This window comes from Pezoporus wallicus, unplaced genomic scaffold (assembly GCF_028554395.1).
Source record: "Pezoporus wallicus isolate ANWC-B61680 ecotype Strahan unplaced genomic scaffold, APGP_CSIRO_Pwel_v1 contig_8100, whole genome shotgun sequence".
NCBI classification, from domain to species: domain Eukaryota; kingdom Metazoa; phylum Chordata; class Aves; order Psittaciformes; family Psittacidae; genus Pezoporus; species Pezoporus wallicus.
Window position 1 is genome coordinate 1,803 of NW_026635079.1, and position 144,179 is coordinate 145,981.

General features: G+C 40.7%; 1 protein-coding gene and 1 long non-coding RNA gene across 4 annotated transcripts; one reads left to right on the forward strand and one right to left on the reverse strand.

The window, feature by feature from the left end:
• Window positions 1–15,864: 15,864 nt before the first annotated feature.
• On the reverse strand, window positions 15,865–88,388 carry SLC44A1 (solute carrier family 44 member 1). 3 transcript variants are annotated; one of them, XM_057401406.1, is made up of 16 exons: window positions 88,251–88,388; window positions 70,273–70,362; window positions 67,716–67,858; window positions 60,139–60,275; window positions 41,022–41,115; window positions 36,517–36,686; window positions 34,568–34,657; window positions 32,401–32,528; window positions 31,329–31,515; window positions 29,005–29,170; window positions 25,827–25,983; window positions 25,291–25,374; window positions 24,124–24,261; window positions 22,857–23,093; window positions 20,642–20,722; window positions 15,865–18,444 (listed from the first exon to the last, which is right to left on the reverse strand). In XM_057401406.1, exons 1-16 carry the CDS (start codon window positions 88,275–88,277, stop codon window positions 18,421–18,423), a joined length of 1,953 nt encoding a protein of 650 aa, XP_057257389.1. In that variant the 5' UTR covers window positions 88,278–88,388; the 3' UTR covers window positions 15,865–18,420. The 3 variants fall into 3 exon arrangements, with proteins under 3 accessions (XP_057257389.1, XP_057257376.1, XP_057257381.1); XM_057401398.1 differs by lacking the exon at window positions 15,865–18,444 and adding an exon at window positions 19,667–19,975; XM_057401393.1 differs by lacking the exon at window positions 15,865–18,444 and having other exon boundaries at window positions 19,658–20,722.
• A 992-nt stretch (window positions 88,389–89,380) lies between these two features.
• On the forward strand, window positions 89,381–96,986 carry LOC130595053 (uncharacterized). The gene is made up of 3 exons (XR_008971210.1): window positions 89,381–89,711; window positions 91,040–91,132; window positions 96,424–96,986. It is a non-coding gene; the product is annotated as an uncharacterized LOC130595053 (long non-coding RNA).
• Window positions 96,987–144,179: the final 47,193 nt, after the last annotated feature.

Here is a 144,179-nt window from a genome sequence, read left to right on the forward strand (position 1 = left end):
TAAAGCACGCACCCCTGGGAAAAAGGGTCTGATGCTGCTTATTCTTCCGTAGAGTGTGAGAGAGCTGGAGGTAAGAGGAGAGGAGGAAATATGAGCCCTGATATCCAGGGAGAGATGTGCTGGCATAGCCAGTGGAAGGACCGTTTGCAGTCCGGGAGAGGGGGAGCATAATTCACAAGGTTTTCAAGGCTGGCTTCACTTGGCTGGGCTGCACAGTCGGCTGCACTCTCCTGGCTGTTAACAGTTAGAGGATACCACTTCTCCAACTTGCCACCTGATCCTCCGCTTTCCTCGTAAGAGGTTCCCAAAGCAAATCGAAGGCAAAGGTTTCTGTCCCCGTGTCAGACTGTTGCTAGTGCCAGGCGCCGCGCTGCTGCCGAGCCTGCCCTCAGGCAGCCAGTCAGTGCTGGCGGAGGGGAGGTCGCTCTATGGAGGACACAAGGCTTCCTAGAGCTGCTTTACAGCGAGGATTAGCCGCTGTCCTCTTAATGGGCTCAAGACTCGTAATGCCGTCCCTGTGCTGCACACCGGTTTGCCGTCCTTACCAGCGCAGGCACAGGCTCTGGTGCAGTGCTGCCCGCTGCGGGAGGCAGGTGATGGGGTTTTCTGCAGCCCCATTCCCGCGGCACCAGAGGGGCCCGGCAGCGATGGCCGGCCCCTGGCTGCGATCGCCCAGCTGATGGCACTGTGTGTTCGCCCGTCTGCCGGGACGAGGGAGAGCGGTGGGATCCGTGTCTGATCCGCGTCTGGCTGGAACGGGGTAGCGCCAGCCGTGGTGCGTGGCCCGTCGCTTCTATCCGCCGGTGCCTGCTGGTTTGCTGAGCAGGGTGGTGGGCTCTGAAGGATCTGCAGAGGAGGAAGCTCCTGCGCACACAGAGCACGAAGCTCGGTCGGAGTGGAGCTGGAAGCTGTGGCATGGACAGCCCTGTTCTTGGGGGCTGCGGGTGGTCTGAAAGCTAGAGCAGCCGCTGGGAACAGCCCCATACCTTCCTCCTAGGGACACCCGTCTCCACCCCAACACCACCGGCAATCCCTGCAGAGGAAGCAATGCACCCAGTTCCAACCTGTGGCCCAGCAGATCTGTTTCTCTTCCCCATGGTGCCTGCCTGCTCTCTGGGGCAGGATGAACCGTGCTGCAACCCAACTGGAAACACCCTATGCCCACCTTAGCTTGCTGGCTCCCTGTGTGCACTGTGGGATGGCCGCCCAGACCAGTGCAGCTCCAGGGTGAAGCTGCACAATGTGCTCCTTTAGAAGGGTTGCCAGAGACCTGCAGTGGAAAGCAGGCTGCTGCTGTGCTGGAGAAAACAGCCATTGTACACACCTTTCTTCACAGAAACAGCTGCCTGACGCCAATGACATTTTGGTATGCACGGCTTGAAAAGTGGGCACACCGAAATGGGGAGCTTGGTGATCACTGACAGGCATTTATAGTTAATAGTGATTTTTACTGGATTCTGGAGGCATGTCCTCTTCTGAAGTGGCTGCAGTTCTGCTCAGGAAAATAGTTTACTGCAGGGGTTGAGGACATCTGAAGAACTTCATAGAAGATTCAAAGAGCAAAGACAAGGCAGAGGGATGTGGGATAGGAATTTTCAAGCACTTCTGCTGACTTTGCAGTGACCTGCATTACCCAGGGCTTGTGCCACATCCCCACAAGCACCCCCAGACCTGTGTACAGCAGCATCCATTGCTGTGCTCCCTGTTCCATTCAGGCCCTCTCAGTCCCTGCTCCTGCAGGCGCCTACCAGCACACACCCGAGGGTGACAGAAGGCAGAAGAGGACACCATGAGACCGCTGCAGGTCTCCTGTCATTAGGAGAGCTTGTGTTGGTCTGTGTGCCCAGCCAGAGGGGTCTGCCAGCCACCGCTGTGGTCTCTCGGAGGAGAGGTGAGCAGCAGCACATGGCACTGTGCTCTGCTAATGTCACTGACTGACGGAAGGTTGAATAAAAAGTGCCAGGTACCAAAACCACTAGTCACTTCAGGCTGCTATTAGGTTGAAAAGTGCAGTGAAACGCTGTGAAGATCAGTGTGTTTCCCCGTGTCACCTGAACTGGAGCTGCAGTGCAGTGCCTAACTTCCTTTGTCTTCTCAAAGGAAGCACTTCAGATAAATCATAGTGTTTAAATTATAACTAGACCTAAGACAAAATGCTCCCTAAAACAAAGCTTTAGGATTGTCTAGAACTGAGTCTAGGCTCTTCCTCTGAGTGTAATCTAACCAGGTTGCTGCTTGTATTTACGGTTGTGTTGCCATGTACAGTGCTGTGCCAATGAGGGACCCTGCATCTAGCATTTTCACTTAAATGCTTGTCGTGGTTTAAACCCAGACAGGTAACTCGTTCACTCACTCCCCCCTTCTTTCCCTCCCCCTACTCCCGGAGGGAAGGAGAGGAGAATCAAAAAGAATGCAACTCCCACGGGTTGAGATAAGACCAGTTTAGTAACTAAGGTATAACACAAATCACTACTGCTACCACCAATGATAATAATGATAAAGGAAATAACAAGGGAAGAGAATACAACACCTCAGCACCACCCGACCAATAACTCGCCCCCCAAGCCCGACCAAGCTCTGACCGATATCTCCTCCAACCCTGCCGTCTCCCAGCCCTTCCGGCTAACTCCCAGTTACATCCTGGGCATGACGTGCTGTGGTATGGAATACCTCTTTGGTCAGTTTGGGTCAGGTGTCCTGTCTCTGCTTCCTCCCGGCTTCTGCTCCTCCCTGGCAGAGCATGAGGCTCACAAAGTCCTTGGCCAAACCGAAGCATCATTGTTATCAGCTCTGTTCCCAGGCTGAAAGTCAAAACACTGCACTGCACCAGCTACCAAGGAGAAAAACGATGGCTACTGCTGAACCCAGGACAATGCTATTTGAAGAATGAAGTTGCAGATCACCACACATAAAGGTTTTGGGTCCTTGTTCAAATAATTTTAGGGTGAGATGTTTAAAAGCATTTGAAAGTTCATTTGTATTCACTCTGCTTGTAGTGAAGTTAAGGGGGGGACAGAGCTAAGTGCAATTAAAATTGCACCAGTAACATTTTGTATTGTGGGACCCCTACTTACCAAGCACTACACAATATAACCACCCTACATGGAGACAGGAACCATAGCTTAGACATTCAATGAGGCAGCAACACATCTGTGTTCTGTGTTGCCAGAATTTAGCAATGAAGCGAGCACATTAAAGCTTAAAATAGTATCAGAGCTGCATCGTCATCAGCTGATCCAGTAAAAGGCAGGGCAGAGATTTGAAGCTGTTGTCTATCTGCCTACCTCCACTGAAGTTATGGGGGCAAGCCAGAGTTGCAGAATGGAAACAGCTTCCATTTTCTTTCCCCAAGGGGTATTTAAACTGTCAGAGAGGCAAATTTGATTTCTAGCTTGATGAAGGGCAGAGAGAGCAAGAGAGAAATGAGCATCATTGTCCAAATTGCAGGAGCAAGAATCAGGGTGAGCAGCCATGGGTCTGAGCTGAAGACCAGAGAGGTGTCGTGGAGCGAAGGTCTGGATGGGGAGTGGTGGGGAGAGATCATACATGGTGTTCAAGGCTGGGGCCGTGGGCTTGATCTGGGAAATCAAGAGAGGACAGCAGGGAAACAAGAGGGCGATGCTTGGATAAGTGTGTGGGGAAAGAGGAGTATAAGGCAGACAGGGAGAGGGAAAGCAGCTGAGCATGTGGACAGTAGGAGCACAGACTGTGTTCAACCTGTGTCATTAAGATCTCCTGTCTGTTCAAAGAAATGAAAAAACAGGACCGCAGTGATTGAGATGAGGTAAAAAAGACTATTCAGGTGATGTGAGCCTCAATGACAAGAACTAAAAGGGTTGAAAGTCACATTTCATCACCTCTGTGAAGGCAGTGTTGCATATGTTTGTGTGCCCCCCTAGGAGAGCAGCAGTGGATGATGGATCTAACCCCTTAACTTCCCGTAGCTTGCAGGGAAGTCTGGCTGCACAGCAAAAGAAGATTGGCAGCAGGAGAAAAATCCAGTATGGTCGGCCATGATAAGCCATAACTCTCCTTAAGCACAAGAAGCTGGGGAGCATTAAATAGGTGTTCTAACCTTGTCCTGCATTTACTGTAACTGAAACACTAAGGGAGCAGATGAACTTCAGCCCCAAGGCCAGCTTTGTGCTGCCCCTTGGAGAGCAATTACCTCTGGTGCATCCATCGCCTGGGGTCACACGCTGATAAAGCAGCTGGAGGAGGCAAGGACAGGAGCCGGGGAGGTCAGGTGCCACCAGTGCCAGGGCTTTGTGCACATCTCCTCACCCTGGGCTGGGCCAGTCCAGAGGCGAGCTCCTTATCTGGTCACTCTCCTCATGGCACTCATAGGCTGGTGCATCCAGCATGGAAATCACACCAGGTCCTTGGACCACAGCCTGTGGGGGCCAGACGCTGGCGGGAGGAGGAGGGAGGTACAGGGGACACCCGTTAGCATCTGTCAGTCATTGAGATGGCAGTACCCCTTTAGCTGATAGGGCAGCAAAGCAATCCTGGCACAGCAAGGAGCCCACACTGGAGGCAGGCTTGGAAGGTAACAGATGGTTACAACAGGAAGGGTTGTTTGGAACCATGCAGCCCAGCTGCAGCACCGCAGCTCATCTCAGAGCAGGGCTGTTGGGAACTGGAGCTGGCCCAGGAGGTGCTGTTGAAGACTGGGGGCTTCACTGCACCAGGATTATCTTTGTGGTGAAAGATGGTGCCACAGGCTCTCAGGAGACGAACTGCCCTTTGCTGGTTTGCTAGAGGCCTAGAATGGATATTGAAGCAGTTTGCTGTTACGGGAAAAACTACGGAAGAAAACTTTGTGATTTCCTGTCAGAGAGCTGTGCTCAGTCTCCAGCTGGGACAGTGGAAGCATCATTGCTGGGGAGCTTCCAAATGCTGGAAAGGGCATGCATCCATGCATACTGTGGGAAGCATTCCTACATTGCCAGGGTATTAAATCAGATTCCCTGATGAGCTCTGAGTTGCTAGAGAGCTCTGGCAATGCCAGCGATCTCCATTTTCTCGGAGCTTGATAGAACAGTCTGTGGTGCATTGGGCATGGCTGGCGTGGCTTCCTCATCTCCATGCACAGGGGAAAGGGCAGGCCTGTTGTGCCCCAGAGGGATACATACAGCTCCAGGCACGTCGAGCTGAGCTGAACGGAGTTATGGAGATGCTGCGTGCAGCTGGGTGGCTCCAGTGCCTCTCCCAGCTGAGATCCCTGAGGGGCAGATGTGGGCAGCCCAAACCTTCACAGCTGGAATGTGTAACCACATGCTCCTGACTGTGCCTGGGGGAAGCAGATCTGCTCCTCATCCCAGGTCTGAGCACAGCGCTCTGCAGAGACTTCCTGCCACAGCGATCGCTTGCTGGCTCCTTTGTGATGTACCTTAATTGAACACACAGTGAGGCTCAGGGAATATGCATTTCCTGTTGTGCTATTTTGGTGCCCAAATTACTCTATCAGCAGCACATTTAAAATGGGGTTATGATGAAGCAGCAGTCTTATTAAATAATTGTGCTTGCTAGTCTGAGGTTGTGTATTTCATGACCAAACTACAATGGTTGGCTGATGGGCTCTGCAGACAGAATACTTTTTAATTCCCCCCGGATTTCATTACTGTGACTGCAAAGGGAGAAACAGAATAGCAGATGAAGCTGTTGCTGTTCAGGCTCATGATGCTGCATGTGCCTTGTGCTGAGATCTGCCCTTAGGCTGAGCAAGTTGGCAGGACTCATCTGCAAGACTGAAAATGCAAATTTTATATTTGTCTAGGGGTTTTATACAAAAATTCACCCTTTGGCTCAGGTGCAGCTGCTTTTGTTGTTTTTTTTTAGGAAGGGTAGACAACTTCAGTGTGAAGTGCTTATCATTGTTTCCACTAGGTAACCTGCACAAGCCCACCATAGGTAGGTCTCTGTATGTATGACATGCTCAGTATGTAACGATGCCTGCTTTGTTACTGCTGTCACAGCAAGATGCTGTGTGTCCTGGTCTGCAGTGGTGAATCATTTCTTACCAGATATTCTTAACAGGCAGCAAGGACAGCTTTGCCCCCTTGTAAATGTAAGACTCTCAAGGGAAAGTCCCTCCTGAAGCTCTTTCTGCCACAAATGATCCTCAGGCTGCAGGGGCTCATCTGTCTTCGCACAGATTTCCCAGACACCTCCATGCTGTAAGCTAAAATCTAAGTTGTAAATTAAAACCGCTCTATTAATTGTAAGCTAAGGTTGTAAATTGGGACCGCTTTGTTGAGAGCAAGATGGGCCTGTGTGGCCTTGGGTTATGTATAAAAAAAGGGTAGCCTTTGAAGATAAGGAAGGAGTGACCAAGACAGATGGAGTTCTTCAAGATAAGGAACAAATCAGAGCAAACTGACCTAACACACGGACAGAGTTGTTAAGTAATTCACAAGAGTCTTTTGCACACACGCAAGCATAGAGGTCAGTCAGCAGACACAGTGAGGACTACTGGTGACCACCAGAGCCCCCTCGAGACCACACGCAGCCAGGAAGCTCATGTGTGATTAAAATGCAGATACTACAGTTAGTTCCAGGAAATCTAGTGAATATGTAAAGCATTTCCCGGAAAGGCTATAAATATGTGTAAGTTTGTGGGATGTATGGATGCTGCTCAACCAGGAGTGCTCGCCCTTGCGAAATGATTCACCTGTGTGCACAACGCTGCAATAAAGAATGCCTGCTTTCTAAACTCCAAATCGAATCTTGGAGAGTTTCTTCGACCATCCTCTGCAGTAACAATGCAAATGCTTAATTCTAGCCAAAGACGGCGTAATTCTGTTTAATTGCTAGAAGCAGCAGTTGTGTAGCTGTAATTGGTAGAGGCAAGCATAAACACCCCCCCTTCAAAGAATCACGCTGCTGCCCTACCCCCAGTATGTGAGGAACAGCCTGTGCTCTTGCATCCCCTCCGAGCTACCCTGCAGCCCACTTCTGCGGATGGTGTCTGCATTCTGGCATCTCATTTCCTGCTTATTACCTTTCCCATATTTAATGGCTTTTCTATTGCCTTTTCCCTACTTACTGCTTTTCCAGCCTGATCCCTCCAGAGGGGTTAGCTGGAAAACACCTGAATAAGCTCTGAGAGCGGGCAGTCTGGACACTGAGCACAGCTTTGGCATTGCTGGGACTTGCCCCAGTTGATGTCCTGTCTCTGGTTTTACAGGTCATTTCCTCCTTCCTCCCATTTTAGTCACTGCATCATGTCTGGGGGCCTGCTGGAGCCCAACCACAGTTTGTGGCCACATATCAAATACTCAGCTTGCTTCAAACATCAGTCACTTTGCCCTCATAGCTTAAAACTGTGATGGGCACTTTTTGCTTGTTATTTTTAAAGTAAGACCCGAATGTGATTATGAAAATGTGCTATTCTTAAGCTGAGACCAGACTGTGGGGTCCCTTGCCCATGAACACATTTCTGTGAATATAAATGTCAGGTTTGTATACAGTTCTCCTACATCCTTCACTCAAGATTTGCTTCCTTATTATTTCTTCCTGAAGCTTAATAGCTTTTCAAGCTGTGCATATTCTGGGAAATCCAGACCTGCACACTCTTGAACTGGGGTTTTTAGGAAGGAAGCTCTATTTTGATAAAGCCTTTAAGCTTCCTCTTCATCATAAACAGCATGAACCTGAGTTTCTCTCCTCCTGGAAGGCTGCTCTCCTGCTGCGATGCAGTACAGGCCTTTCTGAGGTTTCTTGCTCCTGTGCTGTCTCACGATGAATGAATGCAACACTAGAGCTTTCAAAAGCAAGCTGCAGTGCTCCTTGCCCGGAGGCAGTAGGACTTCTGTGTCATAAGAAAGAGGCAGTCCTCCTACCAGGCCTCATGAAACAGGCAGCAAACTCATGCTCTGAAGTCCCTTTACTTTCTCTAGCAATGTTCCAATGTTAGGTATGAAAGTCAAGGTTTGCTGTTGTCATTAGGGCTAGAGCAATTCAGAGAGGTTTTGAAGGAACCCAGCAGTGCCTTCCAAGTGAGTATTTCTGCTTGCAGAAAGCATACTTCTGTTGGTGTTGTTCCTGGCCTGGGATTTGAGAGATCTTGCTCCACAGAAACATAGAAACAGAATAATCAGGGTTGGAAAGGACCTTCAGATCATCAAGTTCCAACCCCCCTGCCATGGGCAGGGACACCTCACACTAAACCATCTCACCCAAGGCCTCGTCCAACCTGGTCTTGAACACTGCCAGGGATGGAGCATTCACAACCTCCCTGGGCAACCCATTCCAGTGCCTCACCATGTATTTGGAAAAAGTCAAAACTGACCAGTCAAGGTACTCTGTTAGAAAGAAGTCACAAGACACATTCCACTTAATACCTCCATTTTCACATTAAGAACTGGATCAAAGCATTAATGTTTCATCTAATTCAATAGCTTTAAGTAAAGCTAAAAAATAGACAAGATTTCACTTTATCACATCATAAAGGATATTAAGACCGATTTGCTATATGGACTGGACTGAATCAAGCCAGGGCATAGTTTTCTTCCAGTTTTGGAGGCTTAAACAACAAAATAAACCCCTGAGTTCTCTCCAGATATTCTGCTGAGCACTCCCTCCCTGCTTCCCTCGGATTCACATCATTATTGTTCTTGCCACTCCATCTTTCTATTGATGGGAAGTCGGGACAATGAATCCCAGCACAAAAAAACTATGGGATAAGCCAGGAAAGCTTTCACTGAAACCACAAGCATCAGAAACAAATCAGTAGATGATATGGTGAAAGGAAGTCAGGATGACTTCATGTATCCACTGTGCTACTAAGGCCCACTAAAGGACTGGAGCAGGTTTGATAGTGGAGGATTGAGTTTTTAGATATTGAAGCATCAGAAGACAGATGAGGCTATGTTATTTCCCTTCAACTTCTGCCCAGTTCATTGCCTCTTGCAGCTGCAGAGAGGCATTTTTATATCCTAACTTCCCAAGGAGCCTTACTAGTCCCTATTTTGTTCATCTGTCCCTCCTCCTGCAGTACCTGAGTGCCTCCTGAACTGTAATGTACTCACCTTCACAGCACCCACAGTCAGGAGAGGTGGCCAGACATTGCCAATGAATGCTTTTCAGTCTCAAGGTTTGTATTCCTCCAGGACTTAATAAGTTAAAACTATAATGCAGCTAAGAGCTGTCAGAAAGTAATTAAAATAAGCTTATCGCTACTGCTGGGTCTGTGACAGACTTACTCTGTTTTAATTTTCCTGTGGCAGGGCAGGGGGTTGAGGCCTGTGATTCTTTCTTCAGAGCACTGCAGTGTGAAATACCTGCTCACCCATGTACTTGTCTCCCACTTGGTTAATCAGCTGAGGCAGCTAGATAAAACAATACAGTAGCTTCTGTCACAGGCTTTATTTCTAGCTTTGACTGCTCTAGCCAGGGTCTCCAAAAATATACTCTGGCACTGAGTTCTCTTCCACTTTATTTTTAGTGTACCTAAAGACTGAGCATTAGATAAAGATTATGGCAGTAGGTGTTAGAAAATCAGCGTTTTAAGGTGCTATGTGTGCGGGCGTGCAGGCTCCATCCATTTCACACATTCATAATTTAAATAGTAATTAGAAATTCTAAATAACCCTGTCCCTGGGCAGTAGCTAATCTTCATTAGCTAACACCTAAACACCAGCAACTAAAACTAGGTCAGCTCCTCAGTGGCCCTCAGTGGGAGGAAGACATGCCTGACTGCAGCAGTGCAGGATCTGGCTTCACTGGCTCTGGGAAGGAGCTGGTTTGCTGCATGCTGAGGGCTGCACACAGAGGGCCCCATCCTCCACACAGACAGAAATGCTCCTTCAGCAGCCACAGAGCTATGCTGCCCTGCAAGCAAGGAAGAGACGCTTCCCTGTGAAGGTGTGGCGCTGGCACAGGTTGCCCAGAGAATCTGTGGCTGCCCTATCTCTGGCAGTGTTCAATGCCAGGTTGGATGGCGCTTGGAGCAACCTGGTCTAGTGGAAGGTGTCCCTGCCCATGGCGGGGGTTGGAACTGGATGAGCTTTAAGGTCCCTTCCAACCCAAACCATTCAGTGATTCTCTAAGTCTGTGATCCAGGTGTGGTAGGAGAGCAGGGCAACGCAGGGCACAGGGAGCTGAGGAGGCATCTGCCCATGCTATTCTGCAATTGGTAATGCAGGGAGGGGGTCTCGAGGCTGGGATTCAGAGGTACATGTTCACTGCAGGCACTGTCTTGGCAGTGGGAACTGCTGTGTAGCTGAAGGACAAATCCTGCTTTTGCAGCTTCACTCCTCTGTCTCTGGGTCCCTGCTAATAGCTTCCTGGGTTTCCCTGCCCACTCCACCTCAGTGCCCTCAGGTTTTCCTTTTGTTAAGTCCCATGTCCCATTTTGTTTTCCCTGCATGTGCTTCTGTCACTAACCCTCACCAGCCCAATTCTAGCCCCTTCCTCCCCTCTCACTGAAAGCCACACAACTTTTGTTTCTGAGTTCAGCAAGTCAGCACTGCTCTCCCCACTCAGTGCTTCAGTCCCTTCACTGCTGGAGAGAGTGAGGAAAGCCAAAGACATCCTGCAGTGCAGTTCTGACACAGGCAAAACCCTGTGGAAACCAGACGGGGGTTGTATGAAGAGCCAAGGGCACTCCAGAGGAACTGCAAAGCGCCAAGATGTGCAGCAAAGCATTTGGGTCCACAGCAAGGGACCCTGCCTGTGTGCAGAGGTCCTGCCTGGTGGACTGGCTGGTCTTTTTCATCCTAATAACTCTATTTAGTGATTTGCCACAACAGCTTCAGCCTTGGGTTCAGAAGTGGCAGTGGTTCCCAGATTAAAGTAAACCATCTTATGCAAATGCAGTGCTGAAATGGTTTGCAGTAAAGAGTACCACAAGCAAAAAACGACGGCTCATCTTGGCTGATTATACTATTAAAAAACCTGGCTGTTAAAGGAAACAGAAATTTGCTGCTCCTGGGAGAGCAGAAGAGAAGGAGTCTTTGTGACTGCACATGCCTCCGTTAGTAGCGTTATACAGGTGCTGCTACTGCTTCTATTCACTATCCATCTGCAGCTATCTAAGCTTGTTTGAGCAGCTCTGCAGAACACGATCCTCTTTGGGAGCAGGGAGTGTGTATGGAGCTTGCAGAACAAGGAGATGGCCTCACAAGGGGTGCAGCACTGGGATGTGCAGTTTGCATAGCTCATAACATGATTTCTTTCATCCCTCCCTACTCTGCCTTCCCCCTTAGCTGTGCCTCTAAGCCAAAGCGTATGTTATTAGACAGTCTGCTCCAGACAGATAGCATTAGTAGACCAGAGAGTGCTGCATCCCAGGTGAGAGCCAGGAACTCTGTGCAAGTGTGTGATGGCAACCTCCATTTCCACAATGAAGCCTTCAGCAACCTCTTCAGTGTGGGACTGACCTTTCAGCACACCCTGTAGCCTATGTATCAGGGAGGCCAAGGAACCTGGTGATGGCTGAAACTGTTGGCATACAGTTAAAGGGGCAGTTTCCTATCCCCAGGAGAGAAGCTGAGGAACAGAAGGTTAGAGGGGAGAATGACAGAGAAAAAACACATCTTTGCTCTCCAAAACCCGATTCAACCCTCCCAGCTCAGCATAAGCATTAACATCACAACACTTTCCTTGGCATCAGGACGAGAGAGCCAAGAGGGCATGCCTGGCAGTACTGCAGGTACTCAGCTAAAGGGCAGGCACAGACCAAAGCTAATACTGAGCAAAGATTTGGATGGGTTCTGCTTGCTTCCAGGGTCATGAGGCAGTTTCCTAAAAGCATGGCTTAGCACCCTGCAAGGAAGACAACAGAAATGTCTCTCTTACTTAAAAAGAAAAGCTTTATTTTGATACATTAAAAAATCTATACATTTCTTAGACTAAAATACAGTTTTGCATCAGTATCCTGGCACAATGTCAGTTTACACAGAAAATCTAAGATTAGATCAGCACTGATAATTTCCTTTCTCTTCCTGCATTCACAGCTTGCAGTATAAAACATTTCAAATTCTCAAGACAACAATAAACAGTGTCACATTTGCTTTTCCCATTCCCAAAGGAGGTGGCATTCCACTGGAAAAAGGAGCACCTGTGAGTTGATCTTGATTCAATGTAAATCACTAAGCCAGTCCAGGGGTTTGATTGCCCTGTTCAAAGTATGAGTGAAAGCATATGAAAAATTTATTTGCAGATGAAGCTTTGATAGACAATGCAAGTACTGTCAAGCCTTTAAAATCTGTTCAGAAGATTTTCCGTTTTCCTTAGGTATCTGCTATAATCAGCAACACCATCCACCATATAGAAGTAACTCCTTTCTATGGGTATAGGATTCCACCTTCTTTCTTGCCCTGAAGAGCTCCAGAGCAAAATAAAAGCAGGGCACAGGGGATGTTGCTGTGAGATGTCTGTGAATCGAAATGTGATTTTTCTTAACTACTGTGAAGATCCTGTGGAACATTTTCTACCTGTGAAATCCTGCTCTCCATGGCCCCACCTAACCTCCGACAGCTGCTTTCTGGCTGACATTGGAAACAAACCCACATTTCTCTTTTCTTCTCCCTCACTCCCCTGTGAGACACTACAACATAGTCGGCGGCACTCTTTCTCTCATGAGAGCAATTCTCCCTTTTCAGTCAGAGCAGGGCGGGACCCAACCAATACCGAGACTGGAGCACATACAGTATTTATTTGAGAATTAGAAACTGTGCAGTGAGCGCCCAGCTTCTGCTGGGTTTCATGACTGGCAGCTTCCTCATCTCACAAAACCTGTCTGAAATACTCCCTAGCTGCTCCTATTTCACTCAAATAAGAGGGAAGCGGTGGTTCACTTGAGGAATGGCAGCCGCCAGCGTCTTTCATCAAATACTACACGAAGAAGCCAGCTCTCTGCGTTACTGAAATTAGGCTAGTTCTTTTGCTCTGAATTCTTGCAACTTTGGTTCTAAGGGGAGTCCCATATTTGTTCTATAGAAAAGTACCAAATGTTTAAAAGACTTAACTCATCATACTTGTGTATGATGACTTGACCTCAGGGGAGTAGAATCTGATGGTGTTTACCGGTTTTCTGTTAGTTCTAACAGATCTCTGTCAAATGAATGCCAGGTAGTTTAGCCTCCAAATGCGTATTTTTAGATGGATTCATGCTACCTATTTTCCCTAGAAATATTTTCATAATTCCAATATCTCTGAAGAGCTTTGGCTTGATTGCATTAGCTTGCAAACACTGCAAGACACATCACAGCGCCATCCCAGATCAGAAATTCTGCCTTTTACACATGACCCACATCACAAGAGACAAGTTTCATCTCATCCCTCATCTCTCCGAATATAAAAGAATAAAAATACCTTGAGAACAGTATTTGCTACAGAACACAAGAAATACAGTCTTACTAGTCTCCGTTATATTTTGTTATGTGATGGAAGTAACGGCAGAGATGAAGTAGTTGAAAGAGCATTTGAAAATGAAATATTTAGAGTAAATTTCTATCATCCCAACAAGCAAGCTGAGTGCAAGAAATGCTTCAAATAAGCCTATTGGGTTTCGTTTTGGGAAACACAAGGGTTTTTTTTTCCACAAAGAGGAAATAGGATTTCTGTGGTGATAATGTGTCACACAAGCTGTTCAAGAAACAATGGACTAGTGATGTTTAGATATAGTAAATAGTACCTGCACAGGCAAAGCCATGATTTAAAAACAGGAATGTTGTTAGGTATCTACTTTTAAATCTTAAGATTGTTTCTTAGAATGACTGTGCCATGTTCAATACAGCATGTAAATATGCACTCAGAACCAAATGATCACTGGATGGTGATGATAAGTATATGTCTGCTACATGCATTTTATTCTGACTCTATAACATACATTCATAGAATACATCGTAACCACTCAGAGCAAACCACTAAAGTGTATGCCCCGAGGGCATATTAAATAATGTTGTCTCAAACGCTGGCTGCTTAACTGCCAGAACACTGATACAGAAAGGGCTCATTTTTGCTTTATATCCCCATTTTGTGCTGAAAGAGTAAGAGCTAGCATCCCCTGCTCCCTCAGTGAAAGGGAGCACTGTGGAGCAGGCTACTTGCCTGCGGCAAAAAAAGCCCTTTCAGAAAGAATAACCACCCTGAGAAGGTGCTATACAGAAATGCAGGGAGCAAGTCTCAGATTAACTCTTGGGTAAGTGGACCTATGTACTGGGTTGGGCTGGGATGGAGTTAATTTTCTTCACAGCAGTATGCATGGTGCTGTGGTCTAGATTTTTGACCAAAACGGTGTTGACTAACACAAAAGCATTTTACCTGTTCCTGATCAGTGCTTGCACAGGGTCAAAGGCCTTCTGTTTCTCACTCTGCCACCGCAGCAGAGCAGGCTGAGGTTGGACAAGAGGATGTGAGGGCACACAGCCAGGACAGCTGACCTGAACAGACTGAAGAAACACTCCATACCGTATAATGTCATACTCAGCAATAAAACTGGTGTGTGTGTGTATGTGCGGTTCCAAAGTAGCTGTTGCTTGGGCATTGGTCTGCTGGTGGGAGGTGGTGAGTGACTGCCTTTGCATCACTTGGGATTCTTTTCTTTGAACTATCTAGACACTTTTTGTCCTTCCAATCCTCTCTCCCATCCTGGCAGGGCACTGAGCAAGCAACACAGTAGGGGCTTATCTGTCAGCCAGGGTCAACCCACTACAGTGTGTAACTGGGATATTAAGTTCTCCCTTCCGTCTGGGACAGGCTTTCCTAATGCAGAAAGTCCTTGGGTTACTATGCCAAGCTAAGGCCACATGTAAAAACCCACCCTGTTTTTGGCAGCTAGGAGTGTGAACATAAGCTACAGAAAAGCTGAATAAGCAATTCTAAGGTGACCATACCATATGTTTAAATCTAGAGCAGCACTGAAACTGTAAAAGTGATGAGCTGCACTCCTAATGCCAGCAAGCACAGCGATGGAGTGATAACGTACAGAACAAAAACCCACCTCAGAACTTCAGGTCAGCACCTACTACCCCTCCCAATCAGTCCAGGAAATACCCTGAATCATTGCCTCAGGAAGGTGAGAAGGCATGTGCTAAGATCAGTGGAACAAAGGGGAGCTGACACTCGGCCACTTGGCACTCCTCTGCTGCAAGAGCAGTATAGAAATAAGACCTAAAAGAACATAGTTCTCTAGGGCTGGAAGAGCAATAAAGATGACACACTGTTGCTCAACTTCCAAATAAGAGAGTAAAATAATGCAGAAAAAATGTAAACAGTTTAAAGAATGGTATGCTTTTTTCCTTTAAAACCTAGTTGATCAAAGGCTACAAAGAAGACCATTTGGAGGAACCGAATGCTGGGAACCAGCAATCCCAATGGCTTAATTTTTAAACCCAAATTGGCCATACTGAATCTCTAGTCCTCAAGTACTAAGTCCACAAGTTCAGTGGACTTCCCAAGGAGATGATTTCTCTGTCTCAGCTGTCTTACCTGCTTCTCCTGCAGTCTTATTCCCAGGGCAGCATCACTGTCTAGTTAGTCTAGACTGCTTCCCAAAAAAGAGTCCATATATTGGCTTTAATAACCAGCTGGCAAAAACCAGTATTTAATCCATCACAACTGGCAGACCCCAGCACCTCTACTGCCAACTAGCGATTTACATGTCAAGTGTTCTCCCACTCTACTATCCTACTAGGGAAGGGAAGCAGAGTCTAAACTTGTCCTGAAAAGTTGTCTCTTCAGATGTCAGTCTTCTGCTTGCCACCTTGCACAAGATGGATCTGGAAGAGGGCAGTTTGTAGTATGTTTGCAAATGAACCTCAAAGGATATTCAAAAAGCTTTAAAGGGCCACTGGAAAGCCTGCATGTGGATGGAATGCCTTTTTGGCACAACTGAAAAGCTCTGCATGCTGGATATACACTCAAGAATGGTGCATACAATTTTATTAAGAACTTGGTAATGATATAGATTTGCCACTTAAACATTACAACCACCCATAGTAAAGTGTTGCCTGTATCTTTTAAACACCATGTAAATAAAACAAATTTATTTTTAAAACAGGATAAACTGCTATAAAAATGGTGCACAGTCAAGTAATACAAAAATACAAAATTTGTTTCCAACTGCAGTTCTAGTTGCAATTACAGAGAAAAACCCCCACCCGGGACTTCCAGTGAGCAGAGAACACAAACTTGTGGAACTGGTCATAGCAGAAATTTGTTGTCAAAATGAGCAAAATTCAAGGCTTCAATCAAAGCACCTTCAATAATTTCCAAACAAGATGGAAATTAGTTTCTCTGGAAGCAACTGGGTATATGATAAATCTCTTGGCCTTGGAATTCAGTTTCTAAGGTTCATCTAAAGCCAGCTTGTAAATTTCTGTTGCTAACCCTCATTGATATACACAAATACCGGTGTTCAGTGCCACTGCTGTCTTACACATTGGTACAGCAAGAATGTCTCCTCTCCACGAACTTAAGGCTGCTGAAGTGCTTCCTCTAGATAGCCTGATCTCTAAGTTGAAGTGAGAGGCCTCTCCCGTTGTCCAGTCTGAATCCCTAGGTTGAAGCTCTAGGCCAGTCAGCACTTACATAGATGAGTAACTTTGTAACATTCTCTTGATGTCACTGGAGCTACCGATTTGGATTACTTAACTAAGCATCTAAGAGCTTGCAGGATTAGATAATTCTGTCTCCCTGCCTCCCCAGCAGCTATAATTTCTAAACATATTTTTACTTTCGCGTAGTTTGGGTTCTGTGATATGAAAAGAGTAAATCCTTTTAATTGCATTACCGAAAGAAAGCTAAACAAATTTATCAAATAATTTATAGAAGCAGGAGTGAAATATTTCACTGTTGCCAAAAGGTAAAGAGCACTGGTTAGCTACATGATACCAAATATTTTTTAAACCTTCGGCAGCAATTTAAAAGTCTGATCCTCTGAAAGGAAGCACAGATAACTGCTTACTTGTTAAACCTTTGTAAGACGAGTTGTGCATGCCTCTAGCTAGACATACCACTCCACTCCATTGCAAACCTTCTGTAGATGGGCTTTTCTCTTCCAAAAGATTTTCTTGAATGGAGTGATTGAACCATCGAGGCATTATTCATTTGTACAGAGCTCGTATTTAGTGCAATAAGTTTAAAAATTCTGCTCTGAAATATTAATTTTACATTAACAAAAATAGTTTTCTTAAAAAAATTGTAACAAAAGGAGTTTATAGCATAGACAGAATCATGAATTCTTAGCAAATACACTTCTAAACATTTACCATTACAGTATGCCGAACAATTTAATATTAGCATTTGTATCTGGTGAGCTTCCAGACTGAAAAGAAATATAAGTATCTAATAATAATAAAAAAGCATGTTCTTTTGTTATTATTTGATAACTTTAGATAACTATCCTGGCAGTTACACTTCTAAAGAAATGTTTCTCTGCCCTTTCCTGTTTTAGCCACCTGCTACAGTACATACAAATATGGATGAAATGACAGGTAAGGAACAGTCCCTTCCTCCTCCCAGAGCTCTCCAGCATGGAATGAAATGAAGCATACAGTACTTTTTTGTACAGGTGTACAGTCCATTTCTCTTTCCATCCTCAGCATCTTTATCTCTAGTCATGAATTAATGATGAGTATGACCAAGACTGAGCTTTAACAATGTTATTTCAGTTGTTTGATATGGAGAATTCATACCCTTCAAAGGAGCACTGCTGAAGTGTGAAGAAGGCTACTGAACTCAAGGGGAGGATAGATGGCAATGGGTATGAGGGGTAAGTAGGGTAAAACAGGAAGTTAATTGCATATAAAAATTATCTGTCCCCATTTTGTAGTTTCCGTTTAATAGGAGATGCAAGGGCTCCCACACACCTGAATACCTGAGGAGTTGGTTATTGTGATATCTGATACTGATAAAACAAAACTATGCCCAGCCAGGGCTGAAAAGTAAAATGACTGCTTTCAAACCTGTTCAAATTTAATGAACTCTCACTGAAACCACCTTCTGAAAACCTAAATTTGAGACTTTTCTTGATTTGAAGGTTTTCCTTGCATATAACTGTCCTGACTTTAATGCAGATTTAAACAAACTAAGCACGTAAAACTCTCACCACATTAGCAGTGTCATGGGAAATCTGTCTCTACACCAGTCATCATTTCAGATTATATTTACAGTGATACCTCCTCCAGATTGTAAAATATCAGGCAGATAAGAATCAACATTTCCATGACCACAATGAATAATTAAAAAAAATGGAACAATGATAAAGCTGCTTGTAAAAGCCACCCGTATGAAAAGAGTACATGTTTCACAAAAATAATTGTTAAAAAAAGTATTAAATCCCTGTTCCTTTTCTCTGCTTTTGGCTGTTTATTTTATATATATATATATATATATATATATATATGCATGTATATATGTATATATATACTGTTTTGGAATGTCAATGGGTTCCAATATGGCTGGCTAGTTTCAAGATGAACTTGCTCCAGAGGCCTAGAAAACAAAGTCATACAGTACAGTCTTAGACAAATGCCAAAGGACAAGGAGAAACTGAGTCAAAGGGGTCACTGGAAATCACAAAGAAAGAAAAGTGAAAAGTTGTTTTTTTTCTTGTGCCTTGATACAAGAACAGAAGGTCCCAGCATTTAGGGCATTTCAGTTTTAGAACTAATTGTCATGTCTAAGAAATATCTGCATTTCAAGGAGACTGAAGCAAAACAGAAAAGACTATTTCTAAAAAAAAGAAGGAAAAAAAAAGAAGAAAAATTAATCTAATTTTCAGATACCAAATTTGGGGACTATAGGCACTACTAGTACAGAATAGAATTATGAGTGACCCTATCCCAGATGTAACTGAGGCCTTTCCCAATGACTTGGGGAAAGGTATAAGAAATTTTATGGAGGTAACTGCTGTGTCCTGTCCTTGTCAGAAAGTGAATCCCTAGTATTCAGAAACTGATCAACTGGAGCTGAATGCCCGAAAATGGAAGACCATTTGAGAGAACATGGCGCAATCAGTTCCAAACAAGACAATCACATGAGCAGCAAAACTGGGAGTAATTCAGCAGGTGACACTCAGGGTGAGCCCCAAGGGCTCAGCATCTTCGCCAGCAGTCCTAGGATGACTCTGGGACAGTGCCAGGCTCAAGCACCTGGAGTCATGTTCATGAAAGAACAAGACTATCTTTGACTTGCAAGTACTTGGTTTGCTCTTTTACAAGCAGGGGTGCAGTGAACAGGCTTTAACATCCAAGTTTAGGCAGTCAAGTAAAAAAGGCTAAGTTTCAATCTGTGCTAGCACTAATGACAGCATAAGTGTAAAACCACTTAAGGTATATCAGTTGTTTGAATTAGAGCTTAATTTAACAAAATTTTGGACTGAGATGTTTTCTGCATGTGACTAGAGGGTTTGCACACCCAATTCTCAATAATTTCAATGGTGTCTTTATATCTACAGCATTTAAATCACTCTGAAAACCCCCAACATTTGTGTCTGTTTGAACAGCTAGAATTACTCCCAGAATAAAACAGTAAATGAGCATAGAATTAGGTTTTTTTAGATGTATAAACACAGCAGCAATTAGGCATAAGCAAATCTAGAAATTGGTATAATGAAATAGCAACACACGCAGAGCTACACATCTATCCACTTTACATCCATTCCAACTTGGTCGAAAAGTGCTCATGCAACATGGCTTCATGTACATCATTGAAAAAAAAATCTACTGTTAGCATACACTTATTTAGATTCCCTTAGGTTAAAAAATTGTCCCATGATAAGGAACTGAGCCAGGTCCCAAATACTCTGAGAAAGTATGACGGAACAAAATTTTATTTCACAAGTAATATTGCACAATGACAACTCATACCTTACCCAACCTGGCTCTCCATCATATGTTCTCACTTCTCCCAACTTCCAAAATCATCCTCCTATCTGTTATCTGTACCATGTATAGCTGTTCCTTAGTCCAGGCTACTCAGACATGCAATGCCTTCCTAACAGGCACACCATAAGTAAAACAGGCTGCAGAAGCATAAATGATGCATTGTTCACTGTCTGTGTATCTGACAGTGTGAGATGGAAAAAGCACACAAGAGACAAGCAACGTAAGTAGCTGGCAATAAAAACAAACAACTGGGAGAAATGTCATTTCAGCAGGTTGAAAGGAATCACTGTATCCAATTCCATGGCACTGTATAATATATAAAATAATTTGGTGAGAGCTTTAAATGCCTGGTCCTACTTTGCAACAATGGATGCACGCAGTAGTGTTCTTCAGGCTTTTATGGTGAACATAAGATGAACAAAAATTGTTCAGCTCATGGCTGAAAAGATGATTAAATTCAGAATAGCCCAATGAATTCCAGAGCCAACTTATTTTGAGAGTCTTTAGCAATTGGGACTGTGTGTGCATGCCACAGAGCATGTGCTACTAATCCTAATGAAATGATGCATTTATTTCAGAAGACACAGTTCCTTTCATCTTACTTTTACAGGAGATGGTCTCAGCTGTGACAAAAACTCTGCCATCCAGGTGATAGGCAAGCTCACAAACAGAAAAAGCAGAACATCTTGAGTGATACAGAGGACAAAAACTTCTCCTGAAGAAGTGCAGTCAGTAAAGACAAAGAGGGAGAAGAAGTAAAAGTGAAACTCTTGGAGGACCGCCACCTCCTCATCTGCACCTACCATTGGTTTTAGCTCTCTGCCCTCAGCTCCACCTCCCCGACCAGCTTCTTTCATAGATTTTCTACTATTCTCCACAAACTCCTGAAAAACAGTAATGAAGTGAAAAGAGCTTTCTTAGAGCAGACTCCAAACATCAAATATCAAGACAAAACTTGAAGATGTAACTGCTCAAAATGTCAACACAACTTGTTCCTACCATTTCTCTTGTTCAGACATAGTCCACAAAATATCAAAAAAGCCTGCCAAATAACCACAAAGGTCTCCCTCATTTAATTCTGGAAGCCAGAGAGGTATATGCCTTGTATGCTGATAGAACTTTCACAGTTACCATGCAACGATCTTCTTTATGGGGCAGGAAGATAAAGGGCGGTTGTCACAAAAAAAAAAAAACAACCAAAAAACTAAAAAAAAATCTAAAACCCATAACAAAAAAAAAAAACAACAACCCCCTAAAAACAGAATCCCACAGAAAAACCCAAATATCCCAGTTACTACATCCCATCCTGTTTACTCTGCGTAATGTTAAAACTCCATTAACAGAGGCACTTGGAGACAATTACTTGCAAAGTTCTGTTGATTTCCCCAACTTCTCTCAATTCAAACACTAAATTTTTCACTGGATCAAAATCACCTATTCATGAAGATTAGCAAAGATTATAATTCAATTTTAAGTCTTTTTTTTTTTCTCTTTAAGGCAAGCATTTTGTTGCAAATTTCATAGAATCATAGAATAGTTAGGGCTGGAAAGAACCTTAAGATCATCTGGTTCCAACCCCCCTGCCATGGGCAGGGACACCTCCCACTAAACCATATCACCCAAGGCCTCGTCCAACCTGGTCTTGAACACTGCCAGGGATGGAGCATTCACAACCTCCCCGGGCAACCCATTCCAGTGCCTCACCACCCTTACATTAAAGAATTTCCTCTTTATATCCAATCTAAACTTTCCCTGGTTAAGTTTTAACCTGTTCCCCTTGTCCTGTCACTACAGTCCCTAATGAAGAGTCCCTCCCCAGCATCCCTATAGGCCCCCTTCAGATACTGGAAGGCTGCTATGAGGTCTCCACGCAGCCTTCTCTTCTCCAGGCTGAACAGCCCCAACTTCCTCAGCCTGTCTTCATATGGGAGGTGCTCCAGCCCCCTGATCATCCTCGTGGCCCTCCTCTGGACTTGTTCCAACAGTTCCATGTCCTTTTTATGTTGAGAACACCAGAACTGTACACAATTTCAGCAAACACTAGCTGCTGGTGTTTTGTGATATCAACTGCTGACTAAAGAAACCCACAATGCTTTTATAAATTACCTGTGTTATCTTCCAGGACAGCATGCTGCATTTTACTCTTATTCTGTGATAAAAGCAACTCATTAGCTACTATATACACTAGATTCTGTGGTGTTTTACCAAAAAATTAATATTAAATTCTTGGCATGGTTTTCTAACAAGTAAACAGAAAAAGAAATTATGCCTAGAATTCAAGAGAATCTTCCTCTGGTCAACACGAGTGTATATTTTACAGTGACATATTCTACGGTTGACACAAAATACTGGTAGGAAAATTACCTACTCAACAACAAACTGAAAGGCTTGAGAGGCAGGATTTTTACATCTTGGTCTCTAGCTAGAGTGAACAGAGAATAAGATGAACAAACAGAACTGAATTGTTCAAAAGGCCTTGATGTAGCAACTAGGCTTCAGGACAGATCATAAAACCTGTTTTTTCTGTGCGTGACAGAGTCAAATTCTGATTGCTGTCTATCTGAAGAAGAGAAACTCCAGTGTGGTCACTATCCATGTGTGGGGTAGAATTCTCTGATATTTTTTCTTTTCATATCCCAAGAGAGGTCCTTCTTAGGAAAGCATAAAACCCAAGCCTTTACCCCTTGTTTTGCTGCTTTCCATTCTGCACTGTTATCATTTAACAAGAAATGATACCCAAGAGTGAGATTCTGTAAAATGACTACTCGTCTCACAGCCAGCAAATAGAAGCCAATACCAGTGATGCCAAGGGAAGGAAGCATTATTACTTACTTATTATTAATTACTTATTATCACACTGCTTGCTGATCAAGCCATGAACAAGACAGCAATGTATCCAGATTAAAAAACCCCCAACAAACAAAACATATTAAAGCCACCTAGTGAGTTCACTTCCCTGTCAAAATACCTATTTTATGGAACCATATCTGTAGATTTAGAGAACAAGGCAAAACTTACCATAAGAACTTTATCCATGTAGAATTCCCTCCCAGGGCTCCCATCATTGTATTTTGTATCGATGGCAAAACATAAGAAAAGGACATCAACAACCATTTCATAAATGGAAAGGAAGCAGTGGGCAACCAGGAATGCAAAGAGGCAGACAATGATGAGTGGCAGCACCCAGATGGTGTAATCTCGTTGGTAATTCAGCAACATGATCCCAGCCAAACCTGTACTGCAGACAATCAGGACCTGAAAAGGAAAACAGTAGACAAACCTAATGGTAGAAGACTTTTGACATTTTTAGTTTGGTCTGATACTGTTTGGTTTTTTTTTAACCTGTGTGCTTATTGCTTTGCAAAGGATTGATTTTGCTTGATTTTCTGTCTCATCTGCATATAGGGGAAAGTAGATCAGAACTCACTTGAAGCACTTCATGTAACAGTCTCCACAGAACTATATTGTGTGGGAGAGGCCAACAGACAGCTATTTCACTGGGTACCAGCTTGGTCTTTGGGAATAATAAAAGGAGTAATACAATTGTTGTGGTAACAACATTTTGAACATTTCAGAACCTAATATTATGAATTGTAGAACAGGTGAGCATTACTGTATTATGAAAATATAAAGTTGAACTAGTAGAGAACGAACATGATAGAGGAGGCAGGCTGTCAGCCTAGCACTGTTTTAGCTGACACTAATTTTTATATGCTGCACTGTTCATTTTAACATTTCTGTCACTTGTGCATTTCTCTAGTATTTTGAAAGACATTTTGTCAGGGAGGTGTTTTCTAACACCTTTCAGACCCCTCCATAAAACCATGTTATGTAATTTCATTACCTCCCAAGCACCTTTGCCTTCATTATTACTTCTCACATTTTATTGGCTTAATTACTAGATTAAAAGATCAGACTACTGTACTCTGACTTAAAAAAAGTAGAGAAACGTAGTAAGGAAGACAGCTGAGCCCAACCAGTGTCCAAATGCTTATGCATTTGAGTGGATTGGTATTAATTTTTTTAGTAAATCATGACACAACATCATTCAAAGGATAGGAATAATTCACTGGATTAAGTTCCATGAAGTATATCTCCAACAGCTGGAGACCCAAAAATGTGACTGACCAGAGCAATTATTCTAGTCTCCTTTTAATTCTCTGAGTAGAGTGCATGCCAAGAAACAGGAAATTTAATGCATGTTGTATTTGAGGTGCAAGCTGTTGCTAAGGAAAGCTTGCTAATATTTAGGTTTGTAACAACTGCATACAGCAGACATACATACCTTTCCTAGAAACAGCATAAAATCCCCAACTGTGTTTATGGCAGCCACTCGCAAAGCATTTTCTACTAGAATAACAAAGGCATCCTTTGCTGAGGTGCAGAAATTGGTGCTGTTGATAGCTGTGGCTGTATATGCATTCTGGGAAAAGGAGATTGAAGATTTACGCATGAAATGATCAGATATTTCAGATGGGAGGGTGGAGGGGGAAGATATGGCTTCTGAATAAGTCACATAAGTTGTAAGAGGTTAATGAACAAAGATTCCCTTAAGAGTTCTTGAACCAAACAGTATGTACCAGCTGACAGAAGACTATAGGAGGTAGAGGATTACTATTCTTCTCCTCCCTTGCTCATCATTTATGCATTAACAAGTTCATTCTAAAAAAATAATTAAATAGAATTTGCAATTTCTCTGCAGGAGGAGGTGAGCAGTGGCTTAACTACAGGAATTAAGTAGTTAGAAAAATATTCTGGAAACAGAAGAGTCTGGGAGTCATACAAGTCCACCAAGATAATTTCTAGATACTTCACTTGACTGCATTCAAGGTTAGTGAGGACAATTTTCAAGGATTACACTGGGTTTTTTTAAATACTTCCTTCTGATTTTACTTTTTATATCTCCACAAGCAAAAAAGCGAACAGTGGGAAAAGATATTAGATATCACACAGGTGGAATCACAGGCCAGTAAAACCTCTTTTACAAAGGAGTCTGACCAGCCAGTGTGTTGCAACTTGTGACTCTTTCCACTTTGTAAATTGTAATGACAATTTGATGTTACATACAGGTTTTCAATTCTGTGAGCCTTAAATATTACACCTAGAAAAGCTTCCCTCCCTTTCACAGCAAACGTATTTTTTGAAACTCTTATGTAGTTTGACAGGGCTGATATGAGGGGGAGCATCTCCAACCACTAAACAAATTGTTAACAAGGTTGAGATACCGTATTCACAAAGATGAATACGGCCCATTTTTCACCTTTGCAATGTAAGCAAAGACTAATGGAGTGATTTGAAGTGTAATTTCAGTAATGGAGACAAGACTGAGCTACCATAAATCAAGTTCAATTCCATGGTACGGTACATTATGTTTTAGCCTCAAGACAGCATTCTGGGAATATATCTGTATATTAGCAGCCCTTAGATAAACTTTTAATATTAAAAAGCTTACCTGATTTAAGTAGGTCAGGCACTTTTCTAGACACCAAAGGCAGCAGATGCAGGCTTTAAGCATACAGCGAGCACAAGCATTTTCCTAGGAAGCACAGAATGTGGGAAAACAAAGATAAAGAAGAAAACCAACAGATCTTAAGCAAACAATAATCCTTTGTGTTTCAGTAACTGATAGGTTGGCAATTTAAGCAGTCCCTCTCAGTTCCACAGTCCTTTAAAGACCAGATATTCATGGAATCATAGAATGGTTTGGGTTAGAAGGAACCTTAAAAGCTCATCTAGTTCTAACCCATCTGCCATGGGCCAGGTTGCTCCAAGCCCTGTCCAACCTGTCCTTGAACACTACAAGGGACGGGGCAGCCACAACTTCTCTGGGCAGCCTGTTTCACTGCCTCACCACACTCATAGTGAAAAACTTCTTACTTGTTTTTAATCTATACCAAAGAAGGCTTCCATCCTCCCACAGATTAAATAAATGTGCAAAAAACATCAGGCCTTGAGTTTCCATAAAAAAATGTAATCTATTTCTCTTACTTTTCCTTTGAGTTGTGTATGAATATACATAAGGATCATTCGTGGTATCTTCACTAGCGTGATAATGAAAGACCCCTTTGCTACTGTTCCTAGGTGGCAACAAACAAGACGATTAACAGATGCCAGAATAGGAGTAAATGGCAGATTCCTTTTCTCCCTGTTGAGAAAACGAATAAAGTAGAATGATCAGTATGTATGCAACATCATCCAGAAGTACTACAAATTCTCAATAAATAACATGTAAAACGAACATGTTATCCTTATGTTAAGTTTCAGGATGTATTTTTCACTCCACACTATCAGTCTGTGTTAAGTCACAGTTTTGGCTCTAATGTAGTAACAGGAATAGGAAAAGGAATCAGTATGTCTTCAGGGCAGGCTTCCTAGCAGCTGGCTGCACTACTGCTATCGCCAACTAGCAGTTCCTATAAAACTACATTTGATGGTGCACAATTCAAAACCTTCCAAAACCAGTGAGAAACAATGCTAATATGTTTTGCAGTGGGACTACCGATAAACTTGTCTTCCCCTTCTGTTCCGTTGGAGATCTCTGTGGAGACTTTGAAGAGGATATTACTATTTTTATTTATTAGGTAAATCCTTCTCTCTGATGTTTTGCATTTCTGATTTAGCTATTATATCCTCAAGCACCCAAGTATTAAGCCTTAAAACAAGCTATTTTACTGCAATGTGCCTAGAATGTTTTTAAGCTGTCAGATGAATACTCACATTCACAGGTTTGAAGCAACTCCCTCTTAAAGTTTTTATTTATGTTTCCTACCAAGGAAGCCACTTCCATTTCTTTCAAAGAACAGCTCTATTCAACATTTAAAGAATGGCTCTTCTTTATTAGAAATACAAACATAATTACAAGCATATTAAAGGAACAAGTGCTAACATTTCTGTGTTTTCTTCCAATTAACTTTTAAAGCTTAGGTGGGAGAAGCCAAATTCTATTTCCCCTTGGGCAAAATCACATAAATGGTATGAGTCTTACACCCAGACAACCCAACTACTTCCTCCTTTTGGGGCAAATATAACTGAGGGAAGAGTCTGTAATGCAGAACATCTTGATGTTTGTTATTGTCTGAGTTGAGAGAAATCATCTAGCTAAGGTCAATGAAGAGATGACATGCGTGAATTTTATATCACATTTTGTGAATTAACACCACAATTTATATGTGAATGACACATATAAAACATTTCTCCATGGATAACTTCATCTCATTTGCTGTGGAAAGGTGCTAATATGCAAAATAATGGGGAGGTCCAAATTAATGCCCTTTCTTTTCTTACTAAGTTACTTTTCAGATCAGAATTATGTCTTAAAAAGCACCAAAGGATAACAGTAGGGAGAAATGGGTATTTACTAACTTAAAATAAAATTCCCGTTATGGAATGACAGGATACAGTTAAAAAGAATTCACACTCAGGTGACAGAAAATATATAAACTTACCAAAGAAGTGTATACACTGCTAAGCAATCTATTTCAGAATGAAATTACCCTCTCTTTTCTGTATTTTCCTAGTTCTTTACTCAATCTAGTTTAATTATTCACGAGATTACATCCCTGTAACATCTTGCAATAACTTCATAGATGTATTTCATTGGTATACTGGAGGACTTCATCATTAACAAAATAACAGAATTTCTGTCAGCACAAAAAAATTAATTCCTTGCCTTTGATATTGTTGTGAAGACTAGGGCAGATAAGGAGTCAAATGTAATTCATATAACAGCCACAATTAAAAAGAAAAACCAATTAAACATTTGTGATAGGAGTCATGCATTTGAAAAATATCTGTATGCATTATTTAAAACCCCATTATTTTAAATACCAGACACTTAAAAGCAAATGCCACGAATAAGAGGGTGGTTGCTGGATATTATTAGAAATTTTTGCATACAATATTCTTCATATGAAAAGCTAAAAACATATATGAAGAGCCACTAGCTAAACTACATGTGTATTTGGGCTACTAATGCATTCTTCTTGGGGATAACATCTTGGTTTTCCTTAAGTAAACCACCATTGCTAAATATTTTGTCAACATACTCTACTCATGCTGCTCTTTATCCAGAGGATTTGTATTTATACTGTTTGGAAAAGACTTTGAGAATATCCAAAATAAAATAACTTATCTAGTTCCTGAACAATAATATGGGGGGGTGGGGGTGGTTTGGGCTTGGGTTTGTTTTTTTTTTTAAAGAAGTGTAATATTAGGCTGAATATCTAGGCTGACATGTGGAGAAGCTTCACTGAACCATACTTTTATAAAGCAGCTATTAATGTATTTGCTTCTTTTTTGCCAAAAGTATTTCCATAATACTATCACTGACGTACCATTTATTCTCACAAAACACTAACACAGCATCAGATACCACTTTTTTTTTTTTTTTCCCCTGAAAAATTTCAGTCCTAAATGACTCAAATAAGATCTTTTAATTTCTTTACTAGGGACTAAAACCCCAAAGCTAAATTTGTTATTCTAAACTCAGTTTTTTACCTCTGTGTGGAAAAATTCTTGTGCATGAGGTTTGATAAAACCAGTGCTCAATAATTAGTATTGCCTTCTGAAACAACTAGCAGATACATGCAGAACAGCCAGCATAAAGTATGCCTTGCTACACAATTTAATACTCAAATATAGCAATAAAATATAGAACTTTAATGCACATTATTTTGTATCACTTTTTATTTGTACATGATCTGGTCAGAATCTACATGTAAATGATGAATATAATAAGACCTTAAGTAACCTTCTGTATGAAAGATTAATGAGGTACTGTAAATTTAAAAGGGCACTGGTTTGCAATTCAAATAATAATCAATTGCTTTCAATTTTTTTTAATCTTTACTGAGCTTATCAGCAATAATTATTAGCACCACAGATGACCTTCCAGGTGCATCCTGCTTTGTAAACAACCATCCATGTCCATACAATGTGCACACGTTAGAAGGCAAACAAGACTTCAAGTCCTAAATATCAAGAATACAATCTATAACCAACAAACCAAATTATTATACAACTTGATATGATTTTAAAGAGTCAATAAAATTCAACTGCTCCCCACCTTTCAGGATGGAAACAAGAGTTCTCCCCAAAAGCTTTATCCCTCATTCTCCCTGCTAAATCAATTTCTAGGCTACTCACAGTAGACTTAAGTTGTCCTTACCTTGTAAAGTAGTATGTTACAACAGCCCCTGCTACCGTCATCTGCTGACACGCTAGGATAAACTCGCTGATCCAGATGAGTCCCACTAAATGGTACCACCACATGTATTTCAAAGGACCTATCATTCTAAATTCAACAAATCCTTCTTCATTTGGGACAGGACTACCTAGAAATAAATGAGGGTAAAAAACAAAATGATGCTTACATCAACAAAGAAGGAAGCATATGGCATTAGCAGTTCATAACTGGCTACAGCAGAACCCATTTAGCTTCTACTATTAGCTCTAAATGTCACGTTTAAGAGGACTGTTCATTAAAAAGATACAGCTTTTGAGACAATCAATATAATGGCATTTGAAAAAGACACTACAAAGAAATATTCTGAGCATACTCAAAATCCCACACTTTTTAAAATTTTTAGACACATGGTAAAAATTTCCAAAACTAAGCACCATTAAGTAGCAAAAAAATTCTCTATAAACATAGTAAAAGCCTGCTTCAGTCATTCCTAATTTCAGTCTGCTGCTCTGTTGGTATTATTCATACAGTAAGAATCAAAATTGAACTTCACAGCTCCTTACATCTAGACGTCAAAATTAACAATCACTTTTTGTTTCCCTTATGGTCTTTGTTCATGTATTTCAACAATATCTGTAGCTTTAATGGCATTCACAGACATGAGGAGCAGCTTTAGAGAGTCTAAACATATGACTTCATACACTGAGAGCAGCCCTGAGGAGAAAGACAAAGGATGTTGGTTGGTCAGAAGTACAATATGACCTGGCAGTGTGCGCTTCCAAGCCCAACCAACTGTATTCCAGGCTGCACCAAAAGAAGCATGACCAGCAGGTCAAAGGAGGTGATTCCCTCCCTCTACTCCACTCTCATGAGACCCTACTCTGCCGTATTGCATTAGCTCTGGGGGCCCTGATGTAAGAAGGATGTGCACCTGTTGGAGTGAGTCCAGAGGAGGCCATGAAGATGCTTAGACAAGCACCTCTCCTATGGAGACAGGCTGAGAGAGCTGGGGTTGTTCAGCCTGGACTCTGTCTAACCTGAATAGCAGTATGATGCACTAGACTGATAGCACGTATTAGAACCCTCCTAGGATAAGCTCTAGTTTAGTATGCAAACCCACATTGACAAGTTTCACCTTATACAACAGTTATGTGAACAGCTGATGAGGTTCAGAAAAATACTGGAAGTAACATCACGTTACATCAAGTGTAAAACACCCTGAACACCATTGTTTTGACTTAGCATTGATAGCATCTTCTCCACCTTCTTAGCGATGATTTTGCACTTATATTAAAAAATTAGCATTTTCTTGTGAATAAATTGAACTATTGAAATAATTTTGGTTTTAATGAACAGACGGACAGTCCTGGTCGGACACTTCCTGATTGCCCTTTTTTTTTCCAACCAGATTTGCATATCCCACATGCCCTTGGTCATCATGCATGTAGTAAGCATGGTTAAAGCCCTTCCCAAATCTTCACTCGAGAAGCCAAGCCATCAATCAAACAATAAATTTAAAAATTTTAAGTTTTTAGTAATGAATGATGGTATCTACTGCCTACAACTTACTGTAAAATAAAATAGTCATCTCCCATTTTAAAAAGTAGTTGCTAGGTTTCTGTGCTGAAGTAACTAAGATTAGGACCTATAGAATCAAATAATTTTAGAAGCTCTTGTCAGTCCCTGAACACAAAGCTCTCATGTTCTATGCTCCACACAGCAGGCAGAAATTGAGAGTAGAGTGGCTGCTCTCAGAATACAAACAGCAGAAAATCTCCCTAATAATTCTGCAAAATGCAGGAGTAATACTGGACATGTAAGTTATGAACAACTGAAAACTACTTCTGGCATATTCACATTTTGGGAGACTGTAATTTTGTGCAATAGCCCTTTCATTACTATGTCTTATCTGTATGAGTAGTGACTACAATACAATAGCTTATGAAATCAGCTGCAAGATTAGGCTAGTTTTAACCTGCTTATGTAAAATTAAAGGGAATTATAAAAAAAAAAAAGTTATACCCTTCTTATTAATGGAGTTTTTTGGTTTGCAACATGCCAACTTGAGTCAAATCAAAAAGCCATCCTAAGGCACAAAGTGACATACTGGGAATGCAAACTCAAACACAACTTTCTCAAAACAAGTGTTTTGAAGTCATCAAAGCAGACAAGAACAGAAGCACAGTACACACAGTGTTTTGGATTTTTGTTTCCTAGAGGTTCACACACGCTTTTTAACCAACTCTGCCTGAAACCATACAAAAATGGAGTGGAATTTATTTAAAATAAGTCTGGTAGCTGCTTACCTGTAGTACCAAGGAAAAGCAGGACTGTGATCCAGTATGTCCAGAAGAGGATAAGCACAAAGAATGTCCAGAACGGCTGGAAGACTAGCAGCGGCAGGTGAATGAAGACCTTGCCAGCCACATGGAACAAGGCAATGGTGAGAGCTACTCGTTTACGCATAAATAACATTATCAAGAACAAGATAACCTAGAGGGAGAAGTTTCAAAATCACATTTTAGAGAACTGAAAAATAAGTAAGGTATCATTTTACACAGCTAGGATATTCAAACGCAGCAAATTAACACATGCTCTATCTATAGAATCACAAGATCAAAATGTAAAATCTGCATCAGCTTCTTCTGGTGAGAAATCATTTTCCAACTTACACTTTTGCAGAATACCAATCTCATAATTATGTATTTGGAATCATCATCAGGGTCAGCCTGATTAGATTAGACCAGATTCTATCCTCAGTTGTTCTGTAAACCAGTGAACTCAACAAGATGTAATGAAGAATACAATTTAACATTTATATTTGAGCATGGTGTGGTGGTCTTGTCATATAAGTTAGTTAAATATTGTCAACTTCTAGTAGTAAAGTCAGTGACTCTGAAACAAAAAGCAAGGCCTAAAGAAGATAAATTGGTTCTATAACCAGTGTTAGTATTTCAGCTCACAATGATGTTTCTGATAATGAAAAATGTTTGGGAGCAACCAATTTCAGAAGTAGGAACGGTTAAAGGACTTTAAAATAAACTGAAATGACTAAGTACCCCTGAGTGGGGAACCTAAGAAAAATCTTGTAAGTGAAATTGGATTGGGAGTCCAATATTATTGCTATTCTTGGAAGTCCCTGTGGACATTTTGTGGTAGAGGAAAGTAGCTGCAAGGTTAGGAAATCTCTCCTGACTCAAAACCAGGTATTAAAGAACAATGCCTGGAAGTAAAAAGCAAACAAACAAACCCACTGCAACAGAGCTTGGAGTAGAAATAAGCTCTTAAAAGAATGTGTGCAACATAAACCTTTCACTTTAATAAAAAAACAAGAGACCACCAGAACAATAAAATAATACAGTCATTAGCAAAGCATACCGTGAAGACTGTAGCTGCAATGGCATAAATCAGGAGAGCCTGAAGATTGTCTTTGGCTATTTGAGTCTCAACAGCACTGGCAGATATTCGTTCCTTAGCATACAGCCACCACAGGACTCCTGTACCACCTATATTTTAGAGAAAAAAGATAACAGGGTAAATGAAAGATGCTCCTTCTGTGTGACACTGTCAAACTACCTAGCAGCAAAGGAACTAAACATTTGCTTCTTTTTAAGTCTAGTCTGGTAAAGAATAGGCAGGGGCACTGATGCTTAACCCAACAGGAGCTCTGAAGGAAGGAGAACTGCTTAGTCCTCCTCTGTTGCCCTCTTCTCAAGTGGATACACTCCTTTCCCAGTCTCACTCCACTATGACCACTTAAGAGACTTGCAGCTCTTTGTGTTTCAGGGTGAAGTGCATGAAAGAACTACTTCATGGGGAACCCTAACAATGAAGATCACACCTTCCATCACACAGGCAATAGAGCAACAAAAATAAAAACAAAGAGTTATATGGTAGGATATATGTTTATATGTGTATAATAAGATAGGGAGTAAGAATCTAGGAAGGGAAGCAGAGAGGGGGCTTTGGATTAGGGTGCAAAATAACAAAAGGAGTCTACAACTCCTGGGAAGACTAATGAAGAAAAGAAGGAACAGCCCTGATGCTGAAAATGGCACCTTGGACTACTGACACATGGCTACCTCTTCATTGGGCAGTGTCTTTTGGGCACTGGAACAAACATCAGTGAAAGGCACAGGAAGCCAGTATAAATTTCTCCTAACCCTGTTACAAAATCCTAAATCTTGTGGCCAGAATATCATTCTCCTATTCTAGCTACCTGTCTGAGGTAGAATACTTCTTAAACAGAGGACTCCAGCCCCTCAGAGAGATGAGCTCTCCACTCTGAGACATATATATATATCAGACTTATCTAGACATCACAAGTCATTGCTGAAGGTACTCTGCTCAGGTCTGAAATGGAAGATGCTCTTTTGGCATCTCCTAAGCAAACAGCGAATACAAAACAAGCAGTATGTCTCACAATTGACATGTTCTTGTTCGGTTTGTGTAATGGGTGTGATTTTTTTTTTTAGAACAGAACAACAGATGGCAATAAGTTATTCAACTCTTTCACTCAAAGTTTCTAAAGAGAGTGAAAAAAAAAATTTTCTTTTTTTTTTTTTTTAGCTTTTCTGTGGTCACAGATCCTAAGACCAGTAAGCAGAAAAAAACAAGTGATCCTGAAAAAACATAGATGGTCTGATTTTTTTTTCTCCATTCTTTGCAGTCATAATTGCAAGAATTAAATTGCTAGTGCTTCCTAATATGATTATTCTATTTTCATTCCTTCCCTACAATTATCTCCCCATACATTTTTGCATAGCTACTGAGTACCAAGAATAGAAAGCTCTAGGTTTACAAATGCAAAAGCTAATGTGACAAAGTAAGGCTATTTTCATGCAAGCTATATAATTTTGGATGAGGCAATGTGTAGCCATTCCGAAGACAGCACAGCTGGTTGCATTTCATACATGACCTATAGATCATGCAGAACTTTCCAAGTCATATGGAAATACAAGATTTATATTAGAAATGCTAGAAAAGCATCTTTGCTTCCTCTCCTGAGGAACAGCTCTTAGATACGCCTACAGAGCTATTCAGATGACTGAAGTGACTGATCAATACAACACGGTTGTGTGGACACATCTACATCCCAAGATCCCCTGAGGTTTCATAAATAGTAAGTTGCCCTTTGATTCATGCATGCTTAAGTACATCCAGAGGGTGGGTATGCCATCAGATACACCCAGACTAGCTGCATTGCTGACATGTTCAGAAGGCAGGTTAAGATGTAGGAAATGCTTAGGTCTGTGCTACAAGTGATGTGAGGAATATCCCGTATTGCTTATGTAGGCTATAATGAGCTAGGCTGACAGGAAGCTTGCCAGCCAAGCAGCGTGTGCAGCAAGCCTCTAAGGAGCAGTGTGCTCTCTGGGGACAGAACTGCAATTACAAAGGTGGCTTTTTTCCAAGACATATGCAAGCAACTCAATGGAAAGCTGAAGGTAAATGAAGATCTTTGCAGGACTGTAGCTGGCCTGAGGACACGGAGCACAAAGATTAGAACTGGGCACTCAGAAAATGGGAGACAAACAAGACTTACCAAGTGATCCCAGAATGACAAGAATTGTTAAAATCCAGACAAGTACTCTTGAAATGTACCTGATTATAACCATCAAAATCATGGACAACACTGCAAAAGAAGACAAATAAAATAAGAAGAGCAATTATGTCAAGGAGAAATTCCTAATTCTCCCACTGCACTAAGATAACTGCCTTCCAGCAGGATTTTTAGACAGATTTCTGAGCCTTACAAACTCACTGCACAGACAGTTAAATATTTTAGGCACCTCTACAACTTCTGCTTTTATACTGTTGATTAAAACAAAGAAAGCATAAATACATTTACAGGGTACATTAAATACAAGACAGAATGCATACATACAAACAGAGATGTATTTAGACAATGACAAAACAGACAGAAAGATATGACAGTACTCTAAGTCTAGTAATGTAAACACAGCCCCTGAGGACCAGAGCAGCATTTGCACTCAGGTACGCTTGTTAAACAAGTGCAGATAACATGATGCTGTGTATTTCAAAATGTCATGCCAGTAAAATGTAAAAAAAATTACAACTTTATTTTCCACATTCACAAGCTTTGTTCATATAGTTCCACTGCCATTCAGGAGCTGCATGTTAAAAAGCCCTCTACAATCTCAGCCAAGTAAGATTTAGTGAGTAGTGAATGTAAATGCACACACATATTCCTGCATATACATATTTGTGTACAGCAGCTACACTGGAACCTGGCTTTGTGAATCACACAATCTTACCCACTGTTTAAAAATAAATAAATTCAGTAACCGTGAAGGTATGAAAAGTATTTTTAAATTAACTGTATCTAAAAGTCTGTACTAACTTCTGACTCTACCAAAAAAGTATCATTGCTAATCAGCCGCTAGCTTTCAGATGCAGAACAGACTTTCTACTGTTAATATCAACTACTGCTGCTGTCAGAATATAAGAATAAACAACTTTCCAATTGTAGTTGACAAGATACTCAATGGTCTTTTGTGTTTCTGTGGTGGTGTTTTTTTTTGTTTTGTTTGTGGTTGGTTGGTTGTTATTTTTAAATGGGATCTAGCATCGATTTTTGGTGGTTTTTTTTTTTATTTGTCTTTTAGTTACCACAAAGGCAGACTGAAAACAAAGAACTTCTTTATCTGGTACAGCTTCACAGTGCTTCTTTCTAAACCACACACTGCTCATATACATGGCTAGTATCTGAAGCTTTCCATTTTAGGATTTCAAATTTTATACTTATTAGGAGTATAGAGTCATTAATAACTTATGTGAGTGAGTAGCATTCCACCTTAATTCACAAGACTTAAAACAGCACTTTGGTGTAGTACAATATGTCATTTTATAGGCCAGAGGCATCTTGCAACTGTAGAAATGAGTTAGCACCTCTACACTGCTGAGATTTTTCAAATGCCTGAAGCTTTTAATTTTGGAAGAAGGGGAAGAAGGAGGTAACATACAATAAACAAATGAGCACTTAAGTTTTTTATTTACCCCAAAAAAGTTCCCACATCCCTGCATAAGTATGTTAAATGAAACAAACTAAACCTCCTACAATCTATTGTGCTATTGTGCATTTCTTACCCTGCCCTTTTTATTTGGAAACGGTTTATTTGGAGGTGGGTTGGCAGAAAATGAGTATTAGAAATGGGAAAGGGGAATACTATAATAAAAATTAGGATAACGGGGATGCTGTGTTAACTGTACCAAAACTAATGTTGGCTAACCAATAGCCACACATCATCTATCTCATAATCAGTGCAAGCGGAGAAAAAACAGGAATGCATACATAGATTGCTTCTGAGTAAGTTACACAGCTATCAAATAAATTTTTAAAAAGCATTCTGAACAATTTTTTAAAAGGGCTTATTGCTATAATTCATGTTGCTTTCTTTGTTGTGGGTAGAGGGTGTTAACAATCTCCTAATGCAGTACTAAGAAATAGCTAGTAATGAGAAAAACAATTACCTAGTGATAACAAGCAAAGTCCCATTATAATCTCTTTGCTGGTCATAACTCCACTAATCAGCCTGTGTAAGACACTACTGTCACTGACAAAGGTGATCAGGGCCTCTGCAAACTTGGCATAGCAGGAAATGTTCACAGGAGCACAGCGATGGAAGAATGGAATAGGTGCACTGGTGACACAAGAAAAAAAAAATCAGAAAAAAAAATTACTTAATATAAATGCCACATCAACACACAAATGAAAGGTGAATAGATGCAACCACTCCACCCTCATAACATCATAACCAGAAACCATGTGTTGAATGCACAAGTGCTGCTGGAATGAGGATGATCATAATGAGAAGTGATGCAGTTCTTACAAGTGACCCTGAGAGACTGGCGTGCACAGTCCAATAGGAAATTATTACCCTCCCACCCTTAAATGGCAAGGTTCAGAAAATACATGCTCCTATTTCCACTTAAACATCTCTCAATCAAGTGTCAGGTGGTGAACCAGCAGCTGAAACAATGCCTTTCACTCATGTTAGAACAGAATACTAGCTCGTATTTGCAGCAAAAGAAATCCCAGAATGACAATACTCTTCTTGCAAGCATACATTCTACGCTAAAATATATCAGCACTTCCAGCTGTTGCCAAGCAAAACTTACCTATTTATTCTTAGTTTTTCCCATTCTGAACTTGCTCTTGTATTGAAAATTACAATCACAGAGTTTACTTTCATTAGCTTTGTAAAAATTATGCACTACATTCTTTGCTACACATGCAAACACGCCTATATTGTTTCATTATTCCTGAAGTGTTTTGGAAGCATCCTCCCCAAAAATACCGATGCTGTGCGTTAAACTTTGCAGAATGCTCAGCAGAACCTGTTATCAACTCCAATAGAGGAAGATATAAGAGAGCAAAAACTTCCCTTGAAAAGTGGGTAATTTTGTTTTCCAAATGTTTCCCATTAAGTAACTGCCTTTCTTGCTCACAAACTATGTCAGATCTCAAAGTGGACTATTACATTTTTTGATCAATCTTCCTGATTACACTTCAAACACAGTCCATGAACTACGTGTTCCTTCCTATAATCGGATCCAGTGAAAGAAATACCTTTTGTATTAAGTCAGACTTTTCTTCTAACCTCTCTATTTGTTTCACCTTACCCAATCATCCTAACTTAAAAGATTTCAGTGGACTGTAGCAGCAATGCACATAATCTTTTGCAGTTTGCCCATTCAGCAATGACCTATAAACCAGCAATTCTCTGTACTCAATAACTATTCGTTAAGCCCATGTCTTTCCAAAATTCTGCCATTCTAAGCACATAGTAAGTAAACCAGCTGCCTTAGATGCACCCTTTTTATGCATTGTTTTTTGTGGGGAAGTTAAAAAAACAAACAAAAACAAAGAAAGAAAGAAAGACAGCATGCTGAAAAGCACTAGTGTGTAATTATTCTGTCTAGAATTTGGGAGAATTTATGATCACCTGCCACAGCTAGGTAATTAGCAGATCCTACGTTTTGTTTGAAGTGACTGATGGTTGTACATGATATGGTTTTAAACTTACTGTGATGAGTAGGTCAATGCATTTGGAGATGCTCATATTGACAGTATACTTTTGGGTAGTAATGAAAACAGCAGTTAAGCACAGCAAAGTAATTGTGAATTAGTCACAGTTGTTAAAAATGAAATTAAATCCATAATGATGGCTGCCCTATTTAAAAGGCGGTCCGTGTATCCTCTCAGCCTCTTATAGCCTATTTTGGAATATGCAGCATACTGCAGTTCATTATATGCAGTTATGCTGGAAAAGACTGAAATTTGAGAGGTTTATTTAATTGTTAACTGCTCCAACTTTGCACAAAGCCTAGACTACTTAGAAGTTGTCAATGCCAATAACAAATTTTAAGATGGGAGCAGGCAAATGACTGTCATTCCTACATTCAAATATGAAAATATCCATTTTAGAAAGGGTAACTAATGGATTTAAAATACTGTTTCAAAATACATCCCAAAAGAGGAAAGCATGCTTTTTGCATGGTTTATATTACTCATTTAACATCCCTTAAGTTATAGCAATTTCACTGTACATTTTAAATTACCTATTTCTATGTGCAGTAATTAATTTCTAACGTTGCTACAATTAGTTGAAAAAAATATGAGCTTAGTCATTCCCACAAGCTTTCCTGTATAAATGGGACTACTGAGAATCCACCTTTTGAGATCTGCTGCTATTTCAGTGGTTCTGACTGAGTAGGTGAGGTAAGGTGCTTTGTTTAATAAAAAATATAATAATAGACCTGCACTATTTTATATGGCCTTTTGATTATAACTTGGTATATTACATAGTGAAATGGAATGACAAGTTTCTGAGAATAACAACATGATGCTTGATCGTGGACAAGAGTTAGTAAAGTTGAAGGCAGGAGATGACGGTGTTAAAAATTGTATTTTATGACAGTGTTAAAAATTGTATTTTTAAAGCAATATTCAAGTGATGTTAAGAGACCCATCTGATTGTTCAAGTACTAGATTTCAGAGGAGAGCTCTTTCCTCTCACTACTACACCTGGGCATCTACAGCAACCTGTGTGTGGGTACTGTGTTAGAATGCCGCTGCTAGCTACTCTTTGTAATTTCTTTATACAGGGCAGCCCCTTGGCATATCTCGGCATAGCTGGCTGATAGAAAAATGCTGCAGGTAAAAGCTGGACACATTTTCCTTTAGAGTCTTCTAAAGAGTTATGCTCTACTGAGGCTGAGATGTAGTAGGCACAGTTCCTGTAACATGTATGCTTTGCTAGACTGTGCCGCTGTGTTGAAGTTGGACATAATACTTGAAGCTGGAGGATCAGACTCCACTGAAAGGTGGAGCCCCAAATGAAGGGTGTGAAGGAGCCTTGTCATGAAACAGAAATCATCAAGGAACAGTCCTCATGAAATACCCTACCTCCACCCCATGGCCTGAATGGGAATCAGATGGTTCATACCTCTGACAGATCAAATCTGAGAATAGGAGTGTTAGGCAAGTTCTTCCTGAATGCCTCAGCCTACAGAGAGTTGGGGTTTTGTTTGACTTCAAAAGACTCAGTTTCCCTTCCAAATCACGCTAATTTAGTCAAATGATTTAACTATAAAAATCTGAAAAATAGAGTGGTTTACAGATACAGTGTTGGCCCTTTTTGTCTGGAGGCATTAAGCTCAGACTTTTCAATCCCCAAAATATTAAAACAAACTGTACATTTTAGTCATACCAGAAAAAAAAAAAGGGAAATATTCCACCTACACAGTGGCTTTTAAAAAATAACTCCTAAGGTAGCTTTTGTAAGGAATTTCCATAGTGTCATTAGAGCTCCAGCACACTGTTCTATCCTGTTTTCTTACTAAGCTATATTCATTCAGATTGAATAACATGGGAACACACAGTGAGAAAAGTCACTATAATTCTGGCAAAAATTAAGACTGACAAGCCTTTTCAGTATGCAAGCTGGCACTGAAGTTTTCATTTGGTTTTGTATTACAGCTCTAACAGCTGGTTAGCTGCATGGAATATTAATCTGCTGAGGAGAAAAGTAAAAAAAAAGAAAGCAACATTCCAGCTGCTACTTATTGTCACTACAATATAAAAACATTATTCACTACAGAGGCTAGAATGAATACAAGAGAGACTTAAAATCCCAGGTTTTAGAACTGACACAATTATAACATTTATTAAAAATGTAACAGAAAACTACACAGGAAAAGACTGCAGTTACAACCCACTACTGAATGTGTCTGAGAAGCTAAACTTTGAGAAAATACAATATGGTTGCTCTTGAGTGAGTGGAATTACTGCCAGAAGGATATGCTCAACAACAAACAGATCACTCCTTTTCTCATCAACGGTCATCTCCACAGTTCAGGCAGCACAGCTAGCAGAGTTTCTGGGCCTACAAACTTTTCTATCCTACTTCACAAACACTTAATATAATATTTTAAACAATAAAATTCAAATCAATCTGTTTATAAAATACAATCTTCTTTTTTGGTACCTGGCCATCCTTGTATTAAGTCATTTGGGGACTGAAAGAATTAAAAATGAAGAAATTTGCTAAATTTGATTGGCTGAGGTGAGGTATAAGAAATTAACACTACAGAGGGCTGCATGTCAACATATCCCTTTTCCTCCCAAAGATCCAAAGTGCACCATAATTGTCTCTGATCTGCATTGCTGACATTGCTTGCTATAGGGTGAAAGACAGTAAACCAGCTAATACTCAGCACAGTAAGTCTGTTTCATGAGATAAAAGAAAACTTGAAGATACCATCTGAATACTCTCAGTAACAAATGAATGGCTACTTTGGTTTCTCCTTTAAGAGTTGCCTTCATAACCTTTTAAAAACATATGGCAATAATACACTAAAACATTCACCTGCCAGACTGATTAAATCCGTGCTGCGTATTTTCTGAAGAACTATCACAAACAAAACAGATCTCTGTTCCCTCCACCCCCAATCAGACAAGATGTTAACATTACCTCTCTGGAACAGGGTATTTAGGACATAACTTGGCAGCCGCTGGGTCTGTAGTGTATTCTGATGGCTGTAGTTCATAGCTACACAGATTGGATCCTGTTGAGAGGAAAAAAAAAAAAAAATAAATATATATATATATATATGGGGAAAAAAATCAAATATTCCTATTTTTTGCAAATTGTATTACAACTGATACAGGTCCTGATTCTGCAGCTCCTCATGTTACTACCACAGAGTTATGCTACAGTTCCTCCTGTAATGGAACAGTGAATCAAACCCAACACAGGCTTCACTGTAACAGAATGAAACTCTCCATCTAGCTTTGGTCGAGTAGAAAAGGCTAATTAACAAAGTAGTGTAAAAGAGAAGGACATAAAGCACTTAGAAGTCACTCTCCTCTGCTACTCCATCACACTTTTTTTTGATAATTTTTAGTGCATGAATATCGCACAAGACAATATTCATTACAGAAGGAACATTCAAGGGGTTTGAGGTTTTTTTGGGGGGCTGGCTTTGTTTTTGGTCTGTTTTCAAAATACAAGTGCCCTACAGATTTCAGGGAGAAGAACAAAGGAACCGAACTGCTGAAGTTAGAAAGTTGACTGAAAAATAACATAAGCTCTGCAGTAGATGTCCAGACCTTTTAATGAAGCTGAGTTTGTTCCATCAAACAAATTGATACAGCACAATAAAGATCAAGTTGCCTACAACAAAATTCAAACATAATTTAAGGCTTCCTTAGTACCTTACACTTGCCTAATGGAAGTACATTATCTAGACAGATCTCTTTCCATTTGCCTATGATCAAAATACCAAGTATCTGAGACAATGCTTCTAGGAATATAGCAACCATCAAACCAGATTGGAGCAGTGGGCTCTCAGAAACTGAAGAGGGAAGAAAGCTTCCAATGGTGTAAGCTGCCTATCCAAGAGTGTCTTCCCAGCTTGTTTGATAACAGATAGCTTACTCCCCAGTGCAAGAGGTCTGGATACACAGCCTTTAATGTCTTTTTTTGTTTTCCTATGCATTAAACAAAGGACATCTTGATAATCCCTATAAATATTTAATTATTTCCATTGTGAAAGTCTATTTTGTAGAAATGCTTTGTAGCAGAGTTCTACAGACTGGCTCTGGACAATGCATACACTCTTTTACCGGAATTAAACCAAGACTTTTGACACACAGCCTTATCGTCGCCTGTGTGTCACCAACCGAAGTACTACGTGTAGAAACTGTAGAATATTATTTGCAGAAATCTTGTTTACCATTGCCACACTGCTATCTCTATGAAGAGTTATCTTTTATTTACAGACTGAAAGAGAAGACAAAGAGCAGCTGAGCGGGCTGTCCCATGCAAGCTATCCCATGCAGTTTCTGGAACATTATTTAAATACCACTTCTATGAGTTGTTTTTTTTGGGGCAGGTCAAAACCACCAAATACTCCATTGAAGAAAAATTAGATTTCCTGCAAAGAAGGTATCAGGTAAAACATGTTAACTCCAATTTCAATTATACTTTTTATAGAAGCCCTTATGCTTATGGAAAAACAGGGCATCAGACAAACATCAGACAAAACTACCTTTCTTACAATGTAATTGTAAATGTAGTATCTAAAAGTATTATTCTTTTTGGACTATGGGCTCCATGCTACTGTAAAAATTTTTAATCTATTTTTTTGATACGGAAATGTTCTGGATCAAGTGCATTTGCAAACAACTCCAACACTGATGAAGGGGCAGCAGCAGAGTCACATGTTTATCTCTAAAACAGAAGGTAAAATAATATTGCAGATATCTGATTTTATTTTGCTTTGAATACAGGACAAAAGCTAAGTTACATCAACAGTAAACTAACATGAGCCAGCTTGTGCCCAGGAGTGTAGTGACAGGACAAGGGGTAATAGGTTTAGACTTAAACAGAGGAAGTTCAGGTTAGATAGAAGGAAGAAGTTCTTCACTGTGAAGGTGGTGAGGTACTGGAACAGGTTGCCCAAAGAACTGGTAAATGCTCCATCCCTGGCAGTGTTCAAGGCCAGGTTGGACAGAACTTTGGGCAATGTGGTCTAGTGTGAGGCATCCCTGCCCACGGCAGGGGGCTAGAACGAGATGATCTTAAGTTCCTTTCCAACCCTAACTATTCTATGATTCTAAGACAAAAAACGTAGAATTTGCTATCACTACGGAAGAAGTTTCAGGCTCTTTGCAAGAATGTGTATCTTAAGACCTGTTTGGATCTTAAATCTAATCCAAACAAAACCAAATGCCAGATCTTGATCTGCACACAAGCTATTCAAGCAGCACTTACAAACAGGGGTAACCCAACAAGCCCCTGGCTGTGGATGAAACTACAGACACCTTTCCAGGTTCCTCTGGAACAAAATGGCATGTTCCCTCCTGTCATGAAATGGAACATTGGATGACTCTGGCTGTTGCTATCATCTCTTGTCTTGAGAACTACTTTTGGAGCTCCTCTGGATCTTTTCCCTTCAGATGCCTACTTCACACAGTGAGCTTCTTCAGACTCCCAGCCAAGCAGAAAAATACTTTCATGAGGCTTGTCAGACAAGGAATATTATTTACTCTGCATCTAAATAAACTATCGGCCCAATAGCTGAAATAATGCCCATGAGATTCAATTGCCCTTTTGTCCTACCTAATTAGGTAAGATAATTTTTTTACTATTCTTACAAATATTTCTTTATAGTCTGAAAACCTTCCAACATCTCTAATACTGTGTAGTAGAGTTTTACAAGCCAAATGAGTGCTTGAGTAATGTATCACTTTATATCACACTTAAACTGATTTCTTAGCTAAGAGTCCCTGTGCATCAATAAATGTTTGAATTTTGTAAGGTGAGAGTGGAAAGAATGGACTGCTTTGCTAAACCTTCCGCCCCATACTAGTTATTCTGGGTTAGTACAGACTGTGTTAGCACAGCCAGTCTTATTCTTGCTGTTTAAGTTTGCAAGGCCTCCAAAAGCTTAAAGAATTTAAATAATCTACCTTCCTGAGATAATTACTTTACCAAAGACACTACTACTATTTCCAAATTATTATAGCTCGTAAATGTTTCAAAAACATTATGGGTAGAATTCAGAGAATAAACTAAAAAATCATTAAAGTAATATATCCTTTGCTTCTTACATCAATGCACATATTTCTTCTGGAGAAATCATTAGGCAAATGGCATCAAACTGTACTACAGGGATTAGATTTAAGACCCCAACATATTGTAATCTTAAAGAAAATACTTCTAAAGTACACAAAACAACAGTTGGCAGGCTAGTGGTGAGCACATAGAGTTTACAGGTCCCTCAGTGCTGTATTTGGAGCTTTCACCTCCAAAGCAATATCCTGGAGACACAACACAGCTTCTGTTCCATGGTCTCTTTTCTATTAATAGTGTTGCTTTAGCCATTAGAACATATGACTAGAGCAAAGTATCTCAAGAGATAAATTTTCCTTTAAACCTTAACTTAGTTGTAGTAAAATACAGCAACCATTTTCTTTAAAAGCCTTCTTTCTGTTTTGGCTAGGCTTGGATTAGTAAGGAGCTGAACATACACTGTCTCTGGCATTCCTAAAACCAGCTACATATAGCACAAATTAGGTAAGATACTGTAGAAAGCCAGGACAAAGGGGGTCCAAACTCTTAATTCAGACTGTTCCCAACTGACATAGCAATTAAAATTCATGTGGGCTTAGAGGACTTTCCACAGTAGTACAGTAAATAGGAAGATACACACTAACCTAAGTTGTTTAGATAAAACTAGTTTTAGAGGCCACAGCTCCAGTACAGCTTTCCTTCCTGTATTTGCTGTGTTGTAAACAAACACACAAAACCCTTGCTACATCAGCATCACTATCAATATCAAAGTTTACAGCTTGAAAAATGGTTAAGACTTCCTAAGTCATCCACTTAAAGGACCAGCCCACAGAGGAAACCACTGACATTCATACTGTCTGAATAATAGCGTCTGGAAAGCACACCAGCAGCTTTGGATCCCATTCTGAGCTGCTCAGCAGTGCCTACCCATCTATTGGCACTCTTGGCAGAAACTAAACCAAGGACTTCCAGATCTAGAAACATGGCCTCATATTCGGAGTCACGGATTTAAGCAGAAAAATACAGAACTGTGAAGAGATACCTGGGATAGCTTCAGAACCAGCAGCATGTTCTGCTTAAGTTAGGCATGGCTCCAAGCAGCTCCACATACCCCTTTTCAGAGGCATGTGGCAAAGGACAGCCTGAGGGACTAGAAACCACAGTTTGCTATGGAAATTGATATGATTTTCCATTTTTGGTTTCACCATTCTGAGTCTTACTGACAGAATGTATGTACTGTACATGTATGTCACATAACTGACTTCTAGAAGACCATTATGATGAAGCAGAGGTTATGGTTTAAAAAAAAAAAAAATCAGCATCTCAGTTTTAAGCATTCTCTTTCCTTCTCAATCAACACCATACTAGTCCATCTGTAACATAAATCCTCTGACACAGGAATCGAACTCCGGGTCATCACTGATAACAGAAATGCACAGAAATGCTAGCAGGAGTGAGCCTGTTTAAATCACAGCTACTGGCCTCTGTATTTTCACAGCCCAGTGGTAATTCCTCTTGGGTTCTAGGTGTTGTAGAAGTAAGTTTCACCAGTTAAAACATAGCTAATATTGTGAATGCATGACTCACAGGTGATTATATGCTTGACCAACTCACAATACAAGCCAGAGGTACTGACTACTGAGCATTGACAGAGGTGGAGTTCACTGGCATTCAGAAAGGACAAGGCTCTCAGACTCTCACAAGGATGAAATTCTTCACATTTTTCTACCTTTCTCACTCCAGAGCTTGCCTCAAATCTACCTGTCAAACTTTATCAGCTCAAAAAGTTTCATACAATGAGACAACTTGGTACACTACTAATAATCGCATATTATATTAACACATTATGTACTAGTAACGTGACACAGAAAAGTGGAAGCTCAACACACTGGTTCAAGTATCTGTAGGGAATTATGCTGCAAATCCCAGAGCCAAAAACACTGAGCAGATAAGATGCCAAGCACTACTTCCACAGAATGACTTTGCAGCCAGGATTTCTCAGATTAATATGAGATATTTGTTGTCACTGAAGAAAATAAGCTTCATTTTCTAGATCTATCCACTGGTGCCTTCAAGAAGCACAGTGTGTATTTTAAAGGAAAGTAAGGATTGAATATATCTAAACTTGTAACTGTTGCAGAGAGACAGACCATCACTTCTTTTAAAGAGTGAGTATCACAGGGCAGGAGAAATTAAAACCTGCGTTTATAAATAAAAGTGAGACTGAAGTAAAAGTAAGCATTCTCCAGAGTCTGAAAGAATGTTCCAAGAAAGATCCAGCATAAAACCTCACTACTTAGATCTTTAATTGACTGCAGAATTCAAGACCACAAAGAGAACCACTGAGACAGCTAAGCATGCCTGCTGTTACAACTGACCATATGTAAAAAAGTCCTAGAGTCAGAATTCAGATATATGCATTTTGAGTTGTAATTAAAAAAAAAACAGACTATCCTCTCTCTATCCCCCAATCTTACGAACAGTACGGAAAGCTGAAAACAAATACTAATTTACCCATAACTCCACTCATATCTCTCCCTGTGCTAAATAAAATCAGCTGTTCTGGAGTTAAATTAAAACTCCATCTTGTCCAGTAGCAGATGTTTCCCCTGTTGTATCTTTACCTCCCCACCACTTACACATCAAGGATATCCTTGAGTACTAACCTCCTACTAAACAGCCAAACACTACTATTCTATCAGTTAATCTTTTAGTATCTAAAATATATCCTCATGCAAGTAAGTTTCATAAATTAACTGTAACTTGTGTGGAAAAGAAAAATCTAGCTTTTGATGCCTCGTAGTTTCACTTTTTACCTCTCATTTCACATTACTCAGATTATGAGATCTAGGAATAGTATTTTTTAAACTTCTCTAGGCTGTTCCTGCTTTTAATGACCTTACTCTCCCTGAGAAAAAGAATCTTGTCTTGTGATCATTCTTGTTTCCCTTCTCAGTATGTGTACACATACTGGGAATATCCAATGTATGTGTGTGCATGTGTATAACTTTAAAAAGTTTAAGAAAACACTTTGCCAAGGAAGGACCACAACACAGCCTCTGTGATGCCAACAGAGTATAAGTTTACATAAAAATAAAGTCCCTATTTTTTTATCTTCACAATTCATAAACAACATGCTTTCAGACAATGCTGTGCTTCTACTCAATCCTCTTGCTGTATCCTTGGTAGCGTCACAATATGTTTCCCAAGCATCAGTAAGCATTTTAAAGTAAAATGCTAAATGCATAATAATAGTTGTTTCCCATACTTTCATTCTGGGGGCATTCCCTGCCATTTGACATTTTATTCCACTGCAATTGATAACAGATTTTTTTCATGTAATTCTAAATAATTTAGAAGCTTGAGCAAGATTTATTACTTCACTGTTCCTCCCGTTTACAAATGGCTTATTAATGTAATCAATAATACAACACAATATTACTGGAGGATTCCACATGCAGCCAATTTCAGTTGGAAAAAACAACTTAATTTTGACTACAGGATCCATTTCCAGCACAAGACCCTGACAGGCAATTCTGGTAACAAGGCAGAGTAGCAGTGGATGACTCTTGTATCTCAAAACCAGTTATAGTGTACTTCTACTCCAGCTATTAAAAAAATGACACCCAAAATTAACATACCCAGGTGCCCAAAGAACTAGAAGCACAAAATCTCATTAACTGTAAGGAAAGTCACAAGCAAAGGTATAAGTTTTAACCAGCACACCTTCACTAAACACAAAGTACGTCAGGGGAATGAGAGCATAAGAAAAACAACAGAAGCTGGGAGCAACTGATGTAACTGCTGTTTCTAAGGCGAGCACCAACAGTAACTGCAAAGACGTACTCTGATTACTACACATGAAGAAGTCATTATCTTCAGGCAAAAGAAAAATCCTTTTTGTTTTCCCATGGTTCCTCCCCATAGCTCCCAGAGATGACCAGCTCTGACTTAGCCAGACTGATTTCCTTTATTGATTTCTTTCAGGTCAGACTCTGTAGCAGACTTAATGTAGCTTTACCTCTGGCTCTAAATCCACCTGGACCTCAAATAGGCTGGCCCAGCTACAGAATTCTAACAACTGAGATGCCTGTCAACATGTTGTAAAATAGAAAATTCATTTTAGGCTCCTAAATCTGTATCCAGTCATTTACACAGATAGGAATATTAGTTCCCACAACAACCACTCACTATAGTTATCACTAAATTAAACACAGCAGAAGTTATGGCCACATATTTAGTGTTTCTTTTCAATAATGACATTTCACTATTCATTAGGCACAGTCATATATAAATTTTATCTTCAAGGATATTTCAAAACGCTTTTGCAAGTCCTTGAAAGCAGCAGCACAATATGTCAGGGACACTAAATTTTGAATCATCAGCCTGATTTCTGGAAAAAGCAGCTTTCAGTTCACATTACTCAAATTACACATTTTTTTAAGTGCCAACACCAACAAAAACATTGAATCCCAAGTACTTCCTGCTTTAGGTGTTCTGCTGCATGAGAAAATCCTGGGGAGACCAGGTACAGCCAGTTCACAGTGTACAACATTCTCAGTTGTGTCTAATCCATAGTTCTACAAACTTAAGTATCAGCATGGCTGTGTGAGAACAGCATGAGAACATGATCTCAGCCAACACTGCTCCTTTCTGTTCCTTCCTCCAGAGGTTGCCAGAACATTCCTGTATTTTAGAGCATGCACTTTTGCACAGGCTGAAGATCTGAGTGGTCAACTGCATAACTTTTTCCTTCCCTTTCTTCCTTTTGTAGAAGGTTACAACTTGGTTTCCAGCTTTCTGGGTGCCAATTATTCTGAATAGGTTAAAGGGGCACACTAAAATGCGTTCTGAAAACCAGCCAGACTTTGTGAGGGAAGGACTTTTCCTCCTCTTTAGACAGAAAGGTACCACAAATGCAGGACCTGACTGTGGGAGCACAAGAGGGGTAGGAGTGGGAGTGAGGTTACTGTCCTGAAATGTCAGCTGTGTTATTCACCAAATCAGCTCCTTTCCCCAGTTTTCAGCAGAATAGCAAGTACATCATTACTGATTCAGGAAGCCAAAATGATGCTTTGTCATGAAATGATCTTCATGCCTCAAGCAAGCATTTTCTCTGCCCTAAATGCTTATTTATAATCTTGCTTACAGAAAAATACAAGCTGTACTGCACAGTAAGTAAGAGCTCTGCCATAACTGCTCTGAACCTTAGGGGCTGGCAGTTCTGACATGTTGTGTAGAGGCAATCAAGTGCCTGTCCCACTTTGGAAAATATATCATAAATACTAAGCTAGCTGGAAGATCATACCAGCTATTGATAAAATCATTAATTAATATAAGGATATTGTAGTATATGTCATTATGTTACATCTTTTCATAAAGATGTTTAGATTAAAAAAGAAAAACAAACAACAAAACCAAACCAAAACAACCACCAAAAAAACATTTGAACTTACCATACTACCTCTTGACAGGATGAGGCACAACAGATAGTTTCTTTGGGATGGAAGGGTTCTTAAGCAGTAACTTACGAAAGAATTCCAAGATGCATGGACAAGTAAGGTGACTATAGATATAACGTGAGCCAGGTGAAAATGGCTGGCTCTTCAAATGCACATGCACAGAGCCAAGCTCCAGCACAATTGCTATTTTCAGGCTGCAGGAAGGGTTAAAGTTTTCAGAAAGACTCAGCAGAGCAAAATTAAGAGTTGACGGCATTCTCTACCCATGTATTTAAAATACAAAGGTGTTCCTTTGTTGAGTGTTAGAAGCTGCAAGCCTGGGAAAATTCAGCATTATCACAAGAAAACAAATATGTACGTTTTGCCCTCCTCCTTCTTCAGAATTTGACAGCTGATCTCTGAATTCCAGCCAGATATCATCAAAAACATTGAAATTGCAATTAAACTCCACGCAGTCATGTTCAAAGTCCTAAGATTTCCTTATTATCCTTTTCACACTGGAGTCTATGGTCACTTGAAACAGACTGCCAAACATAATCCTAGTATTAATTAATTGAAACCCATTATCATAGTTACAAAGTGGATCTCAGAAAAACGATGCTGTTTACTGAGTACTATAGATCTGGTGCTAAAGCACGGTTCTTGTTCTGTTTCAAGACTGAATCATGTTGTTAGAGAGGGTGAAGTTTTTACAATAAAATAATCATATAAAATAGTAAAATGATTATATTTGAGAAATTTATACATCAATAGTGAGGCTTTGTATATTAGAAGACGTTGTAACTTTGCCATTTTGTATCATAGTTACTCTGTAACTAAATGTTACAATGGTAGTCTTGGTAGCAAGAGCTAACATAACTGTATATGGTGAGGGGAGTAGGGGTGTATGTATTGTAAAACTCTACCCAAGCAGAACCTAAGTTTAAGATAGCCAAAAAGGGCATACCAGAAGCATCCTGGTGAAGATAAGAGCATGCTAACGTCCACAAGACGACTGGGACCTAGCCAAGTAGAGAAAAGGTGAAGAGGACAATCTGAGGAAGACTTCTTACTTCATCTGAGGAAGACTCCTTACTTCATCAGGGCGACCACCAGAGGGGGGCTGCGCAAGCGCAAAGGAGGCTGACGTCGTAATAGACTGATGTAGCAATCCTTGATGCATATGTATTAGTCAATGACGTAATCTGCGTTGGATATGTATTAGTTACAAAATTTTTAGTGTATAAATTGCAAACACGATGTGATGGGAGTCAGAACCAGATTTGGGTGCGGACCCCTGGTTCCCAGCGCCTCAATAAAGCACCTCATATAACCATCCCAGTGGTTATGTGTTTGTCTCAATGCTAACATTTTGGCGACCCAGATGGGACCTCGCGGGCATTGCTGAGGTGGATCGTGTCTCGATCCTGCTCCAGCCGGCACCGAGAAATTCTCAGGGAGCCATCGACCGCAACTGACCTCCGCTGCTCACGACAGACCTCTGATACGGTAAGAAAGGTGCTTTTGATCTGGGTTACGGTACCGATTTCTAGTAAATGTATGGTATTGAGCTTTGGTAGTAAATGTATGGTATTGACCTTTGGTAAAGGTCTGGTAAAAGCCTAAAGCCTGCCTGTTATACACAGTGAAAAAGCTGCGTTTGGCTTGGCTAGTAGTAAAGCCTGCCTGCTAGACGCGGCAAAAGCTGCGCTTGGTTGGGGCTAGAGAGCTCTCGGGGTAAAAGCCTAGGCGCTGTCCGTTAGTAGTGAAAGCTCTGCAGGTTCGGCAAACATGATTTGGTATTGGTATTGGTACTTGTGCTGCAGGATCAGCATCTGTCTAGCTAGACATTGTAACTCAGTGGTGAGTTAAAAAAAAAAAAAAAAAAAAACAACCAAAAAACTTGTTTTAGAGATCTCTTTGTATTTGTAAAATGTCGTCGATCCCTAAGTTGTCCCCAGTAGGCTGTCTTTAAAGCCACTGGAAGGAGGGTCGGTTTGGGCAGAGTATGAAGAAAAGTAAACTAATTGATTACTGTAATGTATGGTGGACACAGTATGAACTAGAGGATCAGGAGAAATGGCTTGAAAATGGGACTTTACAGTACAATACTATATTGCAGTTGATGTTGTATTGTAAAAGGGAAGGAAAATGGGATGAGGTACCATATGTTTATCTATTCTTTGCTTTAAGAAATAATGATGAGTGGGAAAAAAAAAAATCCTGTGGAATAATGGATGTGAAGGTAAATGCTAATCAACAGTATAAGGGATGTGTTACCAAAAAGGTATATGCAATGCCTTGCTGTAGACAATAGTTTACAATACCAGAGGGACATTGAAAGTCTGGATTTAGTAGTGACCCATCAGCCCCACCGGCTTCGAATGGAGGAAGGGGGGGGGGAAGAAGATGACAGTGAGGAAGAGAGTGATAGTCATCTTGAAAGCATGGGAAGTTGCCAGCATAGGGAAGATCAGAGGGCAACCCTCCCTGCTACTCTGGTTTCACACAGAACTCACTGGAGGGGAAACCGGGAAGGAAAAATGTGAATCCAGGTACCTAAAGCAGTGCTGGCGCCTTTAAGACAGGGGGTGGGAGCTGAGGGCCCGGTGTATGTTAAGGTATCTTTCTCACCTGGAGATTTAATCATCTGGAAACAATCAGCAGAAACATATAGAGAAAACCCTGATAAAGTAGCCCATGTAATGAAAATTATTATGAAAACTCAAAATCCAATTGGGAGAAAAAGAAGTGAAGTTTTTAATAGACACAGGGGCTACCTATTCAGTTTTAAATGATTTACACGGGAGGTTAGGGGAAAGAACTACGACAATTGTGGGAGCCACAGGGAAGGAGGAAATACGGCCATTCTTGCAGCCCCTAGATCTGCGATTTAGAGGGAAGGAATTAACACATGAATTTCTATATGTAGCTGAATGCCCCATTCCCCTTTTAGGGCAGGACTTATTGGCCAAATTGGATGCAATGATCATTTTTGAGAATGGCGAATTAATAATGCAAATCCCTGAATCAAAAGCAGGACAGATTTTGGTTCTTAAAGAAAAGCCTATTGCTCAAATCCCAAAGGAGGTAGAAGAGGCTGCAATACCGGTAGTTTGGGAAACAAATCCCAGGAAAATCAAAAGCAACTCAACCAGTAATAGTGGAGCTAAAGGATGGGGTTAGGCCAGTAAGAATTAAACAATATCCACTGAAGCTAGAAGCAAGGTATGGGATTTTAAAAACAATTGAGAAATTTTTAAAATATCGAATTTTGGAAAAATGTGAATCAGAATATAACACTCCAATTTTTCCAGTAAGAAAGCCAAATGGTGAATATAGGTTAGTACAGGATCTGAGGGCAATAAATGAAATAACAAAAGACATCCACCCGGTGGTGGCAAACCCTTATACATTGCTAACATCTGTGAAGGAAAAATATAAATGGTTTACAGTAATTGATCTAAAGGATGCCTTCTTCTGCATTCCCCTTGACAAAAGTAGCAGGAAACTGTTTGCATTTGAATGGGAAAATCCACAGAATGGACAGAAAACACAGCTGACATGGGCCAGACTTCCACAAGGATTCAAGAACAGTCTGACCTTATTTGGAAACCAATTGGCTAAGGAACTGGAGGCGTGGACCACTCAAGGAAAGGTACAGGTACAGAGATCACAATATCTCTTATTGCAATACGTAGATGACATCTTTATTGCAACAGAACAAAAATCGTTATGCATAAAGGTGACTATTGAAATCTTAAACCAACTAGGCCTGAATGGGTATAAGGTCTCAAAAGAAAAGGCGCAAATTGCATGCACGACTGTGTTCTACTTAGGATGTGAAATTTCACAAGGGCAGCGAAAGCTGGGAATAAATCGCATAGAGGCAATTTGTGCCATTCCAGAACCGTGGAACCTACATGAGTTAAGAACATTTTTGGGTATGGCAGGGTGGTGCAGATTATGGATAATGGACTATGGACTTATTGCTAAACCCCTGTATGAGGCCCAAAAATCACCTGTTTTTGTTTGGAATAAACCACAGAAAGAGGCCTTTAAGAAACTGAAAGAGGCGTTAATGAAATCTCCAGCTTTGGGACTCCCAGATCTGACAAAGGACTTTCAGTTATTCGTCCATGAGAGACAGAGATTAGCGCTGGGAGTGTTAACTCAGAAACTTGGGAGCTGGAAGAGACCAGTAGGATATTTCTCAAAACAGCTGGACCCGGTAAGTGCGGGATGGCCTGCATGTTTGAGAACAGTAGCAGTGACTATTGTTCTAATACAGGAGGCCAGAAAACTGACTTTGGGAAAACACATGGAAGTGTTTGTGCCACATATGGTGACAATCGTCTTGGAACAAAAAGGGGGGTACTGGTTATCTCCTAGCAGGATGATGAAATATCAAGCTATTTTAACAGAACAAGATGACTTAAGCTTAAAGACTACTAACCTGTTAAATCCAGCAGCCTTTCTAGGAACGGACCTAGAAGAAGGGACGCTTGAACACAACTGTATAGAGGTCACCGAGCATACATATGCAACTAGAACAGATTTAAAGGAACCTCTTGAACAACCTGACTGGGAACTTTTCACAGATGGTAGCAGCTTTGTGGAAAATGGAACACGATATGAAGGATATGCTGTAACAACACAGCAAAAGATAATTGAAGCAAAAGCGCTACCTCCTGGAACATCAGCACAATGGGCTGAACTCATAGCTCTTATGAGAGCACTGGAACTGAGTAACAACAAAAAGGTAAATATCTGGACAAATTCAAAGTACACGTTCGGCGTAGTACATATACATGGAGCATTACGGAAAGAACGAGGGCTTCTATCTTCTCAAGGGACTAATACAAAATATCAAAAAGAAATTTTGGAATTAATAATTGCTGTGCAAAAGTCTAAACAGGTGGCCATCATGCATTACAAGGCGCATCAAGGAGGAACTTCAAAGATATCTGAAGGAAATACAGTGGCAGACCGGGCAGCTTGACAGGTGGCCCGGAAGGTATGGAATATGATGGCACTGATACCTCTCAAGGTAAGCCCACTCCATACCTATCTCTCACAAGATCCAAACTATTCAAAGGAAGATGAGAGATTGGCAGGACTTTTAAAGGCTCAAAAGAATTCTGAAGGATGGTATACAACAGTAACTGGACAAATAATAGTGCCACCAGCTATAATGCGAAAAATTCTACAGATTGAACATCAGAAATGTCATTGGGGTGCAGAAGCATTGGTGACTTATTTAAAGCGAGTAATTTCCACACAGATGTTAACCATGGCAAAATCAGTAGGGTCAAAATGTGAAATTTGTTTGAAAAATAACCCAATAGTAAGGAAACAAGTTGAAATGGGAAGGATCAGAATAGGGATGGAACCAAGAGATTACTGGTAAATTGATTTTGTGGAATTACCAAAGACACAAGGGTACAAATACTTACTAGCAGGGGTTGACACCTTTTCTGGATGGCCGGAGGCCCTTCCCTGTCACACCAATCAGGCAAAAGAGACAGTAAAGTGGTTGCTCAGAGAAATTATTCCACGATTTGGTGTTCCTTTAGGAATATCATCAGACAGAGGCCCACACTTTATCGCAACAATAGTATAGGAGATAAGTAAACTGCTAGGAATATCATGGAATCTACATACTCCCTGGAGACCTCAATCTAGTGGGCAGGTGGAAAAGATGAATCAAACAATAAAAAGGCAAATCAGTAAAATATGCCAAGAGGCCAAAATAAAGTGGCCACAGGCACTGCCCATAGCCTTGTTGCGAATCAGAATAAAACCTAGAAGTGGAATGTCAGTAAGCCCCTATGAAATCCTCGATGGAAAACCATATGAGGCACCAGAACCTAACCCCAATACCCACATTAAAGGGAATCAGGATGTTTACAATTATGTGCTATCTCTAGGTAAAACCCTAACCAGACTGAGAAGCACCCTGGTGTGGAACAGGCCACTGTCCTTGGAAAATCCAGTGCATGACATTCAGCCAGGAGATCAAGTATACATCCGAAATTGGAATGAGGAACCATTAAAAGAACAGTGGGATGGACCTCATCAAGTACTATTAACGACGTTCACTGCAGTAAAGGTAGAAGGGGTGGATTCTTGGATACATTATACAGGGGTAAAAAGAGTTCCAAAAGTCTGGGAAACACAGATACTAGGCCTTATGAAACTGAAGCTGAAATGTAAATAAGATGTCTGGGTTTTGTTACAAAACTTTGATTGTCATTTGGTCATTAACACAATTGACATTTAGTCCTATCCTAGGAATTTCTCAGAAAAATGGTTTGACAAAACTTAAAACAAGATGCCATTCTGACCTGCAAGTTCACGGAAACCATTCCGATGGGACCAACACTTATAAAGGTAAACAGTTCTATAGGACTGAATCTGCAATTAGCCACAGCAAAATCGAAGTTACGGGAAAAAGAACTAAAAGATCAGTGAATTCCACACAGATAATCCAATCATATCACCAAAATCCTGAGGAAAACCTAATGATAGGTCTGATTCAGGATTTCGCAAAAATGAAAAACACAAGTAGAATAACAGCATGTTTGCCGATAGCCGAAGCAGCTGGAGAACCGATTGAATGGGGAGTAATACCGTTTTCACTTTGAGAAATTAACAGAACAATCACTTGTCAGGAAAAAGAGGTAATGAGAAACATAACAGTGATAGAATATCAGGAAGAAGGTGTCTTTGGGGATCCTGCAATTTTGATATTAAAATCAGTATGTGAAAGGTACCAAAATGCTCAGCTTACCTCTATAAGAGACAAGTGGGGAAAGTGTGTCTATAATAAAGGGAAGAAGATAAACAAACAAGAAAAAGTATGGGAATGTGAAAAAAACAAATGGTTTAAAACAAAACTGGGACACGGCTTGGTCAATGAGCATTTTGCAGAAATTTCAATATATTGGAAACACATTTTGGTGCCTTAGATGGACAGGAAAGCAAAATGTAACAGGAAACATAAACATCAATAATTTGCTGTCCATAAACAGAGTTAGTTGAGATGTTATCAAAAATGTTCCTTGGTGGAATTGTACCAAAATTTTAGATTGCGACTCTGACCCCGAAGAAATCACAATACCTCCAGTTAGAGTTGCTTTAATGGCAGGATGTGCATATCGAGGACTGAGAATTGGAGGAAAAGTGATACAGGTCCCAACTGACAATATAGACTGCAAATATTCTACGGTGCGTAGCATGGGACATTTTGTTTGGGCAGCAAGTGATGGAACTTGGACTACCTACTTATCCGTGGATGGTCCAGCTAAAGAAATCACCTTAGGATTACCAACTCTTTGTCCAATTTGGAAGAGGCCACCATTCAAAGGCAGATTAGAAACCCTGCAGATTCGAACAAAAAGAGATACAGGTGATAACAACAGTGATGATGAAGACACTTGGCAGGAGCCCTCCACAGGAGTTAAAACAGGATGGGCTTTTGAATCCCTATTTGCCCAAGTAGCGGCATATCGAAATAGAGAGATGATTGACAGTCTGATTGGCCAAACAAAAAGGTTAGCCAGAATAACAAAGAAAGGATTCAAAGATTTAAATTTGCAATTACAGGCAACAACTAGAATGACTTTGAAGAACAGAATGGCATTAGACATGTTGTTACTTAACGAACATGGTGTCTGTGGATATTTAAAGGACAGAGTGGATCATTGCTGTATTCACATTCCTAATGTGACTGCAGATACAGAACACGACATTTCCCAACTAACCAACATTGAACGAGAGATAGAAAAAAGAAAAAGAAAATGCTGAACAAGATTGGCTAGGGACAATATTTAACAGTCTGGGTTTTCACCTTACTGGATGGGTTCGTTCCCTTATACAAACTGCAATTGTAATATTAATTGTGGTTTTGATAACATATTTGATGTATTTTTGTATCCAAAGGGAAAGGACTCGCAACAGTGCATGGACTCATCGAATCATAGGAGCAGTAACTAGGGAACATCCAAAGTACCCCACACCTCCACCGACCTATCAGGAGACAGCTACCTAAGAGAATGAAAATACTTGCTTAAGTTAAATGAAGTATTTTCAAAGGGGGGAAATGTTGTTAGAGAGGGTGAAGTTTTTACAATAAAATAATCATATAAAATAGTAAAATGATTATATTTAAAAAATTTATAAATCAATAGTGAGGCTTTGTATATTAGAAGACGTTGTAACTTTGCCGTTTTGTATCATAGCTACTCTGTAACTAAATGTTACAATGGTAGTCTTGGTAGCAAGAGCTAACATAACTGTATATGGTGAGGGGAGTAGGGGTGTATGTATTGTAAAACTCTACCCAAGCAGAACCTAAGTTTAAGATAGCCAAAAAGGGCATACCAGAAGCATCCTGGTGAAGATAAGAGCATGCTAACGTCCACAAGACGACTGGGACCTAGCCAAGTAGAGAAAAGGTGAAGAGGACAATCTGAGGAAGACTTCTTACTTCATCTGAGGAAGACTCCTTACTTCATCAGGGCGACAACCAGAGGGGGGCTGCGCAAGCGCAAAGGAGGCTGACGTCGTAATAGACTGATGTAGCAATCCTTGATGCATATGTATTAGTCAATGATGTAATCTGCGTTGAATATGTATTAGTTACAAAATTTTTAGTGTATAAATTGCGAACACGATGTGACGGGAGTCAGAACCAGATTTGGGTGCCTACCCCTGATTCCCGGCGCCTCAATAAAGCACCTCATATAACCATCCCGGTGGCTCTGTGTTTGTCTCGACGCTAACAATGTTTAAACTTTTACTATACATATGCAATATTTAAAATGTTCAATACTTAAGCTGTTCATTTGCTGCAGACCACCACTTTTGGAACCTGCATAGCAGAAATATAGCCATGATGACAATATTTCTGTGTGATTTCAGTCTTCCATACAGTTCATCTATAAAAGCAGAGTTTAATATAGTTTAGAACTTGTTTTTGATAAGCCAGACATCATATAATAAAAATTAGGAATCGAACTCATCAACAATTCTGTTCTGTTTTGGCTTTATACTTTTGACCAAGCTTCTGTGAACTGAAACAACTCTGATACTAATAAAAAAAAATATATATCCTTCATCTTAAAACAAAGATACAGATAGGACATAAAATCAGGGGGCAATTTTTAAGAAGAGTGGGTATGTTGTATTTTAAAAGATGGCTATAATGAACATATTTCAGGCACAGTTAGAAAGAAACTTGACTTACAAACACAGAAACAATGTTTGTGTCTAAACAAGGCATAACTGCATTTCATTATTTGCAGGGGTACTTAAGAAACTCCACTACTAATGACCTTGACTTCACACCAACAAACAATTGGCCTCATTAGTTAAGAAAAACACAGCATGCTCAGGTAACGGGTAAAGAGACAAACTGTAGATGTTGGCTAGTTTCACTGGATGCTTGTATTTGACAACGGCACACAGACCACGTGAGGAAGCTCCCGTTCTCAGATCACCCACTGCACTGTGCCAGCACAGCTGTTAGTGAAGCTCCACTCATGCTGTGATGCCACATGATAGTTCAGCTCCATGATTCAGGCTGTCAGGCACGCAGGTGTGAGGGCACAATGCAGTGGGAGAACCAAGTGCACTAACAGCACTGTATGGCCACTTAACTCGCTCTGCTTCCAAATAAGAAGTACTCACGTAACCTGTACCAGAAGAGAAATCAACATTTCTTTTCCTTCTGTGTAAAGTCATCAGTTTCACTGCTTTGAACTTGGTCACCCAGACTGACATCATTAGGTAAGTATCTTGCACTGAAATCTTACTGCAGCATTTTAAAAGATTAAGGAGGCAAGCTTAGGACAAAACACTCACTTAAATAGCTGAAGCCCCCTGAAATTTCCTCAAATTAAGTTATCTTTACTTTCTTTTGGAATGTCCAAAAGTTGGTTAACTCTCATGCATTTTATTCCATACAGTGTTAAATTTTAAATTGAGCTAGTAATACCAGTATTATTACCACAGAGAAAAACTACTGGTTTTAGTGAGATAAGATATCATATCTTATTTGTTAGTAACTTCAGTTTCCTTTATGCTTCTTTGAAAAAGTGTAAGAAAACAAAACAAACTCCAGAAACTGCACTGTAGCACTGAATAAAAACAGGAATATTTTCATATACACAGCTGCACTCTGTGCAGCAAGTGCCGTTCAATAGCAGCATTGCTCATTAACCCCATATACATGAGGGCATTTCAACAGCATTACTGTTAAACAGCAATGTCAGAATACTTCAGTAGGTGTTGAAAACATACTGTATAGTCAGATATCCCATCAAATTCTTGTTACACATTGTACTCCTGTTTTAACAATGAGTTTTCAAAACTTCCCAAGGCTTGACAGAACAGAAGCATATTTATACTGTAAGACCTAAAGTTTTACCTTAATAAAAATATCACATTATTTCTACTGATATTTCTAAATATATATTTCATTTTTAGTTCAGCTAATGCACAGGTCTTTTTTTAATGCTATGATAGTATCTCGTACATAAACAAAAACAATTATGCTTTTTGCATACCATTAGTTTCTGCAAATTTCTGAATATCAGCCAGAGTTTTCAGTTCTTTCCTTGGACAAGCGGACACACACAATGCAAGAGACTTGATCTTCTGGTGTACTAGATCAATGTTGCATGGATCCAAGAAGAACACATACCTAGAGAAGAAAAAAAAGTAAATTACTTACATTTTAATTAACAATTACACTGAACAAAATCAATTCCATTTAAAGTTAAAGGCTTCAGCCAAGACCAATCTTCAGTCTATCCAGAAACACAGGAAATTTTATGTCATAATGGTGTGGGTCAAAGGAATTCACATACTCTGCATATGCATCTCAAATATATGAATATTTATATGCTTCTGGATCGTAAAGAAGGGATGTTTAATTCTATCAGATTCAAGTCCAATCACATGGTGCTGCTCATAAAACCAACAGCACTTCCCATGGCTCTTCACAGATACAAGTCCAACACTCACAAAGCTCCAACCTTGAACTTCAAGATTTCAAACTTTACCCAAAAAGACTCAACAAACCCTGTAAGGTTATACTCACACTGCAAAAAGAACAAAGTTCATGGCTATTTTAATGAACACACATTTCACTAGTAATTAAGAACACCTTTTTTGTTTGGATTGATTTTCCACACTACTGGACCATATGACTGAGCAGACTACTTTGACACTTATTTTGAAAGAAAAATTGTTCAGATATTTTAAGTAGAACTATATAATGCTCATGTGCAGTATTTTAAAGAGATTCTATTTGCTGAATTTTCATGATGAGGCACTGCCATTTAAAAACCCAGGGCATGAAATAGGTATGATAGCTTCCTAGCTAACATCTTCTTCTGGCTCTACACATTTTATCACAAATGCTAACCTTACAGTACTGTTCATTCATGGTATAAAACAGATGCAGAATGTTCTTCTATTCTATTGAACAAGTTTTTCAAATTCCTACAAATATGGTGATGTATTATGCACTGAAATACTTTTCTTCATATTATCTAGCATCATTATAGGAAAAAACGCTAAACTACCGCATAAAATGCCATTGCTATTCTTGCAGTTCAGATAACGTGAATTCATTCAGTAATGAGTAAAAATCCCTTCTGTTCCCAGAATGCATTTAGGTCATGCCTGAACACTTTCAGTCTATACACTAATTGCTGTTTAACTTTCCCACACAGAAAGACTCTTCTATTACCCAGTTCCAGTATACAAGAATTATTAGTACATAGTACAGTCTTACTTCTCGGAAGTCCATCAAACCCATTTCATCTGTATCAAATACAATGTGGCAATAGACTACTTTCATTCCTAAAACATTTTTTCCTTGTCCACACCTCTATGAAAACTATTCAGTGCTATTTCTGGTTTTTTTTTTTTATTTAATACACATTATATACCTCAGGACTCCATAGATCATAAAAGTCTAAGGAAGCAAATGCAAACATGAAAATTTCTGTCCACAGACACAGCTAACTGAATGTGAACAATAAGCCACTAATTCCACAGTTCACCTTTGTATCAAGGAAAATACTCCTGAGCTAATACCAAGAAATATAATACTTACGCTAACTAGACGCTCCTGTTGCAGCTTCCTCTTCATGTGGGCAAGTTCCTGCAGTTGCTATTCCATACCATAACAGTATATGGAAGGAGAGCATCCGCTCCTTTGAGGGTATCTGGTCAAAGGAGCTACAAATAAGAACCTACAGAATCAAACCTGACTGACATGTAGTAAGGGAGATTGTGATGGGAATAAAGTTGGTCGGTAAAACTAACTGGCAAGGATATGTGGAGTGTGAGAATTTTTATCTTTGAGTAAGATTATCTGGTTAAGAACCTTGCCAAACCATGCTGATAAAGAGGAGAGACACACCTCTTGAAAATACAAACCTTGACCATTTAGTGCTAATAAAAAATAAGGGGAAACAAACCCAGTCCATCACAATCATTACTGGGCTATCAAGAAACTCCAGGCAAGGACTTTGCAACTGATAAGGATGCAAACCCAAGGATGAAGGAAACAAGAGGGGTCAGTGGGACTGTACCAGCTGCTGAGGGAATGTGCATGGGACAGGATTCAGGCAGAAAGAAAGGGGATGGGGCAGACAGAAAGAGGTGTAAAAGGGGACAGTTGTGTGTCAGCTGATGTTGCTCAGTCTATTGGTCTGCCCTGTCTATTTTAGTAAATCCTTTCTTAACTCTGTGTAATGTAATTCCAGTCACTAGCCCACTTGCACAGGTGCTGCAAGTACTGCAAGGACTAAGTGTCCACTACTGGGGGAACCAGCATAACAGATTTGGTGCCAGCAACTGAAGTCAGACCAGCTATTTAGGTGTCCCAGACCTGTGGTGTCTGCTACCAAAGTGAATAGGGTCTCACAGCCAATGACTGGGGAAAGGGAGTGGTCTTGGCCACCACCCACTGGGGAGCTAGCAATGTGTGTCCCCAAAAAACAGCTACAGAGGAAAACAGCGCAGTGCAGGTGGCTGGAGCAGGACAACGAGTCACAGCCTGTGTGGTGCTAGCTATTGGCAAGGGCTGAGCATTCACACTTTCCCCAAAGCAGCATGTTCATGTGTAACTCACCAGCCAACTCCAAGATGTACTAGCTGGTGAGCAGAAGCTCTGGGTCCAGGCACAGGGGTCAGGTGGGCAGAGGGGCTATACTAGTATATCAGGATGCCTGTGGGATGAGTGTGTGTGTTTGCTAGTAACCACCAAACTGGACCAGCTGCAAGCAGGGTGGACCCACTGCGGGGAGTAAGGGAGCCTGAGATTCAGGCAGGGGTGCAGAGTGAGCAGAGGGGTGGCACTGGTACTTAGAGGATCCATAAATGTAGGTGTGCTTGTGAACCAGGAAAGTGTCGTGTTTGACCTTGTCTCTGCCAGCCCACAAGGAGGAGACATGGCTGGCTGTGCTTAAAAGTATTGCGGGTGCTGATGAAGGCAATGCTTTCTCAGTTGCTGTGGTTAGTAATCAGCTGTACCAGTGTCCTATGTGTCTGTACATCCACATTCCTCAAGCCCAGGCAGAAACCCTGGCTCCCAGAATGGATCAGGCTGGGCTCCAGTGGCCGGTCATAACGTTTCTCCAAACGTCCCGTAACACATAATTAACTTAAAAAAACAAGTCAGGAATATCAGCATTAACAAGCTAGAATCCACCCCATCTCTACTGCGATTCAAACTCAAGGGCCAAGGTATAATTTTATTGGCTAGAAGAACTTAAGAATATTTTGTAAAATGAACACTGCAGTTTTAAATCAAAGCTAGAAATTTAGGAATACAATGCAACTACAGCGTGATGCAGAGCTTTGCCAGAAGCATACTGTATTGGCATACTCTTAAACAAATACATGTAATTCAAACACTGAATTGCATGGTTCAGAGACAGGTCTGGCAGGAGTAAGGCAGCTACAAAGCAAACTCAAGCTACCAAATCCACAGCTTCAATCCATGGCCTAGGAAGACAGAAGTAATTTTTTTTTTTTAATTTCTAGCAGCTAAAACAAGAATCAAAATCCTAGGCACCAGTATTACATGGGAAATGTTATTTTGGTTTCAGTTTATAAAGCTTACTTGCTTAAAGTAAGTGATTTTATTGCAGAAAATTCTATACTGTGTCACCATCAAGCAGATTTTGTTTCCCACTAGAAGAATGTACTTCCATGCCTTGTGCTGCAATTTCAGTTATTTAGAATTAACAATAGACTAATTTGTTGACAAGAAAGTAACCTGGATGAGCAATACAAAGACTGAAGTAAATAAATTAATCATATTGTTAGACATGTTTCCACACTGCAAACAAAAAATTGTTTGTTATAGGAAACTCAGTATATCAGATTTACAACCTAGGAACCATCTTTATGCATGTTTATGATGTATCAGAGAAGATCCTTCTGCAGAGAAGATCCCTCTGCAGAGATCTTTTGGGTACTGGTGGATGAAAAGCTAGACATGACCCAGCAGTGTGCTTTCACAGCCCATAAAGCCAACCAGATGCTGGGCTGCATCACAAGAAGTGTGATTAGGAAGTTGAGGGAAGTGAATTCTTCCCCTCTACTCCGATCTAAGCTCTCTACTCAATCTAAACCCTCTCATGGCACATCTTGAGGCTATTTCCTCTCATCCTATCATTTGTGACCTGGGAGAATTATCTGACACTCACCTCACTACTACCTCCTTTCAGGTAGTTGGAGAGAGCAATAAGGTCCCCCCTGAGCCTTCTCCCTTCCAAACAAAACAATTCAAGTTCCCTTAGCTGCCCTTAATAGGACCAGTTCTCTAGGAATTTCCTGGTTTCATTGCCCTTCTCTGGACCCACTCCTGCACCTCAATGTCTTTCTTGTAGTGAGGGGCTCAGAACTGAACACAGAGTTCGAGGTGCAGCCTCACCAGCACTGAGTACAGGAGGATGATCACTTTAGTAAAGAATTTATTCCTTGTTATCTGCTCTATGAGGGTGGTGAAACACTGGACCAGGCTGCCCAGGGAATCTGTGGATGCCCCATCCCTGGCAAGTTCAAAGCCAGGTAGGACAGGGCCTTAAGCAACATGTTCTAGCTGAAGATGTTCCTGTCCATGGCAGGGTGGCTGGGCTAGATAATCTTTAAAGGTGCCTTTGAATCTGAAACATTCTACAGTTCTGTAACTATTTGATATTAAAAATTCACTCTTTTGAAAATCAAGGTTTGTTAAAAGAATCCCTGCAATAAAGGAACAGTAATTTTGAAATTAGCAAAGTGTGGTTTTGTTTTTTTTTTAATAAATAAATAAAAAAAATTAACAAATTTGGCTTCTGCCTGCTAGCTTACTAGACAAACATCCTATTCCCTGTTCAGGCTCATGAGAAATACAGCAGTCTCCTTTTTCCTTGCAAAAACAGGAAGACAAAGCATTACCATTTTGTACACTACCCCTTGATTCTTGAAGCACGATGGCAAATCACATGAACAAGCCTATCTCACCTTCAAGTACTTTGTGCACTTATATTTGCCAATGTCACTGATTTTCTGGCAGCCTTTGAGGCATCTCTTTATAGGCAAATGAGTACTTTACAGAATAAGCTTTGCTGGGATCTACAAGCATCTTATCACAACAGAGAAGTAAATTAAGTGATCATACCCACTTTAAAGAAATTATGGGTAGGGCATACAGTTTCACTCGAATTCTTTGTATGCATGCTGCAAATGTTTCCTGGATTTTGCTACTACCTAAACCCCACAAATCCTCCTGAGTCAAACGCATTTATTAAGACAGAATTCCACATTAATGATTCCCTATAGCAGCACATACACATCTTCTCACACTTGAGCGAACAGTACAAACTGAATTCTGTTCAAGCAGAAATGTATTGGTAATCAAAAACTCGGTTTGAACTTACATTTCAGGGATTTGTACTTGGCTGCTACGGTCATCATCTATTTGCAAATAAAAGGTCATTTTTAACCCCTGTATTACTGCCAGAATTTGAAAAGCAAGAAGCTCATTTGGAGCAAACAGGCTTAATGAGAATTCACTGCCAGAGTTAGACTATAATCTTGTGTCTCACTGTAGAGCACAGCCTACTAAAGCTGTACTGTGTTCTCTTTACAAAAATAAAAAAAATGCCTGAGACCAGCTGTAAAATCCTCCGTTGCAACATTTCTTCTCACTGGTTTCAGTGTAACTGATGCACACAGATCAAACGAAATCTGTGTAAGGACTCTGCTCTTCACCCTTACCACCCAGATTTCCATATCCACAAAGACCACATCCACTTCACTTCCTCATTACAGTGCCTATGGGTTGCTGTTGTTTACAAGGAAGAAAATGTTATTTTTACAGATGATTTAGCTTTTCTGCCTTGGAAATGAAGACAAAATTACCTTGCAAGCAGAATAAAATGAGAATAACTTCATATTTCCAGAACATGTAGAGCTTAAAGCCCTTTCTCTACACAAACTGAGATGCAGAGGCAAGAAGAAGAGCTTATTTTTACAGTCTTCCTCAAAAATACTCCCACGAACTGGACCTCAGACACTGCAGGAACTCCATCTGCTAGAGACAGATGCAAAGCAAATAGTTTTTACTGAGAAATTGCTGAGAAAGCAAAAAAAAACTACAGGGTGTGAGAGTGGGAAGGATCCCTTGCTTACATAAGAACTGGCCTCTTCCAAAGCAGGTATTGTGGACTGTACCAGGCACTTCACTGTGAACAATTACATAACAGTCTGCCTTAGTAGAAAGTTTTCTCTCTCAACCAAATAGAGATGATTAAATCCCATATGGGTGTATTTATTTATTTGCTTAGGTCATGCCTCCAGCCATGATACTGTCATTAGAAAAACATAATCCTTTAGAAGCTTATTAAGACTTTGATAAGCAACAGGCTCTATTAACAGTGTTTAAAATGGTCTCTATTTTTATTTGCTGTCTTTCAACCTTCTCTTTAAAAGAAAAAATCACTTAGCAGTGGGAAATATTTCTCCTCACGATGGCCTGATTTCTGTCACATGTAGGAGACACACTATGAACTGTTTCAATAAGGCATCTCCATGTTCACACCTCAGACACTGTTCCTTTCTAAGTTTAAAATTTTAAATTTTTTTATTTTCTCTCACAACACAGGAATGACAATTTTGTACTGAATCCACCTAATTTTAGGAAGTGCTATATTTTTTTTATATAGAAAGGTAGAAAAACTATCCTCTTGGAAGCTGCGATTAGATTAAAAAGTTATTCTTTTGACAGAAGAACTCTCTAAAAATTTTCAGGTTATTTTATTTAAATCAAATTCTTCTGGTAACACATCAGTTACCTACCCACATTATACCTTAAATGAGATATTCAGAAACCCTTATTATAGCAACTCAAAATAAGCAGATCTTAGGAAAGCATCCTTCCAAAATAATTCATGCAAATAATAGATTTTCTGTTAATTTGAAAGTGAAGTGTGAAGCAAAGGCTATCATCAGAGTCGGAAATCAAAGTTATTTTAGTTCATAATCAACAATGAAAAAGACATCTTATACCTGTGCTGGTTCTGACCTGTAAGTATGTGTTTTAACATGACACTGCTTAATAAGAGCTCTGTGTTGCTTTAAGTTCTGTGCATTTTCTCCACAAGCCACTTATATATATTCTGCTTACAGTTTAAACTCTCATTTTAATGTGTCAGAGTTATCCCATCTCCCCCTAAACTTAATGACAAAAAATGAGTATACAACATCAAAAGCAACCATATCTACATAGGTACCAAAGGCCTGTTCCCAAATCTCAGAATACTTCTTGTACCTAAAACTCAAACAAGATTCTTCAGTGGCCTGATACAGTCTCCTATATAAAGTGGATGCCAAGAAAGGGAAATTCTATCAATATCTTAGCTGTACTTATATCACACATCTGTTAACATATGCTCTCAAAGTAGTACTGCTGGTTATTACAAAAGACAGTTGTTCTCTAGCTGACAGGAGTGGAGAAGGACAAGCAGTAATGAGTTAGCATATCCCTTTTCCCAGTTTATTGAAAACCACTCTCAAAGGAAGACAGGTTTTGCCTTTCCTGGTTTACGAAATGAAGCAATTGGAATCCCATACTCACTTCTTGTGTGTGAGGTCCAGACCACTGTTGACTATTCCCTCCACCTTTACATTTTTCTGCCCACAAATATTTCCATAACTGTCATATCCTGAAAGCAGTCTTGCAGCTGCTCCTGTAGCTATTGAAAAGCCACAGATAAAACCCTGGAGAAGAAAAAAAAAAAACAAAAACATAGTTTAGGTGATACTCGTGACATGTGGGAGAAGTCAGCTGAATCCATTTATTTCTAAGTGGAGGTTCTTTAAAAATTCTTTCAGACTGAAAAAGGAAAGACAAGGACAATCCAGAGAACTTTTGTGCAATTATAAAATTGAATGCAGTTCGAAAGACTGCATATTATCCAAGCATAGTTAAGAACCCTGTAGGTGATTGAGAGTCATATTATCAGCAAGTGGTGCATGAAACAAAAGGGAGGAGGCCAAGAGCAGGCATTGGAGAACTAGAAGCAGAGCTGGAGTTGTCAAGGATTAGTATGTACCTTGGAGGATTCCAGACAGCCCAGATTTTCCCACTTTAAGTTTTTCCTATTATTTTCCTTCAAATTATGTACTTTCAAAGATAACCTAGAATCTAGAAGTCTATCTGACATAAGTTTAAGGAAATCCTCCAAAGTAAGTGACCAGATCAAGGCCACTATGCTTCCAGCCACTATGCTGGGCTCAAATGCAGGAAAGAAACAGACCCAGAGCAGGGGGATGCAAAACAGCTCAGAGTAATGCTTCCGCATCAGGGAGGCTTTGCTGAGAACTTTCAGATGTATTTCACTAGCAAAATGAAGATGAAGGCAGTGATTATGCAGAGGACAGTCCCAAAAGAATCATTAGCTCTCTAGGAACACTGCTGGCAGGGAGAAGTGAACCATCCGTTCACTCCACTACCATCAAATGAACTGTTTTTATAGATGAGGCAAGCTAAGATTTCAGAAGGGGAAGCAGAGTAAACAGCTGAGACAAATGTGTGGAGCAACAGATGACATCAACAGGATCAGATGAGATGGTGACAACAGATAATGAAGTTGGCATGAAACGGTTGAAGTATGAGTGATTTTTAAAGGTCTGAAGATACAGGAGAGTGGTCTTCTCTGACAGGCATGCTATCACTATAGAGAAATCCCAGGCAGCAAGCTGGTCATTATCTTTCTCTTGCCAATGCACTAATGCACTCATAGACTTAATATTTGAAGTGTAAACAACAACAAAGTGAGTGAAAGACTATCATAAGTAATTAAAGTTATTTCCAGCACTCACTTTCAATTTCTCAGATCCCTTACTACTCTGTAAAGGACATACAAGCATGCATTTTACATATATTAGTACTCAGGTTCTTGACTGGTTCAAAAATTTCTTCCCTATACACAGGGGAAGGGAAATAATGCACCTACCTCCATCTAAGCTAATTTACAACAGTGCAGGGATTGCCCGCCTCACCCATTATGGTACCTGACCTTTCAGATGAAGTCTCCTAGAACAGTAACTAGCAGGATATTTGACCCAATAGGAAAATTGCTCTGTATATCATACTGTTTAGACAGGAAAATCTAGAACACTCACACACAAGAGATTCACAAATAATTGGGGGAACAGGTACATATAGACTGAGTAACCACAGAACATCAACATAGGCAGGAAAAAAAACCCACCATGAAAGAGCTGCTTGCTTCAGGAAGTACTGTGCTTTTTACAATCTTAAGATGTTCACACTACAGTTAGAATATAATTCATATGATTTAAATAAAACACTACGTTTTTACATTTGAAGCACAGAAAATGACAAACACTGGGGGAAAAGAAATTTTACAGTGGAATAACTCCAAAGACCAGATACCAAGGCACAGCAGAAAAGAAAGCTGACAGCACAGAAGTTCCATACTCCTAAGGGCTACTGCTTGCAACACAGCAGTATAAGATAGTGACAAACATTCCCTGTTTAGGAAGGTACATAAAACAAAGGATGAGAAAAAAAACAAATTGTCTATTTCTGATTTTCACTCCTCTGCAGCTTTTGAAGGTTGGTTTTTTTAATATAAAGTGCACAGTGTTGTGAGGCTAAGTTGAGAAATACAGCAGTTTCATCACACAGGATGAAACTGGGATAACTTGGAAAGAAAGATCCTGCCATTAGTAATACGGTTATTAACAGTATAACAGCATCCAAGAAAAAACAAGTCGACTTTTTGATATTCACAATTTGTTTCTCAGAAAAAAGTTTACTGAGATGCACAGAACTGTTTACTAGACTCAAAGCTGGATACATACAGTCCCATAAGGAACATGAGTCAAGTGATACCTCACCACGTTGAAAATCACTTACAAGTGAAACTAGAGTTTCAGGGGAAGGAAAGCCAGAACAATAACTGACCCAAATAATAAGCTATGGATTCCTACCAAAGGCCTTTGATACATACATACTACCTGCTTCTGTTGTACATCTGATAGTTCACATGCCAGTATGCCCTCAACTTACCCAGTGACTAAGTTACTGAAGGGTTTTAAAACTTCAAATAAATGCACAATCTTTAATTATATAACATTCACAGTATTCTTTGAGTTTTACTCACCATTCCTACACAGAAGAGAATAAATAAGAGTAGCCATGGTACATCTGTGCAGCTGTGGTCCTCAAGAGGCTTCCACTCTCGCTTAGAGCTCTTGAGTGAAGAAGAGAGAAGTGAGGTTAACAACACTTTATAAATTGTCTTCTATTCATAACAGACAAATCCAGAAAACAATTATCCAGAGCATTAACATATAGCAGGAGTTATCTTTAAACTCTGACACAGATGAAGCAGCTTTGTCAAAAAATTAAAAAGGCAGGCTCACGAAAGACACTTCAAAAGAAGCACCTCCATGGGAAGCTAGATCAACAAAGAATTATTTATACAGAAGACAGGTAATTTTCCCAGGAATTTACAGGTATTTATCCACAAGTAAGGTTATTTTCCCCTATTTTTTTATTAACAAAAGCTAATGGCGTGGAATCAACAATATCTGCAGTCTTCCACAACTACTTTCCATTAATCTGCTTTCCAAGAAGGGCAAAAGATTGAACCTTTCAAAAGCTCTTCAGTTTTAAAACACTATTTACAGGTTTAACAAGTTTTACACACAGTGAATGTAGAAACGAGGTAATAAATTGATGTTAAAGGAACAGTTCTCTGCCTGCCAAGAGGCAGCTGAGCTTAACATTTCAGCAAAAAAAAACCCCTACTCAGTATAGCCCAGGTGCCAGAAAGGAAAGTTGTGTACTTAAAGGTTGAAATACACAGTGATGGAGGTTCTATTGCAGAGTATAATGAAGGCGCTGTAAGCAATTCAGTTTGCTGCTCCTGAGGTAAAATTTCTCACCTGTGTATACATTGCTAAGATAATTAAAGTCTGTTAAAAACAGTCATTTTTGGCATCTAGGGGAAATGAATTTAAGAAAACAATGTGAGGGTTTTTTGGTTTTTGTTTTTTTTTTAAAAAAGGAGCATTGACTCTAGTACACAACTAACCACCATAGGAGAATATTGACTACAGTTACTTTTAAAGATAGTTACACATACAAGCTTTTTCTATTAGCTCCCAAATACTAACTCTTCACATACTTCTACTAAGACTCAAACCCCACACACATTGTTTTCACACTTGTGGAGGAAGAAAAGGAGATTGATATGGGGAGAGTCCAGAATAGCTCTCTTCAGAGACAGAAGAGGTAACCTATTCAAATTTTTTAATTCTTTTTTCTCTTAGGACTCTGAAGCATCTCCAAAGCTCTGCTGACAAGGTAGCAAATGTCAGAACTGAATTAAAACAGAATGGTTGGGTAAAATGTCAGTTTTTATCTCCGGTATGTATTTTCTCAGATTTTTCTCCAAAAAAGCAATAGCATGTAACTCATGTGACATTAGCAGGGTGGGTTTTTCTGTATTCATTACTTTAGTTTTTGCTAAATCACAGGCACAAAGCAACCTCTTTAAATGCTACCATTAAAAAACTACAAACTGGGTATAATATAAATGAAATTCTGCATACACCGTAATTCAAAACACACAGTTTTCTAAGTAGTCTGGCTTTGCACTAGGGAATTCAATGTTACTTCTGCAATATTTTATTAAATAACTTCCACCTGAAGATATGTTTGTATTTTTTAACTCAAACTGTGCAAATTCACTCCAAGTTCTGAATAGTCAAACTTCTTTTATTCAATAATCAGTAGTGAGAGATGCTAAAAGATCACACTATCAATTCTACTACATTCATTCAACAAAACTGTCTTCTGATCCTGGTAGTTCACACTTGAAACTAACACACTATTTAAACTTAACATTTACAAGAAGATTGTGACATTTATATTGTCATAATTAGCATAATCATAATTGCATAGAATATGTAAAGCTTAACACTTCTTATTCCTAAATCAACTCCAACTCTGGAATCTTTAGAGATCTACTTTCATGTACAAACAGCAAAGGCTAACTTCAGCTATAGCTGCATCTTATGAGCAAACTGCCCTTGACAAACAGGGGAGCAGTAAGATGCACTGCATACTGTGGTTTGTTTGTTTTGTAAGGTTTTCATCCTCTGTACCATCTGCAAACAAAATCTTTTAATAGGATTTTTAAAAGCCACTGGGCATCCTCTGAAATAGCTCTTGCAAAGATTTAGGTTGTCTGACTAGTAACACTTACCATAAGTAATCCATTTTATTTACCAAGTGGACTGCAATTTGTACATCAAAAAGAAACTTGAAATGCCACAGTGTAGCACACTATTAGAAGATTACGCAGAAGAATTCATTTTATGTCCATAGCCTTTATTCTGATCCAAAACATAATTTAAAGAAGTGGGGGAAATTATTTTTAACAAAAAGCATTCTTGGAGGCAACTCAGAGAGTACCCAGCATACTAACCCCGTATGAAATTATTACCTCCTTAGAAAAACACCTCCAATATCCTGTCCAATCTTTCTTCTCTCCAGACCTTGCTACAACCCAAGCTGGCTGCCATTATCTATCTACTGTTTTCTTCTCAGTTGCTTCCTTGTATTCTGGATTCCCACTGAATTTTCTTCCACAGCTTCGCACCTTTCATCCTTTTCTTTCCTGCTGGTGTCTGTATCTCTCTAGTTATTATTCCCTGTCCTCTTTATACCCTTAGATGTTTACTTAGGCCATGATATTCATGCTTAGGCAAGACAAATCACTAATCTATGGTCAACATAAGGTCTAACAGATGTTGTTTGTTTTGCAGCCTAGAAACTATGTTTTGCCTCCATTGTAACTGAACTACCATAAAATTTTAGCAGGCATGCCTCGCCTGCAATCCTAAATCAGCACTTCTACCCATTTCAGCCTTTCCTCTAAAAGCATTCAGTATTTGCTGATGCAAGAAAGCTAAAGAACCTAGAGGAAAAGAAAATTTTTTAAAATTATTTTATTAATTTCAAGTTTTCTCTTTAAACAGAGATTTGGTAAATTATGCTATGCTCTCAATGGATATTTTTGTCATTAATAAAGGACAGGCCTATCTGTGCACTGTTAATGACAGCACAGATTAACAGGAGCACTATCACTCAAGAGTGGAAGGCAGGCAAAAGAGGCTGTCTCTCCATGTTTCCAAACCTGCAAGTTTCCAAACTTGCAGGGTTGGAAACACTTTTTCTGCCCATAATAGCTCTTCTGTGCTGATTTTAAGAGTTATTTACTCAAGAACCCAAATTACTGTGTTAAGAAGCTGACATATTCCATTTTACAGAAGACTTAGCAAACTCAATGCTTCTCAAAACCAAATAAAAACTGTTGGGTGTGGCATGATTTTACAATTACGTCTTAATACCACACCTAAAAATTTTGGTGTCTAAAGTTAGGCTTTCTCCTGCAGAAGAGAAGTGCGAAGAATGCCAGCACATTAGCTTTTCTAGTTGAACTCACAGCTACACAGTCTTAAGACAGGAAGTGCTTGTATGGAAACACAAAATAAAAAGGGGCTATTTTCTTGGTAGTCATTGCATCCAACCACTTCAAAACACAGAACCAGCCCCCTCCAGATTTCATTGTCCCTGCCACTTCCAAAAATACACCTCTGCAGCACCAAACAGCAGGTCTGAATTCCCATCTCTTCTGCATACTGTAGTATGCTTCTTTACAGGTATCAACATAGCACAAAACCAATGGTTACCACTTTCACTGTTACTGGCAAGATCTGTACTGGATAGTACCATATAAGCACTCATCTGCCCCAGCCAGAGTGCAACACACACGTAAGAGCACAAAAAAGTGCAAAAATACAGCATATGAGCAGGAGACTACAGGTGCAAAGAGATGCAGCAAATTGTTTTTTAAACACAAAATGTCTCATGCAATGTAAAATTTCAGAGTGATGTGACTGAAGAAGGAGCCAAGTAAAAAAAATCTGCAGTACTATATATATAAATAATCAAGCTGTGGGTAAGTAGCAAAGATGTGAATAAGATCAGGATAAGATGGAATTTGCCATCAGCAGAGGATGTTGCAACACCATGAGAGAGGCAGCAGGAAGAAATCCTAAAATCTTGTGGTGATCATATGATTTAGGAAGAAGAAAACGAAGCTGCTACTGAGACAGATGGGCTGAATTAAGGACAGCCCAGTGAACAACTGGTCTCAGTAACATCCACTGTATGAAAAGGAGAGGCAGGGAGAGGTTAGATGCTAGGCTTTACTTCATCTAGCGAGTTTAAGCTAGCAATTGGAGAGTATGGGACTATTACAATTTGCGTATGAACACAGAGGTCATAAGAACAGTCATAGCTTCATTCAGGTAGTTAAGGACAAAAAAATAAAACCAAACCAGAACAGACAAATACAACCCTCACATTCTTTCAGCCCAAAGCAAGTCTCAAAAGAGACCCAGGATGAAGGATGTCCCATCAAAACCCTATAAGGAGTCATGAGGAAGAGCAGTCCTGAAAACTGCTAACAGAACTCCAGGACTACCAGACACACTGTTAAGAAAGCCCAGAGAAGACATTTTTTAAAATGTTCATTGCCAGCAAAGCTAAACAGAGTTAAACTTCATGAGATACCAGTTACATGAGCTACGCTGTTCTGGCTCAGGAGAAGGCTTCCAAGTGCAGGTGCTCCAAAATCCTTAAAGGTACACATACAGGGCAAATTGTTCACTACCTCTACTTGTAAGTAACACTAGATAAAATCTTACCTGCATATGAAAGAAACATAGTAACCCAATATTCTTCTACTTCAGCATTTCATTTAAATTCATGCCACTTCAAGTAAAAAAATAACAGGGAGTATGGCAGGAAAGTTGAAACGCACACATTTTGACATTCCCGCTTGAAAAGCAGTAAGTTCTTTTGGTTTAGTTTTCTTTTTCTTTCAACCTGGTTCTAATGCAAGACAAAGATGATGCAAAACATCCAGTTTTCCATTTGCAGGCACCGAGAATATGCTTTTGTACTTTCTGCCCTTAGAAATAGCCACTTTTTTTGTTACTGAATACAAGACACGGCTTTGTTACTCACCCAGCTAAACAATCAGGCCTAGATTTACACAGTTTTCTCAGATCTTGGTGTACTCGGGCACTTCAGCATTTGACCCATTCTCCCCTTAGCAGCTCATACCATGCTTTAAGGATGTGACTTTTCAGACACTTTTCAGACACATTTACAAATTCCAAAGCTTCTGTTGGCTCAGCTGGTGGGTTATAGTACTGCCAGACACAGACCTAGTCTACAGAATCGTCACCACTGCTTTCACCATATACATTTATTCATTATTTGACCTTTCCTTAAAGACTGGATAAATTCACAAAACAAGTCTAGTTATTACTCTCCCCTCACCAAGGCACCCCAAATTTTTAACCACTTCTAGCCCTTAGCCTCCCTTCTATATTACATCCACCTTCCAAGTTTTTAATATCTCAAACACAACAGCAATTTGCCCTCTACAAAATCTCCCCCCTAAGATCATCTACAAAATGTAAGAAAATTTTAAGTTGTATCTTCCTTTCACAGAACTATTGTGTTAAGCTGTCAGTTAAACACTTATGCATGAATATCTGAGCTCCCATTTATTCCTCAAAATGGTGTCTGTGACTAATGTTTTCAGTGGGATATAGGGTTTTTTTTGTTTGTTTTTTAATCACAGAACCCAGCTAGAAAACAAATCAATAGTTCTAAATGCCATGGAACTAGTTAAGATTGATTTCCTTTGGTCTTTCTACACAGTACAATCAGATTCCTCTGACCTAACAAAGAGAAAGTTCTGATCATAGTCCTTCATGCAGCAGAAACAATTCCCGATTTTTAATTTTTTTTTTTTCCACTTCTCATTTAGTTTTTCTGATATTTAAGAGTAACTCAGCTATGTTACAGCCCCTTTCTCTGCGGCAACAGTGTTTCTACCTCAATCTTTCACTAAGCTCACAGGAAAGCAATTGAATCTTTCAATCAGCTGTCACTGCCGAATTAGCTATCACTGCCAAGTTACCTAAGTTGGATCAATGATCTTTAAAAGTTATTCGGAGAGGGAAACATGTAGTTTCCTGAAGGAGCAAAAAAATAGACATTAAAAAAAAAAAAAAAAAAGTAAATTACCAGCAGTTTAAATTACTACAAAGGATTATGCAAGTTAACTTTTCAAATAGCTTTAATTAATTTAGGTGGGGTTTTTGTCTCTGCAGAGTCATGGTAGAAAAACTTGGAATACTCCTTCTTCTAATTTTTAACCAGTTTCGACAATTATAAAACGATACTGAAAATCTGGGGTTGCAAGAATTTCAGGGTTTTATTCTTTTTAAAAGATAGTTTTTATTGTACTTTTATAAATCCTCAAGGATATTATTATTGATGTGTCACTTTAAGATAATTTTTTTATAAAAACCCATCCTAAGAATCATATTCATTTAACTATATTCCCTTTCAATTTTTTTCCCTCTGTTTTATCACCTTCATGTAACACCTAGATTCAGTGTATGTGACAGCAGCTCAATACGGCAGAGTAAACAGAAATGACTGCTGTTTGTATATGTAAATCAAGGAATTCAGAGATGACTGTGTAGCTACCTATCTACATAGGAGCTACAGTATGCACAAAGCATTAATAAACTGTCCTTAGAGACAAAAAAGGATACTCATCCTGACTGGATCTTTTGTGGGAAACTGTCACCGATTCTTGCAGAAACTACTTTTCCTAAAAGGAAGGCTGGTTCTAAAAAAGTGCCAGAGATTCGACTGACTGCATAAACAGCATTCAGTTTATCCTAATAGCATAGTGAGTACATAATGCAGTCATTTTACACCTACAATGCAAGTTCAATGCTTCAGAATTGGTGGATCCATTTGTCATGCTGTGCACAGCACAAAATGACATGTAAGGCATGGTCCACTCTTGCGTTCTCCCTGGGAAATAGGAAAGCCAGGTGAAAGAGGCTGTCACCAAGAAGTCATCCAGTCTAGAAGTCATCCTTTATTCATTTTACGTATCCTTACAAGCTAAAGAACACTCTGAATCACGTGCCAGCCTTTAGCATGAAGCATACCACCTATAAAAAAGAGGAACTGTAATTTACTAGTTTACCAAAATGCTTCCATCATAAGAACATAATTCTACAGTTTATCAGACAGCATGGCATTTTTCTGTCCAAGACATGGCACACCTTTCCATACCACTCAGCTGTTTAAGAGAAGCACTAGTATCAACTGTATACTGTCCTAATGAAACTTCTTCCACCTGTGAACAGATCTTAATTCCAGAGCCTAAACAGAAAAAGGAAATTAATCTTGACCCCAAGCACTAATACTTTAGGATATTTTTGGATCACTCCAACCCAAAGCAAGACATAAAAACAAGACCTAAGTCCCCTATTCATAAGCAGCTGCAACTATACTGACACCAAATGAAGCTACTAGACAATCCTCTCCTTTTGCTATGGATGTCAGACATCTGTAAAATGACTAATATATTGCATCCAAAATAAATTTTGACCACAGAGTGGTTAAAACATACGTGATACCCATTATAGGTATAGCTCATGTGTGTCTCACTATAAATGTGAATCAGTAACTTACTTCATGAGAAACAGAGCATTTATATTCATACGCTGCCAACTTAGTAGGTAATAACTGAACAGTGCGTAAAACATCAGAATCCACAATTAAAATCTAGCAAGTTCTTTCACATTTTCAAACAAAAGCAGTAGGGAACTTCTAACATGTTAAATGCACTGCAGAAAAGTATTCATACTGAGAGGGAGGGAAAATATATGGACATTTTCTAATACCTTCACAAATAAACAGAGTCTCTGACAACTTGAACATCTCTGTCATTACCTCTAGGGAGAATGAAGTCTGTAATTATTCTAGGATTTTCTATTACTCTGAAGATTGGATGACACTGTTGCTAAAAAAGCCCCCAAAACTCAAATATCCCTCAAAACCACACTCCCTTAACCCCACACAAGTACACTTCTGAGAACAAAAGTTGCAACACAAACTAGCTCTCCATATAAAACCTTCGCGAGTTGAGTGTACTCTGGCACAAAGGGCACAAAGAAAAGTCTTCAAGTGTTAAAACTACATTAAGTTAATTACTGTGTCTGCTATCTTGCAATTCTTTATAGAAAACCCTTATTAGTCTGCAGCACTGTGAAGCCTAAGAGCACTGTGTGAAGCTGCCCTAGTAAAAACGCTCATCATTACCTACAGATTTCCTGTGCAGGACATACAGGTGTTCAGACACAGCACCAAGCAGTAGCTTACTACAGTTTATCATGAATTCAAATGATTCTCTCAGATTCACAATAAAACTGATTGTTATACAGCAAATTATTGGTATGCCTTCATTAGTAGAGGAGGAACACACACCAGCAAACCCAGATTTTACTTCATTCACCTATACCAGTTCCCTGAAAGGAGGAACTACACCATATCACAAACACATAAAAAAAATTCTTAGACTTACCCTGGATCTACCCCTAGGGAAGAGCAGTATTGCTCCTACCCCATGCAGCTTGCCAATTATAGCATTTTCCTGGGAGGCAGATGTTTGAATGCCCTCAGATTTACAGAACCAAAGCTGTGTCTCCCACCTCCAGGGGCAAATGAACTTGTCACTTTAATATTATTAGAGCTACAAGTGGCAGTCTCCCTAGAAAGAGAGGAAAACACTACACTGCTTCCTGTAAGTACTCTCCATGATGACACTATCCTCTAGTTAACAAGCCCAAACAATGGGGCAATTCCAAGTGTACTGCCTTACAGAACATGCAGATCACAGTGGTGTCTAACACCCATTTTTGTGGAATTTCTGCTTCAATCTCATTCAAAACCACTTTATTTTTCAATTTACTGCAAAGCAGATATTAGTCACGCTTTTGGATTTTACTGAAAGCCACATGCCAGCGCTTTACATCTAGGCACCCGCATGTCTATTTGCCTAATAGCTCCACATCACCATTACTCCAACCCCTTGTCCACTGAAAGCATGCAGCTATTCTTTGTAAGTATGAAATTCAGAGTTCCGGCTAGGAAGAAAGTTTTCTGATGGTGTAATGCTGCTTTAGAGTTATCCACCAAAGCGTAATGGATCTATATTTTGCTTCTCAGAGACTAAGCATACTACCAGTACATGTCCACAACCGCTACTTCAGTAATGTTCTCATACTCCACACACAATATTTATGAGTTTTCAACATAATGTAAACAAACTTGAAAGCACACAAGACAGCACTTAAAACATTACTGATGTTGTAATATAAAGATGTTTACCATGAAAACCCATACATGGGCACTTACGAACCTGACATGTGTTGTATATCATCTTCCACTCATCTTTTCAGTCAACTTAAATATTGCTTTTAAAACTCCTTTATTACATGCTTCCACCTCAGTCTACAACTTAAATATTTATCTTGAAACATAACACAGCTGATTAAATAAAGAGCTGACATGATCAGCACACCTGCTGATGTTTTGAAATTTAGAAATAAAGCCATCTGCACACAAAAGCCCAGGTTTTAACCCTCAAAGTATTTAGCTATTGTTTCTTTTCCTCATTACCCTTTGTTAAGTATGCATCTGAAAGCATCAATAAATAAGGGCACTTTACAAATAGCACAATAATATTATTCAGGGCATTAAAATACCTATTTCAATCTATGTTTGGAACTTCCATGGTTCTTAATCATTAGTAAAAAGCAGTCATGGGGGGGAAGGCGAAGCAAAAAAAAAATGGGGGGGGGGGGACACCCGGGGGACGACAAAAACAAACAAACGAACAAAAACCCAAACCATTTCCTTTCTAAAGATATTTTGTACCTACAATGTTACTTTAGCATGCTGCATTTTCTAATTGTGTATCAACCTGTTTAACAGATTCTCTGATTTTATTCTTCCTAACAGACTGCAAGTTCCACATTACAAAACATTTCAAAGCTCTGGACTGGTAAAATATTGTCCAAGTACAATACACACTTTGCTTCCAAATGCATTAACTTTTATCACAATATAACATTATCAGAAGAAAAAAAAAATATAACCCATTGATGGTCTCCACAAAAGACATTGATGGTCCTCACAAAAGATAAGGGACATTCCATAGGAAACGCTGCCCCTGTTCTTTGTACTCTCTTGATGTTAGATGAGCAATTTTCTCTAAAAGAACTTTTCACCCTTTTACAGTGTCTAAAGCCACAATGCAAGAACAAAACCATCACAGCTCTCTAAGAGCTTGCGGCCTGCACAGTATTGCTGTGAAAAATAACACTAGAGATATTCGTAGCACCTTGCTAAATATTCTTTCACAATGCATCCTATACCCAAATGGATTTGTCAATTGAAAATCTTAAAATCATGTCTTTTTCTATTGCATTTACAATCTTGCAGAAGAAATTTCTACCTTTTAAAGGCAAAAGAAGGCTTACTTGGCGGAGGGTTCTGCAAGGTCTGAGGCTTGCATTTGCACATGTCACCATAAACATGGTCCTTATGGCACTACACTGAAAGCTATGAACTAACTGTTGCATAGATTGGCTGTGTACATTCTTCTGTATCGCCAATAGCCATATTCAGTTATATTTAAAAGGATGTCAAGAACCCAACAAAAATTTCTCAGAACCCTTTCTCCGCAGCTTGCTCTAACAATGATGAAAAATTTCAACATAGATTCTGGGGGAAAGTTACATCACTTCTTACATACAAAATCGCAATTTACAGGTCAAAAATTCTGGCATAACAAGAAAAGAAAACCACTCAGGATTACAAAAAGAGGGTAGTGCTTGAGGACCCTGAAAGCGTATTAGATTAAGAGGAACTAAAGCTAAGAAGGCTTTGTCCGATTTATGAAAGAAAGGGTGGGAGGAGAATGTAAAGGGAAATGATGAGTCAAGCCCTTAGCTTATTACATAAGCATACTTTCTTACAAGTAGGCAATTGGACCTTAAGATTACCTAGCTCCACCCATGGCAGGGGGGGTGGAACTAGATGATCTTAAGGTTCTTTCCAACCCTAACTGTTCTATGATTTTTCAGTTTTTCATAGCAAGCTATAGGGAGTCTGAGAAAGCATTCCAGGAGATGTCCATCATGACCTTAAACATAATACGTTAATGGATTTCCTGTTTTGTTTCCACAGATCTGTACATGATATTCAGAGGTCTCTTCCTCAGAGAAATAATGTATCTGGGGATACATTAGGCCAGAGTTTATTCCTGCTGTAAACAGCTGCTTAACTACATTGCATTTATTATTACACGACATCCAGGCACAAGTCCTCATGTTCTGCTTGCCATAACCCTCCACCATATTCTAGCATCACTGGTTCAAATAGCGACAGCTAGAAACTAGCATGTAAAAATGCAGTATGGAATCTCAGCTTGCCTGTATACTGCAATCATCCCCTATTCTTGCAGTGCATCACACACTGGGTGTTGAAATCATATTAAAGCAGAATCCCAGTTTCTGTCAAGTTGGTTTGCAAATTTTGATTTTCACAAAAGAAACCACTGAAGTTCAAAGGAAAAGCCTGTCTCTAGAGTAAACAGCATAAAGACAGTTGACAACTTCACTGCATAACAACCATTGTAATTTCTTCAAAATGAAAAATAAAAGCAGTCAGTTGAATGATACTGAATATACCCTCACAATTACTAACCTAAGAGTCTGACGACTGACAGCATTCTAGCTGCTAATAGTTACTGTAATATAATATATAATAATATGGTAACAATAGCATAAGCTTTGGATATAGTATTCACTATTAACGATGAAAGATAATCTTTTTCAAAACTGTCCACACTTTATCAAAACCAAGTCTTGTGAGGATGCAATGTCCCATGTTGGTTCTTAATCCAAACTGTGCACTTCTGGAAGTGCTTAAAAAAAAAAAAAAAAGTCAATCTTTGAGTTACCTGACAAAGTAAAGGAAATAATGTGCTACTTAGAACCTTTTAAGATGTGCCACAACTGAAAAACAGCCTGAACTTCAGAAGGGGCTAGTCCTCAGCGGGAAAAGCTAAGTGTTTGAAAGAGTACTTACAAGCACCTACGTAGTTGAAACATTTCTTTCTACATTAAGATCAAAAGGAATTATTTGCACAGGTTGTGCAGTTGCTTGTGACAGCATTTGTAAAAGGACACCTCATGCTTCACAGGAAATGAATAGAGCTCACAGACCAGAAATACAAAAAGTACTCAACAACTTCATGAGTTGCCTGAATCAATATCACTGTTCTTGGATCCTGCTTATACTCTTCATCCTTCATACTCTGTCTGCTTGCCAGAAGCTAGAATGGAAGCTTCATCTACTGTCAGCATGTTGAAAGGGAAATGAAGCTTCCTAGCTCCTGGAAGTAGAATTCACAACTCATTCTGTTTCTGCCCATCAACACCCTTACTCAGCTGGTCTTCATACATGATCATACCCACACCCACAATGAAACTGGCATACTTTGATACCCCCTACATTAATTTGGCTGCAGGAACCTCTGACAGATGAAGATATATGGCTGAAGTACAATTAATGGTCTTCATTGTCCACAGCAGTTCAGAAGTGACATTTAATCACAACCACAAATTTATTGTTAAGTTAGGAATTCTAGATTTATTCTGTGTTGCTTTGACAGCAGACACTCAAGGGAAAGTTAATGGATGATCTGTCTTCATCTCCTCTTATAATGGGAAGTCCTTTTAGTTTTGTAAAAACCAAGGCCACCTGTAAAACCACCAAGAACATGTGCTTTGTTTATCCCAGTCATGCCTCCAATTTTCATCAAGATTTTAAGCTTCTCATAAATATCTCAGATTAAGCCACTAACATACAAAGCTGTAAAGATAAAACAAACATGCACAGTATTTCCCTGTCCCAACACAAAGATGTCACAAAGTCTTGCTTCCTGTAACATCTTGATAAATGCCTTTTAACTAGAATCAGCCACTTTAATTCAACTGTAGGAGCAGAAAGGAAGGATGGATTCTAGATAACAATTACTTGAAGAGAAAGCAATTTAAGGTCCACTTCTCCCCAGTTTGTTCCCCTTCATGAATTATGAAATTCTGTCCCCTTACACAAAGTAATGTGAAATTTATGGAGTGGTGCTACAAACTCAATCAGTGGAGAAATCTGAGTTACACTGAAAGGTAAGTTTGCTTGCTTAAAAACAAACAAACCAACCAAAACCAACAAACTCCCCAAACCCTACACAAATTACTTCAATCCAACAGATTTATAGCATAGCCTGATACTTACAGTGACATGGGAGTGTTTAACTCCAACAGTTATCTCCCACAAAACCAGTTTTATAATGGACTAACGCTATGATAGCGGAAAATACCACTGATAAAGGAGAAGAATGAAAAGAAACGGAAGACAGTACTGCCACTCAACTACAGATTCCATTTTTCTTCTTTAATGAAGCTAAAGATTTGAAAGAAATTTGATTATTCTATCATTCTGGAGCTACAGCACTATTCATTCAAAAGACACCAACACTCAGGAAGGGAAGATCCTTTCCAAAACAGCACAACATAAAAACCCACCTGTATCAAAACTAGGTAGAAATTTTTTAAGCTTTGTTGCATAGCAGATCCATGATGAACAATTTGAACCTAGACAGAAGCACCCATCTTGAGAAGCTCATGATAAAGACATGGCAAGGGAGGACACCTGACTGAAACCACATGAAGGTATTGATAATAAACAGCACTGCGAGACAGGAGATGCAGAGAGGTGTCTGGGGTTTGTTTTTTGGTTGGTTTGGTTTTCTTTTTTCCTCCTGTCCTTTACAAGGTTTTAATCTCATATAGGTCAGCATGCTTTGGCCTAACTACAGTTCAAAGAAGTTTTAGGAGGACCTGCCCATGGTAATTAATGAAGAGCATATACACTGCTCTAAGACAACAACTGCAATATGAAGCCAACATTGCATTTTTCCAGCCAGCTCCAGGCTCAAGATGGTGAGAGTCAAGCGACACAAAAAGATACAGCTAAGTCCACCTAAGTAAGCAGAGAACAGCAAAAGGCCTTAAAGAAACACAGTTGCTAACATCAAAAAGTAACAACAGGTAAACAAGAATTCCAGTTGTGACAACAAAGAACAAGTGCAAATCCCAGAAGATACTACACCAGGAAAAGTGAAAGTACTTCACACCAATGCGGAATAAGCCTGAAACGGAAAGAAGAAATACACTGGAAAGAAGTATTCCAGACTGAAACACCTCAATGAGTAAAAAAGCAGCAGAATAACAGGAAAGAATGTGCACATCTGGGAGAAAGTCCATTATGGTTGTATTAAGTTAACACCGCTCTTAACAGTTCAAGTCAAATAATCTGGTAATAAAAGGATTTAAATTAACAAAAGGGGGGGAAGAGTGAAAGTATAAGCACAGACAGCAGTAGAGGAAAAGAACTAATAATCTGAGAGTAGAAGGCAGTGAAAAACAAGAGGACAGTATTACAGAAGTCCAGGAAGAATAAGACATCAAGTGGCTGAGAATTACAGATAGCATTGAAAGCAGTACAAATCAAGGAGTGTAAGAAAGGTACGGAATCTCTGTAACTTGGCCAGAAGGAGCCTGTACGGATCTTAATGAAGGCAATTTCAGCAGCACATGGAACCTGGACTGGAACAGTACAATAAAAGAGGAAAGAATGTGTGACCACAGATGAAAATTCTTCTGTTTGGAAGTTTGGAAAAGAAGGGAAGCAGACTATAGTTCACTGTCAGCTGTAAGGATGGAGGATAGTAACTCAGAATAAAATTATGAAGGGAGCAAGATGGCAGCCAAGAGGTAAAACCCAGAAATTTGGAATTAAAACAGAAAAATTGAATGAATGGGGCTTTGGGGTCAGACTAAACTGCTAAAGGAAACAAAAGCAGAGAGCAAACATGAGGATCCATCACTGTAAGTAGCAGGCAAGAGTGCTGAGCAAAGGTAAACATGCCGATTCTAATCAGTTTTTCTCTGGAAACCTTTAGATTCTGCAGGGGAATAAGAAATATAGGAAAAAGCTTAAGGGAGATTTCTAGGCAGCCTACAAAGCAAAGGAACCGGGAAATGCATGCAGGGAGAAAGGAGGAAAAAAAAAAAAATCATCAAAACGATAATTGAGTATGAAATACAAGTTAGGAAGAAGACGTCAAAGAAATCTGCTATGTTCAACAACCAGTCATAGTTACTGCACTATTATAAATGAGATGAGGAGGTGACAGTCATGAGAAAGGGATTTGGAGATGCAGCAATCAGATAAGATGCCTGGCAAAATCAAAACAGAAGTAATAATTTCTCTCAGAAACAGAAATGGGTATTAGCAGATGAAGCTCAAATAGGCTAGAGAGCCAAAGAATAAACTTAATGAGAAATCAACATAAAAAAGAGTCATAAGGAATGAGGGTGAGGAGTCCATGATAAGAGGACAGCCTGTATGGCAAAGACTAAAATGAAGGTATGCAGGAAGAAGCAAGAAGTGAGGCAGCATTAAGGCACATCTGATGGAGCCCTGCTCAAGGAAAGCTTAAGAGGAAACAACAGAGGGGAAGGTATAAAGACAATGGTAGATGAAGAACACAACATTTATTCTTAACGATAAAAGAAAGGGTAAGACAGACATTAGGCTCTAACATAATGCTGTATGCTTGGTAGCAACGTTTCTGCAATCAATATACCTGACAAAACTGTTGCTGATAAAATATTCAGCAACTAGCCTTTGATTTGAATTTCCTGAGAAGACACGCAATTGCTTATGGCTAGGGGATTAAACAAACAGCCATTCTTTATACTCCAGTTACATATACGGGATACAAAGCTCACGGTACCATATCTTGCCACACACAAGGAAAACAAATGAAAAAGGTTCAGTATCATACTATTAACATCCACACCCTTACAGGGGAACACAAAATTTCACTAAACAACAAAATTATGAAGAAGAAACCTATGAACAAGCCAGATATTTAAAGCATCCAATCCCCTATTTCTTCTGCTTTTGATCTAATATTACCCACAGATGTGCCTGAATTTTCATTTAAGAAAAACAATGTAACAGTGAACAGCTATTTAAATTCATAAAGGAGAGCTAGAAAGGACCTGCTAAACAGTTATGAAAAGCAACGTGGATAGGAATCACAGAAACTAAGGTTGGAAAAGATTTCAAAACATCAACTTCACTCTCAGTGCTCCAAGTCTGTCTCAGCCTTCCTTAAGCCACTCCTGACAGACACCTAACATTTATATATATATTATATATATATTTGGCAAGCCTCAAGCAATACAGGCTCCACAATCTCCCCAACAGTGTACTGCAGTGACCGAACAATTTTTAAATCTTCCCCTAACATCTGGTATATATGTCCTTCTCTAAAATTCAGACCATTTCTTCATGCACCATAAAGCTGATTGCTTTCCTCTTTGCAGCAGATTTGCTGTAAAGGATGTTCTCTATTGCAACTGGACAGCTCTGCAGTGTTTTGCATTGGAAGGACAGAGCGCTTATATAAAAAATAAAAAAAATAAAAAATAAAAAATGGTCTGCCTGAACGGATGAGCCACAAAAACTCATCTCTGTGATGAGTCATCTGGGACAGCAGAGACAGACTTTCCCACATAAGCAGTCTGCTGGAAACTGGATACAGCCACCGCAAGTGACACAGCCAGAAGAAACTAACATTTACAAGCAAGCAAAGCATAGCCACAGCGTTAGTCACGATCGTTCATCCTACACCCTTCAGAAAGGAGCCAAAACAGAATAGCCGTGGTCATGTCGTTCAAAGGGAAAGTTAAAATAGAAAGCAGAGTCGCAAACTGGAGCGCTGGGTGGAGCTCCCAATTGTGCCTTGCTTGGCAGCACCGCTCTGGGGGAAAAAAGAGGAGTCAGTAAGGGCAAAACAGTGCAGTGGGGGAGGGGGAAGACAGAAAACCCGAGCTCGGAAATGAGAGATGTGCACGGGGCAGGTCACACACAGGGAAAAGGTTGCAGGGAGGTACCCGAGCCCTTGGGGAAGGCGGTTGGGATAAGAACTGTCTCCGTTTCTAGAGGCAACGTACTGGGGAGGCCCTGGATGTGCCAAGTTTCCTCCCATGAGATGGCCCCTCTCTCTAGGGGCCCCAAAGGAAAAGCTGCAAGGAACGGGGGGGGGGGGGGGAGAGAAACTGCAGAGATATATAGGGGGTGCATAGAGGCCTTTGCTCCCCACTCCCTGCAGTAGTGACAGGGTAGTAAGGCAGTATGGGGATAGCAGGGGAGAACCAGAGGTTTGCAGCTGCTGCAGCTATGGCAGGGGACTGGAGCAGGGTAGGTCAAAGATTGCAAAGCCATAGCAGGGCTGAGGGAAGAAGGGGCAAAATGATGCAGATCCACAGGGGAAGCAGAGCACAGAGCAGTGTGCAGAGCAACGCAGAGGGTGGAAGAGCGTAGCATGGTGGGAGCAAGGCTATATGAGCTGAACCTGGGGGTGCATAGCCATAAGAGGGAAGAGCAGAGCTTTAGAGGGGAGCAAAATGCTGCAGAGTTGCATGCACCAAGGCTTGGGGATGCGGTGTAAAGGGGCTCACAGCCAACCATGAGAAGCCAGACTACAGGAGAAGAGAGAGCAACGGGTCCACAGCCACGGGAGAGCAGAGCTGTCGGCGGGGCGTTAAGGGGGGGAGGGGGGAAGGGAAAGCAAAGGGTTCAGAGTATGGTTACAGGGGATGCATACGAGCGCGCAGCCATAGGAGAGCGGTGCTACAGGTGTAGCAAGGGGATGCACAGCTATAGGAGAGATACGGTAGGGGCTACGGTAGTGGGAGAGCAAACTGGTGCACAGCCATGGGAGAGAGGGGCTACGAGGGGTAAAGGGTCTGCACGACCACCAGAGAGCACCGCTACAGAGGCAGGAGCGGGTGCACAGCAATGGGACAGCATGAGCGGCAGATCTGGGGACGGGGGACGAGTGGATAGCCGCGGGGGACAGCAGGCCTGCGGGTGTAACAGGGCCCGGCAGCGGGGAACAGCAGAGCCAGGAGACAGAAGAGGAAGGGAAGGGAGAGGGGCAGCTAGGTCCGGCGGCGGGCGCGGGCCGCTCACCTGCGCGGCGGAGCTGCAGCAGCCCATGGCGTCCGCGGGTCTCTGCCCTGGCGGTGGCCACTAGGCGCCAGGCAGCGGCGGCGGCAGACAGGCGCTGGGCATCCACTCCAAGCGACGGCCCGCCCCGGGGCGGGGGCGGCGGCGCAGCCGGCCGAGGGAAGCAGCCGGCCGAGGGGAACGGCCGGGAACGCTCAGGCGAGGAAAGCGGCTGCGGCACCAGCCCCGCCGCGGCGCCCTCTCATCCTCCCCCCGCGGCGGCGGCGGCGGCGGCGGCGACTGAGGGGAAGGGGCGGAGCCTGGGGGAGCGGGGGCGGGGCCAGGGTACTGCAGCGCGGGGGGTACCTGCCTGGGCGGGCGGGCGGGCTGCACGCCCCCGCCACATCGCCCCGCCCCGGCCCGCGCGCCTTGGGGCGCTTCCGGGGGCCGGAAGCACTTTTTGCCTGGTCGTCAGGGGCGTCGCGTCGCATCCCAGCCCAGCTGAGGGGTCCTGGCTCCCGCCGTTCCAGAGCCAGAAGCTCCCAGGCGCTCGTCCTAGTTGTTCCTATGGACCCCCCGCAGGAGGAGCACCGCCCAGTGTGCGGGACAGCTGTGTGGGGAAGCCGTCCTCCCGTCAGGGGGCTTCCAAGCGGGTGATGCTTTCTGCGAGGGAGAAGAGCGCCGCTTGTGTGGCCCTTTTGACGTACCTGTACTTGCAGGTACAAAAGGTGCCTCTGCTTACTGGTGGGAGATGCTTGAGAAAGCCATGGTCCAGCAGGCCTGTGTCTTATGGGTGTTCAGGCATTGGAGCAGACTTCCCAGGGAGGTGATGGAATCTCGGTCCCTCAGACGTTCAAAATTCATATAGGTGAGGCCCTTAGGGACATAGTTCAGTGGTGGTCTTGGCAGTCCTGTGATTTGATGTTCTTAAAGGTCAAATCCTAGTTGGATTTGATAGTGTTAAAGGTCTTTTCCAACCTAGTTGATTCCATGATTCTATTATACTGCCTTTATTGTGGTTTATCCTATTTTCTAGTCTTAACTCTTACCATTGATGCAATGTGCAGAGTATCCAGTCATCTGAAGTGGTATTCTGGTGAAATGGACAATGAAATTAAATCTGTCCCTTGAATTGAATGTCCCTGATTGCCATATTTTTGCATCTGGTTTCAGCAAGCTTTTAGAGACAAAAATGCAGGTGTCATTCTTTTGAGGTGTATGCCTCAGTAACTGCTAAAACCTGGTTTCATGAACTACAACAGGATGAGGCTTGCTGCATAGTTAACTGGTACAAGTCAGTCTCAGAACTGTGGGCTGGACCATCTTCCTAAGCCATGCAGGTAGCAACAGATGCCTCAGAGCTTTCTGAACCACTTAGGTCACTGCATGGCTGCATCTTGTAGCCATTCATTGTAACAAATGATTTTGCAACAGCTTTTCTCAGAATGAGAAAGTTCTCTTTGGAAACTGGCAGTTCCTCTTAAGGTAAGTTTACTGGCCCAGCAGTTGTGTTTGAACGTGGCCTGAACTTACTAGGCAATACTCCAAGTTAAAATACTGGTTTTGCTGAATCTTAACTCTGTAGGTTTAATTCTGTCAATATAGTAGAATATCTATGATTAGAAATAACATTACAATGACTTAAGTTTAAAATGATCTTTTGAGAGGTAAAATGAGGCAAAGAGGCCGTGTGACTAGAGAAGCGGTCTTGTTAGTCTTCCAAAATAGAACAAAAACTGGCATGTGGGTGAACTGTGAATCATTTTCTTTTTTTTAGCTCTTCTCAGTTTAAGGGCAAGTAACATCACTTCTCACAATTTTCTTATTTTCTAACACCTCATCAAAATAACCTTTTACTGCTTACATGTACATTGCCATTATTTCTCATTGTTCCACCTTGTTCTATCCAAATATTTCCGTTGTATTCAAAGGTGTGACCATCAAAGTACTGTTTTGCAGGAACACTTTCTAGGAGGCATGTTTCTTTTGTGATTGACACAAGAATAGATAACAAGAAATCCATAGTCAATTCTTGTGTAACTTTCCACATGTCACTTCTTTCAATTTTTCTGTTCCTCAGTTTTGCCATTTATAAAATTGACTTTCGACTCAGTGTTTGTCTTTTTCACGTGCTTGCATAACGAAAGCGTGATGTCTGTGCCATAGATGTAGTTTAGTCAGTCTGTTGAATAGACCAGATTTTTTTTTTATTTTATTTTTAATTTAGGACTTTAATAGTTTCATTTAGGACCTCAGAGTGTTGTCATGGCAATTAAATACTGCCTTCTATTTTTCACATGTAGACTAAGCACATTCAGTATGATTATCAGAAGTAATGGAATAAATGTAATGGAATAAATGCAAGTCCTTCACTGGGGGAGCCTTTATAGAAAAGTTTGTAAAGACATACCAGCTGTAGCATAGGTAACTGGGTGTAAGTATGTGACAGCTGTAAGAAGTATTTTGATGAATCTGAGTGTTAGAAATAATTACGAGAGTAATTACCCTTATCTCTGCTTCTGGCCTGAGGAAATGAGTTGAGTTTTTGACAGGGCTGCTGTAATAAAAGCAGGGGTAGATATCTGGGTTTATTGGTTTAACTGTGCTTTGTTTGGCCAGTCACACAAAGGAGGGGAAAAGTTGAAAGGTTCTTGCTTATTCATTATTGTACTTCCTTTTGTATTTATTCATATTAGTGTTTCATGAAGAAACTGAAAGGGATTGAAATGGTAAATGCTGAATCTTAATTCAGTAATGGAGAAGTTGAACATTAAGCATATACCTAAGTACATTATTTGAATTATGCTTTACAGATTCCTTTCTGAAGCTGATCGTAATCTTCTCTAAGGCATGGGTACATCACAAGCTGCTCAAGTGCAAATCTGACTGCCCAGATTTAGTGTTGGGTAAGAATCTAGCTTTTTTTCTGTGACAGATTTTAGTGTGCCCTTCTCTCATCAGCCAAGAAGGATGAGCTTTATATATATTTTCATTTCATTGCAAAGATCACAACGATGCATTAGAGTTTTTGAAGTATTATGTGAGCATAAGAAAGGGAGATACAAGCATAAAGAAGGCCCTAAAATGACAAGAACGCCTTCAGTGCTTGAGTTGACTAAATTGTAGGTTGTACACAGGCTGCTTCCACTTGGGAAGTGTGGGAGGGCATAAATAAATAAATACAAATATAAGGAAACATTCCAGAAAGCATAAATTGTGTGATAATGTTTACCTTTTCCCACCAGGTGTAGGATCCTGACCCATATTTATGCACCCATATTTAAATACTGAAGGATTTTCCAACATACAAAACAGTTTGTAGCTTTTGTTCCATATCTATGAGAGAAATACCTTTAAAATAGCAGTAGATAGTGCATGCCATTTGGATATGCTCTTATGTATAAGGTTTGGGACGGAGTTTTCAAAGAGGCTCAGTACTGGACTAACTCTTCGATCAAGAGGCAGTCCAAACCTGGCTTTGATGTTAATGAAAGGGAAGAGTTGCATCATGCAGACTAAAAACTGAATATTGCACCAGCAAGGCGTTTTCACAGTCCGTGTGTTTGCCTCCCTCTTCTAATAGACAAACTCAGCTCATTATCATTCTGCTGACTTTTTCCACCTACCAATAAACCCACACCTATGAATGCTTGGCAGCCACTCTGCATTTTTAAAATCCTATCCTGTGTACTTAGACTCAATATTTCTGTTTGGTTTTATTGTTTTGTTGTTGTTTGGTTGGTTAGTTTGTTTGTTTTAAATCTATTTAAATACAGAATCACACATATTGCCTCCAAAATGTGTCCAATGAACAAACTGTTAGCTTTCATGTATGTGTATCAATGCAGGATTGGGACTGATTCTGCTGGCACCAGCAGAATACTCATGAAAATACAACACGAGAAGACATTCCAGAAAACATGTCAACTAGTATGTCAGTCCATTTCTATTAGCAATGTAGGGGTAAAGCACACTGACCCACTGAGAGCACTGTGGACCCATTATCTTGGGGGCCATATATATCTCAGAACCCACCTGAAACTTATTGTCTTTCTGAGATGTTCAGCCATGCTATTGCACTTTTTTACTGCTGGGGAACTACAGCATGGATGCTTGTATCAAGTCACACAGGACACCAGTCACAAAGCAGAGAACTGACTCTGTATCGTACAAACTCCAGCTTGTACATCAAAGATCCTGTCAGTTATGAATTTTAGTCAGGCATGACGAAAGCATCCCAGTGATCCTGCTTTGCAATTAGAATGGCAGGATTCTTGCAGACTTTCTCATCTCTGACTAAGAAAAGCTGCATATTGCTCAGTAAATCTGAGCTCTTAGAAGTTAAAGCTAAGATTTTCTTCTTGCTGCGTGTCTGACCACACAGGAACAGGTCAATTCAATAAACTTACTAGGAAAGTCAGAAAACCTGCTGTGATTCTACCTTGTACTGCAGTCCCATATATGGGTCACGTTAGGTCTGTTTCAATTTAAGAACTGCAGACTTCAAGGTAAGAGAGAGCAGCAGAGAGCTTTTTGAATTGATCAGGAGAGTGAAATCTTCTTTCCACAATTCTGAATCAAAATTTTGGTCCATTGTACTCTTAAAGATGTAACTTTCTGATGAGACGACATAGTTGTACAGTGGAGGGCCTGTCCATAGGTAGCTATCATAAATGTTCAAGATTTATTGAAATAATAATATTTTGTTGTTTTGGCAAAATGGCTTTCTAAGCGTATACTTTGTACCTATGGTAGTCCATTCATGCCATATTGAAAGTAAAATAGATATCTTTTCTCTATTTAAATACATTGCTTTGCACTATTTAATACCTGTTGGGCTTCATTCAAATATTGGACACCTATTCATGAAGTGTAAAAATAGATGACTGTCACACATTTACATTGTTTTTAGCCTAAGTGAGAGAATCATGCTAGCAGTTTGCATCTGAAACATTCCATATCCAGTATCCAAATCCCAAAAAACTCCACTTTTCAGAAAACGTTCTTTAAAATACTTGGGTCAGTACCATTGCTTGTGGGAGGGGAGAGGTGTCTAACTAGTGTCACAGCAGCAACCACAAAAATGTAATTTGTTTCAGCTTTGTAAGAAACTTCTGCATTGCCCCAAGGAAACATGCAAAGCCAAGTACAATCCTTCCAGTATAATCATAATATATGATTAGCCATTATGATCCCCTGTCATTTTACTTCAGGAGAATTATGGCTCTTGCACTGAGGATGTAAGACTACAGATGGAGGACTGCCTGCTGCAAATCTCTTGTAAGGCTGCTGCAGTAAATCTCTTGGAGAGAAGTCATTGCCAAAAATCACTATGCTAAAGGAACCTGGCATTTGTTTTCTTAAGGAAGATGGGAGAGGGGCCTTGGAGGGAGGTACTGTTCCTTTCTACACTCCTTAATGTTATGCAAGGAAGCATTCATCAAGGAAGATTCAGCTTTTTCTCAGAGTAAGACAAGACAATGGCAATATTCAACATGTCAGGTTGCTCTGGCTTTCTGTATAGGATTTTGTATGCAAGAAAGGAAGATTAAAGACATCACTCTCCAGAGGCTGACTTAGGCTGTTTTGTATTTTATAGCTTAGTTACAATAATGGCCAACTAGAGATTGCTAGATTGACATAGGTCTGGGCCATTGGCTGTGGAGAACATCTACAGTGAGCTCAAAATTGGCATTCAACTCAGGTGCAGGCTTAAGGCAAATAGTGCTTTATCGTGAACACAACCCCTAATTCATATGCTCTGTGTAGCTGAATAGTCACCAGTGGAACTCCAAATATTGATGGGTATCCTGTGCATGAGTTCTTAAAAGTACTCTTTTGAAACTTTGAGGGTGAGTTAAACCAGCAACATGGATAGAGAGATAGCACTGTCACCGGGCCTAGCATAATTCAGCTTCATACTGCAGCTGGCAGTACACATACAACCAGTGCAGCCAGCAGTGAGGGCTAACAGGAGAAGATATGAGTGACTTCACATTGAGTTTCACTGGATGTGGTGGGCTTTAAAGGTCCCAGCCTCACTGTTCGCTTGTTCTTTGAGTCACTCATGTTCATCTTTAAAAGGAGGTATTAAAAATTTGAAAAGCAATTTCATTCTATGCAATGCCCACCACTCCACTTGCAAAAATAAGTGCACGTACACATGTATATAAACAGGCCTCAAGATTTATTTGAAATTGATCTCAATTTGCATGTTTCTCATATAGTCATGTTTAACTTCAAACTTACAGTAAGTGCTTTGTTTAGTGAAAGCCTGTCAGTGACAGCAAGAACATTTGAAAATCTGGTGCTATGTTACTTTTTCTGGCTTGCAGAAAAGATGGAGACTTTCAGAAGTTCTGTGCACTCCTCAGTTCCTGCTGGATGGTGCTGTGGGCAATGCATGTGCTTCAGAAGATGCAGATTGCATCTGCTCAGCAGTACCAGATACCAGGATGCCTGTGACTCTTGGACCAGCCTTGTGCTGGCTAGCACAGACTCAGGCTAACAACTATGAGGTCTAAGGCCACAAAAAGCTTGGGTGGAGACAAAAGTAACCCTTGCACATCTGCAACATTCACTGTGGTATGAGCATCAAAGGAAAAACATTGGCTGACAGTACTCTTGAGAAGAGCAAGTCATACTGATTTCTTCAAGCGTTTTTTCTTGTTAGCACTGTCTTTGATTACCAGGTCTTTGACTACCTAGAGGCTATGGCTCACTTGCAGAATTTGCAGAGATAAAGTTGCTTCTGATTGATCATCCAAACTCAGAAGTATTTACACTAACACGATCAGTCAGTGGTTTTTTTAGGTTTGTTTTGTTCTGGCTACATCTGTTTCTTTCGGCAAAGTACTCCCCTGAATACTAGAATAATATTCACCTAGTGAGTTGGTTTACAATGTGTAAAAAGCCAGGATTTGTCTGTGGGAATTTTGTTTCTCTGCTTTTCCCATAGCCATTAATTTAACAGTACTGTAGAATGTTCTGGTTGCTCTTTGCTCCTTCCTGTCACCATTCTAACTCCAGCCTCTAATCACTTGCATCAGTTTTTCCTCCTATTAATTCTTCTGTCAACAGTTCCCAGGTAGGAGAATACTTTCAAAATAAAAGCAGAAACAGTTTGCCTGCAGATAATAGGCTGACATGCCAAGCATGTTGCTTCACTGGAAGATACCTCACCGTTGAGCAGGTATCACTGAGGAAAAGCCCTTTTGCTGTGATATCCTCACAGTTGTGGCAGACAAGCAGAAGTGTTTAACTTCTGTTGCAGGACTAATGAGTATACATGAATAATGAGCATGTGATTAATGACACAAAACTGAGATATTGGGGTGAAGACATTCTGGCAGCAGACCAAGGCCAGGGGGGAAGGTGGGATGAGTAGTAATAATTGACTGAAGAGGTTTTCTTTATTCCACTACTGTCCCTGTTACCTTGCTGATTAGATTCCAGAAACGTGACCAAGGCAGGTAGCTAGGCATTGGCCACAGATCCTCCAACAGATCTTGGGTACAAACAGTGCAGCTTTATTGTCTTCCATAGCACAAAAAAAAAAACAAAACAGGGCAGGATGTGTCGTCTGGTAGGGATTCTCTTGTAGCAATTTCTGGTAGGAAGGATTGGGGAAGAGTGAAAAGTGTATCTCTTTGGAATTTGAAAGTCTTAGCGAGACAGTTTTCAAGCTGAAAGATGGAAAAAATTTAAATAAGGAAGAAGAGGTGGGGAGTTAACAGTGCTGTGGGAATGTTGTATACTTTTAAGAGGTGAAGTCTGTCCACCAAGCCTGTCTAAGGTCAATGCTTGTGATAGCTCATTGCCAGTAAGCCTCTTGCAAGTTTTGTAAGTAGGTGAGGAAACTTTTCCCTTCTTGCTTCAGATCATTATGTAGGGCCCAGAGCACATCCACCTTCTAGGAGTTTAGCTGGCTAAGTTTAGGAGTCTGTGCTCCTTCACCACTAAGAGCTGTTGTAGAGAAGAGGACCTGCCCTTTCCCTCCCTTGAGAGCTGACCTTATGTTGAGGTTTTACTGCTGTGCCATGTCACAGCTGTGTAAGCAGGTGTGTCTTCACCTCAACCCAGACCCACTGGTTGGGCTGCCTGGCTTGATATCAGACTGCTTTGCCTCTGGTCTGTCTGACACACATCACTGTCTCTGTCCCTGATCCTGACCCACACTTGCCGTTCTGCATTTCAGCACCTTGTTGCTGAGGTCATGGCTCACAGAAGCCGTAACAGGACTCCCAGCTACAAGCTCACATCCCAGTGGAGCAGCTGCCCAACTCACTGCTTCCTAATACACTGTGCATTTGAGATATTGAGAGTGTGGCAAATCTGTGTTTGCACAATAGGAGCAAGTAATGAATGAAAGCAGTGAAAGACAGCGCGTAGATAGAGAAAACATAGTTTCTTTGACTCTCAGACAAGTTACATTAGACATTGGACTTTACACAATAAAACCTCCTTATCAGTGGTAAATGGTGACCATCCCACAAAACCAGATTTCAGTAGGTGTTTGTTCTGCAGTATGAAAAAAAGGATTCAACACCACATTTTTTCTTTTTTAAAAGTAAAACTGCTTTTTGAGTTGATGAGCTAATTACACAGATACTGGAGATGCTGTTCTAAGTATTGTGCTGCTATTCTCATTTTTCAAATTAATGACTCACTCCTTGAACAGCTGATTGTGTTTGGGTTAATGACCAAGGGCAGACTCTTACTGTAGATCAGACATACTTCAGGTATCAAAATTAATTTCTGACACATTTATGCATTGCTACAAGATGTTTCAGTTTCAAAGAATTTGCAGTTTTCACTGGTAAACTGCTTAGTCAAACTATTTCTTAAAACAAGGGAACTGAATTTTAATAAAAGTGATGGTAAGTAAAAGTCTCAAAGACTCAAAGTTATGATCAAGAGACCTGCCCTCGATTTCCACTTTTATTTCATCCTGTTTGCCAAACAGCTTAACCTCAGAGACTTCCCTAGAATAAATGTCATCCTACTGCGAAGCTTTTCTCTGATCAGAGCCACCAATTCTACATTATCTCCAAAGTATTCTACTGCTTAGCGCTGGTGGCTGGGTATGAGAAGAAAGGACTTCTTCCACCCCTCTGAGTGGATCTACCTTTTTCAATGGGGGAGGCTACTTTGTGAAGGAGTTGGAAGAGCTGACTGCACTTGGCCCTTCTTCAGAACAACTCTTCTGTGGTAATGGATTGCCCATGGAGTATTTTGCTGTTACATTTCTACAACTCCTCAGGCTTGGAGAAATAAATAACGTCCACCTGAGCTACTGAGTTTGCAGGAGGGACCACGTTTATTTTATAGTGCTGATCCATTCTGTTGTGAGGAGGGTTGGTTCTGTGAGTCATCATGGAAGTTGCTAAGCTGCTGTCAAACTGTGCGTGTGATAGGCAGTGAGCTACCTTCTCTCCAAGTAGTGAGGATTGTGGCTTCTACTGTTCTTGTGGGTTGTTGTTTTTTTTTTCCTGGGTCTGTCTGAAAGCCCCTTGCAGCAGTTGTTCCTCTCTCTAAGTTTCTAAGGGCATGAAGTATCAGTCACTTGTTTGTTAGGGTAGTACTTTTGTATTGTCACCTTTTTAGTGATATGTTATGCAAAGCTGTCTATGACCCCTGCAAAGGAGTATTTTGGCCCCTTTCTGTCTGCCTAAAAAAAAAAAAAAAAAGTGAATTCTAGGAGGAAATAATTTTTTTTTCTCCATGTCAGTGTCAGTCTGTGCTAGCATGCTTCACTGCTATGGAGTAAGAAAGTTGTACCCAGTCCTGAGCTGTGGCCCAGTGATTCTTCTGACGTGAAGAACTACAGAAGCTTTAACTGTGGTATTGAGGCACTGTGAGCATCAAGCTATCTATGTACAAGACTTTTCACTGCATTCTTTCTAGAGGTGCCTGTGCTTTGGGTCACATCTATTTAAAATGATCAATGACCACCACCACCATGCACACACATGGGAGATCTAGTTTCACCTCTGAAAATCAGATCTCTTAATGGCACCTCAGGATGGAGAATCAAACTCATGAGTCATTTAGGGATCAACTGCAGTATAGATGTAGGAATATTCATCCAGTCTAACTGTAGAATTTTTGATCCTTCAATTGGACATGTAGGGCAGTACGGTTCTAAAAACCAAAGCTGCGTATGCATTCATATCAGGAAACAGTAGAGACATATAGTAGGACATCTTACCCGAGTTGAACCTTTTAAATAGACCACTTAAGAGATCTCTGTGTGCACCATTCAGTTCTTTAGAAGGTAAAGCATTTTCTGGATCTCCCTTTTACTCAGGGAGAAAATTTCCACTTTTCCCCCATTGTTTTCTGAATCCAGTTTGTTATTGAAACAAACACTGCCTTAGTGATTCTGCTTTCAAATAGTAGCTAGAATTTCCTATTCCCTGAACAAAATAGAACAGGCAGAGAAACCAGATGGAGCTGGAGGGTAAAATATGTATACAGTGGAACAAGAATCTGGCATCCTACCCTCTCCTACCAGAATCTCACTGTATTTAGTTGTTCTAATACATGTTTTAATCACGAAGAATGTAGCAGTTTTATTTTGTCTAACAGTATGGAGAAGAAAAATAGTGAAGTGGCTGTTGATTTACATATATATTTTACAGTATGGCTGTGATAATCCCAGGTGCCTTTGACTCCATGTAGTGAATACATGCTGTACAAAAGGAAGGAATGCCTTCCAAAGATTTTAGGAATAGCTGCATGACATAAAGTCTGTCACTCCTCAGAGAGTGTAAATACTTACTGTTTTACTTTACTTCTTTTTCCAGCTCACAGTTGAAGAAGCTCTGCTTAAATGCTATAGCTTCAACCAGGAAACTAGCCAACACTAAATGTATACTGAAGTGCAATAGAAATGCCTTCCTGAATAGCTACCTTTATTTTCCTGGACAAGGCTGGATAGCTGTATGAGATACGGGATTATGAAGACAGTGGACTGGACTCTCCTCTCACCTTGTTTAGTTCCATGGATTCTAATTAAATTTTCTGAGTTACAAATGTGTAAGAAGGAACAAACCAGCTGCCTGAAACCCAAGCCCTGTAGCTAGCTTTACTTCCAGTAGCCAGTTTTTATAGCAGCGTTACTAAGGATGTAAAAGAGATGCACAACTACCTACGGACAAAGGATTTTCAAATCATCACAGCAAGGAAGTTGGAGATAGCAAGCCTGGATTCCATTTGCAGCTCTGGCCTTGCCAGGTTTTTAATCATTAATTGCAGACTTTATTAATTAGTAATGCAGGCCTGTAAGCAGCTTAGCTTTTTGCATCTTTAGTCTTTCAACTGTAATTTTCTATCTCTTTGCCATCCCCTTTGCAAAAGTTTGAGTGTTTTGCTATAGGTAACCACTGAGAAATGCATCAGGTAGCAACAAGTTTAGACCTGTATAGCCCAGGAATGCTTCCAAGGCAGATGCGTAGAAGGCAGTTGTTTTAACACACATGATTTTGCTCTGAAAACACATTTCTGAACATCATGTTATTTGTTTCCCCCCAAAACAGCAGGCATAGCAACCTTTCCACCTAAATGCTTTATCTCCTCTTAGAACCTGTGCAAATGGCACAAGACAATGAAAAAATAAGGTCATAGGTTCCTGGGCAGAAAAGAGCACATACATTTCCACTGAATGCAGGTGATGTCTTTTTCATGCATAGCTCAGGTTAGAGGGCTCCATCTGTCATTTAGGAAATTGCATTGAATCACTCGTTGAATGCTGGAGATTTGGGGTCCAAATCAGGCTCACTGTCCAGTAAGCCAAAGGACTGGGAAAGAACCTCAGTGTCTGCCGCCTTCACCTCTCCCAGTGTTGTGCTTCTGTGCAGACAATAGCTGAACCTATTTACTGAGCTCCCTAAAGACAAGTTCTAGTGTCGTGAGCAGTTCCAGTGTGTGCTGGTTAACTTGGAGACAGGGGTCCTGCATAATAGCTTGGTCATCCGTTTCATGCAGTGCTAAGCAGCAGACACTCACTACATTTTACGCTGTGAGCATGGAGTCAGACTGCCTGGGTGAACTGCAGGCACCCATGATGTTACGGCAGTGCCCATCCGCTAGCTTATATCACAGTCACAGCTGTCTGTGCCGATCCGCCCTTGCCCCATTCATAAACTGTAGGTTAATTTTTCTTGGTCACTAGGTGGCAGAATTGGCGTTATTAAACAGTGCACGATTTTTTTCTTCAATGCTTGCAAACTACTTCAGCTCTGTCCCTGTAACTGAATTGCTAAATTCTGGTAGAGGGAGCTGTGTGAAAGGAATAAGCAGGACTGTCTCAAGGATACGATCTGTCCTGCAGCTGATGGGCCTCTTGCACTGTGCTGGATTCAAGACATGGGCAAATATGTCAAATTCTACTGTTAATGCAATCTTTCAGGCTTTGATTTGATGGTCTGGTGTCAACAGAGGTTCAACCCTGATTCTGGGAGGACTTTTCTATTTGTTTAACAATATTTGCACTTCTCATCAAGAGGAATCTGTCTCTGAGACACATCCTGTAGTGCTTTTGGCTAACAGTAGTAGAAATCTAAGCTCACATTACATCACAAGGGATCATAGGGGATATATTTTTTGAGCTAAGTTAAAGCACTTGGAAAATTCAGGTTTGGAAAGCTCTTTTATTTTAACCTCTTTCTGCCAATGTGTTTTAGATTTGTTTGAATCTTTGGGCCACACAAAATAGAAAGGACATTTAAATAATATTTTTAATTCCAAGCATCTTTCTCATAATTGGAGAATGTCCAGGAAACATGTATAACAGGAATGTGATTTTACAGAACGATCTTAAACTTACAAAATCTAGATATGCTGCAGAAAAATGTAAACATAATAATACATGAAAAAGCTCCATATCAAATCAGTTTCTAGTCTGATAAATTAATCTTGAAGTTTCTGTGTCTTCTGTGCTTGGCCATAACAAGTCTTTATTCAAAAGCAGCAGGAAATGGGGAGAACAAGATCTTCCAGGAATAAGAATGTTGTTTCCTATCCTGGTAGGTTTGGCAATACCTAGGTGGCTGAAGAATGGCATATTGAATTGCTCCGCACCAGGGCTATCGTGCAGCATAAAGAAACACTCTTGCCATCTTCCTTAATCCTGTAATTAGCATATTTTGCTGTCCATACTTTGGAGAGAATGACTCTTCAATAACTCACCCAGAAAAATGGAGGAGGAAGGAGTACGACTTGCCCATTCAATTAAGTTTCTGGCTGTCCACAAGGAATGGTATTTCAGTATATGAATTGATGAAGGAACATCTGTCTCTCCTTGCATTTCATTCCAAATACGCAGCTGTCAAACTAGTAGCAGCATTTGAGGAGATCTTGCTAGTATGAAAACCCTTTTCAAGTGTTCACGAAGGTTGAGTGAGATTTCAAGATTTTGAACCAAATACTTTGGACTTTGGGAGAAATTCAACTGCAATAAAAAGTTATGGCCTTACCTAGCTCCCGTTTTGCATTTCACAGGCTTCAAAATCTTCTGAACTGTGTTACCGGATCTCAGTGTCTTCAGGCATGAAACCCAATTCCAACTCTATGCCTTCAGCCCACTGGGAATTATTCTGCATGCACAATTCAATACTCTTAACCTTCACTAGCCGTATTCCCCCTGGCTAGAAGTATTGAAGGCTCTGAAGGAAATTGTTTTGCTGTGGCGATTCAACTAATTTTATGTTTTCTTTTTGCTTCCTTTGGGTCTTGATACTCAAATGTGTTGTTGCTATTCTACTCTAGTGAGGGTTTTTTTCTCATTTTTCTTAAGAAAAGGGATTTATTATACGTGAAAGTATAGTACTTAGGTACTTAATGCCTTTGTTGCCTCAGTCATTAACAGTAACACCAGTTGTTGTTAGGTGTTGTGGTTTAAACACAGTCAGGTAACTCGTTCACTCACTCCCCTCCCTTCTTTCCCTCCCCCTACTCCTGGAGGGACGGAGAGGAGAATTGAAAAGAATGCAACTCCCACGGGTTGAGATAAGAACAGTTTAGTAACTAAGGTATAACACAGATCACTACTGCTACTACCAATAATAACAAGGATAAAGGAAATAACAAGGGAAGAGAATACGTCACCTCACCACCAGCCAACCGATAACTTGACCCCGCTAGCCCGACCAAGGACCGACCCATACCTCCTCCAACCCTGCAGTCCCAGCCCTTCCGGGTAACTCTCAGTTACGTCCTGGGCATGACATGCTGTGGTATGGAATACTTCTTTGGTCAGTTTGGGTCAGGTGTCCTGTCTCTGCTTCCTCCTGGCTTTCCCTCCTCCCTGGCAGACCATGAGGCTCACAAAGTCCTTGGCCAAACCAAAACATCATTGTTATCCGCTCTGTTCCCAAGCCGAAAGTCAAAACACAGCACTGCACCAGCTACCAAGGAGAAAAATGACTGCTACTGCTGAACCCAGGACATTAGGGTACCCAGCTTTCTGAGCTGGAAGACAGAAATGGGGAGCAGAATGAAGCCTGTGTAATCCAAGGGGAAATGGTCAATGACCTGCTACTCTACTTAGACACTTCAGAGTCTATGGGCTGGGTGGGATCCACCCAAGGGTACTGAGGGAGCTGGTGGAATTGCTTACCAAGCCACTTCCCACCATTTTTCAGCAGTCCTGGCTACCACAAAGGTCCTAGTAACTGGAGGTTAGCGAATGTGACATCCATCTACAAGAAGGGCCAGAAGGAGGATCGGGGGAGTTGCAGGCCTGTCAGTCTGACCTTGGTGCTAAGGAAGGTTATGGAGCACATCATCTTGAGTACAACACACAGCATGTACAGGGCAACCAGGTAATCAGCCCAGTCAGCATGGGTTTATGAAACGCAGGTCTTGCTTGACCAACCTGATATGCTTCTATGACAGAGTGGATGAGTGAAAGGCTGTGGATATTATTTGCCTAGTCTTTCGTAAAGCCTCTGACACCATTTCCCACAGCATTCTCATGGCTTGAATAGGTGTACCATTCACTGGATAAAAACCAGCTGGATGGCTGGTCCCAAAGAGCAGCAGTGAAAGGGGTTAAATCCAGTTGGCAGATGGTCACAAGTGTTGTTCCCCAGGACTCAGTACTGGAGCCAGTTCTGTTCAGTGTCTTTACCAATGATCTGGACAAGAGGATGGAGTGCACCCTCAGTCAGTTTGCACACAACACCAAGCTGGGTGGGAGCATTGATCTGCTGGAGCGTAGGAAGGCTCTGAAGAGGGATCTGGACAGGCTGGATCCATGGGCTGTGGCCAGTGGTATGAGGTTCAACAAGGCAAAGTGCTGGGTCCTGCACTTGGGCCACAACAACCCCATGCAACAATCCAGGCTTGGCGAAGAGTGCCTGGAAAGCTGCTTGGTGGAAAAGCACCTGGGGGTGCTGACTGATGGAGCTGAACATGAGCAGCTTGTGCTCAGGCAGCCAAGAAGGCCAATGGCATCCTGGACTGTATCAGAAATAGTGTGGCCAGGAGGGCCAAGGCAGTGATCATCGCCCTGTACACGGCACTGGTGAGGCTGTACCTTGAATCCTGTGTTCAGTTTTGGTCTGTTTACTACAGAAAGGACATTGAGGTGCTGGAGAGGGTCCAGAGAAGGGCAACAAAGCCAGTGGGGCTCTAGAGAACATGTCCTGTGAGGAGCAGCTGATGGAACTGGGGTTGTTTATCCTGGAGAAAAGAAGGCTCTAGGGGACCTTATTGAACTCTACAACTGCCTGGAAGGAGGTTGTAGAGAGGCAGGTGCCAGTCTCTTCTCCTGGTTGTCAAGTAATAAGACAAGAAGAACTGGCCTTAAGTTGCACCAGGGGAAGGTTTATATTGGATATCAGGAAAAATTTCTTCAGTGAAAGGATTGTCAAGCATTGGAACAGGCTGCCCAGAGCAGTGGTGGGGTCACCACCCCGGAGATATTTAAAAGATGTGTAGGTGTGGCATTTAGAGACATGGTTTAGTGGTTTACTTGGCAGTGTTACCTTTACGGTTGGACTTTATGACCTTAAGAGTCTTTTCCAACCTAAGCAATTCTATGATTCTACAAAAGTGGCATCTTTGACATATATTACATTTGAAATGGGAGCAAAGTTTATTTTTGATTCTGACATATATGGAAGCTGCTGAAGACAAGATGTTTGGCTGAAATTGGGGGATCCAGTTGTTCCATTTGTGTTGTCTATGGAAATAAGTGCATTTCGTAAGTATTGTTGCTTTACACAAGAAAATATTCCAAGTCTTATTTCACTATTCAAACGTTACAATACTTTATTTGCAAGCAGATGGAAGGATCTCTTCAATACTGTTGTCAAGGTTTGGAAGGCAGATGCAGGGACTGTGAGAATGAAAACCGTAGGCCCACTGTAGGAGAGGATCTGGTTCGAAACCATCTTAAGAACCTGAACATACACAAGTCCATGGAACCTGATGAAATCCATCTGCAGGTCCTGAAGGAGCTGGCAAATGAAGTTGCTAAGACACTGTGTATGACATTTGAAAAATCATGGCAGTCAGGTGAAGTTCCCAACGACTGGAAGAAGGGTAACATAACCTTTATTTTCAAAAAGGGAAAATGGATGACCTGGGGAATTACAGACCAGTCAGTCTCACCTCTCTGCCTGGCAAAATCTTGGAGCAGATTCTCCTGGAAGGCATGCTAAGGCACATGAAAAACAACAAAGTGCTTGGTGACAGCCAGCATGGCTTCACTAAGGGGAAATCCTGCCTCACCAATTTGGTGGCCTTCTATGATGGGGCTACAGAACAGATGGACAGGTGTAGAGCAGTTGATGTCATCTACCTGGACTTGTGTAGAGCGTTCAACACTGTCCCGCACGACATCCTTGTCTCTAAATTGGAGAGACATCAATTTGATGGATGGACCACTCGGTGGATAAAGAACTGTCTGGATGGCTGCACACAAAGAGTTGTGGTCAATGGCTCAATGTCTGGCTGGAGACCAGTAACGAGTGGTGTCCCTCGGGGATCAGTGTTGGGACCGGTCTTGTTGAACATCTTTGACATGGACAGTGGGATTGAGTGCGCCCTCAGCAAGTTTGCCGATGACATCAAGCTACATGGTTCAGTTGATATGCTGGAGGGAAGGAATGCCATCCAGAGGGACCTTGACACGCTTGTGAGGTGGGCTGATGCCAACCTTATGAAGTTTAACCATGACAAGTGCAAGGTCCTGTACCTGGACCGGAGCAATCCCAGCCCCAGCTACAGGTTGGGCAGAGAAGAGATTCAGAGCAGCCCTGTGGAGAAGGACTTGGGGGTGTTGGTGGATTCAAAACTTAGCACGAGCCAGCTTCAGTGTGCGCTCACAGCCCAGAAAGCCAACTGTATCCTGGTGGGCTGCATCAAAAGGAACGTGACCAGCAGGTCAAAGGAGGTGATCCTGCCCTCTACTCTGCTCTTGTGAGACCTCACTTGGTGTATTGTGTACAGTTCTGGTGTCCTCAACGTAGGAAGGACATGGAACTGTTGGAAAAAGACCAGAGGATAGCCACGAGGATGACTGGGGGCTGGAGCACCTCTCATACAAAGACAGTCTGAGAAAGTTGGGGTTGTTCTGCCTGGAGAAGAAAAGGCTGAATGGAGACCTCCTAGCAGCCTTCCAGTATCTGAAGGAGGCCTATAAGGATGCTGGGGAGGGACTCTTCACTGGGGACTGTAGTGATAGGACGAGGGTTTCAATCTTGAACAGGGGAAGTTTAAATTGGATATAAAGAGCAAGTGCTTTACTGTGAGGGTGGTGAGGCACTGGAATGGGTTGCCCAAGGAGATTGTGAATGCTCCATCCTGGCGGTGTTCAAGGCCAGGTTGGACAGAGTCTTGGGTGATATGGTTTAGTGGAAGGTGTCCCTGCCCATGGCAGGAGGGTTGGAACTGGATGATCTTAAGGCCCTTTCCAACCCTAATTGTTCTATGATTCTATGATTCTATCAGTTATTTGTACAGTTTTTAAAAATACTATGTATCCTCATGCAAAATTCACAGTGAGCTGGCCATCTTGCCATTTTATATGTTCAAAGACCTGATTTGCCACATAGCTGCAGTAACTGCATGTCTAATTGAGAATAAAAGAGTTAGCTCACAGTCCTGGGTTTCTGCTTCTTTTCAGTGTTTTCCCTTAGAAATCAGTCCTGTTGAGTGCTCAAGGAAGACAGCAGCTGTTTCTTTATGCATACCAAAGTTCTGCACTAGAATGAAGACTGAAAGTATTTTTAGCATCCATCTTTTTGATGTCAGCAAAAATGTTTTTACCTACTGTATTAAAAATAGTTTTACAATGACAAAGTTTTCATATTTCAATAATTTTGTCTTCTTGCAGGGCATGGAGTTTTCCAGTTTAGGATTTAGTAATACAAGGCTTGGGGGATTTTTGATTGCTGGGCTTCTGAAAAAGAAGGATGCTTCAGAACTTCTGATGACAACTTTTCAGGGATGATCACTGCCAAAAATCAATGCCCACAGGCTTCTGTTGTGTTTTTTGGTTTGGTTGTTCATTGTTTTGGGTTCTTACATGCGGTGGGTTTTTTCTTTTCTTTTGTGTGTGTGTGTGTGTATGGTTTTTTGTTTTGTTTGGCTTGGCTTGTTTTGGGTTTTTTTTTGTTTGTTTTTTTCTTTCCACAGGTGGTGAAAAGTCTTTAATATGGAATTAAATAACTTCAGGAGAAAGGCTTCCCACTATACATTCCTGCAGACCTGCCTGGCATCTTAGTAGGAGAACTCAATGTCATATTGTGGTGGATGTAAGGATCTGGTCTACCAAAGCACTTTACACAGGTAGTTGATTTTAATCATGTGCTTAAATGCTCGGCTGAATGATGATGAACTTCAAGCATATGTGTAATGCTGTGTGCTTGGTATACGGAGTCAGGAAGGCTGACCTGGTGCTTCAATGATCTCAGCTCTCAGCTCGGGCTTCTGGGCCCAATGGGGGTTTTTTTGAGTTGAAGCAACTGGTCAGATAATCTCAGAATGCATGAGTAGACTTGATCCCACTCTGGAAAAATGGTATTAACCTTGTAATGACAGTGAAGAAGACAACTCACGGCTGCCTTCCTTGAGGAGAGAATTTGTGTTTATTTGTATTTGAAAGGACCCTATGGCAGATGGCCACTGAACTCTTTGTCAGGAATCCTGCTTCCTGCTGGTGGCCATTATTTTATCTGAAGATAATGCTGATTGATTAACATGACAGGAGTGGAAGATGGGCAGTTCAGTAAGAGCAGTCTTACTGCATTATAAGGATCCAGTTACCACAACTGTTAGCTTTACACATGTGTAACTGTCATAGACAGGACTGATGGCTTTTCTTCTCTGTCCAGTCAGCAAAATAATATTGTCTTTCCCCTCCTTCCTGCATTTTGCAGTACTTTTCATCTCAGCACACAGAAACCATTAGCATGTGTTTGGTTAAGTGGAGCAGTGCTGGAAGGGTAAGGAGCTGGCATGCTGTTAGCAATGAAGAGACTTTTCTCTCCAAAGCAGTCTCTTTATCTGCAGTGGTGGCATTGCTGAGCTGCTGACCAAACCACATAAATAGATCACGGTATGCTAAAGGAAGCAAACACGTCTCCAAGGCATTATGAAAGAAGATACCTCTGTACAAATACACAGCTATGTGCAAGTGGGCCCAAAAGTGTGTATTATAAACCAGTGACTTGTCTGTCATTTCACAAAGATGGACTGCAGCATTTCTTTCCTTCCTATTCTACTATATAAGACCGTAAGAAGAGACATATTTTGTCAGAACCTAGGTTTATGTTTCCAACATAAGCCAAAACACAGAGTTTAGGGAGAAGTTTTTAGAACAGAGCAAGGATGCAGTAATATTTTTAAATACTCCCCCAAATCCTACTGAGGACTCAGCAGAGAGGAGAAAAAGCAGAAGTTTCAAGGAACCTTCTTGCTTTCCTGAAACCTGTGTTTCCAGGAAGGCAAGGAGGCTGCTGCTGTTGTGACTCAAAAACCTCTCTGAATTGGGATGTGGTCCCCATAAGTGTTGAGAAAATTACTTTCTGGAGTGAATACCTTTGTTTAGAATGTAAAAATACTTCTGGCCTTAATGTGAGAAAAAGAAAATACCTACAAACTTAAAACCACAAAAGAGACTAATAGAACCAACATTTTAGAAGTGTCATGATATTTGAATCAAGTTCATTTTTGTGTATTTAGAACTGGAAATACTGAATATTTATGAAGTCTTCTATTATAAATACCATAAATATACCTATGCAGAGCATAATGGAGAAACAGTAACCTGCTTGCCTTTAAACTTGCAACCCACTTCCATTAGTAAGCTCTATGTTTTTGTCTTGAAGTATAATTTGGCATGGAAATTGTTACATTTGAAAGCAAATGTGAATATGTTCAAAATGTCTGAAGAATATTCAAGAAGTAAAAGCTGGGGAGATTTAAAAGAAAGGTCATATTTCAAAGGCAAATCAATCTTTCATGGTAGGTTTGCTGAATTTTGCCATTTTTACAGCCATACTTTTGAATTATTTTAGGATACCAGATTATATACTACCCATAAAAAATGGGCCAAATTATTGGCTATATACAACACACTGTGACAAAGCAGTTTGTCTGTACGCAACAGACTCTCATTGTCTTTGTTTTTGAAGTGGTGAGAGTCACTCTGGAAGTGACCTGACCCAATTGATGTCAGTAGCTAATTGTGTGGAGAGCTTGCAGACATTCTTTAGGCCCAATTCTCCTGTTTCACAGTAGATGTAGCATTTACATTGTCCAGAAATGGTGAGAGGGATTGAGGGCAGACTGTGAAAAAGGGAAGCACTGAAGACACCTTGGCTTTCCATTATTTCCTTCTGTGGGGGATGATGTGGGCAGCATGTACTCTTCTAAAAGTGTCAGTGCTTCTCTGCAGAGCAGAAGTATGGTCTTGTGGTGCTCCTGTAGGCTATGACCACACTTCACTGAGACAGAAGCTTGGGGGGAATTCCTCTTCTCTCTCCTTTCACTTAGCCACCAGTTGTTCAGATCTTTTCTAGTGTGTTCAGCTGATACAGCCCCTGCGCCTGTGACAGTGCTTGTGATAACTCCCAGCTCTGAAGTATTATTGGAAGGATTCCAAAAGAGGGAAAAGGTTCCCCATCTTTTTGGTTAGCCACTGGCTGTGAGCCTGAGTCTTGCAGCTTCTCAGAGAGCAACTTACAATGCATCAGTATGTGACTGGTCTTTCTCAGTATCAAGGAAATTAGCCAGCAAAACACTGCATTTAGATTCTGATTTGGGGAGTTTGTTTTGTGGATCAGGACGCAGGGATCATATGCTTAGAATGATCAAACTGAAATTGTCTAAGCTGACCCAATTATAACAGCTTCCATTGTGTTTTCACTCAGTTTATTAGATTCCATTATTTCTGGCAGGCTGTGTCAGAGATTATTTCATCAGAGAAAGCTGAGGACTGGGGATGTGAGTCTTCTTTCAGGCAACACTGTGGCTTTTCATGTAGTGTTATTTTGGACCAAAGACAACCTGTTACCAGATTTTCTGTCTTTTGATAAATCTGATTGTAATCACACAATAATCCACAAAGAAGACAGTACTGCCTAGTGGCTGTGAAAAAGATTGGGAGTTCAGAAATGTACTTGAATGTTAACTCTACAGTAAAGGAAACGTTTCTACATAATGGTTGGCACGGAGGGGCTCAGACAGGGTCTCCAGAGGCAGTTGCAGCAGAAAGATATATATTTCAACAGCTCTGACTTTGAGATTTTTTTGCATACTTTAATCTCTTGTTTCCACTGTTGACAGCTAAGGTTAAACTCAGTGGGTCAGGTTTTACTTTGTTATTACTACACTGATTTCAAAAACTTGTAATTCAGTTTGACTCACTAAAGAGGTGACTGTGTGGAGTTTTGTGGAGTTAGGAGAGAGCTTCACACTTGGTTGTTTTCTTATTAGTAATGTGGTATTTCAGTTCATGATAGATATTTTCTCTTTGTCTGAACAACTTTCCTTGAGAGCTTTGCTTAATATTTTATGCTGCTTGTTTAAGATGAATAAGCATTATTATTAAAAAATCCATGTTTATTTCCCTTGTTTTTGTAGCCCCTTCTTATTCTTCTGTCCACATGCAGCCAAACTCATTTGTACAGTGAGGATAAAGATCTCATCAGCTTGCCTTCCTGTCACTGAAATGCTGCTTACATAATATTCACCTGAGATTAAATCTGTTATTCTGTAAAGATTTGCTAAGTACCAGACAATGGCTTTAGATGTAAAATATATCTCTGATCAAATCAAAGACTTGCCTTACAGATTGCTCGATATACAGTCTTCATTGCTCACTGGTGAACTAAGAAGCCAAAAACAGTAAGAAGGAGAAGCAATTTTGCAATAGACAGTGGAGAGCTCCAATGAGAACAAAATAGCAATGTCTCAGATTGTCATGCTGGCTGTTCTGTGATTCACTCTTTTATTTTTTTGATGGTGGTATTTTTATAGCTAGGCTATCCTAACTAGCTGGCAGCATATTATTAAAACAATTGAAAAGTTATCTATTACCCACAACAGTTGACTGATGAGGATTCAGTGGACTCATTGAATATCTTGAAGTATTATGAGAAAGCCTTTTAAATTGTGGATGACTTCTGCAGCTCATTAACATGTTGTCAATACTTCTCCTGACCTTTTGCAAAGCATTTTGCAGTCCCTGGGTGAACTAGATCACAGAAGTGTCAATAGCGCTTTCTTATTAGTGTGAGCATGAGAACATATGAAGCAGAATCTTGAGTGCCAGATGACAGTGCCACTCAGGACCTCGACAGACCAGTATGTGAGCTTCGCGCCTGTTGGCAGGCCTTTGTAATCTGAACAGCACAAGTAACTACTCCTCTTGCTCTGAAGCAATATGAAACTTCAAAGAACATCAAAGCTGTAAGGATCCAGTGCCAAGCATCATAATATTTACTTTCCCCCATTTGGATGACTTAATGCATCACTGCCATGAAAATAATGCTAGAAACATCCCCTGCCCTTCTTAAGATTCAAGTTCTTCTTGAAGAAAAGACTGCAACAAAGGATCTGAATGCGACAGCCGACTTTTAACTTTACTGTCTTTGGATGTTTGGCTTATTGTTTGTTTCCCTAGTTCACTTTGCTGGCACTTAGACCAAGATCAAATGTTCACTTTATTGAAAAGGAAGCATAACCTGCTCACTGCATACTTTCAAAAACAATGAGCAAGAAGGCCAGTAAAGTCTTTTACTGAAAAGTCTGACATGCAGACCTGAAGGAGGAAAAAAAAGGAACATATAAAGAGCTAGTCATAACACTGTGAAGAAAGAACTGCAAACCGCTCCCAAAGAGACAGTAGAGAGGCATTTGCCTTGTCTTGGAATTGCAATACTAAAACTATAATCAGCCTTGCTTTTTATCTGCAACAGGTAGGTATCAAATTAATTACTTATGCACCCTGAAGTCAAGGAATGAGTTTGAGCAACAGCTAGGTTTGACTGGCCGATATCAGATGAACAGACTGAAGAAAATATGAATTGCTACAGAGATGTTTTCAGCTCTGCGAGTTCAGACAGCAGAAAGAGAAGTACCACAAAAAGGAAAAAAAAAAAGATATTTCCCTGCCCCTCCTTGAGTCATGCTTGGTTACTTTGCTCTTCTTGGTCATAACTCTCTGCATAGATTAGTGTGGCATAACACAGCTAAAGGTCTTCTGACTCCTTCCCAGTGCCTTCATGAAAGTGAATAAACAAGGTGTACAAAAGTTTCCATTAGACATTGGGTGTCTGGGAACAGAATGCAGGCACTAACACCTGTATGGGAGATGGATTAGAGCATCCATCTAGGCATTTCATTTTTGCAAGCATCCCCCTCCAGTTGCTTTCCCAGTCTTTTGCAAAGCCACGTGTGCCTGTCATTGACCAATTGTTTGATGGAGGCTAGATAGATAGTGAGAAAGCAACATTTTTTCCACATGGCCAGAGGGGACATGTCCATGCCGTGATGGCTGTTTCCACATTTACTTTTTCTATCTGCTTCTACTTATTTCTACATGGTTCTTCCACAGGCTTTAGCTGTACCAAGTATTGTCATTATGAATTTAGTAATTGTATCTACAAGGCATATCCTTAAAAATAATGAATGTCGTTCTACCTTATGAAGCTCAAATGTCAGGATTTGAATGTAAGAGCACCTCGCTGTAATCTCTTCTCTATCCTGAAAATGCCAGTTATTACATCTTTTCATTTGTGCCCAGTCTTGGCTGTAGACATAAAACTCTATTTCAGAATTAACTTTGGTGAGCACTAAATATGTCCACGGGCCCGCTCAGTCAACAAGCTCTTGCAACACACAGCTTCTCTTTTGTAGTCTGAAGAGGAGCAATCCAGCCATTGAAGTGTTGGCTGCTCTGAATCCCTGTGCTGCTTGATGGTAGCATTGTTCAGAAAGCAAGCTTTGGATTTCCAACTGTAGACTCAAATGGAAAGCAGGCACAGCAGGTGGTCATTCTCAGGAGGTAGCCCTGTTCAAATGAACCTAACGACATATATTATTTTAGCAGCACTTGCCAGTTTATCATGCAAATATGTGTCTGCCACTGAATGTCTCACAATTTGTCCAGTATTGTTTGCCAGTCCCAGTTCAGGCAGTGTAAATGCTCACTTGACTTACGCATCCGCCCTCCCATGTACATGTCCATGGGATTATGCCAACCCTACTTGTTAGCAGTTAGTCAAATGTTACTGTATGCATAATATCTGTTAGTTTTTTTTTTCTCATTCCACCACATTAGAGATGAATGTGAACTTACATTCTTTATGTCCTAAACTTTGAGATTTCATTAAATATTTGGATGAAGCAATTCAGTACATGAAGTACTCAACTTTTGGAAGAAAGAGTCATAGAATCATACAACAATTAGGGTTGGAAAGGACCTTAAGGTCCTCTAGTTCCAACCCCCCTGCCATGGGCAGGGACACCTTACACTAAACCATGTCACCCAAGACTCTGTCCAACCTGGCCTTGAACACCGCCAGGATGGAGCATTCACAATCTCCTTGGGCAACCCATTCCAGTGCCTCACCACCCTCACAGTAAAGCACTTGCTCTTTATATCCAATTTAAACTTCCCCTGTTCAAGATTGAAACCCTCGTCCTATCACTACAGTCCCCAGTGAAGAGTCCCTCCCCAGCATCCTTATAGGCCTCCTTCAGATACTGGAAGGCTGCTAGGAGGTCTCCATTCAGCCTTTTCTTCTCCAGGCAGAACAACCCCAACTTTCTCAGACTGTCTTTGTATGAGAGGTGCTCCAGCCCCCAGTCATCCTCGTGGCTATCCTCTGGTCTTTTTCCAACAGTTCCATGTCCTTCCTACGTTGAGGACACCAGAACTGTACACAATACACCAAGTGAGGTCTCACAAGAGCAGAGTAGAGGGCAGGATCACCTCCTTTGACCTGCTGGTCACGCTCCTTTTGATGCAGCCCACCAGGATACAGTTGGCTTTCTGGGCTGTGAGCGCACACTGAAGCTGGCTCGTGCTAAGTTTTGAATCCACCAACACCCCCAAGTCCTTCTCCACAGGGCTGCTCTGAATCTCTTCTCTGCCCAACCTGTAGCTGGGGCTGGGATTGCTCCGGTCCAGGTACAGGACCTTGCACTTGTCATGGTTAAACTTCATAAGGTTGGCATCAGCCCACCTCACAAGCGTGTCAAGGTCCCTCTGGATGGCATTCCTTCCCTCCAGTGTATCAACCGACCCACACAGCTTGGTGTCATCGGCAAATTTGCTGAGGGCCCACTCAATCCCACTGTCCATCAGGATTGGTCCCAACACCGATCCCTGAGGGACACCACCAGTCTTTAGAAACATCCTAACAGGGTACGATTAGATCTATGTTCAGGACCGGAGCACCAATTTATAACAGAGCACAACAGCAGGAGCAACTGTTACCTCTTGCTATAGCAAACATACAGCAGAGAAGGAGGAATGGAGCCTGTCTCCTCTGTGAAGAACAGAATTGAAAGGCACCAGGGTGTTACATCTCACTGTTTTTGTTTAGGTCACTGATCTGAGGTATAATAGAAGTTTTGTCTCAAGTTGAGACTCAGTTGATAGTCTTGTCCCTGCATTTCTCATACGACTGTAATGTTTCCTAATAGTACTATGTTAAGAGTCTCCACTCATTTCCCCAAAAAAATTCTATTCAATATGCAGTAACTCGAGAAGACAGCAGAGGAAACCTTTTTGAGACCCTACGTATATATAAAAAAGTAGTCTTAGACCTACTTGCATTTGTATCCTTAAGGAAGAGCAAATTTGTGAATCTGGGTGGAAGTCTCTATAAAATAAATTCTTAGACTACAGTGAGGAATGCCATTGAAAACCAGCAGTTTTATCTGTACAGGGGCCTTTGTGCACTGAGCAACATTTACATGATGAAATTTATACACATAACACTGGCTGGCAGGTGCAGCACCAATAAAACTTCAGTTTTATTAGTTCTTGCCTTCAAGCAAGTATAAGCAGATGCAGTTAAAGGCCCAAAGCAAAAGGACTTGCAGCTGGAGAACAGCTTGTTTTGGGGAGCTGCAAGCTATGGAACACACCACAATGAGTAGAAATGCCATGAATCCAGGTCACCCAGAGAATGATCAATATCCAGCAGCAGAGAGCTGTAGCTAAACTAACAACTAGCCAATCAACTTTTTGTTATTATCACACTGGGGTACTGTTAATCTCATTTATCCTTCTCCTTGCTCCCAAGACACCATTATAATGACAATTTCATTAGATAAGAGATTTTCACAGGAGAGTGTTTCACAGAACACGTGCATCTGTCAATTTGAATCTAGATCTGTAGTTGTGTACAGGCAACAACTAACTATACAGTGTTACTTTAAAGTTAGGCTAAAATTGATATTTTAGTTTATTATTTTTTTTTATTATTTTATTTTATTTTTTCTTACTGTGCTGTTTTTTTTTCTAGTCTCTGTTGGATTTGTCTAGACACTGCCCTTAACTATATGGAGCAAATCCAGACTGGATCCATGGCAAAACAATAAGCACCTTTGGTCTTCAGTCTGTTTGTGTTTTGACTCTTAATTTTGCTGCCTTTTCCTGTTCCACATTCCATCCATTTTTCTGAGAAAGTTTAGATGCAGAATAAGTTGACACTGATAAGAATACTATGTGTGATAAGTGCAGAATGAGTAGTTAAGATCTTTGTTGACCATTAGAGAGGGAGATTACTCAACTAGTCCATTACACTGTTTCTGAGTTGTGTGACCTTCTGCTCTGATCCTGTGAGTATGGCTTGAGAGTGGAGGGACTTAAGCCAGTTTCTCAGAAACAGCCAAGGAAGTGTGAGAAGGGATCACCCAAAGCATGAAAGTGTTGCAAGCGATTTTAAAGCTTCAAAATGCCCATGTACCAGGAAGAATCTCCATTTCCACAACTCATGCTCACCTCCTAAGCAGTGGCATGAACACTTGCTGTGGTAACAAAAAGAAGCAAGTGCCTTCTAGACTACTGGATTGAAGATTTTTTTTTTTCCAGCCATTTCTCAAGGACCTTCTTGGCTTGGCTGAGATGGGAAGTGCCATTTTGTGCTTTTTCATTTGGTTCCTCTAGCTCTACAAAAAAGTTCATGGACAGAATGGAGTTCTCTTTGTGTATGCTCTGCAGAACTATTCCTACTCATTTCAGTCATGTACTTTGGCTTTGAATCCAGTCTGGTTTGCTGCAGCTGAGGTCAAAAGTTGACAGGTGTCTGTGGAAAATTAAAGTTAATTGAGAGTAAACTGAGGGACACTTGAGAGACACTTGAGGGACACAAGATATGCAGAACATGGAGGGTGCTGAGAATAAACAATCTGTACCCTTGATTCACTTGAACAGAACAAGAAACATTCTCTTGAAGAGTACTGGCGAACTCTCAGTCTGCAGCCTCATGACCCTGCCTCAGGCTGAGTTTTAGGAAATCAGTATCAGAGAATGAATTCCAAGTTTACTCTGTGGATAAGCATAAGATGAGGTCATTAATTTCTGGTAAATTATGTTGCTTTGCCCATTTGAGTGAAATGACATTTGAGCACACTAAAGTTGTTATTGTAGGAAATCGGTTTGCAAATGAACATGAGTAATAATCTCAGAGTTGCTAGCCATTTACAACAGAAATTGGGAGCATGGTTCTTTGCTCTTCCTGTTCCTTTAGAATTCCCATCCATGCAGTTTTATCCCAGTTCATCTAGAGCACTGGGGTACTATTTGCAACTGAGGCCTAAGTCAGACACCATTTTTTTTTAGCACAACTTGTTTTTTCCTGCCTTTACTTGAATTTCTGATCTTTATAGGATTTCGGTAGGCTTCATACATTAATAGGAGGAATTTCAGTGAAATGTGCACATTCAGATTTGTCTTTGATTATCTCACAGTAACAGTGAGGCTATTTCAAATAAGAATCTTTCTGGCACATATGGCACTATTTTCTTTCTAGCTGCTGAACAGCTATCTTGCATATATCCATTTTCTGTGTCACAGTTTCTGTCTTTTAGAAAGCTGGAGGTAAAATTCAGATGTTGCTGGGTGCTTCTGGAACACTAAGCGTTTGTATCAGTGGCAAATCTTTCACCAGTAGAAATTGTCATGATTACTTTAATCTCTATTCAGCAAGGCAATTATGTATGTGCTTCACTTTAGGCATGTAAGTAACTTTTTCACTTCAGCTGGATTATATGTATACTTGAAACTGGATTTCAAGTTTGCTCAAACTCTCTAGTTTTCTGAATAGGAGCCTCAGAATATAAAACAGTGCAACACAGTCAGCTAAATACATTCCAGACGAGTTAGAGGAGGAGGATGAGACTTTAAAGCCGTAAGTCCTAGCTTTAGGCCTAGTTTGTAGTCTCCTTCAAGCAGTATTTTATTATTTCCACAGCTTGCTTCTTTAAAAATATCTCTTTCTCCTCTTAGACCCTGCTGAGTGTTTCATAGTTTTGTAAAGTGTAGCCATGAAAAGACTTCTTTCTCTTTGTATCTGAGGATATGAGGGTCCCCAGACACTGTTTCTGTATCTGCATGTGCTTAGAGGAATGGTGTGCTGTGTGGACATCTTGATCTCCTCTGGGAGAGCATTCCAGGTAGCTGGAGCAGCCCCCTGGAGAGCTCTGCAGCTGCTCTGCCTGTTCTCCATGCTGACTGTGACACTGTCCTATGTGTTGCAGAAGCCTTCCTCAGTCAGAAAGAGGTCAACTGTCTGACAATAGGAAGATCAAAACTGTCATCTTATTTTGACCTGGAGCCAGGGAAAAGAGCAAAGCCCAGAGCTGTTCTGTTCTTAGCCATCTGTGTTGCATGAGCAGATGGCCTGCTGTGTAGTAAACGAGCTGTGACTGTTTCAGGGGGCATCTGTTCTGAGGCACAGTTGATGCTATTTAGACTTGGCAGTCAAAAGTGCTGGGTCAGTGTAGCTCATCCTGACTGACAGGATGGGTGGGACCTCTTGCTAGTCATCATGGAATGGCCGTTTGAGTAAGGAAATGAGAAAAACAGTACAACTGTCAGCCTTTCTGCAAAAGGGCAGAGCACCTCACAGGAGCACTTTGCAATAATAAGAGGAAGAGTTTAACAATTTAAGTAGCTGCTTTACGGTGTGACTTTGGCAAATCACTTGTTTCTTGATATTTGGTAGATAAAGTGATACATTGAGAACAGTCTCAGGCCACTGCTTCACTGGACCAGGCAGACTGTATGGATAAGACAGAGCATATAACCCTGTGGGAAGAAGAAGGTGAATGGTGAGTTATTCAAAGTGCTTCCTTATGCAAGCTCCCTTAGTCTTCCCCAACATGAGCCGTCTGCTCTTTCAAGAGCTGAACTTTCAGAGACCTAGGTGGTAGGTTTATTTGCACAGGATGTAGCATTGATGAAAGGAGGCTGTTGGCAGTCTATTAACTGACCAACACTTTCATAGTCTGCCACTGCAACTTCATGAATAGGATGAGTGCAGCACAACTAGATCCTCTATGTGGGAAGTGCCCCCACTACTAATGAAATATCCATTGTGGTATTTTTGACTGCTTGTTTGTTGGCTTTTTTTTTTTAATTGTCTTTAAAGGCCTCAATATTTTTGTCATCTTATGTTGGTGAGAGTTTGTTATTTGCTTCTGAAAGAAAGACAGCTGCTAGAAGATGTAGATAGCTGTTGGTTAATCTTTGATGATATGATGGCTGCTGTGAGGGATTAAGTGAGGAATTTCCTCTCAGTCTCTACAGCCTGCACTGCATAGCCTGTCTCCGCACTACAAGGCTGTGAAAGACTCACATCCCTACCTGGTCAGGAAGTTTTAATAGGGAAATTTGCTCCTCTAGCCCAGCTGAGTAGCGGCTAAATTGATTTACACAGCTGTCCTCAGCAGAATTACTAGTCTGGTAAATCAACAGTCCCAGTCTTGTCTGTATTAATTTCCAGTGTGTACATATGGCTCCAGGCAAGAACTGTTAACAGCAAAGCATAGGATGAGCTATAAACTCACTCCCTTGCATACCTCAGGTCTTTTGTTTATGCTTAATGTTTTCAGAATTAAAAGCCTCACTAGGAAATTAGGTGAAGCCATCTTCTGACTGTGCTCACAGCTTTAGATATATGCTTTCTGACCCCAGTGTGGTCCATCTTTGTGTAGTAGAAACTACTTGAGATGAGCCACAACACAAAAAGTATTACTGGCTACTCCTAATTATTCCCAATGTTTGTCATACAGTCATTCCTGCAGATCTAGATAAACGTTCTGTTGTGTTTGGCATTGCAGAGACTAATAATAAAAAATTATTGCCATCTCAAAAGATCCTGTGGTGGACAGGCATGAAATATGACTTCCCATTAAAAAGGCATAGAGAGGTTTGGTGAATTCCCAAGATAAGAGAGAAAACTGGTGTCAGAGTTTGGGACTGAAACCTTTCAATGTGTGGGAACATCCAAATCCTGGTCAGCACTGCTTCCAGTCTCTGAAACCTAGCTTCTGGTACAGCAAGTACCTTGCTGTACTTGCCTGCAGCAAGTAGTGAAATTGGGATAGCATTCATCTCTCCTGATCCCATGCTGTGACCTGATGTTGTTGTGAGTCTCTTGGAGCCAGTGACGTCAAAATTCATTGCCTCCAGCAAACAGAAAAGTGATAAAAACGAGGTTGCTTGATTTGTGTGTGTATTCATTACAGTCACTGTAGAAACAGATATTGTAAGATAAGGTAGAAGTATGTAGGCCATTCAAAATGTGCTCTTCCCTGGTATGGAGGAAGTTGGTTTTCTTTTTTCCTGCAGGTAGAAGACAGGGTAAAGACTGACACTGAGAGAGAGTGGAAACGACAAGTGATGAAAGAGAAAGAGAATTAAAGTGACTATTGTAACAAAGCTTTTGAATTAACAGCAGATGAAAAGGAACTTGAACTAATTCAAGGCTAAAATATGGAGATACTTGTCTGTGATGAGGCAAAAGATACAGCACTGAACAATTAAAGCTGAACATCAATTTTGAAGGCTGGGGTAATTCATTTTGGAAAACAGCATGATAATGAAAGGTGCACAGAAAGTATCCCAGATCAAGGCTGTTGCATAAGCAGTTTGACTTCTGTAACATTGCAAACTTCATCTATGACAAAATTAATTCACTTCTTTTCATGAGTCCAGTCCACAGTGCTGACAATGCTTCTTGTAGAGCTAGGTTCACGTGTCCTTAGCTATCAAAGGCTAACAAGTATTAATACTAGCTAAGAGCTGAGAACTGCTTGGGATATGATGGTTCTGTTTCTTACCTGCCACGAGAGACTCTGGTCAGAATCAGAGCAATGTAAATTCTACACCTAACTTAAAAATGTAAGTACAACCTATCCAGATACAAGAAAAACATTGAACTTGTATTAAATGAGACTTGAAAACAGAGGGTCAAAAAACAATACATGAGCATGTTTCTAATTTGCTTTTTCTACTGCTATGCATTTCAATTTTCAGCAGACTAATAGTGGAGGCATGTTGCAAAAGTGTACTGCTTCCTGGTCTCTTCTAACAATAGGGTCTCCAGGCCTTCTACTTCTGCCTTGTACTGTCCTTCACACCTGGATGAACAGGGCATAAAATGATTCCATTCTAGTTTCAGAGCGTATAAAACCTGTTTGTCACCTCTTTATGCATTTGAGAATGATTAAGAAAAGTAGAAGGCAAAGCAGAATAAAAATTTCTTCAGAGAATTTTTAATGTCCATTTTGTCTTAGTTGAGCAAAGTCAGAAACATTTAACCAATGTTATCAGCAGAAAGATATGAAATGTTGGGGGGGGGGGGGGGGGTGGATGTTTTAAGACCCTTTCATTTAATATTTTGACATTTCAAACATTGTTTAATAGCAATGCTGCAATGTATATTGTGTCAGATGACAGAGATTAAACAGAGGACGTGAACCTAGTCTGAGTAATTCCAGAAAGGATTCTTTTCAGATTTTCTTTCAGAAAATATTCTAGCAATATTGTTGCTATTTGGGAAGAAAATAATTCTGAAATACCGGAATTTTCTGTGCATGGCAATGTATTTCTGCATTTTGATGGCTTTTTATGGTGTAGAATTTGGTATGGTGCATCTTAGTCTAGTACAGCACAAGCACTATGACACTGGTGTCAGCAAAATACCCCAAAACTATTCCATAAGCAGTTCAACTTCTGTGCTACTGCAAGCTCCTTCCCCTTCCCAGGCCCCAGTTCTGGTATTCTCCCTCCTCTCTCTCTTTTCTATTTCCTACCTGACCCTCTCATGTGCTGGCATAAATGCTTAAATAGTGATCTTCAGGCCTAATGCTGAGGTGGAGTGAGAGGCATGTATCTCCACTGAATGAACTGAAGCTCAGCTGATTTACAGCAGCCCGGGTGCCAGCTCTTTCTCCTTAGTGAATAGAGATGATGTTCCTCTCCACCTGAATAAAATTACTGCATCAGCAATGTTAAGGTTTCTCCGTTGCTAGACATCTGCTGCCAAATCTCATCTTTCCACTTAGACTGGTTCTCTGCCCTTCTGCTGTGAATGTATCTTGACTGCTTTCCAGCAGTTGGTCCTCAACAACTTGTCAGGAGACTGTAGAAAATCATTACCTGTTCAGAAGGCTTAAATTTACCATACAGAGATCTGTACTTTAAATGGAAGAAGAGTCTGCAAATTGATAAAGGTTTAATATCAGAATCCTAGTGGTTGTTTTTTGCAGTTTGAATGAGATGACAGCAGTATATGGCAGAACAGCAGGAAACAAGCTTAAGTGGAAAGGAAACAAGCATAAGTGGAAACAGGAAGAGTCTAGATTGATATAAGGGGAAACTGTACCACCACGAGCACCACCAAGCTAATGGAGCAAGCTACTCAGAGAGATTTTGCTGTCTCCATCCTTGGGGGATTTCAGAATGTGACTGGACAAAGCACTGAGCACCCTCTCTGATCTCTGATGCTGACCCTTCTTTGTGCAGGAGGTTGGACTGGTCACTTCCAACCCAGATTATGCCATGATCCTCTGACTTTCATGGGAATTCCTTTTAGGCTCTGTTTATCACATTTTAGTGATATTTCTGTGTTCAAAAGCACAGTTACATATGCAGAAATATACCTATATATATTCACAGGTATAATATCACATATTTTTAACGAAGGTCACACTAGTACAAGTCTTTCAGCTGCTTAGTGTATTGGCTGCTCTAACCTTAACAGCAGATCTGGCTGAACCATTTCTTACTGTAAGTGTACTGAGTGAATTTTGTCTGACTGCTAGAAGCATTGGCGTTGAATCTGAGTTACACTGCTAGTGCCTCTTGCCTCTTACTGTGCCCAATCTGCATATTTGACAAAAAAAAAAAAAGATACTATTTCATTTAGATAGTATTTGAATAATGGCAATTAAAAAAAAAGCCAAACAATCAAACACAAACAGAAATCACTGATTGAACATGTCCCAGCATCCCAAGTAATTGGCTGCAATCAAGCACTAAGTCAGTAGATACAACTTTCAGTAGATGTTCTTTCTTGTTCTCCCACATTGCCTGTGCTTGCTTAGCTGATGTGTTTACTACCAATGCATGTTTGCAAAATCATAATTAAATGCAGAACATATGCTATTGTTGTGTATGTGACCTCTCTGGGCAGGCGTTTATCAATGGGTGTTTTTGTCCTGGTCCTGGGGTTATTCTAGTGCAATGGAAGACATCCAGATCAACAACTGTTTGCAAAATTGTGCCTCTGAGCAGTGCCAGCCCACAAGGGAATTTTTGAACCTGCCTGTATGCTCTGTGAGAAGTGAGTAGAGGCAGGCAGAAGGGTTACTGGAGTTCAGCAAAGGCCTGCAGAAAGCATGGATTACTCAATTCTCACAGAGCTTTTGCTGCCAAATGAACAGGAGAACATTGTAGGATAAATAGTTGTTATCTGCATTTAGAGGATGCCTTCCAAGTGAGATGGAAGGTGTTCTGTGTTACAGGATTATCTGGCTGTTCATCCTGTCATGTGAAACAGTCATCTTCTGGTTGTTATAAAACACAGGCTGTCAACACAGGGGACAGAGGATGGTTTTGTAAAGTCACAGGCACCATTTCTATAGAAGGAGGCAGAAGCCTTACCCAAAACTTTTACTTAGGGTCACATATTATTAGGTTCACTGATACAGGAGTTGTTTTGAGAGAAATTACAGGCTTCCGAGTCCAACCAAGTCCAGTTAGCAAAGTTGTATTTCTGTTGATTTCTGTTGCTCTCTACTCTGAGACTTTCTTTTCTATTAATGGTAAGAATAATCACAGATACTGAGATTCTGACATGGTTTCTCTCCTCTTCTGAGCCTATTTTTTGATGAGTGTTCCTGGTTGTAAACACACTAAATCCAACCTCATGGAAAGTAACAGTTTACGGAAGTTGACACCAAATATTTGACTTCTGGATCAGACGTTCATTTGGTGTATTCTTGGATAGCTTCTTTCATGGTTTCATTACTAATTTTTTGGGGGTGGAATATGACAGATACAGAAGAGAAGATAGTGATGAAACTGTGGCATCCACAAAAGTGCCTGCTTGACTCACCCACCTGTGTTTATCTGTAGTTCTACTCATTTGTTTCTCTAGGACAACTTGGCCTTTACTTTAATTGTCCATGTCACCCTGTCTTATACCAACCTTGCTATTTTTTTATAAATCTGTCTTTCAGAAGAGGTCAGGAGAAAAACCATTTAGATGTTGTCTTGAATTTAACTTCTCAGTTGGATGAAAAATACATATCCCACGGGTGAGTTTTTGGGATAACTCATCACAGCATGACTTTCTTCAGTGAACTTTTCTTGCCAGCTTAGTCTGAGGCAAGAATGACACAAAATTTCTTTGCCCCTTTTCTGTAATTTATGATCTTGGTAACCAAAGCTCAGCAAATTTCACTGCTTCCCGTTTTACTGGGCCACCACATTCCCTTTCACAGGCCATACCCTGCAAACCAGCAAACTCTCTTGCTTTTCATCAAGTGAAGGAGAATACTTCCTTATTCTTCCACTTCCCATTTCTAATGCCTTCTACATGCAACTGCTGCTACAACTCTTTCTACATCTGTTACATCTAAAGAAAGCCCTCTTCCTCATTATCAGATATCACTCCAGCTTAATGTACTGCTATGTTGACTTTAAAAGGCAGATTAACTCAAGAGTGACTTGGGCCAGTTTCTCCACCTGTTGTCATATATTCTGGTTTGCTTTCTTGGTTAAGCCTGTTCTGAATAGGACATTGGACTTAAGAGCTCCTAAGGTCCCTTCCAAGGATGTCATCACACTTCAACAGATAATCTTCCTATTATGCTCACTATATAGTGGAATATAATCACTAATGTAAGTAAAAGAGTGAGATGGCAAGCTTGGAATTCACTTTACATTGTGCTGAACAATAGTGCAGTAGGTTGTTTTGGTTGGTTTGTTTGTTTTTTAATGTGGGGTATTCTGTGTTTTCAATGGTATTATGTCTACTGAGGAAAAACATTTACTGGGGAAGTATTTAGTGCTTCCTGACAGTTCCAGTTCTGGTACCACTTGAGATTAGCAGGTTGACAGGCTCTTACTGCCTTTGAAGCTTTGCATCTGCCTAGGAGGAATATGTCTTTTTTCCCCACCCTTTGCCAATGATGTAATCAGGGGTAGCTGAAGTGTATATTATCTCATGGCACAGCTATTCTTAGACACTAAATCATTTCTTTGGAGTTATACTCCCCCTTAATCATAAGCATTAATGATACAGCTAGCATTTTTTACAAGACAAAGTAAGACCTTGAGACTATTAAAGGGTGCTGGTGAGGCTTTTACATGAAATCACTGATGTCCTCTACAAGTGCCTATTGTACCTTGACTCATACTGGTTATGTTAAAAAAGGACCAATTTTGTGCAAATTATTGATAAATGATAAAATCAAGAAAACATTTATTCCAGACTATACTCCTTTTGATAATACTTAACTCAAGATTAAAGTAATAGAACTACCAAATCAAACTCATGTCAGCAGGTTAACACCAGCACTGTCTTGGGATAAAAATTCTCTCCAGTGTTAAGCTAGTCTATGAACACAGCATATCAGTCCATATAAATCCCAGGAAGGAATTCAAAGAAGAATCCAGTGACTCCAAATTCCTGATTACAGTATATTACCAAAGCCAGTCTTACAATCACAGAATCATAGAACGGTTTGGGTTGGAAGGGATCTTAAGATCACCTACTTCCAACCCCTCTGCCATGGGGAAGGACAGCACACGCTAGAATTTAGTAATTTAAACAGTCAATTTAGTAAATTTAAACAGTCAATTTAAAGGGTCAAGTAAGGAAACTGAAATAGATTTCGTGTCTGAACTGCAGCATTAAAGTGAGTACAAAATCTCCTTGTAAGCTGTCTTAGTTCCATACACAGGTTAATGTTTCCTCATTAATTCTCTCTGTTGTTCAGGCCATCACTGATTCTCTGACAAACGTTTGGCAGCCCTTGGCTGGCAGTTTTTGTTTTTTCAGGTTGCTCAAACAGAGACTAGAGAACATGCTTTATTGAGTACCTGTATGGGGCTGATTAGGACTATAGAGCTTCCTTTGTAAAGCTTCTTCTCTTTGTGGATTTTTTTATACTACTTAGATGTGCAGAGGACAAGTTATATTTTTATACCTCTTATGCCTCCATTGGGAAATTAAAAACCTGAAGAGGCCATGGACGAGATCATGCTCAAGAACTTTCATGACAGCACTTTGGCCAAGTTATCATGAGGTATTTTCAGTTTGGCAGTGTCAGCATCACTGCACAGAATAAAGCCTTCACTCCCTGCTCAGGCTGAATCTAAAAACTGCAAAAGGCAGCTTTTTGAGAAAGTTCTCTCCCTCTCCTCCAGCTTCCTCGTGACTGCATCCTGCCTGACATGTGGAAAGCTCACCCACAAACTGGTGAAAGACCAGAAGGTTTTGGCTGCTTGGCACTCAACTTTTGAAATGCAAAAGCAGTGTAAACATGTTATAGTCAGATAGCACAGCTCTCTTACAGAAGAGGAGCTAGCTCTGCACTTGAGGGAATCAGAAGTATTGCTCAATATGACTTACTGTTTGCACCTCCCTCTTGGCTTTCTTCAGGTGTAACAAGAGGCAGGCAAATGTATTTGCTGATGCTGCAGTTTCCTGTGTCTGAGGTAGTAAGTCTGAAGGTCCAGAAATGCCAGCCACTCAAGCCCTGACCCTTGATCTTCACTCCCTCTGCCTTGCATACCTATTCCATAACCCTCAGTGATGCTGCAGCCCTCCAATGCAGCTTGCTGGCCCATCACAAGCTATTTTCAACTCGGTAGAGTCAGCATGTGCATGACAAATGAATACACACACTCCTCTGCTTCCTCACTGTGGATGTGTGAGTATTAAAGAAGTGTGCTCTTTGAGAAAACAGTGTGAACATTTTATGGGCAGACTGCACTATCTTGCCACTTAGGCCATCCTGTACATTTTATACTTAGGGACTGACTTAGACCACAAGTCCACTGGCTCATCTTTAGAGTTTCATCCCAGTAGAAATAAGCAGATGGATAGCCAGTGATTTAGTATTAGCTAGATTTTCTTAGGAACTCAAACTTAAAATATGGAAAGCTTATTTAAGGCCTTAATTATCCTGCATAATTTTTTCTCTCACATCATACTGCAGAGCTGTTGGAAGGCAAAAGATATAGATGGATTAAAATGTCCAACATGTGCTGACTCACAAATTCTGACTACTTTTTCTCATTAATTGTCTCATTATAATCAGAAGAAATAATCTTTTGAAAAGTTCATCAGAGACTCTGGAGTCACATTACGGTGCTTGGATAACTTTTTAATTTAGACCTTTGATTTCCAAGGCTCCATGCGAGGAACACAACACAGGCCTTTTTATGTTCATGTAAGTCTCAAACACTTTTTAAAATGCCTTTAGGTGTACTCAGGAAACTAAAGATTGAAAAGTGATGAAATTCAGGGCATTCCAGTAACTTTTGTTCCTAAGATGCTTAGGTCTTTTTAAAGCTTTTATTCTTAAGAATATAAAGGTAATCAAGGCTGGGTTAACTGGTGGTGCTTGTATACATTGAATTGTGGTGGTTTTCTGAATAGGTATAACAATGTGAACATGTGATGCTGCCCCCTTTAGATCCTGTTTCTTGAATCAAAATAAATTAGTTCCAGAAGTAGCAGTATTCATAAATCCTGGTTTCTTTGGATGTGCGTCTTATAGTTGCTTGATTTTTTTTACAGTTACATCAAAGCTGATTTGCCAACTCACTCCTTATTGAATATCAGTAAACAGACTGCAGAGTCAGTTTTTCTGGTCTGTTAAGTATAGCTCTGACTAGAGCTTTCCAGTGGTTGGGGAACCAGTAGTAGCTCTGTTCCATGTGTGTCCTGTGCTGTTAATCAATGTTTAGTGCAGCCTTCCCTTAGTGAGTGTGCTGATAAAAGTTACTCTGCCACCCATTCACCTGTTTTCCTAAAATGTGAAGGAATTCTGTATCTTTAATTTCTTTCTCTGTTAAATTTGACTGTAATTGGACTGTGCATTCAGAAGTTATTAATGAAAACACACACATCTGCAGCATGTGACTTCTTGAACTCTTTTTCCCATAGGACACCATGAGCATACATAGACCAACAGATGGGCTAACAGGCTTTTCTACTGTAAAGTAACATGCTTTGCATTTGGGCCCTGACCCAACTTCAGTCCAGGATTTTGTTGTCTTTCCAAGGCCCCAGAACCATGCCTTTGATATGTCTTGGTAAATTCAGTGGTGTGCTTTTGATACGAGTGCTTTTAAAACTCACCCACCCTTTCCCCACCACTTTGCACACCTGCCTACCATCCCTTTGGTCACAACTCTGCTGCTGCTTCTAGAAGGAAAACTCTTGGGAGTGCTTGATATCTGCAGATATGTATCTCCAAGCAGAACAGGCACACCAGACTCAGTCCACAGGCAACCTCCTTACAAAGATGTCATTATTCCCATGCAGCAGGTATGCTGTCACAAATATTGGGCAAGAATGTAGGGAAAGGGAAGGGCATCTTGAATGCATTTGGTTGCAGTGAGATTCCAGATAATCTGTAGGTGGAAGGTCTCTCTTTAGCACACATGTGAATAAATATTTACCTCATCAAAATGTGATTACATCATTCATTTCACAGTTCAGGTGGGATAGGTGATGCAGCTGGGAGAAAGCATAAGTTGAGAGATCTAATGGCTTCTTTTACAGGTAGATGCCAGAAACTTCTCATTGGCGTTTATACAACCTACCATTCCTGTCTCCTGCTCCTCATAAACATGGATAATAATAGGTATAGCACATATCTCATTGGGATTCCTACAGAGAGCAATCAAAACTTTGAAGATATAAATGTTTAACATTGTTTATAGTCCAGCTGGAAACAGGAAATGCCAGAAATTACATAAGCTCTCTAAGTATGAATAGGCTCTGTGTAAGCATCTGCTTCTCTTGGTTAATTGTTTGGCAGTAACTTGCATAATAAGCCTTTGATTCTGAGTGGGAATATGTGGGGGCTGCCTGATCATAAATTACATTAAATGATAATCTGAACTGTTGGCATTTGTTGTATACCCATAGCCAGGGCTGTAGTTCCCCCTCACCCTGGCACTGTCCTCACAGGATGCAAACAGAAAGAGAGACTCTTTCTCTGGAGATTATGTTTGTTATTTCCTTATTCTGTCCTCTAAGGAAAAATAAATATAATCCAAAGTACACATTTTCAGTCAAAGGAAGAACATCAAAAGGCAGTGGCAAAATGAGCATTTTGCTGTGGCCTTCACAACAAGGGAAAAGATATGCTGATGTTTGTCTGCTGATGGACCATTGTCATCTGGAAAGGCATTAAGAACAAATGTGATACAAAACCCGTAGGAATTGGTGTTTGCCAGGACTGGATGACGTTTGCCTGGGAGTTCTTAAGGAACCAAGGAATAAAATAACCATGCTGAGGACAAAAATTACACTCTTTATCGTTCAGAACAGCTGCTTGACGAGAGCGCCGCCCATGTTATAGTACTCTGCTAGGAAAAACTGTTAGAAGAAAATATTGTGAAGCAAATCATTGGAGATGGAATTACACAGCATTGTAATATGAACAGTATCATAAGGGGTGAAATAGTCCTGCCTTTACAAATCATGCTTCTGAAGTAAATTTCTTAGCAAGACTAGTGAAGCAGATTCTTGGCTGCTAGGCTCCCAACTGATATAAAACAGCAGAGTCTCTGACTTCAGTGGTGTAAGGCTGAGCAGCATAGGCTAAGGAGGGATGAAATAAACCATTAATGATAAAGAAGTGAAATTTTCTAAACAGGTTTTTTTTTAACTGCCTTGTTAGAAGCTATTAAGAAAGGGCTGAAATCCACAGGCTGAGAAAGCATTGAGAAGGTTACTAATTAGAAAATAAAAGTTCCTTTCTCATTAAAGCAGCAAAACTGACTGAGTTAAACAGAATTATTTAAGGTAACCAAGACTAGGGGAGAGTAGAAAGCTCTAGAAAAGCCAGGTAATAATACAGTACAGTATTACTTCCCTTTCCCATCTTTCCTCTTCCTACTGCTGACTGCACACTCCTGCAGTTTCCCCTTGTGCCAGCACAGGCAGCCACACAGCTTTTAGGAGCTGACTTACCTCATTAGAAAAAGAGAAAACTACTCCAGCAGCAAAACCCAATTAAAAAAGGAGTGGACAAGCTCTGACTAAGGCTAGAAGGAAAGTGACCACAAGCAGCAGTAAAAGCAACCTATGCATTAACCTCTGTCTGCAAGGAGAAATTGGATGCTTCTCAAAGAAACCTTCTGTGAGGACATCATCTGTTGGTACTAGGCAAGAGCAGAGTGATGTGGAGAATTTTCTTCAAGAGTCATGTCTGCAGATAAAAATTACTCCACGGGATACCTGGCTGAGATGTGCCAACTTGTAATACACAGATTAAGCTGTGCTTGAATATCAGAGGTTCCAAAGGGCCTCCTTTCCTCTCCTTTGGTTTGAAAGAGTCAGGATTTCCCTCTTGGTTTGTTGTTCAAACTGCTTCAGAACTGCAGTTTATTAGGTGCTTATGGCTTGTAGTATTAGCAGTGATCAGAATATGGCCACGGCTACCAACCCCAGCCAGATGGTAGCCTTGTTTAACCATGGTAAGCAGGATCCATCACAGGTTCACAGCTCTGACTCACAACTCCCAGATCTCATGCACAACAGGAGAAAGACAAGCCTTTTATAATATATATCTCCTGCAAGTTTACACAGAGACCGTGACCTTGATTTTTGAATACAAATTACTGAATGGCAAATGGATGTTTATGTCCAAAGTTAGGCTGACCCAGACCTGCTTGTTAATCAGGTGGCAGGGAAGAAACAAATACTGCTGCTGGTCGTTTTGTTTGTGGGATGGAATTTTTGCAGGGACTGGAACAGTAATTGACAGTGGTAAGTCATTCTCTAAAGACAGCATCGATAAAACAGCAAGTGGCACAGGATAAAAGCTCCATCTTTTTCTAGGCACTGAAAGATTAGCTCAGTAGCCAATAAGGAAGTAGAACATCTTCCTCTGTATTGTCAGCTTTTATTGTGTGCCTTGAGTCATCCTGTTTTGAACAAATAATTGTCAGACAAAAGAGACGCCTTTTCTCTGGTGTCATTCCATCCCTTCAGGATGTCGGTCCCTTTCATCATAATGAATATGTTGTTCAAAATCTCAGCTTTCTTACTTTAATTAAGCACTTCTTGACAGTAAGAGGCAAATCCATTTGGGTACCTTTCAATTAATGAAGATTTTTTTGTGTGTTTTTGTGGAAATTTAAGAGTTGATGTTCAAAAAAAAAAAGAAAAAAGATTTAATGATTGGCTAGAAATTATTCAAGTTTAAAAAAACAGAACCAAACCCACAGTGATAGCTTAGCTTAGCTTTTTGATTTATTTTCTCTTTCTTAGCTTTACCATTCTATGTTCCTCATACATACAGAACAATGAAAAAAACTCAAGTGTGCAGGACCTGAAGCTGGAGCAATTAATAAAGGTAGTCTGATGCTGAGTGTGTATGTTTCTTGAGGAGGCTTGTGACAACTACATGTGATCATCAGTTCTGGAAACCTGTCCTACAAGTGTAGTTTTAAAAAAGATTTTCTATTTACATTATATTCATGTCCTTAAGCACACAAATCAGATATGTGCATGCAACCTTCAGTGACTTTGAATGCTGTATTTGGGTCAGCAGTATCTAAACTTCATGGTGCATCCAGCTGAAATCCTTCCCTCCTCCTGCTCCTCATCTCCAATAAAATATCCAAAGTTGAGGAGTTAGGAAGATGTGCAATTTGTGTGAAAATATTTGCTGTTTGAAATCTCTTACGCTTAAAAATTGTAACAATAACAAAAAAAGAAGTAGGCACCTAAAGCCCTTTAAAGTGTTTGAAAATTTAGTCAGTTATCTCATGTAATAATTTACGTACAAGAAAGAGAGAAAGCGCACATGGCAGCTGGGTTTGCTCACCTTTTGCTTCCAGCATTATGTAAATGCAATGTGAATGGTATCAGCCACCTCCTGGATTAAATAAGAGCCTTGTGTACAGGAGATTGGACTAATCTTTTCTTCCAACATTTGCATAGCCCAAGGACAGGTGGGTGTCCCTGCAATTGTAGACAGTGTTTCCCACTGAAAGATAGATGCTGACTGCATGGAAGTGAATTACTGATATTTGTCCCTTGCTTTAATTGTGGGGTTTTTTTTATTTTTCCTTTTGTAGAAGTTGCATTGTAAAGGCATGGATTTAACACCAGAGATGACTAAGGCAGCACCCACATCGAAGGGTAGTGATAATTTAGTCTTCCCAGTTTAACCGAGGAGATGACAGCCATCTTCTGCTGGACAGGGCGGGGGCAGGAGGGAGAGGAACTATTCCAAGCAAAAGGCTGCAGGCCAGACCATTGCTTCCAACAATATTCCTTCAATATTATCCATGTGTTACTCGAAACATAGGTTACAAAGGTAAATCACTGTATTGGAGAGTTGTTTTGAAAACAAGAGCGACCAGTCAAAGCCCAGCTTTGGAACATTACCAGCAAAATGGGTGATGCCTTAATTTGTGAAGGTGTGTCTAGGACCAGGTCCAGATTTACATTGGGTTATAGTAGCGTTAGCCATTATTCATATGAAAGTTTGCCAGTGCAGTGTGTGTTGCACATGATGGTCAAGCTGTATCACCCCTAAGTACTGATGACAATTAGTTTAAATTTCATCATATGAATTAACGGAAGTCCATCATAGGATAATGAACACAAAGGTGAGGATACAGCTTTTGCCTAAACCTCAGACTACTGAAAGATGACAGTATATCAGCAAAAATATTTCTACATGATCTTCCTATTTTTTTTTTTTTCCTAAAACCTTGTCTTTGTCTATTGTGTGAGACAAGATACTGGATCAATGGACATCTCATATTTGTAGCTGTACCTGGATGTTAATATACAACAGAGCTGGATTGTTGTTGACATCTTACATCTCTTGTAGTGATTCTTCTTTAGACACCTTTGAATGCATTGTGCTCTTTTGGCATCTTTCTTCTTGTTTTGCTCTTTTCAGGAAAGCTGCACAGATGGAAGTGCTAGTTCACTTTCTCTTTGTACCTCAGTAACTATTCCAAGGAAAAGGAAATAATGCTCTGTTTATCAGGCTATTTTAATACCTAGAATTTTTTACTGGTTAGAAGTTCAGGCTTCTCTTTTAGCATCTATCTTTGTAATGTTAGACTTGTATTCTGTTTGGGATGTATGTGGCCAAGTAACTCTGAACTGGAGCTCTCACCTAGTACTGATACAAATCACTTCCGTCACTAAGTAGGAAATGGAAAATGGTTCCAAATCTGCTTTAGCTAGAAAAACAGTGGGAAATGTTGTAACTTTTACTTTTACTTTTACTTTGCATCTCACCACTAATTTGTGGTTTGGGTTGAACTAGAGTGATTATTTCCACAGCTTTTTAGTGTGATCATTGAATAAAAAGTTCACCATTCGTTTCCTCTGACATAGCTCAGTTCCTACCCCTGACAGTACTTTTCAGTGTGACCTTGAACACCTCCTTCCATACATAAGGAAGCCTCCTTTTATAAAATGACGGCAATGTTTACAGTTTCCTTCATAAAATGCTTTGAGATACATGGATGAAGAACACTGCAGAAGAGCTAGATTACATGTCATCAAAGGTAGAATAGGATTCGTGTGATTGGCAGTCAGAGTTTTCACTCTTTTTTCTGAAGGTATTTCCAACTCTTCTGATGTTAGGCATTAGAGCCTATGAACTAAATATAATTGAAAATCTCAGAAAACAAAAGCACTGATGAAGTGCACATCAATAGCGACGGTCTGCCTGGGTGAGTCTCTGCTGGTGTGGTTAATTGCTACTTTGCTAATAATCCGTTAAAAAACTAAAAATAAATCACAGCAAACTGCAATTACATTTTTTTTTCTTGGTCTTTGATGCAAACTGGTTTTGACCCAGAGAGAATAATATTCTTCTCTTCCCAGGGAACCATATTTTCTAACTGAAGTTTCCACAGGTTTGAAAGTTATCATTGATTCTGAGAATGACTGAAGTTGAAAAGAAGCTCTGCAGGTCTCTGATCTCATTGCTCACTAAAACAGATCAATTACATCAGTTTGCTCAGGGTCTTACCTGTTGAGTTTTCAAGAATAAAGATCCCCAATAGGCCTCTCCAGGTCCCTGTTGCAGGACTGACCACCTTCACAGTGAGAAGCTTTTTCTAATACTGTATTAGAGTTTCTCAAGTTGCAACTTTTGTGCCTGTTACATCCTCATCCTGTCACCTGTTCCTCAGAGCAGGGTCTGGTTCTCCATACTGTCACTGTCATGCAGATGTACTTCACACCCCTTACTGTAGACCAGTGCACGAGTCAGAGTCTTGGAAGGCAGCCATACATAAGCCATCCTCCCACGTTGCAAATAAGTCATCAGAGAGTTGATAAAAAACCTTTATACAGCCCAGGCTTTCAGTTCAAACCAGACCTGACATACTCTTTCACCTTCAGGTACACAGGCTTTTTAGAATACTTTTTATAAACACTAAACTCCATTCCAAGGTCAACTTACTCTCAAATGCTACAGCTGTAATCCATAAATCCTACAGAAGAAGATCCAGTTTCTTCTGTAGGAGCCAAAGTAGATGATTGGTAGGAATTACTACTGCAGTGTATGCTATAAGTAGCACAGTTTTGGACAGATTTCAAACTCAGCCATCATGGCAGTGAGGATTTTCTGGTTTTAGAGCATTAATTTAAATTTATTTTCCTTTTTAATTTTTTTTTCCTTCTCTTCCCCCCCCCCCCCCCCCCCCTTTTTTTTTTTTTTTCCCCCTTTTTAACTTAAAGAGACCCTGGCATCCCTGAATTTTAAGTTACTGGAGACAAGAGTTTATGCCTCTATAAAGAGAAATACAACTACGTGCTTGCTCTCCTTTTATATTCATCCTTATGTGCCCGCTACTGCCCTCTGGACACAGAGGGAGACAGAGCTGTGACCTGCCTGATGTAACCACCCTTGTGTTCTGTTAACACACAGACTTGGAGGCATTCAGAGTTCTGATCTGAAGATTATGGTACAATGGCAAATCACCAGTTACATTTTACTTACATGTCAATGGAATACACAATCTTCTGAGCAAACCAATACACTAGGTGATTTCACACTGAGCTAAAGCTAACAGGACTCAGACAATATTTATGTAAAAACCTTGACAGTAGCAACTGTGGTCTGCATCTCAGTACTGACCACCTTGATAAGTGTAGAAATACCATACCAAGAGAAAAGTTACTAATAAGAAAAGCCTTTTGTGTCTTACTGCTTTCACTTTGCTGCAGCAAACAAGCCTCAGCATGAAACTGGAGAGTAAGTTCCCTTTCTTTTTCCCTGCGTAGGATTGTGGTGAGACCTTATATTGTCTTATCCAGGATACAGTTCAAGTGCTCTGAGACTTTCACTTCCTCTTCAAGCAGATGCTACAGCACAATACATACCCCAGTTTTACACTGGCTTTATTGAAAAGCATTTGAGATTATTGCTTGAGTTTGGTACTAAGATAAGCTTGATGAAGTTTAAGTTAGTTGATAACAGGAAGAGTTCTTGGCTGTATATCCTGGTCAGCTGCTTCCAGCTCCTGCCCTTCAGCTCAAATGATGCAGAGCTATGTGCACTGTGGCTTGGACCCAGCAGTCCCCAGCTGTGCAATATATTATGATCTGTGGTGCAAGAACTGCACATAGAATGCACTATCTCTTCAAGGGCTTAGGTTGGTCCTCCCTTGATTAAAGCCCTTGTGGGTAGGAGGGACCCAGGTTTTATCCTTCTTACCAAGTAACCAAAGTTATGATCAAAATTATGTTATACCTCCTGGCAAAGGAATATGGATGCTGATGATTTTCTCTACCCCTTTCCCGCCAACAAAGTGGAAACCACTACCACTAGGACCCAGAGGAGCAGTAGAGAATGAATATACCACCAGGAAAAAAGGCTGGAAACTAAGAACTGTGTGTTTAATATTTTTTGTCTTTTTGCAATAATTAGATCTGACTGATAGTAATTATTTTATTAGACTATTAAGAGTCTATTTATAGTATTCATGAATCCTTACCTTTACATATAAGGTGTATTTACTTCTTTGACATAAGATTTTGAGGACAGCATGACTTCAGTGTGGCTGCTTAACAGAATTTATCACATTCTGCCTGGAGTTACCCATCTGTGACTTCAACTACATGGCAAGGAGAAGCCATGTAGAGACTCCCTGTGCATGGAACTCCAAAATAAACTTCTTTCTTACGCAGAAGGGGAAGATCCGTAGTCTGTTGGTGGCTGACAAGCGCAACTTTGGATTGCTTGTTGTGACAAGAGAGGAGATAATTTTACATTGGTCCAAAATTATAGCAATGTAACCTCTCATGTGACTGTGCCAGATTTTTCCTACAGCTTTTTTCCTATAAAGTCTTATGCAGGAGGGCTTCCTGTGACAGATGAAGTACAAATCAGAATGTAAATACATATCTGTATGTTTCTGTGTGGCACTGACCCTACCTCCATGAGTTTCCACAGTTCTTCATTTAGTTGACAGTGAATTCCGAATTCTGTTTTCCAGGTACTATGTGTTTGTTTATGAGTTTTTTGAAGCATCACATAGGGAGTTAGTGCTTTGACTGCCATTAAAATGAATGTTGGTTGTGTGGCTTAAACACTGCATACAAAATATGAAAATGCCTGTCACCCTAAACATTCCATTTTTATTTTTATGAGATGTTTTTATACACATCTAAAAAGAGATTGAGTATCACTGTTTCCTTTATGGGTTACTAGTAATACAGAGAGGCTTTTAATACTTGTGGTCTTATCTTAATGGCATCTGTTTCTTCGGGACATCTAGACAAAGTTTGTCTTTACCATATTTCCAGTCTGATGCTGATGAAAACTGGTAACAAAAGTTTCTACAGAACCTGGGAAATCACTGTCTGCACAATTATATATATTCCTGTTGGACTTAGAGGCCCATAAAATCAAGCCCTCACGGTGCTACCTGCTGTATAGAATAGTAAGATAGCCCCGGTTCTGCTAGGAGAGGATGAGTTGGATAGCAAATATATGTGTGATATAGGCACTGTGTGATAAGGTGTGATAAGGCACTGAAGTGATATCCATGGAGCTTTTTGGTTCTCAAGACATGCAGTTCTGTGCTCTGTGTACTGACTTACCTTAGAGACCACACTCCTAAATCTCTCCTCCTGAAATACCAGAGCTGAATGAATAGCCAGGGCAAAAGAGAACTCCAGGAACTCTTAGACTTCAAAGTCTATGAAAAACTAATTTCCAGCACATTCACAGCCTTTTTTTCATCACTTCCCAGAAACTTTCTCATAGATTTTCAGAGCATGAGTACATGCAAAATAAATGATTCACTTGTTTCCCACAATAGAAAACTAAGAGCTTGACCATGAAAGTAGTCCAGACTGTTCTTACAGAACATCAGTGGACCTGCTTAATTCTCATAGACACGGACAAACTTCTTCGACCCTTTGTATGTGTATAAATTCAGGAATCTGTTATAATATTATGCATGTAAGTCTGTGCTAGCCAAAATCATGTTTTGTACTCAGATGTAACACCTGAGACAGACGTTCTTGTTGCTTAGTTACAGCACGTGACTCTAACGAAAGTGAAAACACAGATTATTTGTTGAATTAACTCTTGGCCATGCACCCCACGTATTCATTAGATGGAAAATAAAACTTTGAAATATGAAAATGACTTCTGAGGGTTAATGACAGAAACGTGCAGAAGCTGAGTTCCCGATCTTCTTATTTGTTACAGAAGCAACACTGTTACACTGCAAAAAAGCATCACGAGCTGTTCTATAATGCTCCCCCTTGCTGATACCGGGAACTGGCTTCAGGGGAAACACGGCTGCGCCTGGGAGAATGACTGAAACTTGGACGAAGTGAAGGGCAAAATGTGAAATATAATAAAATTCCTGAAAAGCTACGGCGTTACTTTCCCTTGGAATTAAGGGGTCCAATAAACCCTTGGAAATGGGTGGCATTCAAGCCCATTGAAGCAGAACCCATTCCAAGACTAAACTTGACCGCACCTGCATATAACCTTAATGTATGATTAATGAGCCATGACAGACATACATCAGGTCAGCGATGTTTACACTGAGATAGAGATTTTTCTAGCAGAACTCTCTCAATAATGGTATGCCTGTGGCAAGTGCTGGAGAAAGGATTACCTTCAGCTAAATGCAACTGGACATGATGAGTGATAGGAATTTGCTTTAGGGGATTGACTCATTCAGGAGAAGGAAATTATTATAATCTATTTTTTTATTCAGTATCCATAGACATTCCAACACTTACCTGTGTGTAGGACAGACCTATTTATATGCTTGAGACTTGTGAAATGAGACAAGACGTGATGGGGTAGAAAAGAAGAACACAAATTCACAGGAACTTGTTGTTCACAGGAACCCCAGAATTTCTGGTTAAGTGACTGCTTTTCTGCCCACCTTGATACACAGCCAGAGGTCCTGGCCCTGTTTTGGCATGCTTCCGTGCTGGCAATTATGAAGGGTTATACTGGAGAAAGGGAGGTTACAGTACATACAGGTAATCCCACAATGCACATATATGAAACAGAAAGGTATAAAGGGGCTGCAGCAAGAGCAAAATCTTCCTCATTATCTTTCCTAGCAGGTTTTTTGAGTTTTTGTTTGGAATAAAAAAGAAGCTAATTTCTCATATCGGCATAAGGGCAACAGAAGAAGTGTTCGCACCATCAACCTGTTCCAGCCTCCCAATTCCCTACCACTGATTCAATTGCTCATTTAATTTAAAAAAACAGCCACAATGGCCAGATATATAAATGCAACTGTAGTAACAAGCCAAAGGGCACAGGGGAGTCCTTCATAGCCACGTTTCCATCAACACACCATCACTACACACCCTTTGTGTACATGCAAAGCTTCATGACTCTTAACCTTCTGCTATTCGCCAGCTTTGTGAAGACATCAGGGGAAGCACCTGACTGTTTAGACAACCAGGTATGGTCTTTCCACCATTCAAAGCAAGGGGGTTTGTAACTCTGAAGGACAGGTTTTGGCTGAGATGGAGACAAGGATATAGGTTAAGTGACTGTGGCATGCCACATATGAGTCTAGCAGGTATAACCAGTCTCATTCTCTTCTGGAAACAGTGTGCCATGGCTGTTTGAATTTAACTCCTCTTTCCACACTGAGCTCAGAGTCTTCGATCTAAAGTTTAGTCTCACTCTTAAAATATTTAAGGGACAATGCCTGTAGTGGGGCACTCCTGAACTTGGAGAACACACCTTTTAGTTTCTGAAGGAGGGTCAGACAGCTGGCTGCAGGGTGCCCTGAGAGGTGCCTTCAATCTTTGCTATCACTCTGCCCAAGCAAAGCAACTGAGCCTTCTACAAACAGTTCTGTCCATGAATCCTGTTTATATTCCAAAAGGCTGTCCTGATTTGTTTGGAAGATCACACAGTAAGAAAAAATTCTAGAGGAAACAGCTGTTACCTTGATTTGTTAGGTCTGACTGCATCAGGGTTGCTATTAGAAAATGCAGTCAGTAAATTTAGGGCCAAAATCTTGCCTGAGGCAAGATCAGGTAAACAGAGAGATTTAAAAGCCCCTGTTTGCACGCTGTATTGCTACTGCAAAGGAGGCAGTTTAAAAGCCCTGGGCTACTAAACTAGTTTTGGATTTCACAGAGAAGAATCTTTAAAGTATTGACAGCCTTTAAGGGCAGATGAAAACTTACAGGTGGTTGTGTCCGTGCAGTCCTGTTGGTTCACCCACTGCGAAACTCCTTGAATGGTCCCATCATGAAATGATCCTGCTAATGTACTAGGGAGAACTACAGGAACACACTCTCCAGGGTGTCTGCATACCCAGGCTGGACAACCATGTGTGCCTTCAGCTGAAAAGCAGAGAGTGGTTAGGAGACTGAAGAGGCGCATAAGTTCTTAGTGAGATTTTACATAACACTAAATTAGCTTTTAAAATATGGCCCTTTCATCCCTGCAAAATTCCTTACCATTGCACGTAACAACTAAGTTGTACCTCCAAAATTATGCCAGCATGTTTTAGAGCCCAGCTGTCCCTTGGCCTCTATAGCATATATCACTTTGCAAACCTGATGCCTTTGGTGGTTGTCTAATGCTGAAAACAGAATTTTGCATTTCCCTGTTTCTGTGACTCAAGGCAGGAAGATCTGTTCTGCCATGTGGCCTCTTCCAGCACTTGTAATAATGACAAGAGTTCTCCATTGGGGTTACCTCAGTTCAGAGACATTACACAAATGCAGCGTGCCCAGCAAAATGCAGCCACTTCTGGGCTGAAATGGAGGAATTATTTTAATAGCAGAGCACAGAGAATGCCTGAGAACAGAAGGTATGAGTTTAAAAGGAGAAACAGCCTAAGTGTGCATGAGGGTAATACGTGCTTTGTGTAACAGTCTGCCAGCTATGGCTATAGTCAGAACCAATGGCAATATTTTTAAAAGAAGACAGCATTCAGGGGTGTTGCTAAGGAGGGATCAGGAAAGACTAAGCCAGTTCAGTAAGCACAACTGCTCTCAGTGCAGATGAGAGCCCCCAGTCTTTTGGGAAGAACTTGGAAAGATCAGAGAAGTACAACCCAAGGAGCAGTTCCAGTGGAACGGATACTTGCCTGTTAGACTGATGAGAAGAAGCATGAAAGTACAGCTGCTTCTAATGCAGCAGGCATGTGAAGGTCAGGGAAGTGGAGAATTCTCAGTGTGCAGTGATCCTCAGTGTAACACATTTTGTGACTGTCTGACAGGTCCTTCTGGTAAAAGCTGAAGATAATCTAACAGAGCAGCTTTAATTATGGTAGAGGCTTGCTTCCTTTACTTGTTTTCCTGGGTAATGCTAAGGTGAGTAGGCACCTGGGAGATGCAAAATCAGGGCAAGAGGCAGTTTTCCTATCATCTCCACTGCCATCTGCTTCAGCTTGGGCATTCCTGGTCCCTCCATAGCAATGCCCCCAAATGGTATCTGCTTTCAAATAAGTCGCTATTGAGATACTTAATGGTTCTGACTATAACCAGAATGGAATTATCTGACTCTCTTCTTTCATCATCAGTTCACTAGGGATGTGTGTTAAAACTGAAAACTATTGATGAGCTCTGCTGAGATGACCAGGGCATGGATTTGGAATCTGGTTCACATTTTTTGAAACCATGAAAGACAAGGAATCCTTGTAAGTTATGGGATATGACATATGACCATTAAAGAGAAGTGCTGGCCTGCTCAGCCACTGCAAACTTGTCATGATGTTGGAGATACGGGTCCTAAATAAAAGGAGACTGGGTAAGAAAGCAGGGTGAGAAAGCAGCAGTAGAGAGGAGGTAAGAGTGACATTCAATTTCATCTGGTAGGTTAAGTGGGAGAAATGTTTGAAGGTGTATGCTACTATGGGAGTATAGTTATACACATGGATGGTGTGAGATTATATCCCGTTTCTCATGTTTGCTTTCTGTACAGGAGATACTGATCTGCAAGAACTTAACCAAAGCACATGTAGTAGATGCATGACTCACCCCATTTTTGCTACAGAATTAGTTCTGTGCATGTCTTGTGTCAGCCTGTTCTGTGAAACCACTTCCTTAATTTACTTGGTCTGGATGTCGTGGCTTAATCACTTGGTGTTGAAACCAATCTGGGGTTACCATAAGTCATTCACCTTACATTTGAAAGCAGGCTGTGCGAGCAGAGTAAATTAGAGGCAAGTTTTCAGCCTAGCATCCATATGACTTCATCAAGAATAATGTGCTGTGTTGTGGAATACATTTACATTATGTAGGACAGTTCTCTTCAACAGCTTAGAACTAACAAGCTCCAGAGAAATGAATTTGCCAGATTGCCCATGCAGCTCAATATCCACTGAACAGGCAGCTGCACAGCTGGGGGGATACAAAAAAAGCTGCATCCTCCTTCCTCCACTTCCCCTCTCTTCCCAAGATGCAGTGAGCAGAGTTCAACAGGGATGAGGATCAGTGCCTTAAGTCTAGCACTTTTACGCTGCCAGGTAAGAACTGAAGCCTGGATTTCATTTCCATTGGGAATGCTCTTGCACACTTACCTTCCTTTCTCACGCTCTTCCGAGTATTATTCTGTCACTGCGTGTCTCAGTTGTCAACATGAAGGACAGGCACATGAGTGCAGGTAATTTTTATATTCCAGGGGCCTTCCAAGTGCCAGAACTTGGAAAGAGGCTTTTGTGCAAGTAAAATCCTGTGATATGACAGACCTGTGAGCACTGCTAAAGAGCAGGTTGGGAGACGAAGAAAAGCTCTCAGGGATACACAGGCAGTCTTGTGACCCTCTGGTACCTGGGAGGCCTAATTAGCTGGATGCTACAAAAGGCTGCTTGCAGCTGGCAGGAAAGGTCGACTGCTAGGAAGGAAGAGGCAAGAAGGGCTGTTTCCTGAGCAGCAGGAGGGCAGTGGAAGATTCTCTATATTCTGAGGCTCAGACACAGAGCTTTGGACTGCAGGTACTAGGTACACAGGAAGCGGCATGAGGCAATAACAGGGCCTGCTGAAGGTAACTGAACTACAGGTTGGATATGTTAAATGGAGCAGATCATCTTTGTCTATGTGGCTAGAAAGCAGGAAAAACTAGTGGCCTGTGAGGCATGTGGTCTTGCAACAACTATGGGCAGCCCACAACACACACAGCAAAAGCAGACAAAGTAACGCTCAGTGAATCCAGTGTTTTCAAGAGTTTTCCTCCAGGTACCAAAGTGAGCAGGCTTCTGATCTAACTTACAAGTCAAGGCTTCTCTCCTAAGGAACAGAGCCACTGAAGCCCAAAATCTTTGCAAATGATCCTGTGGCTGCCTCAACTCTGATCCTATTTGGAAAGGTGCAAAATTGGCTTATATGTCTGAAAACAATGGCCTTTAGATTCTTTTGGTTGGGCTGGATGGGCTGGCTAGGGGTGTGTGCACTCAAAGCTAGTTTTTGAAGGAGTCAGAGGGCTGAGTGCAGATATTGCCCATTGTCCTCTTTCAGGCATGAAGAACAGGCAGAATCGATGGCAATGTCTAGTCCCCCAAAAAAAGAAGTTATTTCTCCAAACATATTGCTTGCATCAGCCCCCCAAGGCAGTGAGGAAGTTGCATGCCAACTCCATTTTGTCCCACCTTTTGTGCAAACCCAGCACTGAATGAATCAGTGCCCTGAAATCAAATACTAAGATGTCTGTCATTTACCACTTCAGACTGTTCCAGTGTTAGGAAAATGGACTGTAAATACTTTAAACCAGAACTTATTTTCAAATTGTACTGTGAGGTACCCAGCACTTCTGAGGGTGCAGTAAAACAGAAATGGTATGCTTTTAGGAATGCCATTGTCTGACTGCCTGGACAAACATAAAGGGTTTTGAAATAATACATTCTTCCCAGTACACTTTGAAGGTTCATACCAACTTTATCTTTCCTTCTTTACTGAAATATACTTGCAGCCTGCCTGTGCTGTCCTCTGGACCAGTTGTGTTCTGTTTCAGCATGTTCATGTTGTGGGAAAGCAGTGTGTTCTGTGAGGTTAAATACATTTATTCCTCAGGACTGGGCCACACAGTATCTGGAACAATTGTTGCTGAGGCAAGGCACCTGCAGAGAAGACTATTACATCTAGGAAAAAGGAAAGCCAAGTATACGGTGAGTTTTCATGCAAGAATAACTCAGGGTGATGCCAGTTTCAGAGAAATGTAGAGTCTCTCTGTACTTGAAACAGAAAATGAAAGAAATTCACATAGATGTAATCGAAACATGGGTTTAGAAACCTACTGTAATGAACAATGGCATCATGTTTTCTCCATGTTGTTAATGTCATCGTATGTCCTACAGTTTAAGATGGATGGTTGAATCAAACAGTCTTCATATTCAGCCAAATGCGCATTTCGAGATGAAATCTACCCAGTGATCTCTTATACCTTGTGTTTACAAAAGGTGGAAGTGGTGACACAGGATAAACCCACCAAGGTCTGTACTCATGTAGCTTTACATACAGCTGTAAAGCACTTGCAGAGCTCCTGGCAGTAAAGTTTTGTTTCAGTTATAATAATGACTGTCTCCTATCTCTGGATACACTCACATCTCAAAAAAAAAAAAAAAAAATAATTACACACCGGTGCTCTTTGTGCTCTGTAAGCTGCATTACAATTTGAAGCCTTCAAGAGCTGCAATAAATTATTCACAGTTTAAAGGAATTAAATTCCGGAGGACGGAGAGGAGATGAACACGGATTCTGAGACGCTGCAAGCCTCCCTCTATTACAGCATCTGCACCGTGCCATTCTTGACGCTAACCATCCTCCTCCCGTTTCACCGAACAAAGGCTCCCTGCAGCGATGCGCAAGGGGAAAAGTTAAAAAACACCGAGATTTCTTGGCTTCCCCTCGGGAGACTTCGGGCTGCTCACCGAACACGCAGCTCCCAGCTGGAGCTCGGGTCCTGCCCAGGCAGGGTGCTGCGGCCCATCAGGCAGTCACGCCTCTGCAGGCTGCGCCGCGATGCCTCCCCAGTGCCGCTGCTGGTCCTTAACCCTGTCCACCGGGAAGCTGCTGGGGACTACGAACTGCGGCATGTAACGATGCCGATTAAACGTACATATATATACACGCACACACATGTATACACATTACATACATACGTGAGAGTTGACAACTCTTTTTCACATGCTGGAAACAGTAATACGAAGGTCAGAGCACCAGCATGAATTACCCAAACTCCCTAAAACAGATTGTAAACAGATAAGAAGTAAAGCCATTCGTCTTATTC

Coding starts and splice junctions, on each gene's coding strand:
- SLC44A1 (XM_057401393.1), bottom strand. CDS start 88,277: ATGGGCTGCTGCAGCTCCGCCGCGCAG. Junction 67,859..70,272: donor TTCTCTTCTGTGTAGGAATG/GTGAGTAAAACT, acceptor TTTCTTCTCCAG/GGTTTTATCTGTGGCTTTTC. Junction 24,262..25,290: donor GCCTGACCTACTTAAATCAG/GTAAGCTTTTTA, acceptor TCCTTTTCCCAG/AATGCATATACAGCCACAGC.